The following is a 143,204-nucleotide window of genomic DNA, read 5'->3' on the forward strand; positions in this document are numbered from 1 at the left end:
GATTTACTGCTTTTTATTTCAGCTACAGGCCGAGACACAGTAGTCTTTCTGCCCCCAATGCAAGTTTTTAGGAAAGGGAAATGAATTGCTTCCCCCTCCCCTTTAGTCAAATGTGTTTTCTGGTCCCATTGCTAGGACCAATGTTGGTCACTGAGTATGTATATATGACAGCCAAAGTCCCAAGGAATGGTGTGCGTACAAGCAGTTCTCAGAGAAGTGGTATTGTGATGGGCCAGCAGGCTACTTGGCCCTTGGCCCTTGTCTTTCTGAAGCACTCAAACCTAAATCAGTCCTGCCACCGTCTTTGCCTGAGCAGCTAAAGCTGTTGGAGAAAGAAACACACACACACACACACACACACACACAAAACCCCCAAAAAACCCCACACAAACATTCGTGGGAATTTCAAATGGAACATCCAAATGGGAAGAAGTCCCCTGGGCTTCCTGAGGGTGGTTGGGCAGGGAGGGATGGTGCTAGGTGGGGTAGCCTTGCAAAGACTGATCCGATGGCCCCAAAGAGTTAACATGTGCTTGGTGAAGTCACCAAGTTCAGGGGCAGGCTCTGAATTTTGCAAGCTGAGAAACGTGAGCTTAATATCTCAGAACTGAGGGGCAACGGGCTGGCTCAGTCCGTAGAGCATAGGACCCTTGATCTCAAGGTTGTGGGTTTGAGCCCCACATCAGGTGCAGAGGTTACTTTAAAATCTTAAAAAAAAAAAAAAAAAAAGATTCTCAGAAGTGCGATTTTGTAGGTACCGATTCACATTAACAAGGGTCACAAGCCACTGGCGTACAAATCCTAAATGCAAATGTATAATGTATAACAATTATTTAAGGGCATGTGGGCCCCCCCCCCCCCCCCCCCCCCGGGGCCTAGTGCAATGGGAATTACTCCCAAAACGCATTGCATGAATAATCAGAAATTGGTAAACCTGTTTCACCAGGGACCAAGGTAGGAGCAGTTTGGTAGAGAGAACCCAGGGGGCTTGTGACGAAATCTGAGGGTCACCAAATCACTCCACTCTGGTGGCCAGTGCCAGGCCTGGCGGGGTGACAGAGAGACCACCCTGCAGGGGGGCGGGGTGGGGGCTGTCCCCAGGGGGCTGGGCCCGGAGGGACCTGGCAGGAAGGTAGGACTGGGAGGAGGGGCCACGAGGACGACCTGCGACTGTCCCAGGTCCCCGGCTCAGACCCAGGCAGGACTCCTTCATCCAGGGCAGCCCCGCAAGGGGCCTGGGCCTGCCGGGCGGGGTGCGGGCGGAGTTCGGGGGGAGGGGACTCCAGCAGGCTCCCTCCCCGTGGGCCGGGCGCCCGGACCCGCCGGGACGATTTCAGCTTGGGGAGGGGCCGGAGGAGCGGCGGGAGCGCAGGGCGCCGGCGGCCAGGAAGGCGGGGGCCCGGGCGCGTGGCCTCTGCAGGTGAGCGGGGGACCCACCGAGGGGCGCCCTGGGGCGGGGGGGCGGGCAGCCGGCCTGCCGAGGGACACTCTTCCGGAACAATCCCCGGGAGGGCGGCTGGGGATTCCGCAACTTTCATTTTACAAGTAGCAGGCGGACGGGACGGGCGTGGGGCCGGCGCAGCCCCAGGGGCGCGGGGCTCCTGATCTGGGGGTCCTGAGTTCGAGCCCCAGGGTGGGCATAGAGGTCACTGAAATAAATAGACAATTAAACGGTAAAAATAAATAAAAGTTGCATGTTGAGTCAGGAGTGGGGGGGCTATCTGGCTTCTCTCCTTCCCCACCCCCAGCTCCCCAGGACAGGGTGTGTGTGTGGGGGGGACGACCAGGTGATGCCATCCTCCTTTCCAGCCCTGGTCAATCACTGGCCTTCTGTCCCTACATCACACTTGCCACAATAACCAACCCCCCTCCCCACCTTTGTCCCCCAACTCCTGTCCCTCCAGCCTGAGCCAGTTCTGCGCCCCTGTGTCGGGGCGCCGGCCCTGGAGACCTCAGCCGGGAAGACAGTCTCTGGGCCCCTCCCCCTGGGTCCCTCCCCCCCGGGGTTTCGTTTCCTCCTTCCTGCGGTGGGTGTCTGAGGGATTTCTATTATTCACTTGCTTATTCATCACTCTCAGAGCATATACCTGCCCTCCCGGGGAGGGGGGCACACAGGCTCCTCCTGGGAATAGGAAAACTGACATTTATTTCACACACATTTAATAATGATAGGCTGGTGGGCAGGGGGGCCTAGGGTAAGATTATCTTGGAGACACTTGGATTCGGGTCCCATCTCTTTTCTGTTCACTTCCCGAGGCCTGGTAAAGTGGTATTGTTAGGAAGATGCCATGAGCCAAGGCGCCAAGCCCTCCCCCCCCCCCCCCACTCCCCCTCGTTGGGGCCTCAACAAACACCAGGCTCTTCCCTTCTTGGGCCCCCTTCCTGCCATGCCACCTCCCCCTCCCTATGGGCTGGTAAAGATCTATAAGACAGCCCCTGGTCTTGAAAGCACTTAGGCAAGCTTGGAAATCCAGAATGGGTAGTGAAGGGAGAGGTGGAGAAGGGAGAGGGAGGCTCAGTAGGCGTGGGGGTGGCACTGGATGGGGAAGGTGCCTCCTGTGGGTCTCAGATAAGAACCTCTGGGACCAGGGCTGGGACCCCAGTGGAGGGAGATGCAGTTCTCAGCAGGCTCTGAATTTGCACTCACACTGAGCAAGTGATGGCAATTACCAATTTCTAAAACCAAGTCTGCCTGGCCCCAGGCTAAGGGCTTTTAAACCCATTATCTCCTTGAATCACAACCCTGTTATGGTATTATTGTTAGCCCCAATTTACAGATGAGGAAATGAAGATCCAGACAGGCTAGGGGATTGCCTGAGGTCAGTGGGCTAGTAAGTCCTGGATCCAGAGTTCAAGTCTAGGTCGGACTCCAGGCTTTATGCTCTTGGTTCAACTCCTTGCTGTCTTTCCAGCTCCTGTTGATCAGAAAGATCAAAAGGACGGCATCATTCTCCCAGCTTCCTAGACATGGGCTTCTCTCTTCTTCTACATCTACTCTGGGCCCCTTCATCCCAGTGGGGAGGAGCACACGCCTTCCCAATTCATTAATCCATTCATTCATTCATCCATCATTTATTCAATCAAGTGCTCTGTTGGTCACAAGAGGGCAGGGGCCATGTCTGTGCACAACTGTGTAACCAGCACCTTGTAGACCCGTGTAGCCGTGGAGGAGATGGTGATCATACAAAGAAGACATGGTACCTTAGGAGCAGAGGCTGCAGAGGGAACTAGGAGAGGCATTTAATTCCACCACGGTTCCTTCGTTCCCTACTGTATGCAGGGCCCAGCCAATGGCAGGCTCATGGTAGATGCTTATAAGGCTTTGCAGAGGAAGTGCTTAGGACAGTCTTGAAGCAGGTATTAGAAGTTCACCAGGAGAGGGGCCCCTGGGTGGCTCGATTGGTGAAGCGTCCAACTCTTGTTTCTGCTCAGGTCATGATCTGAGGGTTGTGGGATCGGGCCCCTCATTGGGCTCTGTGCTCAGTATGGAATCTGCTGGAGAGTCTCTCTCCCTTTGCTCCTACCTCCAGCTTGCTCTCTCTCTCTCTCAAACAAATTAATGAAATCTTAAAACAAACAAACAAAGAAACAAACAAACAAACAGAAGGGGCCCCTGGGTGGCTCAGTCGGTTAAACATTTGCCTTTGGCTCAGGTCGTGAATCCTGGGATCAAGCCCCATGTCAGGCTCCCTGCTCAGTGGAGAGCCTACTTCTCCTTTTCCCTCTGCCCCTCCCCTTGCTTGTGCTTGCTCCTTCTATCTCAAATAAGTAAATAAAATCTTAAAAAATAATAATTAGAAAAGAAATTCACCAGGAGAACAAATTGAGGAGGGAAGATATTCTAGCAGAGAGAGATGCTCCTGGAAAGGCCTAGTGGAGGGTGGGAGCTGGAATTGCTAGGGGCTCAATATGGCTGAAGTGTAGAATGTCTATGGAAGAATGATGGATAAATAGGCAGGGCTCAGGCCATGGGCCTTGTTAAGGAAGCTAGATTTTACACCAAGGGTATCGGGTAACTATTGAAGGGATTTAGCAAAAGGAGGACTGGTATTTCAGAAGTGTGGCTGATGCATGGGGGTCAGGGAAATGGCACTCAGGTCTCTAGGCCTGACAGGGTTCCTCTCTGCTTGAGGAAATGAGCCTTCTTTAGGACCTGGGTTAGGACTTCCTTTTAAGGACATAATAATGGTTCCCAAAGGGCTTCCTAGGTTGCCTTGAGTCCTGATCCACTGTGTTTTGTCCTCAGCTGTGTGCTGGGTTGCAGCCAATCTCTTCTTTCTAGAAGTACTGATATTTACAAATGATTTACATTTGTATAATCTGGGGCAAATTCTGGGGTTTACCGCTTGCTGATCTGTGCTTTGTTATGTAAAGGGAGAGTGGGTGGGGCACCAGGAATTATGTTGGGCTGTGAATGTGTCCTGGGAGTTTGTGTTGAATATGGAACTAGGGGTACATGGACGTGGATAGTTTTCAGAGAATCAGTTTCCAGACCCTCAGATTCTACAGGTATTCTTTCCTGAAAGGAAACTGCTTTATTGGATTTTTTTTTTTTTAGATTTTGGTGTTTTGTTATTATTATTATTTTTTTAAGTAGGCTCCATAGCCAGCATGGAGCCCACTGTGAGACTTGAACTCACAACCCTGACATCAAGACCTGAGCTGAAATCAAGAGACAGACACTTAACCTCTTAAGCCACTCAGGCCCCCCAGGCTGGATTCTTTTAAGCTCTCCTTGTGAACTCTTTCTTTCTTGCTTTCTTACTTTCTGGCTTTCTTGCTTGCTTTTTCCCTTGCTTTCTTTCAGTGGGCTTCATGCCCAATGTGGGGCTTGAACTCAAGACCTTGAGACAGAGGGTTGCATGTTCCACTGCTGAGCCTGCCTGGAGCCCCTAACTCGGCTTTGTTTCCTTCTCGAGCTTTACTAGATTTGTCCTGAATCTTTTTATGGTGCATTGCTCGGGGCTATAAAACCAGAATGACAATTGGAGAATGCTTTGTTCCTTAGGGATTAGATAAAATAAACTGAAAGGGTGGTACCTCAATGTAAGCTCTTAGAATTTACTTTTCATTTTATTTTATTGTTATTTTTAAAGTAAGCTCTACACCCAGTGTGGGGCTTGAACTCATGACACTGACATTGAGAGTCACAGGCTCCCAACTGAGCCAGCTAGGTGCCCCAGTGACCAGAGGTTTAATAGGTTGCCCAAGGCCACAGAGCTATTAAGTGGTAGAATCAGGACTTTAATTCCAGAGCCTCCTTTCTAGAATTTGTACCCTTAACCATTATGCTACTCTACTTTGAATTGAAGTGCCTTAGCTCTTTTATCTGTGTATTGTAGAATTAATTGGGACTTCAGTTGATTGTTGTGTGGATACAGATAAATTCATTTATAGAATTTTTTTTATTTTTTATTTTATTTATTTATTTTTTTAATAGAAAATTTTAAAAATGAAGATAGATTTTCTTACAGACAGAAAATTATTCTGGTTTGGCTAATTGGTTTGAGGGTGAGGATTGGCTTTGACAATTGGATTACATGGCAGACATTTTCCAAACACTGAACAAGCTACATCTAGAGCTCCAAGGTTTAGATGAAAACCTATCTGAAAGCATGTTTCTAATAAGACAACACCAGAAAGTTCTGTCTTGGAACCTATTTTAACTTTTGAAAAATTTTAGTCATTATTGTAAAACGTGTGAGAGGGCCATGGCTTTTTCAAAATCTAATGGGGATTTGTAAGCAAAACCATGTGAAGACTTCTGGCATGTGGCTCGTGTACACATCACTGGCCATGTGCCTCAGGTGGGGATGAGGCTCCCGATCAGGTGAGCTGAAGTGACTTGTCCACGGATAAGCAGAAGCCCAAGTGAAGCAAGATTAGGCATTTCTGACTGCTGTGATTTCTATCACTCCATACTTCCTTCTTCATTCCTTGATGGTTTATTCGGCAAACATTTCCTGAGCACCTACAGATAGAGTAAAAAAATACACATTTTCTACTTTTTCTGGAATTTATATTCTAGTAGAAAAGACAATGAATAAACACATCCGATTTTTTTAGATAGTGACAAATGCTGGGAGCAAATGAGCAGGAGAATGTGCTAGAATATATGGGGCGGGCAGAGGGGTGGGTCAGGGAAGACTTCCCAGGGAGGTACTCTGTTATAAAAGAGCCTTGTGTATATATATGCTAAAGTGTGTGGGAGAGGTGGAGGAGAGATATTTAGGTCAAGGGAACAGCAAATGCAAAGACCCTGAGGCTGGAGAGAGCTTGGGGTGTTCTTGGGATAGAGAGAAGAACTCATGGATAACAACATGGAGATTTCTTTAAAAATTAAAAAATGGAAATAGCATACAATCCAGTAATTCTACTTCTGGGTATTTACTTGAGAAAACAAAGACACATTAAAAAAGAGGCATGCATCCCTATGTTTATTGTAGCATTATTTACAATAGCCATGATACGGAAGCTACCTAAGTGTCCATCAGCAGATGAATGGGTAAAGATGTGGTATATATATATATATATATATATATATATATATATATATATAATGGACCACTACTCAGCCATAAAAAAGAGAAGGAAATCTTGCCATCTGTAACAACGTGGATGGACCTAGAGGGTATTATGCTAGTGAAATAAGTCAGACAGAAAGACAACTACCATATGACTTCACGTATATGTGGAATCTAAAAAGCAAAGCAAATGCATAAATAAAAATAGAAACAGACTCATAGGTGAAGTGAGTGAAGGGGGATAAGGGGTATTAACTTCCACTTATAAAATAAATAAGTCACGGGGATAAAAAGTACGACATAGAGAATATAGTCAATAGTACTATTATAATGTTGTATGGTGATAGATGGTCCCTACACCTATTATGGTGAGCATTTTGTAATGTAAATAATTGTTGAATCATTATATTGTACACCTGAAACTAATGTAGTACTGTATGTCAACTATACTTCAACTAAGAAATACATGTATTTGTATATAAAAAGCAAGAACAGAGATATTGGGAGGGAGTGGTAAAATTCCACCAAGAAAGCAAGAACTAGGTCATATAGGACCTTACCAGCCCCAGTAAGGATCCTGTGTTCATCTCGAAGACAGAGAGAAACTATTGAGAGGTTTTAAGCTGAGTTGCTATACTCTGATTTATGGTTGTATTTGTTCGTTGTGGAGGGAGACAGAGTGGAAACCAAGATGGAAAAGATTTCAGGTAGACACCGGGGGTCTCCTCTACGGAGGGGTACTGAGATGAATAATGTTAATGGGAATGCAGAATGGTGTGGGATGCCGTCTGTCTTCTGGTTCTTATGAGGTATGTTGGTAACTCTTGCTATATTAACAAATCGCTCTAAAATGTGGCAGCTTAAAACAACAATCATTTTATTTTATCGTGATTCTGTGGGTCTGGCATTTGGGCAGAGTTCAGCTGAGCGGTTCTTCTGCTCTGTGAGCTGTCGGCTGGGGTCAGCGGCTTGGCTGTCTACAGATAATGGATGAGCTGGGCTGTACAGTCTAAGAAGGCTTTATTTAGGGGCACCTGGGTGGCTCAGTGAGTTGAGCGTTGGACTCTTGGTTTCCACTCAGGTCATGATCTCAGGGTCATGAGAGCCCACCCCGAGTGGGGCTCTGCTCAGTGGGGAGTCGGCTTGGAGAGTCTCTTCCTCTCCTTCTGCCCCTCTCTCTACTCACACGTGCACATGTTGGCTCTTGCTCAAATAAATAAATCTTAAAAAAAAAAAAAGAGAGAGAGAAAAGAAGCCTCCACTTACATACAGGTCTGGCACTTCTGTGCTCCTCTATGTGGCCTCTCTCTCCATATGAATAGATTGGGGCTTCATCATAGCATGCTAGCTTCAGGGTAATAAACTTTCTTTTAAAATTTATTTTATTATTTCTTTTTTTTTTGTCTTTCACAAGAACTTTATTTTTATTTACTTATTTATTAAAGATTTTATTTATGTATTCATGATAGACATAGAGAGAGAGAGAGAGAGAGGCAGAGACACAGGCAGAGGGAGAAGCAGGCTCCATGCCAGGAGTCCGACGCAGGACTCGATCCCAGGACTCCAGGATCGCACTCTGGGCCAAAGGCAGGCGCTAAACCGCTGAGCCACCCAAGGATCCCCTATTTTTTATTTAAATTCAATTAATTAGCATATAATATATTATTAGTTTCAGAGATAGAGTTCAGTGATGCATCAGTCTTGTATAATACCTGTGCCCATTACATCACAGGCCCTCCAGCTTTCTTATTTATTTATTTTAATTAATTAATCAATCGATAAATAAATTAATTATTTAAAGATTTTATTTATTTATTCATGAGAGACACAGAGAGAGAAGCAGAGACAGGCAGAGAGAGGAGCCGGTTCCCTGCTGGGAGCCCGATGTGGGACTCAATCCCAGGACCCCAGGATCATGACCTGAGCCGAAGGCAGATGCTCAACCGCTGAACTACCCAGGAGTCCCCCCTATTTATTTATTTTAAAAGCAAGCTCTGTGCCCTGGGTGAGGCTTGCACTTATGACCTCAAGATCAAGAGTTGCATGCTCTACTGACTGAGCCAGCGAGGTGCCCCAGTCTTCAACCTTCTTATGGTCTTAGGTGTCCAAGAAGAACAAGAGTGGGGTTGCTAATCTTTCAAGGCCTGGCCTTGGAATGTACTACTTCTGCTATGTATTATTGGTCAGAACCTGTCACAGGGCTAGCCCAGATCCAAGGGCAGGAGAAACAAACCCCACCTGTTAGTGGGAGGAATGGCAAATAATATACTTATACTCCATCATTAATCTATCACACTAGGCTTCTGGGAACCATCATCCTGATGGTGCTGACTCACTTATAAATCTAAATCGCAATATACCATGTTGGCACTATTTATAGATCTTTATTCCTCACTGGATAGGGAGGACCTGGGAACAGGAGGTGTTTCGGTTTTGTTTTGTTTTTTCCTTATGTTTCCAGAACCCAACATATATAAGGCATTCAGGGAATGCTTTTGCAGCGAATGCACACATCACATAAGAATTCATTGCTTATCAAGCCACAGTATACCTTAAGGGGCCCCCGAGGAGCTGTCAAAAAGGCATGCAGATTCCTGGGCAAGACCCCAGTCCAGACCCTCTGAATCTAAATCTCTAGGGTAGAGGTTTTTAGTCTAGGCTGCACATTAAAATATACCGGTACTCAGGCCCCAGCTCCAGAGGCTCTGATGCCACTGATGAGCTGGACTCCTAAGCCCAGACAGTCGTATTTGTATACAATCTCAGATAATTCTGACGTGTAGCCCAGGTTAGGAACCACTGCCAGAGGACTAGAATCGGCCATCTTCACCTGACGTCCCCAGATGTTTCTGATGTAGGTGGTCCAGGAGAGGTGACTGTCCTCAGTTTGCCCAGGACTATCCTGATTTTAGCACCCCAGGTCTCACATCCCAGGAAATCCCTACTCCTACACAAACTGGGTCAGTTGGTCACTATCAATGGGCCACTACACTATTCAAGAAACATTGTAGATGAGGCAGTGAAAGCCCTCTTAAAGAATAACTACAGATATCTAATGAAAGCAATGATTTTCCCTCCTTACTTAAGGGACCCACATGGTCGTACCATGCTATCAAGCAGAGTCAGCTCCTCGAATGAAGGCCTCAGGGTCAATGTTTTCCTTCAGCCCCGTACCCTGATGTACTTGGTTAACCTGGCTTATTTTATTTTATTTTATTTTATTTTATTTTATTTTATTTTATTTTATTTTATTTTATTTTATTTTTTTAACCTGGTTTAATAGGGTGTCCATCCCTGGTGATTTTTCCAGACTGTATTCCTTAGTGTACATGAGGCTGCTTTGAAAGCCTGACCACGATCAGCAAGGATGTTGTGTTGAGGACAGTATGAGATGCAGGATGAAGTTCTTGTGTCTACACCGGTGTGTATTATTACTACTGTTACTTAAAATGTAATAAGGTACAAAGACATGTGTCCTATCTTAGCTCTGGGGGAAGCAGTGTGGTTAGTGGAGAGCCCAGGATCTCCAGATGCCTCAGAAAAATGGGTTTGTGTCTCAGCTTCGGTGTGGCTAGGTAGGCACATGAGCACAGGGGCCTCTTTTGCTTTAGTTGTTCATCTGTAAAATGGGCATAGTAATGACATCATTCTTCCCAGGGCAGCCAGGAAGACCCACTGAAAGAGAGGAAGAGGTAAAAGTGGCTGTCGACTGGGAAGGGGAGGCATTGTGATTTTGTGGAATGGGGGAGACACAAACAGATTATTCTGCTGAGAGAGGCCTTGCTGAGGACCAAGGCCCTGGCTCCCCCACCCTGAACCACAGCCACAGTTGTGTGGGATTCCAAGGAAGAAGATTCACACGTAGTGGGCATGCACAGACCTCAGGAAGCACAGTGTCTCTACCTTAGTTGCCCTCAAAGTGAGTGCAAGTTTGCTTTGCTTTAGGAATAAGAAAAACTTTTGGGAAAGGGGGTTTGTGAGGGCATTTCTGTTTTGTTTTGTGTTTAAATCGCTTGCGTATTTGTTGCAAGTGTATCCTCAGAGAGGTAGCAAAAAGAAAACAACCACAGCCACAAACCCATAATATTGAAAAGCCGGTTCTTAATTTCTGTAGCTAAAAAAGCACTCTTTCAGGCTATAACCACAGAGATGGCTGCAGGCCTCTGGAACTGGGCATAATGATGGTCTGCAGTGTGATGAAGGAGGCTGTTAATCTCCGTGGCCCAGAAGCCCAATCTGTGGCCTCTCCAATTACCAAGGTTGCCTGGCAACACCACCAAAAACGTCCCCACCAGGCCTGGCTGGGCAAAAGTTGGGTACACCCAGCCCAGCCTGCCGCCCAGCCTCCTGGGCTCCCAGGCCACATCAAGGCTGGACTCAGCCTTGGGCAGGGGCCCTGCCTGGTACCAGTGAATGGGTGGGGCCAGCGGTTTAAAGAAACAATTCAGGTATTTAAAAACCTACTCATTTGAATGCAAGCAGGAAAGCGGCACAAACTAATGATCAAAAGTCTCTTCTGCCAGAGAGGAGTTGTCCTAAGGTGGGTGGCCTTGCCTGTGCTCTCCTGGGGGAGGTGAAGAAGGTGAAGGTGAGCCGGACTTAGACATTTGGGTTTTCAGAGAGGCAAATCCTTTTCCTTCCCTGGGTGCCTGTTTCTCTCTTGACTCCCGTGGGCAGCAGTGGGAATGGTGGGGATTCCCAGCCCCAGACTCAGGCCCATGACCTGCCCCTTCTACAGCTGTCATTTGGAAACTCCCAGGCTCTGGTCTGGGTCTGTGTGTGGGGGAGTTGGAGGAAGATGAAGGAGAGTAGGGGAGAGGGAAGGATGGATGTGAGTAGTCAACGTGAAGGTGTGCACTTCTTTAACACTTGGTGTGCAGAAACCAGAGGGCAGAGGCTCACACCGGGTCTGGAGTCAGACGCCTGGGGCTCTTGGCCCAGCCCTCCCATCACTGGTGGGATTACCTTGATTAAGGTACTTGGAAGCCTGCGTTTCCTTAACTACCCAATGAGGATGTTATAATCTTTTTAAAATTTAATTTAATTTTTAAAAATATCTTATTCGTGAGAGGCACCCAGAGAGAGGCAGAGACCCAGGCAGAGGGAGAAGCAGGCTCCCCATGGGGAGATCCTGATGCAGGACTCGATCTCGGGACCCCGGGGTCATAACCTGAGCCGAAGTCAGGTGCTCAACCACTGAGCCACCCAGATGCCCCTCTTATTTTATTTTTTTATTTTCATTTTTGGTTATTATCCTATTTTATGAGGTTGTTGTGAAAATTAATGAAGAGATTGCTCCTCAAAGGCTTAGCATAGAATCTGGCAGGTAGGAAGTGCTCACCATTACGGCAAATCTTATTATTTCATTTGTTTCTTACAATAATTCTATAGGATACTGAAGGGAGAAGGTGGGGGGGTCTGCTTTATAGCCGAGGAAACTGAGACACAGGGAAATTAAGAGGTGTGCTGGGAGCAGAACTCGGGTCTTCACGGTGCCCTGCAAAAAGGCAGGTGACAAGCCCTGTTGTAGCCATTGCAGAGTGGTGGCCTTGGGGGTCTCCTCTGAGGGCTCCGTGACAGCAGAGGATGGGGTGGGGAGGGGGGTGCAGAGGAACAGCGCGGTGGAGGGCACTTTTCAACACAAAGTGTTATAAGGCTCTTGGTTAATGTGGTCTTCGTAGAATTCCCCTCTCCTTCCTTCCAGTATTCTTTGAAATACACTCTATTTTGGAATAATTTTAGATATACAGAAAAGTCGCAGAGAGTTTATTTACCCTTTACCCAGACGCTAGGATTTTCCGAACACCTCCTGTGTGCCAGGAACTTTCTGGGCACAAGGAATCCAGCAATAAAAGTGCCTCTGGTTTCCACTGGAAGATCAGAGTCTGTGAGAGGAGTGGGCCCCCGGAGCCCCTAGTTTATGGTTCTCCATGTAACTTGTCAGAGACCTGCTACATCTATTAAATTAGTTTTTTCAGGGGTACCCGGGTGGCTCAGCAGTTGAGCATCTGCCTTCAGCTCAGGTCATGATCCCCGGGTCCTGGGATTGAGTCCCACGTCGGGCTCCCTGCATGGGGCCTGCTTCTCCCTCTGCCTGTGTCTCTGCCTCTCTCTCTCATGAATAAATAAATAAAATATTTAAAGATTTTATTTATCTATTCCTGAGAAACACAGAAAGGCAGAGGCACAGGCAGAGGGAGAAGCAGGCCCCATGCAGGGAGCCTGACGTGGGACTCGATCCTGGGTCTCCAGGATCAGGCCCTGGGCCAAAGGCAGCCTTTATTTAGGGGCTGCCCTAAATAAAATCTTAAAAAAAAAAAAAAAGAGTTTTTTCAGGAGTGGGGCCCAGGAGGCTGTATAAAAACATGTTGAAAAACAAATGTTCGAGGGGATTCTAAGGCAGAACTAGTTTGGGGGAACTACTGGTATCGTGCAGACCATCCATTTGACCCCGCAGATGAGAGCCAGGGCTCAGAACAGGGGAGCGACTGGCTCCAGGCTGCACAGCCGGGGAGTGGCAGGGTCTAGGCCAGAGAGCAGGTCCCCTGGTTCCATGTCTCCCTGTCTCCCCAACGCAGAACAAGACAGGAGTTTAACTTGCCAACAGGAAGACCCCACATAGAGCTTAGAAGAATTTCTTGGCTACTCGGGTGTTAGCAGGTTCTTGGTGCCAAGGGATGGAAAACTGATTCTGGCTGATGGACACCAGTGAATGAATCTGATGGAAGGCACATTGGGTAGGAAGAGAAAAAACTATTTCTTGACTCGTACTCACATTTCTGACACCAAATATGTGGGTTTTTTCACACGGGGCATTTCTGACACCAGCTACCCCACCGGGTAAGGACTCAGTGCCCATGACTGCTCCCTGCTTCAGATGCCAGTTGCAAGTCTGGGCTTCCAGTACTTTTGATCAACTGGCTATAAATTGGGGTTCCTATGACCCCCTCCTTGGCTTAATAATTTGCTAGAACAGCTCACAGACCTTAGGAGAGGACTTTACTTATTATTACTGATTTTTTTTTCTTTGAAATATATAAAGGAGACAACTCAAGAACAGCCAAATGGAAGAGATGCGTGGGGCAGGGTGGATGGGAAAGGATGCAGAGCTTCCATGAGATCTCTGGGTGTTTCATTCTCCCGGTGCCTTACTGTGCTTACCAACCTGGAAGCTCTCTGAGTCTTCTGTGGTTTTTTTGTTTGTTTGTTTGTTTTAAATATTCTATTTATTAATTCATGAGAGACATAGAGAGAGAGGCAGAGACACAGGCAGAGGGAGAAGCAGGCTCCCTGCAAGGACCCTGATGGGGGATCAAATCATGCCCTGAACCAAAGGCAGATGCTCAACCACTGAGCCACCCAGGCGTCCCCAAATCTTCTGTTTAGAGTTTTCATGGAGGTTCCATTACATAGGCGTGATTGGCTATTGACCATTGCTGATTCAACTCAAACTCTAGCCCTTCTTCCCTTCCCAGAGGTGGAAAATTCCAACCCTCTAACACAGGGTTATTTCCTCAGGCAACCAGCCCCCATCCTCCAAGAGTCACTTCATTAGCATGGGCTTATGAATAACAGAAGATGCTCCTCCGACCCCTGTCACTCAGGAAATTCCAAGGGTTTTCCAACTCTGCCAGGAACTGGGGATGAAGACCAAATATATGTATCTTTGTACAGCACAATATCACTGGTAGGTTACAAAATCCCTGGAAGGCTGCAGAAACAAGATTTGGGAAATAAGCGGAGACAAAGGAGACCAGGCATGTAGAACTACACCCAGATCACATTGCAGGGCCTGGTAGGTGAAGGCGGCCCCCCTGCTACTGCTGCTGCGTGCTCATTGCTACCACCTGCATCAATGATGCCACTGTGACCCCGAGGGCATGGACACTGGATCCAGCCGCCACTGCTTTCGAGTGCACCATTGTAAAGAACTTACCCAGTTTTGAAGCTCCAGCCTCAAACATCCTAAGCAAGTGTGGCTAATGGGTGAAGCTTAAGTCACTACCTGAGCCTAGGGACCTGGGCTCAGGTACCCTCTGTAGTGGGAAGTGGTCCCTCCTGCCCATCATTCATGAGATGAAGGATTCCCCAAGAACCCTGACACAGGGGGACATCTTCGTTTTTAACTCGGAGGCTATGAGTCTTTTCTACTCCTGTAATTTTTTTTTTAAAGATTTTATTTATTTATGAGAGACACAGAGAGAGAGGCAGAGACACAGGCAGAGGGAGAAGCAGGCTCCATGCAGGGAGCCTGATGTGGGACTCGATCCTGGGACCCCAGGGTCATGCCCTGAGCTGAAGGCAAAGCCACCGGTGAGCCACCCAGGCGTCCCTCCTCTAACGTTCTTTTTAACAATCTACTTTTATTGCTCCACACTGGTAGGATGAGAACTTTTCACAGCAGTGCCACCCAGTTTTGATCTGTGTGTGTGTGTGTGTGTATGTGTGTGTGTGTGAGTGTGTGTGTCAGAGAGAGAGAGAGAGAAAGATTTCAACAAGAGTTGACAGCCACCTGATAAAGATAAAAGGTAGGAAGTGAGGCATCACATCAAGCCAATATTAAAGACAGGTCATGAAACTTGGAAGATCTTTGCTTAGTGAGTCAGAAAGCAGTCAGTGCAATAATAATTCCACTCCATACGCAACACCATGATGAGAGTGACCAAGTGAATAATTTGACAGCTGCAATGCTTTTATATCTCTCCAAGAGTATGATGTGTTGTCATCATTGCTGCCTTGTTTTGAGGCGCCTGCTTTGTTTAATTGGGCCTTCAAAAATTCTAAATCTAAAGTATGTTTCTGGAGACTCTCTCCCAACTTTGACCTGTAGAGCCCATGGAGTATCCGGACCATGCCTATGCAAGGACAAAATTAATGGCCTAACCTTAGATTAGCCTAGGGAGGAAAACCTTGGACCTAGGAGCAGAGGTCCTGCTGAGCAGACTTCAGCAGAGTATAAGGAAGAGCTACCTAAGAATTAGAACTGCCAGAAAACTGAAGTTCTTTGTAATTTTTCGCTACGATAAATAGTTCTGCACTGAACATTTTGAAATATAGCTTCTTGCACTTGCTCAGATACATTTGGGGGATAGATTTCTACCAGTAGAGTGGTTCTGTTGAAAGGTGTATGCTTTTCATATTTTGTAGCTACTGCCCAATTGCCTTCCCAGAAGGCTGCACCCATTTCTCATAGCCTCATAAATACGAATAATCTTTTCTTTTCTTTTCTTTTCTTTTCTTTTCTTTTCTTTTCTTTTCTTTTCTTTTCTTTTCTTTTCTTTTCTTTCTTTCTTTTCTCTTCTTTTCTCTTCTCTTCTTTTCTTTTCTTTTCTTTTCTTTTTTTTCTTTCTTTTCTTTTCTTCTTTTCCTTTCCTTTTTCTTTTCTCTCTCTTTTCTTTTCCTTTCCTTTCGGAAATCTTTTTCATTGTTTGATCGGTAATTTCTTCAAGGTGGTGAACTGGGCTCTCAGGAACTTAGGTGGGGGAGCAGAAGATAAACAAGAGTGGGAGGGACAGGGAATGCCAGAGACTGGAAGCACACCTGTGAGCATTGAGCAGCAGATGGTGGAGAGCTGCTTCACCAGGGGGAGGCCCCTGTCTCCAAGGAACAGGGCACACAAACAGAGCTGGAAGTCAGAATGTGAGTGTCATTGAGAAGAGAGGTAAAAACCAAATTGCTGCAGTTGCTACCAACATGTTCGTCTATTGCTGGAGCCAGAAGGAGCTAGAACTGGTTGTCAGATCTCGTTACTGGACATGCCAAGGAAGAGAGCAGACCCACTGTGAGTCCTGGCCAAGCTGAATGGGTTGTATATCTTTGTAGCACAGGGAATACATTTTTCTAAAATACCTGAAATGCTGGGCTTGACTTCTAAAATTTCTAGAAATTTTGAAATCGAGAGAAGACAAAGTTTTGAGGAAATATGATCCTTAGTTTTTAAAGCTCTTTTTAAGCTTTAAAGTTGTATTAACAATGTAGAATTAAAATTGTTTTTAAAGATTTTATTTACTTGGGAGAGAGAGCGCGAGAGTGAGCACGAGGAAGAGAAAGAGCAGAGGGAGAGGGAGAAGCAGACTCCCCGCTGAGCAGGGAGCCTGACCATGTGGGACTCCATCCAGGACTCTGGGATCATGAGCTGACCCGAAGGCAGACACTTAACCGACTGAGCCACCCAGGCGCCCGTAACAACGTAGAATTTAATTTCCTTATAAAATGATCATGTATGGTATCTGTATTTACAGTAGAGCTTATTAATACAATGTTAACCATCCCTAACTGAACTTATTTAATTAGTTAATTTTAAGATTTTACTTTACTTTTTATTTTCTAAAATGTTTTCTGTTTTATTTTATTTTATTTTTTTTAATTTATGATAGTCACAGAGAGAGAGAGAGAGGCAGAGACACAGGCGGAGGGAGAAGCAGGCTCCATGCACCGGGAGCCCGATGTGGGATTCGATCCCGGGTCTCCAGGATCGCGCCCTGGGCCAAAGGCAGGCGCCAAACCGCTGCGCCACCCAGGGATCCCTCTAAAATGTTTTCTAATGATTTTATTCATTTATTCATGAGAGACACAGGGAGAGGCAGAGATACAGACAGAGGGAGGAGAAGCAGGCTCCACGCAGGAGCCCGATGCAGAACTCGATCCTGGAACTCCAGGATGACAACCCAAGCCAAAGACTGATGCTCAACCACTTGAGCCACCCAGGTGTCCCTACTTCACTTTTTAAAGAGTAATCTCTATACCCAACATGGGGCTCAAACCTACAATCTTGACATCAAGAGTCTCATGTTTTACTGACTGAGCTAACCAGGGGTCCTTGAACTTTTATTACTGATTTTTTAATAAGATTATTTATTTATTTATTTGACAGAGAAAGGGAGAGCACAAGCAGGGGGAGTGGCAGGCAGAGGGAGAGGGAGAAGCAGGCTCCCCACTGAGCAAGGAGCCCGATATGATATCGGACTCAATCCCAGGACCTTGGGATCATGACCTGAACTGAAGGCAGACACTTAACCAACTGAGCCACCCAGATGCCCCCCCCTTTTAAGATTTTATTTATTTATTCATGAGAGACACAGAGAGAGAGAGAGGCAGAGACACAGGCAGAGGGAGAAGCAGGCTCCATGCGGGGAGCCCGGTGTGGGACTTGATCCCAGGTCTCCAGGATCATGCCGTGGGCCAAAGGCAGGTGCCCAACTGCTGAGCCACCCAGGCTTCCCCAGATACCCCATTTTTAAAATATTTTGTTTATTTATTTTAGAGAGAGTGAGTGGCAGGGGGTGGGGGGGAGGAGCAGCTGAGGGAGAAAGACAAGCAGATTCCTTGATGGGTGCAGAGCCTGACATGGGGTTTCACCCCACAACACAGATCATGACCTGAGCCAAAAATAAGAGTCCAACACTCAACCGACTGAGCCACCCAGGTGCCCCGAACTTATTTTTAAAATGCTTTAATATTTGCTGTTAAAAGCTGCAGATCTTAAATCCGCACTGTGTTTTGCCAATTATGAGAAGTTGTGAAACTAGAAACAATCACCAACATTCAAGGAAAATTCATGAAACAGTGAGGTCTATAGACTTAGTGTCTGACCCTGGGGAGGGTGGGTGAGTGGGGAGGGTAGAAGATGTAGAGGAGGGAACTTTCTTCTCAGAAAAGTTGCTGGGGAAAAGTAACATAAAAGGGGAATTCTCTTCTTCTCTAAATTTATTGAATATAATCTATTTTTATGTGGAAACTGCCTAATGAACTATTTTAAACAATAAATTCAGTATGAGTTGATTCCAGTAACTTGCAGTCTGAAAATAGGCCCTAGACTCAGCCCTATCCCTTTCATCTTTCCATCCATCCATCCATCCATCCACACACCCACTCATCTATCCATAGCTAATAATAACTAGTAATTGTGGAGTGTTTATTATGTGCCAGATACTATTCCAAGTGCTTTACATGGATTACCTTGGATGATCTTTCCAACAATGCTACAAGGTAAGGTCTATCATTATCCCCACTTTATTTTTATTTTTTTGAATTATCTCCACTTTAAAGTGTAATCTGAGAGTTTTCCAGTAAGTTTTTTTTTTTAGGTTTTTATTTATTCATGACAGAGACAGAGAGAGAGGCAGAGACACAGGCAGAGGGAGAAGCAGGCTCCACGCAGGGAGCCTGATGTGGGACTCGATCCTGGGACTCCAGGATCACACCCCAGGCCAAAGGCAGTGGTAAACCGCTGAGCCACCAGGGCTGCCCTCCAGTAAGTTAAATATAGAATTACTATATAGCTTAGCAAGTCCACTCCTAGGTATATACCTCAAATAATTGAAAGCAGGTGTTCAAACAATGCACAGGGATGTTCATAGCAACTCTATTCACAATATCCAAAGACAGAAACAATCTAAATGTCCTTCAACAGTCCAACAGATAAACAAAATATGTTTATATATCTGTACAATGCAGTGTTATTCAGCCATAAAAAGGAATGAAGTACTGGGTTACCTGGCTGGCTCAGTCAGTAGAGCACATGACTCCGTTTTCTTTTTTTTTTTAAAGTTTTTATTAAATTCCAGTTAGTAAACATACAGGGTAGTATTAGTTTCAGGTGTAGGTTTAGTGATTCATCACTTACATGCAACACCCAGTGGTCATCACAACAAGTGACCTCCTTAATCCCCATCACCTATTTCATACATCCCTCCACCCTCCCACCTCCTCTTTCTCCCACCTGTGACTATTGATCTCAGGGTTGTGAGTTCAAGCCCCACACTGGGTGTGGCACCTACTTAAAAAAAAAAAAAAGGAACAAAGTACTGATACAGGGCACAACCTGGATCAACCTTGCAAACTTACTACTGAGAGAAGCCAGACTCAAAAGGCCTCATGTTGTATGATTCCATTTTCTTTTCTTTTAAAGATGTTATTTATTTATTTATTTGACAGAGAGTGAGAGGGAGAGAGTGGGAGAGAGGCGCAAGCAGGGGGGGGGGAGTGGCAGAGGGAGAGGAAGAAGCAGGCTCCCTGCTTCTTAAAAAAATCTTAAAAAAAAAAATAAAATGGCTGGGGATCCCTGGGTGGCGCAGCGGTTTGGCGCCTGCCTTTGGCCCAGGGCGCGATCCTGGAGACCCGGGATCAAATCCCACGTTGGGCTCCCGGGGCATGGAGCCTGCTTCTCCCTCTGCCTATGTCTCTGCCTCTCTCTCTCTCTCTGTATGACTATCATAAATAAATAATAATAAAAAAAATAAAATGGCTAAAGTGGTACACTTTAGGTTATGTGTATTTTACCACAATTAAAAAAATGCAATCTGAGGCTCAGAGAATTTAAGTGACGTACCTAGGTTTACAGTTGACATGTAGTAGAGCTCTGTCCTAATCCCAGTCTTCCGGCTCCATGGATCATGTTTTTTAAAAAAAGTTACTGTGAAAAACCTTATTTGGGGTCATTTAGGAAATTTAGATGCATGAACCTAAGCTGAAAATAGCAGTATTATATCATTGGTGAAGCACATATTGGTGACACAAACACTGTATCTAATCTTCACAAGGACTTTGAAAGTTTCACATTATTTGTGTGTGTGTGTGTGTGTGAAATATACATAACTTAAAATTTGCCTTTTTAACCATTTTTAAATGCTTTTTTTAAAAAAAGATTTTATTTATTCATGAGAGACACACAGAGAGAGAGGCAGAGACACAGGCAGAGGGAGAAGCAGGCTCCATGCAGGGAGCCCGATGTGGGACTCTATCCCAGGTTTCCAGGATCACGCCCTGGGCTGAAGGTGGCACTAAACCGCTGAGCCACCCGGGCTGCCCCCATTTTAACCATTTTTAATTTTAACCATTTTTAAGTGTACAATTCAGTGGCATTAACTATCTTAAATTGTTGTGCAAGTCTCATTACCATCCATCTCCAGGACTTTTTTGCCTTCCCAAACTGAATCTTTGTACTCATAAAACATACAGCCCCCCATCACCCACCCCCCACCCCACAACTACTAATCTTTTTTTCTTTTTTTTTCCAACTACTATTCTATTGTTTATGGTACCAGGCTCTAGGCCATTGTCTATGGTTGCTAAGAAAAATAAGACAAGGTTATTCCTCTGGTCTGTCTGGTGTTAGAACCCCATCCTCTAGGGACCTTGCCACTAGCTCCTCTTCAGCAGGTTAGAGAGGTCCAGTTGCAGGATGAGCATGTTGCTGAAGCCCCCAGAGGGGATGCCCATGGCTGGGGAGGAGGAAAAGGCAGTCAGTGGAGGCAGTGAATGAATTATGGTTGAGATGAAAGACAGAGGGAGAGATTTCAATAGGAAAATCTGTTAGGAAGGTTGAAGACGAAGAGAATTGGGAACAGAATCATTCCTTTTTACTTCAGGTAATTCTGAGGAGTACGTGAGATTTTGCAGTGAGGCTGTGCTTTGAAATGCCAAGGGGGCTCTGCATACGTGGTTGGGACTCACATCATTCCGGAAGTGGATTTGTTTGAAGGGCATAACTCAGGAGATTGATTTCAGTGGGGCATGCAGATGACCAGCTGGTTTGGGTATAGATTCCTCCTTCAAGACACTGGGCCCCAAAGGGAAGGGGAGAAATAGTATAGGAGTTGAGACTCTAGGATCAGGTAAAGTTGTCTTAGATATGTCTTTCTTAGTTTTTTTATTTTTTTATTTTTTATTAAAATAGTAATACATGGATAGCCCGGGTGGCTCAGCGGTTTAGCACCGCCTTCAGCCCAGGGCGTGATCCTGGGGTCCCAGGATTGAGTCCTGCATCGGGCTCCCTCCATGGAGCCTGCTTCCCCCTCTGCCTGTGTCTCTGCCTCTCTCTCTGTGTGTGCCTCTCATGAATAAATAAAATCATAAAAACAAATAGTGATACATACTTTAAAAAATCAAATAGGGGCACCTGGCTGGCTCAGTCAGTAGAGTGTGCGACTCTCGATCTCGGGGTTGTGAGTTCAAGGCCCATGTTGGATGTAGAGATTACTTAAAAATAAAATTTAAAAAACTCTTCAAATATAAACAGAGGTGGATTTTCTCTGAGACTAATAGAGCTTAAATGTCAGGTCTCTCATTTGCATGGGCTCCTTCAAAGGCCGTGTATCCACTTTTGCAATTTTTATATTTTGTAATTTTTTAAATAAATTTTTATTTATTTATTTATTTATTTGTTTGTTTGTTTGTTTGTTTATTTATTTATTTATGCTAGTCACAGAGAGAGAGAGAGAGAGAGAGAGAGGCAGAGACACAGGCAGAGGGAGAAGCAGGCTCCATGCACCAGGAGCCCGACGTGGGACTTGATCCCGGGTCTCCAGGATCACGCCCTGGGCCAAAGGCAGGCGCTAAACTGCTGCGCCACCCAGGGATCCCCTATATTTTGGAATTTTAATTTTATATTATTTTTTCCAAGATGAACCTCAGAAGGGAAAGGAGATCGTTTAGCTGGTCAAGACTTGGTTCAGTTATGCAGTGTGCATGGTTTAAGCTCTGAGATGCATCACCTCACAACAAACACCTCATCTCTTACACTGAAGGTTGACTTGACAGTCTGTGGCAGAGGGGAATGAAGGGGAATACAAGGTAAAGTTTCTATTTCAAGGCCCTAGTCCATCCTTTTAGGTAGTGGCAATAGAGGAAACCAGAAGTGATCCCTGGGAGTTCTTTCCCTTATCTGGGGAGACCCTCATACTTTGTCACAACTGAATACTGATGATGAGGGTATGGATATTATAAGTATTTGGAAAACAGATCTTTAATTGCCTTCTATTAATATACAGGAAAGCCTTGGAAACCAATGGTTATGCTAGAGAGCCCAGGAAAGAGTCATGGCCCAAGGACTATGGGGTTATCTGTTTTTCACTGACATTCATGGCCCTTTCAGGTGGAGGGAGGACTCAGGACAATGGCTGCTGATGGTGATTTGGAGATGGAGGATGTGAATCTGAATATGGGTAGAGACATGAAAGGAGAGCTGGAAGAGGAGAAGGAAATGCAAGAGGACTGGAGAAGCAAAGATCACTTCAAGAATAAAAAGGTCCACAGGGTTGTCTCAAAATGGATGCTTCCTGAAAAGGTCCGAAGAACATACTTGGAGAGAGCCAACTGCTTCCCACCCCCTATATTCATCATCTCCATCAGCCTTGTGGAGGTGAGCATGTTGGGCGGGGAGTGCTAGAGCAAGTAGCACTTGCTGGGTGGGGGAGGGAGGAGGAGGAGGCTTTGACTTCATCTAGTCAAAGTGGATAACACGTGGGAAAAGAGCTTGGTAGTGGCCAGTACAGCACACATGGAACTCAACAGCACCCTCTCTGGAGCCCCCTTAGGTCCATCTTCCCTATGATTGCAGCCACTTTCAGCCAGGGGTTGAGGTTTATTTTTCAAGCAACCGCCCCACCCAGCAGTGACTATGATTTTCAGTGGCTTCGTTTCATTTTAGTTGTTGGGGCTTTAGAAGCCAAATCATCTTGGAGTCGCAAATTGGTCTCATGAACCGACTTGGATTGGTAAGGTCTTTCTGTGGAGCCATTATAGGAGCCTCACCAGAAGAGCTGTGGGCTGCCTCCAGATTTCAGTAGGGGGAAAAAATGGGATCCTCTACTGATGTCTACTGTGGGCAGCCTGTAGTGTGTTTTGACTCTGATCTAGTCAGCCCTTTGATTTTCCAGAAAAGAGTACAACACCCAGAGAAGTGGAATGACTTGCCCAAGGTCACATACTTAGTGACTGGGCCAGGACTGGGCTTCTCCTGAGCCTCATTGTGCCTACCTTTTCCTCCTTCACCACAATGCCTCATAAAGGAATGGGCAGGGCATGGATGTGTGTGGGGTGTGACTTTGGGGTCATTAGGAAGTTTCTAACGTAATCCTCTTAATTCCCATCGATGTCATCCCTGGCGACATGAGGCTTCATCACTTAGTTAAGGCTTCTGTTCTGTAAGGTTATTACTGTTCCCTTTCCCCTCATCTACTCCTTGCAAGCCAGCAGCGACTTAATTCACATTAACTTGTAAGTGAAAGACTAAATGATGGGAAGGGGCAGTGAGAGCAGAGGGTATTTAAGGGGGTCGAGGGGTTCTTTGTATTTGGTCTCGGGCTGCTCCTAATCACTGGAGGAAGTAGGATGTGACCGCAGTTACATGGTCAGATATATGGCAAGGGGGTTTCATTCCTCTGAGCACACACTGTGGAGAGGCCCACTTGAGAGCTAATCGTTTGGAAGCAAGGTAGGGCCCACGGGGCTTATGTAATAGGGCCACTCTGGCAGAGAAAGTGGTTGACATTCATGTCTGCCCCTCCCTGGCAGCTGGCAGTGTTTATTTACTATGCTGTGTAGAAGCCTCAGGAACAGTGGATCACCCTGGACACAGGCATCCTGGAGAGCCCCTTTATCTACAGCCCTGAGAAGAGGGAGCAAGCCTGGAGGTTTATCTCATACATGCTGGTACATGCTGGGTAAGGAATGACAGTAAGTCGCGGATGTCGGAGGTGACTGCAAGTACTCGTAACCCCCAGCATTTGGTTGGCGCTCTTATTGATAAGGCAATCACATGGCCATAATCTTTGATCCTCAGCGACCCTAGGAGGCAGGTACTAGTCCTGCCCTACTGTGTCCGAGGCTTGGGGGATGTTACTCGCTCCACGTCACTTGGCTAAGTTGCAGAGCTGGAACCTCAACCCATTAGTGCTAACCCAAAGTGCTACTTTCTATTGCATGATCATTGCCCAATATTGGTATTTATATAGGAATATTCATGAGAAGAGACCAAATCATTCTAAACAATATGTATGTCCCCCCTAGTTGCTTTGATGTTGTTAAAATGTTCCCTTTAGGATATGAATCATCAATCCCTCCCTCCCTATGCCTGCCGCACACTTAAAAAAAAGAATTCGTGAGCACTTTGTTGAGTGTGTAACACGGACTAACACAAGCCATGGGCAATGCCCTGCCTGCCATTTGGCTTCTTATATGCTCATTATCTTTTGTGACCTTGCTCAGAACCCATGATTCACTGTGCCCATAGCAGGCAGTGAGCAAGCTGCCTGCTGCTGGGTTCCCCCTCCAGTGGATGCCTGGGGTTCAGATGGGGCCAACTTCATCTTTGTGACCTACCCAGCCCTGGACCTTGAAGGAAGATGCTGACCAGCATCCACGGCAGGACACAGGGCTCAGAGGCTTGACAAATCAAGGACAAAATTGCCTATTGCCCAGTTTCTACGGATCCTTTCGGTTTGGTTTTTCATTTAACATGTTCTGAACAAACGTGGCTCCTGCACTCAAGGGATTTATATTGGCGAGCAGTTGGTTAGATAGTAACTCAGGGCCATATGGCATTATAGTCATAGTAGTGACTTGGTAAAATGGGGCAATAGTATCTGTCCCATGAGGATGCTGTGATTAAATGACACCGTGGTTATCATGTAATTTCTGCAGTGTCCGACACATAGCAAGGCACTCTAAAAGAGGTCTCAAGGCTGTGTAGGACAGGTCATAGATGGGGCTGTAGAGGTTTGGAATGCTTTTGGATGAAAGTAACCAAAAGAATCTAATGGGGGCCTAAACAAATGGAGGTAATTCTTTACCATACAAGAAGCCCAGAGGTTTGTGGTTAGTTCATGAGTTTTTTTTTTTTTTTTTTTTCTTAATTCATGAGTCTAATGAAGCCAAGACTCCTGGTTCTATGCTGGCATCTCTGGTTTTCCCTTGACCTTTCTCTCATGGCTGCAAGTCGGCAGCTATAGCTGGGTGTTAAAAGCAGGAAGGGGAAGTGTAGGACCGGGTACTGGTGAAATCCATCCCGTTTGCCTGGAAAGCAGCTCTCTTACTAGTCTCCCATCAGCCCATCAGTGCTGCTCTGACCTGCATTTTGTTGGCCAGAACCATGGACACGACTACCCCTAGCTGAGAGAGGCTGGCCAAATGATAAGGAGATGGATGTGGGCTTAGCTATTGTAGATATAAACATAAAGAAAGGAAGGTCAGAATGGGGATGGTTTCACAGATGACATGGGTTCCAGCTGGACTTGGAAGGGTAGATAAAATTTGGATGAAAAAAGTTAGTATTTCTGTTCCGAAGTTATGATAGGATCTCATCCTTATGCCATTTCTACTCATGTTATTGAGCAGCAGAAAGAACACCGAGGGTGATTCCTTGGGGTTTTTGTGCTACTGGTCACTTTGTCCTCAAGCTGTTGCCAGAGGACAGGACGGGTGGCTTCCTTTGACTTTGTTCAAATTCACTAAGGGCACAGATTTCCAAATACTCTTTATGTCTGATGTCTCTGTAAGGCCAGTGTCACTGTCCTTGCTGGACTATTGTGTGCTGAATTACATGTTACTTCTTGTATGTCTTTGAAGATGCCTTGGGCAGTGATAGTTGTGGCTGGGTGCACACGTGGCCATGAAGGTAAGTAATCTGTTCTGCAGTCTACCCGGAGAACCTCTGCTGGGTATTTGTTGAGCAATTTATAATGCAAAAACACAATCCTAAAGCTAGTATGAAAGCTGCTACACTTTGTGGAAGATCCAACGCCTATTTTGTTTTTTAACTTTTTCGTTTAACCTTGAAATCTCTTATGTAATAACTAAATTGAGGATTACTGTAATGTGGGAATGTACCAAGATACATTCAGAAATCCTCCAGAGATAACCTGTGGGATTTGGCAGGCAACATAATGTGAATTTTATTTAAAAATATTTTTACCTCTGTAAAAACTAGAATAAAAGCAACGGGTGCTCAAATATGTCATATGCCAATACTACAGTTTGGCAGATGCTAACTTAAGCTGGTGTTACTGGGTAAACTTTCTTTTTCATCCTGGTAAACTGTTTTTTCAGCTTTTTAAGGTAGAACCGGGGATGAGGTTTCTCTTGCCGTCTCTGTTTTATTAAAGAATATCCTAAGACGGCAAGAGCAGTTGTTTAAAAACCTATTGAAACTTGGGGGCATCTAGCTGGCTCAGTCAGTAGCGTGTGCGACTCTTGATCTTGGTGTCTCCACATTGGGTGTGGATATTACTTTAAAAAACAGAACAAAACTATTGAAACTTAAACTCTCAGTCCTAAAATTAGGACTTTCTTAATACCATGCGAACAAAACAAAATCAGATGCCAGGGGCTGATGTAAGATGGTAATTGTCATCTAAACCTAATATCAAGTTTCTGTTCCTTAAGCCATCCTTATTGCTCCCTGATATGGTCAGTCACTGTTTTTTGTTTGTTTGGTTGGTTTTTAAAGATTCTATTTATTTATTCATGAGAGACACAGAGGCATAGGCAGAGGGAGAAGCAGGCTCCCCACTGGGAGCCTAATTCGGGACTCGATCCCAGGATCGCGTTGTCAGTCACTGTTATAAAACAGAACTTATAATATGAATGTACACTTCCAAAATGTCCTTTGTCTGTTTTACATGCTGAGATTTTATTTAAAAGAAAAAAAAGTCACCTAAAAATACTAGAAAATGGCATTTGAGTGAAGCAAGTCTGTCGTCAGGAACAAGACACCAACGCCTGTTAATGTCCCAAAGAAATAACTGTGCTTTGGTCATAATTTTTGACTACTGTGTTTGTCTCTGCAGAGTTCAGCACATCTTGGGGAATCTTGTTATGCAGCTCGTTTTGGGTATTCCCTTGGAAATGGTCCACAAAGGTCTCCGAGTAGGGCTGGTGTACCTGGCAGGAGTGATCGCAGGTTAGTGTCCTCAGGGTCGACACAGAATCGATGCCTCTGCACTCTGAGGAGGCAATGCACAAAGCAAAAGTAATCTACGTTTTAAAAAGATATTTTATTTATTTGTTCATGAGAGACACAGAGAGAGGCAGAGACACAGGCAGAGGGAGAAGCAGGCTCCCTACAGGGATCCCGATGCGGGACTTGATCCCGGGACCCTGGGATCAAGACCTGAGCTGAAGGCAGACACTCAACCGCTGAGCCACCCAGGTGCCCCCAAAATCCAGGTTTTGAATTAGATCTGCTGAGCCACCCAGGTTTCCCAGTAATCAACATTTAAGTCAAGATTTACTGCACTCCTAATACGGGCTGGGGAACCTGATGAGCATTAGAAATTAATTAGGGGCAGCTGGTGGGCTCTGTCAGAAAAGCATGTGACTCTTGATCTCGGGGTCATGAGTTTGAGCCCCATGTCAAGTATAGAGATTTCTTAAATAAAGCTTAAACAAAAAAGAAGTTAGAAGGGTGCCTGGATGGCTCAGTTGGAAGAGCATGCTACTCTTTATTTTAGGATGGCGAGTTTGAGCCCCACATTGGGTGTAGAGATTACTAAACAAAAAATAAACAAAAAAAAGTTAAAAATATCTGAGAGAAGATAAGCAGATGGGGAGAGGTCATGGTGCCTGTCCTCAGATATCTCAGAGTCGGACTGTGTTTTGCACAATTGGGAGTTGTGTGTAGTCTGGTGTCCAGGTGCACAGATTGGGTAGAGACTTAATAGCTAGATCACGAAGGCCCGATGTGTCAGACTGGTGATCTTGGGAAGTAACACAAATTTGCGTTTAAGAAAGACAGTTTGAGGGGATCCCTGGGTGGCGCAGCGGTTTGGCACCTGCCTTTGGCCCAGGGCGCGATCCTGGAGACCCGGGATCGAGTCCCACGTCGGGCTCCCGGTGCGTGGAGCCTGCTTCTCCCTCTGCCTGTGTCTCTGCCTCTCTCTCCCTCTCTCTGTGTGTGTGACTATCATAAAAAAAAAAAAAAAAAAGCAAGTTTGAAGAGAATGCAGAGAAGAGCTAGAGGGGCCCCGAAAGCTCAAGAGAGACTAGCAGCATGCCAGTGATCTCTGAAGTTGGGTGTGCCTTAAGATGATCCACTTTGGTCGGAGCAGAAAAATCTTAGAATTCCCATCTACCCTTTTATTGGAGACTTTATTTTTTTATTTTTTTAATTTTTTATTTAGTTATTTTTTAATTAAACTTTTTTTACATTGCAATTGTATGAAATCAATACGTAGTGGTCCCATGTGTCCTTTAACCAGTTACCCCCAATGGTAACAGCTTGCAAAATGACAGTACACCGTATCACAACCAGGATATCCACCTGGATACTGTCAAGGTGCAAAACAAGGATCCCTCACATTGTATTTTTATAGTCACACCCGCTTCTTCTCCCCCCCACACCCTCTAATCTGTTCTCTATTTCTATAATTTTCTCACTTCAAGAATGTCATATAAATGGAATAACACAGCATATCACTTTTGGGATTGGTGGTCTTCGCACGGCATAATTCTTTGGAGACAAGTGTAGGTTGTTGCATGTATCAACACTTCTTCATTTTTATCGCTGAGTAGTATTCCAATGGCTAGACCACTGTTTGTTTAACTCTTTTTGTTTGTTTGTTTGTTTTTTTGTTTAACTCTTGACTCATTGGAGACTCTCTGGGTTGTTTCCAGTTTGGGGCTATCACAAATAAAGCCGTTATAGTGTGTACAGGTTTTTGTGAACAAAAGTACAGAGTTTTGTGAACATACATTTTCATTTCTCTGGGATAAATGTCCACGAGCACAGTTCTTTGGTTGTATAGTAGTTGCATATTTCGTTTTTTAAGAATCAGACAAAACATTTTCCAGAATGGCTGTTCCATTTGACATTCCCTCCAATATTGTATAAGTGATTCCATTTTCCACATCCTCACCACCATTTTTTTTTTTTTCCTCACCACCATTTGTGTTGTCACCATTATTTCAGCTGTGCTCGTAAGTGTGCAGTGATATCTCATCATGGCCTTAACCTGCTTTACTCAAATGGCTAATGATGCTGAACACCTTTTTTTTTCCCTCCTAAGATTTATTTATTTATTCATGATAGACAAAGAGAGAGAGAGAGAGAGAGAGAGAGAGAGAGAGGCAGAGACACAGGCAGAGGGAGAAGCAGGCTCCATGCTGGGAGCCCGATGTGGGATTCGATCCCAGGACCCCAGGATAGCACCTGGGCCAAAGGCAGATGCTCAACCATGGAGCCACCCAGGGATCCCTTGATGTGCATAACCTCTTTTGTGAAATACCTGCTCATGTCTTTTGCTTACTTCCTAATTAGATTTTTTTCATTAAGTTTTTATAAACCATTAAATTTTGAGAGTTCTTTTCGTTCTTCTTTTCTTTTCTAGTCATTTATCGAATATGTAGTTGACAGGTATATTTTTCTCAGTGTGTAGTTGTCTTTGCATCGCTTTAATCGAGTCTTTCACAGAGCAAAAGTTTTTAATTTCAATGAAGTCTGATTTATTAATTTTTCCTTTATGAATCGTGCTCTTGGTCATGTCTCAACTCTTCACTGCACTCTGGGTCCTAAAGATTTTTTCTGATGTTATCTTCTAAAGTCATAGTTTTATGCTTTATGTTGAAATATGATCTATTTTGAGTTGGCTCATTTTTGTATAAGGTATGAGGTTTAGACTGAGGTTCTTTTTGGGGTTTTTTTGGATATCCAATGACTTTGCAACAATTTATTAGAAATTCTATCTCCTTCATTGAAAAAAATTTTTTTTGCACCTTTGTCAAAAATCACTTGGCTTATTTGTAGGGCACTATTTCTGGGTTCTCCTGTTTGTTTTGTTGACCGATGTGTTACCCCTTCACCAATACCATGTAGTCAATACCACTGTAGCTATACAATAAAAGTCTTGAAATCAGTTAGAGAGATTCAGTTAGAGAGTTAGAGATTTTGCTCATTTTAAAGACTAAGCATTTTTCTTTTACAAAAAGATGAGTATCTAATTTGCTGACTTTTCCCCCTGTGGTAAACACAAGGCTTTCAGTAGGATGCAACCTAACAGATGTTGAAAAAGCAAATGCAAAATATGTTTCTTTGGCGACATAATAGCCTTTTTCATACAAGGAGAAAGAACATAACTGCTCTTCCAAAAACACTAATGCTCTGAAAGGGCATTTTAAAAACTAATAATTGGAAATCGTTCTCTTGTTGTTTGATTTTGCTGCTGGGAATGATGCAATGAGTCTTAGAAATTCACACTTAAAATGTGGGGAAACAATTTCCTTTTTTTTTTGGAAACAATTTCTTAATCGGTTTTAAGATTTCTCAGTTAAGAGTTTTAGTGGGTTTTAAACATATTTTATAATACTTTCTGATTAAGAACAAGTGACTGATGCTAAGAAAGGTGGGGATTAACAGTTAAATTACAACACTTTTCTTTTTTTTATAATTGAAGCACAGTCAATGATATAATTCTCCCATTGGAAACTACATGTCCTTTTTATTTTTATTTTTATTTTTATTTTTATTTTTTTACATGTCATTTTTAAATTGTACATTTTGGCTATGATAGTAAGAGAAAATTTCTATAGAAAATAACCAAATTTAGAAGTATATATTTGTAATTTCAGGGTTATGATTTTCAATGAGGGTTTTTAAAAAGCAATGAAGCTTATTTTATAAATCTGCTCATTGAAAAAAAATTTTTAAATTAAAGACTATTTTTTTTTAGAGGAGTTTTAGGTTTACAGGAAAATGAAGAGGAAGGCACAGAGATTTCCCATAAACTCCCTGCTCCCCCCATATAATATGTGTTCCCCGCCCCGCCCCGAACAGATGGGCCTTTGTTAGAATTGATGAATCCTCCGCTGGCACATCATAATCACCCAATAGAGAAGTTCACTTTTGGCATTGTACCTCCTGCAGTTTGGGACAAATGCGTGATGACATGTATCCATCATTAGAGTAGCATGTGGAGTATTTTCACTGTCCTAAAATCCCTCTATTCATCCCTACAGCCCCCCCCCGCACCCCCCCCAGCAACCATTGATCCTTTTACCATCTCTGTAATTTGGCCTTTTCCATTATGTCATATAGTTGGAATCATACATCATGTAGCCTCTTCAGATTGGCTTCTTTCACTTAGTAACATGCATTTAAATGTCTCCCTTGTCTTTTCATGGTTTGATAAACATTTTTTGTACCAGGGGTGCCTGGGTGCTCAGTCAGTTATACGGCTAACTCTTGATTTCCACTCAGGTCATGATCTCATCTCACGGTTGTGAGATCTGGCCCCAGGTTAGGTTCCACACTTAGCGGCGAGTCTGCTTGAGGATTCTCTCTCTCCCTGCTCACTCTCTCTCTCTCTAGATCTTTAAGAAAAAACATTTTTTTGTACCATTAATAAAATAAAAATGATAATCGGGGATCCCTGGGTGGCGCAGCGGTTTGGCGCCTGCCTTTGGCCCAGGGTGCGATCCTGGAGACCCGGGATCGAGTCCCACATCGGGCTCCCGGTGCATGGAGCCTGCTTCTCCCTCTGCCTGTGTCTCTGCCTCTCTCTCTCTGTGACTATCATAAATAAATAAAAAAATTTAAAAAAATATTGTGTAATCAATGTTTCATCCTTTGAAAATTCTATTTTTATACTTAAAAAAATATTAGTATATGAAAGAAAACCAGTAAATGTACCTGCCATCAAAAACCCTACATTAGTACAGTGGTACTTCTATATGCAACCTACAAATAAGTTCATATGCCTATATTGTGGTGGGTGGTTGTATCAGTTTCCTGGGGCTCTTACAACAAAGAACCACAAATTGGGTGGTTTAAACAACAGCACTGTACTATCTCACAGTTCTGGAGGCTGCAAGTTTGAAGTCAAGGTGTCAATAGGGCCATGCTCCCTCCTCTGATCCTGTTGTCCGGGAGAGTCTGGGGTGGCCATCAGTCCTTGGCATTCCCTGGCTTGTAGCTGCAGCCTCTCGAGCTCTGCCTCCATCATCGTGTGGAGTTCTGCTCTCATATGTCCCCTTCTCCTCTAAAAAGGACACAGTCATATTGGTTAGAGCCCCACTATACTCCACTGTGACCTCATCTTAATGAATCGTATCTGCAACAACCCTATTTCCACATAATATCACATTCTGCGGTGCTAGGGGGTTAGAACGTCAATATGTCTTTTTGGGGGGACACAATCCAAACTTTTGCAGTGCTCAGATTTTTTCTTTAACTGATGAAAACCTTACTGGCCTCCTGGGGCGGTGGGGCCAGAGAACAGGAAGCACTCCTGAGACATGTTAAAGGGATAGAATTGGCAATGCTCAGTGACATAGCTCCCCATTCTGTTTCCCTTCTACTTTTGTGGAACCTGTTCTTCTGCCTTCTACCTTTGTTCCTGCACACACCTGTCTTTCCTGCCCTTGAAAGCCTTTGCACTGATGAGGCCCTTCCTGGCTCTGGCATTTGCACGGGGGTTTCCCCCGCAGCTTGATTTCAACCTATGGAATCAGCCCTGCCCCAGTTTCAGAGGAGAGAGGGGAGGGAATGTGATTAACCTGTTCACATCCCCTGCTAATTTTTGCAATAGCTTCTTGGCAGGTGTCTCTTTGCTATTCCAGTCCTCACACTGTTGCCTGGGTCACCTTCCTCAAGCACAGATTAGATCATATTATATCCTTCCTAGAACATTGACAATGCCCAGAAGAAAGTCAAAACATCCAAGATTGCTCATTACCCTCCACTGCGTGGCCCCATTGCCTTTCTTTTCTTTTCTTACCTTGGAAGAATAATCTTTACTAATGTTCAAAAAAGAAAATTATACATAAGAGGTTAAGGGGATCTTGATGTAAAATGTTTTTTAATAACTTGGGACGCCTGGGTGGCTCAGTGGTTGAACATCTGCCTTCAGCTCAGGGAGTGATCCTGGATCATTTATCCATTCCGGGATCAAATCCCACATCGGGCTCCCCACAGGGAACCTGCTTCTCCCTCTGCCTATGTCTCTGCTTCTCTCTCTGTGTCTCTCATGAATAAATAAATAAAATCTTTTAAAAAATAACTTTTTTGAGGTCTTATTGACAGACACAAATCTGTACATATTTAACGTATGTGCCTTGATGGGCTTGGAGATAAGTATACACCTGTGAAATCGTCCCTATGTCATAAACATATCCATCACCTCTAAAAGTTTCTGCTTGCCTGCTGTCTTCTTGCTTTGCTTTTTTTCCAGATTCCTTAATACATCAAATAACTTTAGTGTCCCCATCCTTGCTCCTGGCAAAGCAGGAGCTTCGGATTAACAGCATTAGTATCACTCGTCATAAAGGCATAATAGTGCCCCCCCCCACCAGACCTACTTATCAGAATCTGCATTTGAATGAACCCAGAAGTGATTTACATGCACATTAAAGACTGAAGAGTGCTGGTCTGCAATCCCACCCGGGCTCCCCAAGGTTGACTGATCATCATAGTCACCTGGAAAGTGTCATAGCTACAGCTATCCAGAGCCTATCCAGATCTACTGGATCAGAATCTCAGAGGATATGGCCCTGGCATCTGATTTTGTTTTCTTCTCTGTTTGGTGAGGTATGATTGACATATAATAGGCTGCACGTATTTAAAATGTATAATATGAGAATTTTGCTATGTGTATACAATCATGAAACTATCACCACCGTCAAGGCAATAAACATATCCATCGCTCCCCAAAAAAGTATCTTTGTGACTCTTGAAAATTGCTCTCTGCTGTCCCTCCCTGTCTTTTCCCTGCCAACTACTGATCATTATAGATTAATTTGTATTTTCTAGAATTTTATAGAAGTGCAATCATAGAGTATGTACTCTATCTTTGGTTCTGTCGGTCAGCATAATTATTTTCAGATTTATTCATGCTCTATGTCTATCAATGGTTGATTCTTTTTTATTGCAAGTGGTATTTGATTGCAGGGGCATACCACAAATTTTCCATTCTCCTGTTGATGGACATTTGAGTTGTTTGCAGTTTGGGGTTATTGCAAATGAAGCTTCTATGAACACTTGTGTGTAAGTACTTGTGTAATCAAATGTTTTCAGCTTTCTCGGGTCAATACCTAGGAATGAAATGGCCAGATCCTATCAGAGGGTATGTTTAACTTTTTAAGAAACTGCCAACTGCTTTCCTGAGATATAAGCTATACAATATACAACTCATTTAAGTATTTAATTCAATGTTTTTTTTTTTTTTTTACTTAATTCACAGATTATATACTCATCATCACAACTGAATTTTACGTTTTTGTTCCCCAAAGAAACCCTGGACCTCTCCCCACTCCTCACCCCATTCTCCCTTTTCCAGCCTTAGGCAACCACTACTACTACTGTCTTTTTAGATTTGCCATTTTGGACATTTCATACAAATGGAATCATATAATATATGATCTTTTGTGATTGGCATTTTTCACTTAGCATAATGTTTCCATTCTTCATTGATGTTGTAGCATATATCAGTGCTTCACTCCTTTTTATTTATTAGACTATAGTCCATTGTGTGGCTATACATGTTTTCTCTACACATTCATCAATTGATGGATATTTGGGTTATTTTCACTTTTTGGATATTACGAATAACACTACTATGAATATCTGTGTAGAACTTTTTGTATTAATCTCTTGGATTTATATCTATAAATGGGATTGTTAGGTTATATGGAAGAAAGTACAGCTTACCCTTCGGGGGTTCTGAGCCCCCTCACACAGTTGAAAATTTGCATGTAATGTTTGACTTTCCCAAAATTTAATAGCCTACTGTTGACCCAAAACCTTACTGATAACATAGTCAATTAACATATATTTTGTATATATTATTATGTACTGTGTTCTTATAATAAAATAAACTAGGGGAAACAGTTAAGAAAACCATAAGGGGGTGCCTGGCTGGCTCAGTCAGAAGAAAGAGCCTATAGGGCAGCCCCGGTGGCCCAGCAGTTTAGTGCCTCCTTTAGCCTGGGGTGTGATCCTGGAGACCCGGGATCGAGTCCCACGTTGGGCTCCCTGTATGGAGCCTGCTTCTCCCTCTGCCTGTGTCTCTGCCTCTCTCTCTCTCTCTCTCTCTCTCTCTGTGTCTGTCATGAATAAATAAATAAAATCTTAAAAAAAAAAAAAAAAAGAAGAGCATGTAGTCACATGATCTTGAGGTCATGAGTTTGAGCCCCATGTTGGGTATGGAGATTACTAAAGGCAAAAAACAACAACAAAACTTAAAGAAAATCATAGGGAAGATAAAATACATTTACAATACTGTGCTGTATTTATTGGGAAAAAATCTGCATAAGGGTGGACCTGAGCAATTCAAACCTGTGTTGTTCAAGGGTCATCCGTAGTAACATTTTACACCTTCACCAGAAGTTCTAGCTCTTCCACAATTCTCAACACTTGCTAACATCAGTTTTTTTAAATTTTAGTCAGTCTATTGGGTGTATGAAGGTATCTCACTGGGATGGATGGATTTATTATTTTTTTTATATTTAAAAAAATTATTTTGGGAGCATCCAGGTGGCTCAGTTGGTTAAGTAGCCAACTCTTCATCTCAGTTCAGGTCTTGATCTCAGGGTTATGAGTTCAAGCCCTGCACTGGGCTCTATGCTGGGTGTGGGGCCTACTTGAAAATTTAATAATTAAAAAAATAAAAGACATTTTATTTTTGAGTAATCTCTCTACCCAATGCAGGGCTTGAACTCACAACCCTGAGATCCAAAGCCAAATGCTCCACTGACTGAGTCAGCCAGGTGTCCCTCTCACTGGGTTTTAATTTGCATTTCCTAACAATTAATGATGGTGAATATATTTTCATGTGCTCATTTGCTATCCACATATCTTCTTTTGGGGTAAGGTATCTGTTAAATCTTTGCCCATTTAAAATTGGATTATATTCTTTATTATATATAATAATGTATATTCTGATTATAAGTCCTTTATCAGATATATGACTTGCAAATATTTTCTCCTAGTCTGTTGCTTGTCTTTTCATGTTCTTAATATTATCTTTTGAAGAATAGGAGTTTTAAAGTTTTGGTGTATAACTTATCACTCTGTAAATTTTAGGAATTGTGCTTTCAGAGTCAACTCTTGAACATTTGTGTGTATGTGTGGGGGGGGGTCAGATTTATCTCCATATTTTATATTTTTGATGTGCTGTAAAGTACTATTTAAAAATTTTCTATTTCCAATTCTTCACTGCTATGACATGGAAATAAAGTTGATTTCTTTGATCTATCCTCCAATTTAATTCACTTATTATTTCTAGTAAACAGTATCTTCCCTAGGAATTTAAGTAATTAGGCAAAATCTTGTGGGTTTGTTCATGTTCTCACCATTTCCAATGCCCTCCATTCCTTAGTATAATTTCATATTTTCATTTGACATTTTTTCCTTCTGCCTGAGGATTTCCTTTAACATTTTTAAATTAAATATTTATTTATTTATTTATCTATCTATTTATTTATTTATTTATTTGAAAGAGTGTGTGAGCAAGTGGGGGGAGGGGCAGAAGGAGAGAGAATCTTGAAGCAGACTCTGCTGAACACAGAGCCCAAAGTGGGGCTCAATCCCAGGACCCTGACATCATGACCTGAGCCCAAAACAAGAGTTGGCCACTTAACTGATTGAGCCACCCAGGTGCCCCTCCTTTAACATTTCTTGTATGAGTCTGCTGTTTATCTATTCTTTCAGCCTTTGTATGTCTGAAAAAAGAATCCTTATTTTGCCTTTCTTTTTGAAATATATTGTTATTAGGCACAGAATTCTAGCTTGACTGTATTTTTTTGTTCAATGGCTTAAAGACGGTGCGCTCTACTGTTTATTCATTTGCATCATTTCCAATGAGAAATCAGCTACCATCCCTATCTTTGTTCCTTAGTAGGAAACATGTCTTTTTACTCCGGTTGCTTTTAAGATTTTCACTGCTTTTGAACAATTTGATTTTGTTGTGACTTGGTATAGTTTTATAAATGTTCGCAGTGCTTGGGGTTTGTTGAAATTCTTGGATTGGTTGATTTATAGTTTTCATAAAACTTTGGAAAAAATTTGGCCATAATTTCTTCAATTATTTTTTCTGTACCTGACTTCTCTCCTCTTCTTTGGGGACTCCAATTATGTATGTATTAGGTTGCTTGAAATCGACTCACAGCTCTTTGATGCAGTATTTATTAAAAAAAAAAACTTCTCTATGTGTTTCATGTTGGATACTTTTACTACTATGTCTTCATGTTCACTATCTTTTCGTCAGTACTGTCTAATGTGTCATTAAACTCTACTGATGTATTTTTTCATCTTAGACATTGTAGTTTTTGTCTTTAGAAATTTGAGTGTTTTGTATCTTGTATGTCTCAATTTTTTTTAATTTTTTTTTTTTAATTTATGATAGGAACACAGTGAGAGAGAGAGGCAGAGACACAGGCAGAGGGAGAAGCAGGCTCCACGCACCGGGAGCCTGATGTGGGATTCGATCCCGGATCTCCAGGATCACGCCCTGGGCCAAAGGCAGGCGCCAAACCGCTGCGCCACCCAGGGATCCCTGTATGTCTCAATTTTTGAACATACAGTATTACAGTCGTAGTAATTATTTATTCCCATTATCGGCTAAAACTTACACTTGTGTTAGTTTGGGAATGTTTTAATTGATTGCTTTTTCTTTTTCTTATGGGTCATATTTTCCTGTTTCTTTGCATATCTGACCATTTTTGTTTGGATGCTAGACATTTAATCTTTGGATGGTGGATATTACTGTATTCCTTTTTTTAAAATTTTTATTTATTTATGATAGTCACACACACACACACACACAGAGAGAGAGAGAGAGAGAGAGAGAGAGAGAGAGGCAGAGACATAGGCAGAGGGAGAAGCAGGCTCCATGCACCGGGAGCCCGATGTGGGATTCGATCCCAGGTCTCCAGGATCGCGCCCTGGGCCAAAGGCAGGCACTAAACCGCTGTGCCACCCAGGGATCCCTATTATTGTATTCCTATAAGTATTCCTTAAATTTGTTCTGGAACACAGTTACTTGGAAGTAGTTTGAAACTTTTTGGTAAGATTTGCTAGATGAAACTGTGTTTTTGAGTCATGGTTAGTGTGATTATTACCCATTACTGGTGTAGGATCCTTCTGTGTACTTTACCCAATGCCCCATGAATTATGAAGTTTTCCAGTTTGGAAAGTTACTTAGCCTCTCTGGTGCTATGTGAGCAAAGCTATTCGTTCTTTCCTTTACTCCTTTCTTTTCTTTTTTTTTTTTTTTTTTTTTGGAAGATTTTCTTTATTTATTCATTCATGAGAGACACAGAAATAGAGAGGCAGAGACACAGGCAGAGGGAGAAACAGGCTCCATGCAGGGAGCCTGATGTGGGACTTGATCCTGGAACTCCAGGATCACACCCTGAGCTAAAGGCAGACACCAACCACTGAGCCACTCAGACATCCTCCCTTTACTCCTTTCTAGTGGCTCTTTCCCTGGCTCAGGTAATTTCCTCTCGTGCTCCTCTCTGGGGTTCCCTCTGTGGTGCTCCTTCTTCTCTGGTGCACTGTCTTGCAAACTCCAGTTGCCTGGGACTATCTGGACTTCAAACTCTATCTCATCAACTTAAAGTTTACTGAGATATACCTGGGTTTCTCCTTCATGTGTTGTAGCCTGTAATCTCTCTCAAGGCAGTAAAGCTGGGCAATCAGACAACTCACCTCATATATTTCTTATATGTCAGGATTCACTGTCCTTTGCTATCTGGTGTCCAGTATTTTGGAGACCACTGTTTCACATAGTCCAGTGCTTTTGGCTGTTCCAAGCGGGAGAGATAATCTTATCCTTATTACTCCATCGTGGCCAGAAGTGGACATTTGTATCTGTTTTAAAAATAAATTACTCATATGATTAAGATGCAACCACCCCAGCCCTAGTCTGAAGGTTGATATTTGAGGACCATTGCCCTAAACCTATTGGACTACTCCTAATTTTTAGTCACCCATATACTTTTGTTTCTATGTTTTTGCTTTTCCAGTTCCCTAAGTCCTGAATACTTTCTCCTTATCTTTTATTTTATTTTATTTTTTTTTACTTTCTCCTTATCTTAAAAATATTTTAGAGTTTAATCAAAACGCTACATCCTCTTTCTCAGAGCAGCAAGGCTTCCACCTCTCTGCTGAAAAAGAAATCATTCCTTTCTAAGTGCTTTCATAGTAAATTCACTACTTTTAAGAAATCATAGTAGTTATTTTATTCTGCATCTTATAATTGTTTACTCATCTGTAAGATTCCTAAGGCCACTTTGTCTTTCTTGCACAAAGCAGGTATTACATTGTATCCTAAGGAATGAAGGCGAGCCTTAAGAGCAAAAAACTAAGTAGTAGAACAAAGCAGTACAGAGAGAGCAACTTAGAGTTTGACTTTAGGTGATTTGAAAGTCTTGTTTTCGCTCAGGAAATCTAAGATCCGGTTGGCAAATAGGTTTCCTGTTGTTTGGCGAATCTGATTAATACTATGTTGAAACGGGTTCTGAGACCACATCTTGACTCCATGAGAAAGCCAGCCATCAGATAATGAAATGTTGGAATATCTCAGGTATTTGGATAGTTTTGACTAAATGCTTGCAATATTTTGAAACAATAGCTAACAAGTACATAATGCGTGTCAGGCAGCGTTCTAAGTACGATGCACATATCAATTCATTTACTTTCCCTGACAATGCATTCAGGTAATTTCTATTAATATTCTCTTTATGTAGGGAAACGGGCACAGAAAGATTAAGAGACTTGCTCATGTCACACAGGTTGTAATTTCAGCACTAGAGTTTGTGCTCTTGTCCCTGTTACACTGCCCTCATGCTGAACATTTATTATTTCAGAAAAATTAAGGTAGTTAGGTCACATAGCTATACCTTTATAGGATGGAAGAGACAAACAAAATTACTTTGTTGCTTGTTAATATGATAATGGTCCAGACTTCCCAACTTCCACCTCATATTAGAAAGATTTATCTTTCATGATTCTTACAATTATGTGTCATCCTTTGTTTTTTATTTCTTTAGGGTCCCTTGCCAGCTCCATTTTTTACCCGCTCAGATATCTTGTGGGTGCTTCAGGAGGAGTCTATGCTCTGATGGGAGGCTATTTTATGAATGTTCTGGTGGTAAGAACTTTGGGAATGGAATCTTTGAATTTTTTTGTTCTTTTAAAGAGTAACTAGTATTTGGTTCAGGGAATCTTCATCATATTTACTGAGCACTCATCTTCCTTCTGGGCACCAGAATTTTCCTTTTATATTTTAATCTCTTTTTTTTTTCTGATCTCAAAAGTGATGAATACTAAAAAAAAAAAAAAAAATTAAGTTGAAAAATAGTCAAAATCTCAAATATTGTATCTGTTAACAGTTTACTGTACATCCTTTTAAACCTTTTTCTATATGTATTCAAAATCCTGCCAAAATGAAGGCTACAAAAATGGACCCACTCTTAAAAATACCATTCTACATCTTAACATAGTTACCTTGATCCCATCTACCCATATCAGTACACAGAAATCACTTCAATCTCTTCAAGTGCTCCACAGTGCACTAGCTAGGCTGCATCCTGATTTAATCCTTCAATGAAAAGAAATTGGGGTGACTCCACCTATTCACACTTGTAGGTAATGCTGTAAGGATGTTCTCTTACATTTATCTTTTTGCATTTGTGTGTGTGTGTGTGTGTGTGTGTATTTTGGTAGGATAAATTCCTAGATATGGATTTACTGGGTGAAGGGTTTAAATTTTCATAGATAAATGCCAAATTGCCCTCCAAAGCTGGCATACCATGATATAGTATGTAAGAATGCCAACCACTTTCTAAAACAGCCTATAGTGTAATTCCTAACTAGTTCTTAAATCATTTAACCATGTAGGTATGTATACTTTATAAGAATACTCTAGGAGGAAAATAGGAAGCAATTATAAAACTATTCCAAAAATAGAAGTTATTTAGAAAAATGTTTTTCAAAATTTGGATTGCAACCCATTAGTGGTTGAGCAGTTTAAGAATTGTGACCAAAAATTAATCAAAAAGAGGGGCACCTGGCTGGCTCAGTGGGTACAGCACATGACTCTTAATCTTGAGGTCATGACATCAAGCTCCATGTTGGGCATCGAGCCTTAAAGTAATAAAAAAATTAAGAAAATTAAAAAGAAAAAATTACAAAAATTTCAACATATATCACACATAATACTGGCTCTGTATGTACTGGATTGTTATGTAAATTGTTTCTGTAGGCTTTGATCATGGCAGTTTAAAAATAATTGATTTAGAATAAACTTGGGTATTTTAGTGTCTACTCTTTGGGAAGAGAGTCAATAAATTGAAGAGGAAAGGAGAAGTAACTCAATAAATTAAAGTGGAGATGTCTTTCTGATTCAGTAGTTATTTTTTAAATTTTTAAAAAAGGTTTTATTTATTTATTCAGAGACACAGAGATTGAGATGCAGAGACACAGGCAGAGAGAGAAGCAAGCCCCATGCTGGGAGCTTGACGTGGGACTAAATCCCAGGTCTCCGGGATCATGCCCTGGGCCAAAGGCGGCGCTAAACCACTGAGCCACCAGGGCTGCCCATCAGTAGTTCTTTTTTTTTTAAACATAATTTATTTATTTGGGGGGGGGCATGAGTGGGGTGAGGGGCAGGGGGAGAGGGAGAAGCAGGTTCCCCACTGGGCAGGGTGCCCAGTGGGAGCCTTGATCCTGGAACCCCAAGATCACAATCTGAGCTGAAGGCAGATGCTTAACCAACTGAGCCACCCAGGTGCCCTGACTCAGTTGTTTTTTGGTAACACAGAAGGGTACTGAAACTGGACTGAGATTTTTTTTTTTTAAGTTTATGTATTTATTTTGAAAAGAGAGGGGGAGAATAGGCAGAGAGGCAGAGGGAGAGAGAATCTCAAGCTGACTCCCTTTGGCTGAGCACAGAGCCCCACACAGAACCTGATCTCACGGCCCTGAGATCATACATGACCTGAGATGAAATCAAGAGTCAGATACCCAAGTGACTGAGCCACTCAGGTGCCCCTGGACTGAGATTTTTCAACTAAAATCAAACTTGATCTTTTTAACCAATATTTTAAATTCTTTTAAATTATCTAAAAGAATTAAGGTAATACTCAAATTTTAACTAACTCCATTGGGAAAGAGGATAAAGTATTGAATGAATATTAACCAATAAAACCTTAAAAATATTTCATCAGTTAGTTTGACAGCATCTATCATCTATCTATCTATCTATCTATCTATCTATCTATCTATCATCTATCTATCTATCATATCACTGACATGTGAAGTATTGATTTCATATTACTTATATTTATATTTTTTTCCTGCTAATGTAATTATGTCTATTTCATATCATGGAGTTAAATATTCATTTTGTTCTCCAAAGTGCACCAGCATTGTACTTCCCAAATACATTTGAAAACTGGCTGCAACAGCATTGCTTTATTTTGCAAATATTTGATACTCAAACTTCAAATGAAAAAGCAGATGGAGAGAGAGTACAGTTGAAATTTCATTGGCCAATAGATAGCTTACATTATTTTTATTTATCTCTTTACAAGAATTTTCGAGAAATGATTCCTGCCTTTGGAATTGTCAGACTACTGATCATCATCCTTATAAGTAAGTTTGTTTTGTGAACACTTCACACCTATAGTGTTATTGGTTTGACCTCCAGAGGGCCTCACTTTTCCTAAACACTAGCATGGAGTGACAAAGAACTGTGGCTCCATAGCCCTAAGCAGAAAGGTCCATGGAGGAGTTTTCACAGACACCCATGGGTGGCTTTTAGAGGTGGCTCAGTAATGAGTTTTTGCTTTTTGTTTCTTTCTGGAGTGGGGGAAGTCAAGAGAGCAGAGCTTTAGGTACTCTGTCTACTTTAACCACAACAGTTTCATTTATGTTTCTTTTTCTTTTTTCATTTATGTTTTATATATTGGATTTTTCTCATTCATACATTGGACCCTGTATATGATTTTGTCTGAAATGGGGAAAGCTTGAAAACCACTGACATAATCTGTTTTCTTCCTCAATTTATACATTGTCAGATTAAAAAAAAAAAAAAAAAAAAGAACAAAACACCGATCTAGGATCTAAGCACAGAGTGGGTGGCTTAGGGTTGAAGACAGAGGCAGAGGGTCCAGGAACAAGCAGGATGGCGAATGTGGCTTTTGAAATCTCTAAGAATTATAGCAGAGAATTACATGCTGAGGGAATTTAGGAAGGGTGCTCAATCTGGAGAGGAGGTGGAATTTTAGCTGAGTCGGAATGTCAGGGCAGATTCTGGGTGGGGGCAGGCCACCCAGGGTAGAAGAAGGAGGAGCCAGGGCAGGGCTAGTAACTCATGTTTCTGCACCTGCTCTGGTTGAAGCTGTAGCCGCACAGGGGAAGACAGACCCTGGGTCAGACTGTAGGGTCACGCTTGGAGGCCAAGATGGAGGTGATGCTTGATAAAACCGAAGATTTGGGCTGTCCACATGAAAGGAAGAAATGAAAAAAAAAAAAAAGAAAGAAAGAAAAAGAAAGGAAGAAATGGTTCTGCTAATGGGTATCAGGAGTTCAATTATCCACATTGCTGGGAACAGGGCCAACTACCTCTGAGCAAAGACACTAAATCCAGCTTATGGGCACTTCCGCTGTAAACACAAGACTCATCCTGAGAGAAGATAAGTGACTTGTTTATAGGTCACATATACTCTACGTAATATTTTTGTCCCTGAGAAATTGAAAATGGGAGGGAAAGTTGTGAGCACAGAAGGGAGAGCAAGTGTCTGGGCTTGGTGAGGAGAATCGCTGTGCAGCAGAGCTGCCACCTGGGCTGTTAAGCGTCACAACCAGGACCAAGGGACAAATCCTGTGACCAAAAAATGTTGCCACACACAAGTTACCCGGTTTTCAATCTGTTTCTTTTAGGTAATTATGAATGACTTTGTAAAGGGAGCCTCAGACCCTTGATGGGGAAATGGTTTTAATACTCTTCAGTGTTGGAGTAAAAACCCTTTCCTTATGCACGGGGAGGCTCCAAAAATAGTTTATGTAACATTATGTCATTCCTGAGGTAAGTAATAAAGTCACTTCATTTTACAAAGTAGCTAAGACCCCTTAGCGTTACCCTTCCCTTCTCCTTGGCACGGGCCACTTCTGAAAGTTCTTTGGCCTGGTTTACCTGCAACTGAAGATGAGGAAAGTTGCAACACACGTTAGAGTAACAAAATATGAGTATTTAAAAAATTTTAAACACATTTCCTTGGGAAAATGTATAGTTTTTAAAAAAGGGCAAAAAAAAGGTGAATTATTATTAATTATGAAGGCTAGTTGGCCTTAAGTACCTTCCTTCATGAAGCCTTATTTTTGGATGTGTCTTCTAGTAAGGCAACTGGGCTTCCCTTTTGAAAAAGGAAATCCTGCATTTTCACCTTTCAAAAAAAAATCCATGTAAAGGCAACTTCTCTTAAAATCAGTGTCAGATTTTCAGTGAGGACAATGAGTTGGTTTATTGGAACAGAAGCTTCTTTTCAGGTGGGAGACATGATTGCAGCGGATGTAGAAGCAAGCTCCCCTGGGAAGCAGAAGGACCTGGGCAGAGATATGGAGGAAGAGCCTGAGCAGAGAGAAAGAGATTGGAGAAACTGACAGTTGAGGGTCACAAAAACTTTCTGAAAGGAGGCCTCCTCCTGTGGATGACAACGAGGCCAGAGTAACTGCTTCCAGTAAGTCAGCCCTGTCCCATGGGGTGGTTTTCTTAGACTTTCCTAGTTCTGTCTCTGTGGTGTGCCTTTACACTGGATTAGGAGATTCACAAGAGGATCGAAAATACAACACAGCCGAATTTAATCCAGTGTGTTGTGTAATAGTCATTTACAGTTAAATTACTATTGAGTACTTCCTCGACCTCCATTCCGGTCTAGTCACTTGAACATCATCAATACTGTCCTGAAAAGGGAAATGAGCCACAACACGGGGTCGTGATGCTATTTTCCCAAAGGCAAGGACTAGGCCTTTCCATCTGCGAGGACACGACAGCTCACTAAGTGGAGCACAGGGTGGGGTGGGGACAGTGGGTGTGGAATGTGACAGCTGTACAAGAGGTTTCCAAGTGCAGGGCACACGGAGGGCGGAGTTCTTCTAGGCCAAGAGACCCCCAGGATCTGGCTTCTTTGAAGGAGATCCAAGTTCTGGCTTTCACTGTCCCATTGGAGATGTGGACGCATGTCATTCCTTGGTCCGTCTTCAGTGCTCCTGGTGGGGGAGAGAGGGGCCTCCACAGCCAGACTGCTTACGGTTCGGATCCTGCCCCCGCCTCTGAGCTGTGTGGCCTTGGATGAGTACTTACCCTGGGTATTTTGGTTTCCCTATGGATAAGATGCCACCGTCATTTCTCGCCCGGACTGGTGCAGTATCAGTTGTCTCCTGCTCCGTCCTTACTCCCTTCCAGTCCTCCCTGTAGGGCAGCGAGAACAATCTTGTGAAAACATGAGTTGAATCATATCACTCCTGTGCTCAGACACCTTCCTAGGTTTCCTGCCACTTGGAGTCAAAGCCCTTACAGTGGGCCATAAAGCCCCTACAGGATTTGTCCCCTGTTCCACGCCTATCATTTTATCCCTACTTATAGTCCAGAGTCACCTGGAGGTCTTGTTAAAACACAGACTTTGGAGCCTCATCTTCAGAGTTTTCTGGTTCAGTAAGGCTGGGGTGGGCCTGAGAGTTTTTATTTTATTTTGTTTTATTTATTTTATTTTAATTTAATTTATTTGAGAATTTAAATTTCTACTAAGTTCCCAGGTGAATGTTATTGCTGCTCTTGGAGGGGCAGGGAATCACTCTGAAAATTAGCCAGCCAGCCAGCTCAGCTCCAGCACATCAGGCACAGTCCTGCCTCAGGGACTTTGCACTTGCTCTTCCCTCTGCCTGGAAGACTCTTACTTCAGATGTCAGCATGGCTTGCTCTCTGATCTCTGTCAAATGGCATAGTCTCAGTGAGACTGTTCCTGACTCTCCAACTAAACATAACACCCTACTCCCAGCTTTCCTAATCCTCCTTCCTCTCTTTGCATTTTGTCCATTTGATGGAGCATTTAGCGTCATTTGATGTAGTGTATGTTTTACTGGTGTGCCCCAACCTCTCCGCCCCAACTAGACCATCCGCTCTATGAAGCAGGGCTGTTTGGTCTGTTCCCTGCAGTATCTCCACCACCTAGAAGAGTGCCTGGCGCATAGAAGATAACCAGTAGATACAGGTGGGATGAACGCATCTGTAAAATGGGATAATGATATACTTATTTCCTAGGGTCTTTGTGAGGATTAGGGAATTAATACCCATAAAGCTCTTACAGCAGCACCTGGCACAGAGTAAATCTCAATAAATGTTAGCTGCCACCATTATCAGAAGAGAACCCAAAACATCTGGTGTGTTGTTGTGGCGCTCCTGGGGGCTTCATCAGGCTGTTTTTCTTTCTAGTTATGTCGGATATGGGGTTTACTCTCTACAGAAGGTTCTTTGTCCCTGCAGACGGGTCACCGGTGAGTTCAGTTTATTATGTTTTTCAATGAAAGCTTGTTTACCTATCCTATCCAAAAAGGCCCAGCAAATAGGGGCACCCATTTAGGGCAGCCAAACTTCCATTAGGAAGGCAAGCAAATTCCTGAGGAAATCAGACTTTTGGATTGTCCTTTCACTTAACTCTCTCACAGCCCTGATCCCCACCAGCTCTATTTCTCTGCACCTGCCCTGCTGGGAGCAAAACAGGGGAGAAGGAATTTTATAAAAAGCTGATTGGAAAATAGCAATGAAAATTTGGGTCCAGATGACTTGGCAGTAAAAAAAAAAAAAAAAACAAAAAACAAAAAAACAACATAAAAACATAAAAAAACACCTGGCAAAGATTTTCAGTTTTAAGTAGTCTTTGAATTGGATAGTTTGTTTGCATATTTGTGTGTATCCATCATCTGGGTTCTCATTCTGACATTCCATTTATGTGGGGTCAGACACGGCTCCTACTGAGATCCCTTGTGGTCATGCAACACATTCTCTTGACATATAGAACCATCCCGAACATGATGGTGACAGAGAATGAGAAACAGTGGCTCCGTCCTGTGCACTCAGAGAGCTGATGAAATGACATTTTTTGGCTCTGCACGTTCTCAGAACATCTCCTCTCTGTGCACATGGGAGTTTTATGTCTCTTTTGCCTCATTCTCCTTGTTCTGTGAGCTTTTGGGACTCTTGTTTGATGGCATTTGTGTTTTAGGAAGAGGGTGATGCAGCTCGAATATGAAAACAGCATTTTCTTCACTTTTCATTGCTCCCCTCTCCCTCCCCAGGTGTCTTTTGCAGCCCACATTGTAGGCGGATTCGCTGGAATGTCCATAGGTTACACTGTGTTTAGCTGCTTTGATAAGGCACTGCTGAAGGATCCACAATTTTGGATGGCAATTGCAGCTTATTTTGCTTGTGTCTTATTTGCCGTGTTCTTCAACATTTTCCTATCCCCGGCAAACTGACCTGCCTCTCATAGGAAGCAAGTAATGAAAAGAGCCATCTGGGAAAAGAACTGAAGTCTAGGAAGAGACAGAGAAGTCCTTGCAAATGCTGATAGTTTTATAAAGAGGTCAGAACACAACTGAAGTTCTCAGTTTCAAAGACTGTTTACAAAGGGGGTTAGGGTTTAGGGATGGGGATTCTGAAAGCAGGAGGAGGGAAAAGAGAGAGAGGGAGCAGGGGAGGGACGGTAAAAAGCAGGCATTGGCTCTTTCCAGACATGTGGTCTCTTTTTAAAAGAGACTTGCTCTCCTTGGAGGAAATATTATAGAGACTGTTTGATAGAACCCACATATATTGTACTGTGCTGATAATAAAAACTTTTCATACTTGTGTCAGACTATTGATAATCACCTTCAATCACTGTTGGGGTGGACATATCACTGTTTGAGGTGGTTTATATGCATTATTGCTCATCTTTTCAGTGACCCAGAAAGGTGGCTATTACTCTGTATCTGGGGGGAGGACATGGAAACTCATTAAGAAAAATCAAGTAACTTGTCTAAGAGGGCGCAGGATTTAAAGGTTGGTAATGACTCGAAAGCCCATCCTCTCCCCTACTGGTCTAATGATGCTCTTTCCCCCAAATCCTGCAAGTTGTGGGTATCATGGGAGTATAGGAACAAACATTTCTGTGAGTGTGCCATAAGTGGTAGAAATATCTGTAAAAGAAGACTGAAAATTTTCTGGACTGCCAATTTAAGATTCTAGAAGTGTGTCTAGGACCCCAAGGAACCTAGAAGTAGCTTTCTGGTGCATACGAGGCACCTGGACTCTGGATTCTCTCTCTTTTTTTTTTTTTTTTAAGATTTTATTTATTTATTCATGAGAGACATAGAGAAAGAAAGAGAGAGAGGCAGACTCAGGCAGAGGGAGAAGCAGGCTCCATGCAGGGAGCCCGACGTGGGACTTGATCCCAGGACTTCCAGGATCACTTCCTGGGCTGAAGGCGGCACTAAACCTCTGAGCCACCCAGGGATCCCTGGATTCTCTTCCTTTACATGAGTGGCTCTTCTGGGAGTGGGTAGGATTTATTTACAAAAGGTAAAATGTCAGATCTGAAGGCTGAGAAGCCTGTCTCCTTTCTTATTATAGAACCCAGATTGTTGGCCATTTATTCTTTTTTTTTTTTTTAAGTTGGCTTCATGTTGGGACGCCTGGGTGGCTTAGTTGGTTAAGCATCTGACTCTTGATTTTGGTTCAGGTCATGATTTCAGGGTCATGGGATGGAGGCCCCCCCCCCCCCCATTGGGCTCTGAGCTCAGCCTGGAGCCTGCTTGGGATTCACTCTCTCTGTCCCTCTGCCCCTCCCTCCCCCCTCCCTCCCTCTCCTCGCCCCCCCCCCCCCCAAAAAAAAAGTAGGCTCCATGGAGCCCAACACAGGGCTTGAACTCACAACCTTGAGATCAAGACCTGAGCTGAGACCACGAATTAGATGCTTAACCAACTAAGCCACCCAGGCACCTTGGTCAGTCTTTTCCAAAAATAGTAGTTTGGGGCCATGTGAACACAGGAAATACAATTTTTTCTTTCATCATTGGTGTGTTTTATTTATAAACACCTATCTAAACATGTTGCTAAATAAATAAATAAACAAACAAACATGTTGCTGTATCCTGAAAGGAGCATACCTACTCACATAGATATATCGAGAAATGTATTATTTCACCATATTGAGAAAAATGGATCGGAGATTTGTTAAAAAAATGTTTTTCAATTTGAGTATGAGAATATGCATGGGAGTTTTGTGTCTCTTTTGCCTCACCTCCTTGTTCTGCAGGCTTTGGGGCTATGTTTTTGGTTAAACAAAGATGTGAACAAGAAGTTAAAAGAGTCCTTCTTACCTTCCCACCCTGAACCTTCTCTTTTCCCTGGTGATGCCTGCTGTCGACAGCTGGGTGTGTTCTCACAGACCTTTTTCCATCCATGATGCACAGAAAGGAAAATGGATTTGAGTTGAGGCCTGGCTCACTCACTGCAGTGAACGGCACTGAATCTGCTCTGCACCCCCAAAGGGGCAAGTTCAGAGATCATGTTGAAGATACTGTGGGATAATTTCTAAGAATGATTTGCTTCTCAAGAAAGATCTAGGTTAATCTCTGTTCCAGGTAATTAAATATACATATGAAATGCAGGTTTTAACAAGATAAGTGAGATTATACTACATGTATTGCTCTGTAACTTAGTTTATAATGGGACATAGAGACCTTCATTCTCTGAGTTGCTGAAGGATAAAGACGTACTGTGGTTATTTAACCACGCCTCTATTGGACACTCAGGCTACTGATTTTGTACTATTATCAACCCTACTATGTGAACTTCCTAGTATATGCAGTGTGCCTTTGAGCATGATTGCTGAATGAATCTTTTAAGCACCCAGAAGCAGAAATGTTAATTTTCAGATTTAAACTGCCTTTTAAGTAGCTGCATCCATTAATATTCTTATTGAAAGTGGATGATAGTAATTTTCCTCACACTTTTGCAAAAAGCAGGTATTGTAAATCATTGAAAAATTTGCATTTTGATAGTTAAAAAATAAATACTTCACTGAGATTTGTATTTGTCTACTAATGAGGCTTAGTGTTTTCCAAGTTTATTAATAATTTATATATTACATATATGTAATTTATACAATATACAAATATGAATAAATATTTATACTTTTTTCACTGTGAAATAGTTGCATTTAATCTGAAAAGTATCTATTAATTGGCAAAGAAGCCCAGAGAAGGGGTGCCTGGCTTGTTCAGTTGGTAGAGCTCTCTCTCTCTCAAGGTTCTAAGTTTGAGCTCCAGGCTGGGGAGTAGAGATAACTTAAAAATAAAAAATCTTTGGGGCATCTGGGTGGCTCGGTGGGTTGAGTGTCTGCTTTTGGTTCAGGTTGTGATCCCGGGGCCCTGGGATCGAGTCCCACATTGGGCTCCCCGCAGGGAGCCTGCTTCTCCCTCTGCCTATATCTCTGCCCCATTCTGGTCTCATGAATAAATAAATAAAATCTAAAAAACCACCACCAAACAAACAAACAAACAAATAACCTTAAAAAAAAAAAAAAAAAGCCCAGAGGAGAAATATTCATCTGTCATGGTCAACCCATCAGGTCACTAGCTCTGAAGACTTGAGACCTTTAATGACCTAAACGGAAGTCTAATTGTTCATAACAGAAAACTAGACAGAGAAACAATTCATCGAACGATGAAACCATTTTTAGTCAGGGACTTTTTGGTACTAGAAACATGGTTCACATTATCCCAACCAGTACTATTTAATTGGGTTCCCTAGGGGAAAAAATTACTGTTAAAAAAAAAAGCATGCAAACATCTGGTATTTTAAATTTGACATCTCTGAATTATAGAGGAACCATCTGAACAGCTTAATTTGGGGCTTATCACTTCAGTCTTCTAAGCTGCTGTGTTATTAGAAATAGTGGAAATATTCTTCATCTGTCCTGTCCAATAAAGTAGCCACAAGGCACATGCAAGCCCTTACGTTTTAATTAAATTAAAATTAAGTAAGATTAAAAAACTCAGTTCCTGTGTTACACAAATCATGATGCGAGCACCCAATGGCTATCTGTAGTTAGTGGCTACCTTATTGGTCAGTCCAGAGAGAGTTTATTACAACCCAGGGAGGGTTGTAGAAGCAAGAACAATGAGTCCAAATGATTTGAGCTGACGCTGACTCACTGCTCAGACTGAACTTTTCTACACTTGCAAAGGGACACTTTCAGAGAACAAACATGACTTGCTTCTCCGATTTATCTAAACAGGTTTGTGTTAATCTCTGTTTTTGCAAATTAAGAAAGAGTTGTTTGAAATGTTATTTTTTCCTTTTGAATTCTATGGGATTGAATCTGTGTATACTAGTATTCATGTCATTGGATATGAAAGCTTCAGAACCTAAGATTTGTAGCTAAATGATTTACTGCTCCTTCTTTCAGTAAATTCTATGCTTTTGTACTTTAAGGTGAAAAGCAACAACAGCATTTTGGGGGGATTATAGAGGTGCTCATGGTAAAAACAAATTAAAATACATATAATTATAACAAATTAAGTCGACTGTAATCATACACCCAGAGATTATCATAGTATCCTTTTTTTTTTCTTTTTTAAGGTTTTATTCAGTTAAGGCACACCACTTAACTGACGGGGCCTCTCAGACACACCCATAGTTAATACCTTGAGGAGTATCCTTCTAGGCTTTTTTGTATGCATCAGTACATATAAACAAATATACAATTATGGGGTCATACTGTTCTATTTTGTAAACTGAAATGATATATCAAATATCTTTTCTTTTAAAGATTTTATTTATTTGTTCATTAGAGACACACAGAGAGAGAGAGAGAGAGAGAGAGAGAGAGGCAGAGACACAGGCAGAAGGGAGAAGCAGGCTCCATGCAGGAAGCCCGATGTGGGACTCGATCCTGAGACTCCAGGATCACGCCCTGAGCTGAAGGCAGATACTCAACCGCTGAGCCACCCAGGCATCCCTCAAATATCTTTTTATATTAGTAGTATTTATCATTTTTACTGGTTGCATAGTACCATACTATAGATGCACTATTATTGATTATGGACGATACTGTCTTTCTTGTATTGATAATTATTTTGGACATTTTCATTTTGTGATTATTATAAACAATATGAATAATAACATTGTTTACACTTTTAAAGTGTTTTGGATTGTGGATCAAAGAATATACTATCATTAACATTATAAAAGGTAAATAGAGATTTTCTCTAACTCAGGAATACAACTAAATTTAGAAGGTTGATGCTTTTGCAAACCTTTTAAACTGTACTAAGTTTTAGAAAAAGAACTAAAGACTTTAGAACCAGTTATTTAAAAAGCCCAAATGATCACTATTTGACATACCTAATTTAAATAAACTTTTAAGAGAAAACAGATGATTTCTTAACGTTTTTTTCATGCAAATCTCAGTGCACCCAAATAGGAAAAATAACAGTTTAGTAGAATAGGATCTGACTTTAATCTGATTTTTTCCCCACACTGATTTTTAATGCCAGTTCCAGCTGTGTGACCTTGGGTAATTTAAAGATTTTTATTTATTTTTTGTGGGGAGGGGCAGAGGGAGAAGGTGAGAGAGAATCCCAAGCTGACTCTGCGCTTAGTGCAGAGCCTGATATGGAGCTTGATCTCACAACCCTGAGATCATGACCTGAGCCAAAATCAAGAGTTGGATGTTTCGGGGATCGCTGGGTGGCTCAGTGGTTTAGCGCCTGCCTTTGGCCCAGGGTGTGATTCCTGGAGACCCGGGATCGAGTCCCATGTCGGGCTCCCTGCATGGAGCCTGCTTCTCCCTCTGCCTGTGTCTCTGCCTCTCTTTCCCTGTGTCTATCATGAATAAATAAAAAATCTAAAAAAAAAGAAAAAAGGGGATCCCTGGGTGGTGCAGTGGTTTGGTGCCTGCCTTTGGCCCAGGGCGCGATCCTGGAGACCCGGGATCGAATCCCACATCGGGCTCCCGGTGCACGGAGCCTGCTTCTCCCTCTGCCTGTGTCTCTGCCTCTCTCTCTCTCTCTCTGTGACTATCATAAACAAATAAAAATTAAAAAAAAAAAATTAAAAAAAAAAAGAAAGAAAAAAGAAGAGTTGGATGTTTGGTCGACTGAGCCACCCAGGTGCCCTGACCTTGGGTATAATGTAAGGTGTGTCTCAGTTTCTCTATCTGTAAACTGAGGAAACAACATACCTACCTTCTAAGATTTTTGTGATGAACATACCATTTAGCTATAGCATCCCAGTCTTTCTTTATTTTTTATTTTTTTTATAAATCTATTTTTTATTGGTGTTCAATTTGCCAACACATAGAATAACACCCAGTGCTCATCCCATCAAGTGCCCACCTCAGTGCCCGTCACCCAGCCACACCAACCCCCGCCCACCTCCCCTTCCACCACCCCTAGTTCATTTCCCAGAGTTAGGAGTCTCTCATGTTCTGTCTCCCTTTCTGATATTTCCCACTCATTTTTTCTCCTTTCCCCTTTATTCCCTTTCACTATTTTTTATATTCCCCAAATGAATGAGACCGGTACCCTACATGTTCAGAGAAACTTCTCTAGTAACAAACTATAGAAATGATCCCTGAAAGTATAGTCTTAGCATCCCAGTCTCTTATTTAATTGTGTAACATTTTCCTTTACATATAGGATATAGGATACACATTGATATTTTAAAGTTACGAAAACATTCCTCTTTGTATCTTTCCTGTGGGATATAACTTCCTCTTAGAACTAGGATATCTATCTTAATATGGAATGTACTGCTTGATAATCCAAGCATGTAAATTATAATTTGCCCACTGTTCCTTCCACAAAAGCAAGCTAAAGTGTCTTAAATAGGTCAAATATTGTTACAATGAAAAAATATCACCACTACAACAGCCATCAGTTTATTTCAAGAACTATCTAATATCATTCTGGTAGCACAAAAATAGTTGAACATTTTTGGAGTTCTTTCTTTCTTTGCATTAATCTTTAAATTCTATTTTTTTATAAATTTTTATTTACTTATGATAGTCACACAGAGAGATTGAGAGAGAGAGGCAGAGACACAGGCAGAGGGAGAAGCAGGCTCCATGCACCGGGAGCCCGACGTGGGATTCGATCCTGGGTCTTCAGGATCGCGCCCTGGGCCAAAGGCAGGTGCCAAACCGCTGCGCCACCCAGGGATCCCCTAAATTCTATTTTTTTTAAATTTAAATTTTACTTAGTTAACTGAAGTTCATTTTAAGATGATAAAAATGTATACAATTATTCATTAAGGATTTTACAGATATTCATAAATATTACTGAAATTTCTGTTTCGAAAATGCTCAACAACTGCCAGAAAGCCACCAGAAATTTGACACTTATATGTGGATTAAAAAACAAATCTAAATTCTTTAGCAAAAACCAGATCTGTTTCCTCTGGTTTCATTAAGTGCTGTATCTTACTGACTTATCAAAAGAAACCCATTCATTTTCCCTTGAGTGTATAAATGAGGTTTTTAAAAGCACTGACTTTGGTTATAATTTTTATATAATCTTAATAAAGAGGTTTATAAAATCATGTCAGTAGTCTTAGAAACCTCTCCAAAAGTTCTCCGTTAAACAAAGTAAAACAGTAATAAACTTCAGCTAACAATAACAAGATTCCTTTCTTGTAGGGAATCCTACGATTGTTGTTTTTTTTTAAGTTTTATTTACTATTTTAAATAATCTCTATACCCAACATGGGACTTGAACTCACAACCCTAAGATCAAGAGTCACATGCTTTTCTGAGTCAGCCAAACACCCATCTACATTCTATTCTTCATAGAGAATATATACAACCCCCTCCTCCAGGTATCTTTTTTTTTCTTCATTGCATTATGACGTCTAAACATAAGTGATTTTCAATTCCTGATATCTTACATATATTCTTGATAAAATGATCAGTTCTCTAGGGAAAAAGTAGAGCAACCAGTACACTTAGAGAGTGATGCTTTCTTTGTTCATGTTTTGGCCATAGGTTTGCTTTACGAAACAGCACGCCCTTCAGAATAGAAGAATTCATCTGTCTCCTATATGATGGGGTTCAGAGTGAAGATGGCTGAGTAAATAAGCATGGGGAACTGGAATTTCCTTGGAGGCATCCTGGAGGAAGTTCACATCCACTCCACCATAATTGGAAAGATCTGGCTCACTGTCCTGTTCATATTTCGAATGCTTGTTCTGGGTGTAGCAGCTGAAGATGTCTGGAATGATGAGCAGTCTGGCTTCATCTGTAATACAGAACAACCTGGCTGCAGAAATGTGTGCTATGACCAGGCCTTTCCTATCTCCCTCATTAGATATTGGGTTTTGCAGGTGATATTTGTGTCTTCACCGTCCCTGGTCTATATGGGCCATGCTTTGTACCGACTGCGGGTTCTGGAGAAAGAGAGGCAGAGGAGGAAAGCTCAACTGAGAGGAGCACTGGAGGGGGTGGGGTTTGAAGTACCTGGGGATCGGAGAAGACTGGAGCAAGAACTCTGTCAGCTGGAACAAAGGAAACTAAATAAAGCTCCACTCAGAGGAACCCTGCTTTGCACTTATGTGGTACACATTTTCACTCGCTCTATGGTTGAGGTTGGGTTCATGATTGGACAGTATCTTTTATACGGATTTCATTTACAGCCTTTATTTAAATGCCATGGCCACCCATGTCCAAATGTAATTGACTGCTTTGTCTCAAGACCAACAGAAAAGACAATATTCCTATTATTTATGCAATCTATAGCCACTGTTTCACTTTTCTTAAATGTTCTAGAAATTTTCCACCTCGGTTTTAAAAAGATTAAAAGAGGGCTTTGGGGACAATATAAGTTGAAGGATGAGCATAATGAATTCTTTGCGAACAAGTCAAAACAAAATCTTGCCAAATATCAGAGCACATCTGCATACTCACTGAAGGGATTCTCTTCTGCACCTGATTATTATCTCTTAATGGAAAAGCAAAAACACCCAGCAGCGTGTCCTAGTTTAAGTTCACCCGCATTTCAGGCAGATCCTGACAACCACAGTGGAAATGATGAGAAATGCATTTTAGATGAACAAGAAACTGTACTTTCTGATGAGATGCGTACACTTAGTGCTACGTGTAGTCATCTTCAACACATCAGCTCATGTAATAATGAAGACACTCATAAAATATTTAGAAGAGAAGTGGGTACCCCATTAAAGGAAAAGAGAGAAATGGCCTGCAAAGACGGCAAAAGGAACCACTGCTCTAGAGGTCATTGTTCTATTCCAGGTGTTGCTATAGAACTGGACAATCACATGGGGCAGTCATCCCAAACAGCTTTCCCTCCGCCTGCTCAGGGTGCTTGGGAACAGTCGTGGCTTAGCACGACATGGGGTCCCTCTCCTGAAGAGGAAAATCAGGGGTCACCCCCTAAAGGAAACCTCAAGGGTCAGTTCAGAGAGGGCACGATTAGAACCCTTCCCCCTTCGCAGGGAGACTGCCAAGCACCTGACATTTCAGACACTCCTGATTCTTTGGGACAGTTGACCTTCGAATCTGATTTGGTCAGAGGCTGCAATAATCCTACTGCTTGTCCTCCAAATCATTCAGTGTTGCTGACAAACCACCTCACTGGCAGGCGGGCTCCCACAGACCTTCAGATCTGAGCAGCTGTGGGCTCCTAGACTTTCTGCATAGTTATCACAGAGGTGGCCTAGTGGTGGTGGAGCACAGGTAAGGGCAGCTCTAAAGACCAGCTGTTCCGACAGACCATTGCAAACCCATCTCAAAAAGAAAAACACGCATCAATTCTGAATGGCGAAGGGGCAGTTTTAAATTCAAAGCCATAGTTACCAAATCAGGGTTACTGCTTCACAGGCTCCCTTCAGAATCCATGAAAACTGATTCTTGCAAAGTCACAAATTCAGAACTGAGGCTTCACGGTTTGGAACGAGGTTTTTCCTTGAAGGAAGTACAGCCTTGGGAGATGGTTCTGGATCTACATCATCCTCCCTTTTGGTTGCGAATCTTTTATTTCTGGACGATGGTTAAATTGTTTGTCAATGGGACTTAATTTAGTTTCCTTATAGACTGCAACTTGCTGCCTCTTGAGTGTAACGATGACGTTGCTATCTAGTAAATAAAATCTTAAAAAAAATCGGTGGCTTCAGAGCATCGTGATTCATTGCCCAAGTTGGCGGGCGTAGCTCCACACTCCCTGGTTCCTCTAACCACTTCACTCACCAGCGCCTACCTTGCAGGAGAATGAAAAGAAGAAATTCTTTTAAAAGAAGAAATTCTGTTAAACAGGTTTAACACCGGCACCCAGTACGACGTCACTGCTCACCCTCCAGGGGCCCTTCTCAATCACGCCGGCCACAAAACAAACTCTGAAAGTAAACAGCCGGAGCTGAAACATAACGACTCCAAGCGCTCGGTCGACCGGCGGCGGGTGGCGCGCCCCTTTCCGGGAGGAGCGCCAGGAAGCCAGCGCGTCCAGGTGGGCTAGCGCCCCTACCGAGGTCCCGGGGGAGGCAGGTGCGCCCAGCCCCGCGCCCGCGCATCCCGCCGCGCTCCGGCCCCCGCAGGCCCCGCCCCCGGGCGCCCCGCCCCCTCCGGCCCCACCTGGACGCCCGTCCGAGTCCCTCGACCTCGCCTCTCGCTGAGCCACCGAACCGCCGCAGGGACCGGAAGAGGAAGGCGAGGCGCGGCCCCGGGAGCAGGAGGCGGGCGCGCGCAGCCTCCCTCGGCCCGGCCTGCGGCGGGGCCCTCGCAGCGTCCCCGTCGTCATGAAAACAGGCCACGCCCCCGCGCTCGCCGACCGCGGCTCGCAAGTGCGCAGGCGCGCGCGCCCTGCGGCGCATGAGCAGTGCGGCTCGGAGCCCGCCAGCCACGGTCTCGGGCGCCAGCTACGCCGCTGCCGCTGTCACTATGGCCCATTACAAAGTGAGGGGGGCGCGGCGTGGCTGGGGGCGTGCGGGCGGGAGCCAGCCGCTGGTCGGCTCCGGGAGGGCGTGGGGGCGCGCGCGCAGGTTTGGGGGGCCTGAGTAGCCAGGCGGAGGCGGAGGCGGAGGCGGGGCTGCCGGACTCCCAGCGCCTTCTTCCTGCTCCGGCCCCTGCGCTTCGGCCGCTGACCCGCCGTGTCTCCTCAGGCCGCCGACTCGAAGCGCGAGCAGTTCCGGAGGTACTTGGAGAAGTCGGGGGTGCTGGACACGCTGACCAAGGGTGAGCATGCGCCGGGAGGGGGCTCCTCGTCCACGTCGTGCTCCTCGGCGCTGCGCCCCTGCCGGGCCGAGGCGCGGGGCGGGGGCGGGAGGGGCAGCAGGTGGGGCCTGCACGGGCCCTGCCAGGTGGGCCCTGCCAGGTGGGCCCGGGGCTCGGCGGGGACGCCGCCCGCGCCGGGCTACCGCGCTCTCCGGGCGGGGAGTGGAACTCTTGCAGCTGTTGCAAAGTCCCTCCAATTTCCGTTGCTTTGCCTCCAGCGGCCGCAGAAGGCATGTTTGCTAAAGACCCTGAGATCCCAATCTCTCCCTCCTGACACTTTTTGCGGAGTCAAAATTAGGTAAAGCAGCATGTTTCCCCCCGGACAGAGAGCAAGGGGGAAAATGACCGGATTTCCAAAGTTGCGGATAAAAATAACCAAGTGAACCGAATCCCCCAAATAGGCGATTAAGAATCAGTTTGTGGTTTTTCAGCCCCGCTTTCGTAGGCTATGCCAGTTCCTGCCCTGTGCAGATTTCCGAAGTAGAATTACAGTTTAAAGAGCTTGAGGGCACATGAAAATGGTTATATTGTTTACACTTAAGATGGAAGCTGTGACACTGTATCTCTTTCTGGGGGGGTGGGGTGGGGGTGGGGTGGTGTCTGTGTGTGCGTGTGTTCAAGACCTGAGATGAGGAAGGAGCTTGAAACTGCAGCGTTCCAGGAGACAGTTGGGCTACTGCTTATTAGCTCAGCAATAATGTGAATGCCTGCTATGTATCGTTCAACTCACTGGCTAGGACTTTCAAGGGTATAGAACAGAAAAGCTGTCCGGGATGATGACTGGGTCCACACGAGAAGCGTCTGGGAGATAATTTGGTAACTGCTCTTTGGCCAGAAGCAAAGCTTATTAGAAGAAAATTCTGGGAGAGTAACAACTGGACCTTAGCACAAAGCAGGGCTTTTAATTCCCATACCTGGGCTGATAATTTTGAATTGCTACCTACCTTAGGTTTGGGTACTACTTTCCTTCTATCTGCAATTAAATTAAATACAATTAAATTAATTAATACAATTAAATTTCAGCAAACATTACAGGAGTACTCTATGAAAGTGCTGTTCTCTGTCCTCTCTTGAAATGTCACAGAAACTTGGAATTTCAATACCGACCCCCCAACCTTAAAAAAACTCCATGAGTTTTCTTTCATTTATTAAACCGTTTTATTCAGGTCTCTGTTCTAGGCACTGGGTATACACCAGTGGGGAAAGAAAAAAGAAAGACCCTGCTCCAAATAAGCTTCTATTCTAGTTGGTGGAGACAGATAAATAAGTAGTGCCAGCCAGTGGGAATTGTTATGAATGAAAATACAGCAAAGGGGGATAAAGAGCAAGAGGTGGTGGGGGAAGGTTTCTTTTAAGTAACATTTGAGCAGAGATCTGAATGAAATGTGATGTCAAGAGTTCCAGGAAGTGCAAGGAGGCCAGGGTGACTGCATGAAATTAAAGACAGAATGTTAGAAGGCAGAGAAGTGACCTTGGCAGGGGGTAACAGCCTGTGGCCATACATGGATTTTCCCTCATGAGATTGGAAACCACTGAAGGCTTCTTTTCTCTTGGTCACATCTATTGGCATCTAACTCCTCCACCTCTGTAGACTTCCAGTCTCCTCAATATCAGATAACATAGTGTCTACTGATGTGACCTATTTAAAATTTGATTTTTCAGCTCCAAACGTGGGTACTTTCCACAATTTAATTTATGATTTTAATACAGCTTATTTCTAAGAGGATCTGAAACTGCTTCTAACATTAAAACACTATAAAGATGGCTAAAGATAAAGAGAAGTCTTTTGGAAAAAGGCATTTGAGTTGAGTACCATACTAACCTCTAAAAAATCCCACCTCTAAGGCAAAAAGGGAAACACCAGCTATCAAGTTCTTGTCTGATTAAAAGGAAGTATATTTCATCTATAGAAAAGCACAGGAAGCTTGACATTTACATTGTGTTCTGTAACTATCAACCTCATGGTAGCACTGACAGAAATTTAGAAGCTGAAAGAAATGGGGTGCGGAAGAGGTAGAAAGGCTAAGAGTTATTCATGTCTTATAGAGTTAGTTGGCAGAGATCAGTAGAAATTAGTGGAAGAAGAAACAGGCTTGAGTATGTAATTTAAAGAAAAACATAATGAAGGGAGAGGGGGCTGGTGATGTAAACATACCAGATTCTTAAAAAACCGGGTTGTAATACATTTAGAAGAGTATCAGAATTCAGTCCAGGTTGTTAAAAGTCATTGATTGTCATTTGACTTTTTCATACTGTGTATTATTTTGATGAATTATTAAAACTAAAAAAATAAAAAAGGAAACGTGTAAGTTTTACAGCAGTTCTTGGAGTCTAGAGATGCACATTTTTTTGTGTGTAATTACATTTTTGGCTTTTGTCATTTTTCAAAGGGTTCCATGCACAAAAAATTTAACCACTGGTTTAGAGAGATTTTTGAGTAGTAAATCCTAGGAGGAATTTGTTCAATAGAAGATGAGAAAGGTAGTGCTGACATAAGCTTTTGGGTACAAACTAAAACATCTATTTTAATGTTGATCTGAGCATGTCGATTACTGGTAAAGTTTTTGGTTGGTGGTTATTTAGCATGTTGTATATGAAACTATTCTTGAAGCACACTTTGAATTCAAAGCTTCTTCCAGTAATTACCATAAGCCCTGTTGATTCTCCAAAATTTTTCTCAAATTAATCTACTACTTTGTTTTCACCCCTCCATCACGCTAGCGCAGGTTACTATCTTTTTCAGCTGGATTAGGACACCTGCCTCTTAACTGCTCTTCCTGCCTTCATCCTTGTCCCATTCTGGATCTTTCACACAGCAGTCAAGAGCGATCCTGTCACTGTCCTGCTTAAACTGTTTAATTATATGCCTCCTGTTCTGAGCATCAAAGTCCAACCAAACTTGCCGGATCCTCCCTGGTCTGCCTCCTGACCACCTTGCCAGCTTCCTTCCCTGCCACATAGTTCATAGCTCCATCTAGCCATATTTGAATTTTCAGTTCCTCAATATGTTGTTCTCTTGCCCTCCCCACCCCCTCACCTTCCCATTTTATCTGAAACCCTCAGAGCCAAGTCACATCTTATTTCCCTTCATTGGGGAGCCTTCCCTGCTGCTTTGGGCTGAGTTAGGTGTTCTTCCAATGTGCTCCCATAATCCATCATCCTGTATTGCCTCTTGATGCTCTTTTTTTGTCTAGTTCCTTGCTTTTGCACTAGACTGTAAATTTGTTGAGAGCAGGGACCTTATCTGCCTTGTTTACCATGGTATGGCAGCCTTAGCAATGTGCTTGGCATATAATGGGCACTTAATATTTACTGGGCTATGGAATATAATTTCAGTCAAATTTAAGACTTTAATTGTTGCTTTTTTCTGCTTTTTGATTTGCAGTATTGGTAGCCTTATATGAAGAACCAGAGAAACCTAATAGTGCTTTGGAGTATCCTTTTCATCTTTCAAGTCAGAAAAAAGACTTATTTTTGGAACTCTTATTTTTTCACATAAATAATATTTGAAATATTTTTGATGATTGAAAAAGTTACTTCAAGTTTTGTGATGATGATCTCTGGGTAAATGGTGGTGGTAAGATGGGGTGACCGTGATCAGAGATATTGATACTACTCTGAGATATTTCATTAGTTTCATTCAGCTCAAGTAAATTCTTAACTTTGATATTAGTTTCTTAAAGCATCACTTAGGAGCTGCTACCCCAGAAAATCCAGAAATAGAGCTGCTTCGCCTAGAATTGGCAGAAATGAAAGAAAAATATGAAGCTATTGTAGAAGAAAATAAAAAACTGAAAACAAAGGTAAATGTTTTAAAAGAATTCATGTTAAAAATAATTTCATCTTTAATGATTATAAGATCAAAGCCTCACTAAAACGGATAGCAGGGAAGGGGGGGGATTAATAATCTCAATTAACTGCAAGGCTGAACTGATGCCCTATCTAGAAAACCACAGACAGATAGTAAATAGGACAAGCTACGTGTGGTCAAGAAGAGGTTCTTAGGAACCTACATCAAGAAAAAGAGAGGGATGCCTGGGTGGTTCATTCGGTCTTGACTCTTGACCTTAGCTCAGGTCTTGATCTTAGTAGGGGGTGTGAGGTCAAGCCCTGCCACTAGGCACCATGCAGAGCATGGTGCCTACTTAAAAAAAGATGAGAGTACTGGTTAATGCTGCTTATGAGTAAATGGAGGTTTCTGGGAGTCATGAACAGTTGATTTAAGTAGGTCAATGTAGGGTCATTACTTTGTGAATAGCACCTCTTAGAGTTGTGCAGTACATAATCTGCACAGTCGTATGTGCTGGCCTATCTCTATAAATTTGTTTGCACCTGATTTTGTCTATTTGCTAAAGTTTTTTCTTTGTTGAAACGCCTGTGAGAATTTTCATAAACTTCAAATTAGTCAACTCCCAAGTCTTTGAGGTTTTTCCACATTTGAATCACATAATGCATTTTACATTAGGCATTTCTCATAATGTGATTTATCTTCTCAACAACCTTGCGAGATAAGTGAAACAGGTACACAGACCATTTTATATTTAGGAACTGAAAGCACTTTGAAGTCTAATTATCTTCTCAAATCTGACAGCTAATTGGAACAACCTAAATCTTAGCCTAGTGTTCTTTCAGGGAACCACAGCTTAGCATAACAGAAAATGCAGCATCTTAAATTATCCAGGATTCCACAACACAAATACCAGTTAACTTTTTGGCACTTTTTAAGTCAAAGACATGAGCTGCTCTTCATTGACTGGCTAGATTAATATATTCTTTTTCCTGCTTTTTAAGAGAAAGTTCAGTCAACGTTTGGTAAAGAGAAAGATTAAGTACCTTGCCAGAAGCCACAACATCTTTGGGAAGATACAGATTATTGCATATCAAGTATTTGAGTAGTGTAGTCACGAATTGGAATTCAGTTTTGGTTTCCCAGTAATTTTGAAGATTTATATGAAAAGAGTTTTCATTAGACTTGATTGTATTAAATCTTAAATTGTATTAATCTTAAATGGTTTAAAAAGGGATAGGATATTCATATAAGTTACTGATTCAGTGATTAAACTGAACATAATAGTTAACTACTCGTTTTGTTACTATTAAGTTTTTTTTTTTTTTTACCCAACTTAGAATAAAATTCACCTAAACTCCTCTGTCTTTGCCCTATAGCTTGCTCAGTATGAACCACCTCAGGAGGAGAAGCGTGCTGAATAGGATTCTTCTCAGTTGAAAAGACACTGAAAAAATGGTTTTGTATGACTTGAATAGTTTGTATAGTATATAATCTTTTCTGAACAGATGCTCTAGAACTCTTTTAATATGTTGAATTCACCTATCACACTTTAACTGTTATAAACACATATACTTAGAATCACCAATAAAAACTCAATATAACTTTCTTTGGGTCTTAAAAGCAGGAGAATCCAAAGTGAATCCTGAAAAAAAATCTAAACACAGCCATCTAATTCATTACCTTAAAGGACATTGTTATTAGTCTGACTAGGAATGATGGTACTGGTTGTATATAGGCCAAGAAGTTCAGCATGGAGCTGTTCCTTGGTTTAGTGCAGGATGTGAGCACAGGTACAGTCATTCCTTAAAATGAAGAGGACACTGTTGTTTATATCCTCTGTAGGCAGCTGGAGAGATCTGTGTGACAGAAGATGCTTTTGCACGGGTTCCCATGAATATCGTACTCTTGTTTATATAATGTGGAACAAATAACTCTTCTTTGCCACCACTTTGCCTTAGATAACCATGTGTGTGCCAGTTTGAACTCTGACACCACGTTTCCTTCTATGCAATCATGCCCTATCTGATAATGTTGCCTTGCTTTGCTCTGTGCTTCAGTGGGTTCCAGCTGCACATTGGCCTATGTTGTTTTTCAATTTGCTATACTAGCAGTACCCTGATTGTAATTTATATACCTTCAAACAGGATCACACTGTTCCCCTGTCTTACTTAGTTGCTTAATTGATTGAGCACAGAACTGAGGCAATATAAATTTCTGGGTTCACGCACAAGCTGGGATAAGAAGGGAATGAGCCATATATCGTGGAGAATTATAGTTTGCGGGTATAATTATATAGTGCTTTTTTTCCCCTCAAAGTATTTTTCTAGCCTTGAATTCATTTTATCTTCATTATCCCTGTGAAGTAGGTAGGGCAGGTATGAGGGGAGGTTGGGTGCTGAATTTTTAGGCCAAAGACTGATATTAATACAAATTCTTCACTAACTATAGAACCTTGGGCACTTCAGTTAACTGCTCTGAGAGTCACTTTCCTCATCTGTTAAAGTGAGAATAATATCAGTGCTGCCTACCTCACAGGGTTGTTGTGAGGGTCAAATGGAATGTATGTGAAAGATCTGTCAATGGTAAAGCACTATATTCTTGTTTGTTAGTCCTTTTCCTTTCTTTTGGAAGACCTGTAGTCAGATGTTTCATTTTAGTGGTCATTTATTTTCCTTACTGATTGACATTATTAAGAGTCATCCTGTTTTGTGTATTCTAACCCTAATGTTAGAGAACCTGTCTTTACTGTGGTCAACACACACATAGAACGCAGAATGCTCCAGTGAAAGCTGATTTAATTAGCAAAAGCCTCAGCACAGCTAGGAACTGTGACCAAACTAATTGTAAAGGCATTTTAGTCAGTCATGTTGGTAAGAATGTGGCAATGGTCTGTGTCTCTTCTAGTCACAAATTCGTTTTTGGAGGGGGGCCAGATACTGTTGGAAGAACATTGACTTGAATCAGTTTATCTTTTACCAATTTGAGTGCCTCCTACATGCTCAGCGGTAGGCTGAGTGCTGGGTGTTATAGAGATGAATGACTTGAAGTTAGTTATAGACATGTACATAAGCAATTACAATGAGGGATAGGAAGTGCTAAGAACCGTGAGAACAATAAAACATGGCCCCAAGGGGATTTTGAGAGAGAGAGAGAGAGAGACAGACAGACAGACACTTGGCTTCTTTAAGCAGTTGGTATGACAGTCCCTTTGTGGAATAGAGACAAGCAGAATTTTTTCTGGCAGCCAACCCTCATTTGCTTTTCTCCCATGGGACTAGTATTAGCGTATATATAAGTCAGGTTGCTGTCTCTTGTACCATCCTTTTGGACAGAACGGCAACCTGTGAGTTGGATAATCACACTTTGAAGGGGGAACCGACCTGTTTTAAACTGCTGTACCAGTCAGTGCTATTTAAGAATTCAGAGTCAGCCTGGCCTCTGGAGGTCCTCTTCATTTCTATCAAGGATATGGATGAAGAGAATGTACAAGAAGATGCTCAATGAAGTGGAAAAAGGATGTCATCTAGTCAGCTCCTGCTATGCTTCAGCAGCCTTACCTTTAAAATGTAGATTTCATATCTTGCCTACCTCACTGGGTTGTTGTAAGGATCAAATTAAATATAATGGATGAAAAGTGCCTGGTAAACTGTAAAGGACTACATATGGGTCACATGGTGTAAAGCCAAATCTGTAAATGCCACAAAGTTGGCTGGTTGGTAAACTATAATTGAGACAAACTGGAAAATGAGTAATTCAGGGTACCCTAACTTCTGGGCCTAAACCAAAAAGCTGAAATGTCAAGTCTTACATTTAGGTTAAAAAATGCAGTGGTACAAGTTTAGGCACTAGGATTGCTGACAAAATACTAGTCCCAGTGATTATCAGTGTGAACCACATATACTCTAGATATTAAAAAAAAAAAAAAATTCCATTCTGTAAAGCATTAATAGAAATACTGTCCAGGTGCTAAACAGGCATCCTGAAGACTGTATTGGTCAGTATCGCATTGCAGGTGCCAGACATTTGGTAGATGTTGACAAACTCAGATGCGTGTAAAAAAGAGTGATCAATAGGGAGAAGGCATCTGGAAATACAAGGTTGTGCTGTCCAGTATGGTAGCCACTAGCCACATCTGGCAACTTAAAAGGTTTAAAAAAAAATTCAGTTCCTCAATCATAGTGGCAACATTTCAAATGCTCAATCCTCACTGGCTGCTATATTGAACATTATGGTTACAGAGCAGTTCTATCATCACAGAAAGTTCTGGACATCACCAGAGAAGGAGGGATGGTCAAAGGAACGGAGTATATTTAACGTGAACAGAAAGACTTAGTGGGTAGTGAAGACTGCAATCTAATATTTGAAGGGCTGTCATGAAAAGAGATGAAGACTGCTCCTGTGTTCCATGTTAAGCTCCAGGGAGTGCGATTTTTGGTCTGAAGAGAAGACTTTCAAACAACGTTCTACTTCGGTGGAAGTAGCTGCCTTTTTAGATAATACGCTCTCTTCCTTTGCAACATTGAAGTGTATGCTGATTTACTAGCTAGAGGTGCTATAAAGTGGACTCCCTTTAGGTGAGACATCGGACTAGATGACCGCTCAGGGATGTAGCCTACCTTTAACTTACAGCTTCACAAATAACGAAGTCCCAGACCTTCAAGAACATGCTTTCCGTTCATAATCAAGAAATTCGTCTCTTTGGAAAAAATCAGTGCCAACGCCATCACCTCCATTTTAAGAGGAGGCTCTTTAGTCAGATTTTCATTTCTAAAACCTGACTGTCCAGAGCGAACATTCCTGTAGCTTTCTGAAACGTATTTGGTGAAAGCATTTCAGTTTGCTTTCATTTTTCATCCCTTTGGTCTGTGATCCGAAAGTCCTAGAAGATGTAACGTTCTGTGGCGGGGGGGGGGGGGGGGGGGCGGTAAGTTACATGAAAAGCAGATTTGGTGGGAAGGAGGGAGAAACTGAATCCTTTTGAGTCTGAAGTGGTAGTAGTAAATAACCACCGCCTGATCGGCTGGAGGAGGAGAAGCTGCTCTAGCTTGGCTGCTGTGGCTTTCCTCTCCGGGTCCTGCGACTTGCTAGATCCAGCTGTGCATCACACCCACGACTCTGCCTTTGGTTGAGGCTTCGCCCTCCCTCGGGCTGGCTCCTCCCCCGTCCCCCTGCACATCCCGACCGCATCCATCCATCTAGACCCACCCAGACGTCACCTCCGTACAGACTCTTCTCACCCAACTCCCGAGCAATTTTATCTATATATATATACACCCCCTTGACCTTTCCAGTTCCTATCTCGTACCGAGGCTACTTACGCGGAGATCCCGAGCTCTGTTACTCTCCGAGCAACTGGAGGGCGGGCGGGGTCCGGGTCCGTTGCAGGCTGGTGTCCCCTTGTCCCCCGCAGGGCATCGCGGGCATCAGCCAATATGGGTCGGGCGCGTGCCGCTGCAGGAGCGCCATCGGTTCTCCCCCCGCCCCCCCACGCCCGGGGGGCACCTCCCGCTGCGGCGGCCTCGGCAGCTCCCAGGAAGGCAGGGGCGCGGCGGGAGCCAGGCGCTCGCTAGGGCGGAGGGCAGAGGGCTCGGCCGGCCGGGCCGCCCTCCTCGTGACTCCTCCTCCCCCCTCCACGGCTCCGGGTCAGGTGATTCCGGGCACGTGACGGGCACCACCTACCCTGCTGCCCCCGAGTGGCAGCTCGGGCGGCCAATGAGGGGCCGGGCCCCGGCGCGGAGCCAATGGGAGCCGGGCTCCGGGGGGCGGGCCGCACGGCGGCGGCGGCTGCCGGGGGCGGCGGCGGCGGCGGACTGGGGAGGCGGCGGCCTGGCTCGGCCTGGCCTGGCCTGGCCTGTCAGGGCGCGGGCGGCGGCGGGTCCGGCACCATGTCTCTGCAGTACGGGGCGGAGGAGACGCCCTTGGCCGGCAGTTACGGCGCGGCCGACTCGTTCCCTAAGGACTTCGGCTACGGCGTGGAGGAGGAGGAAGAGGAGGCGGCGGCGGCGGGCGGCGGGGTCGGGGCGGGGGCCGGCGGCGGCTGTGGCCCGGGGGGCGCTGACAGCTCCAAGCCCAGGATCCTGCTCATGGGGCTGCGGCGCAGCGGCAAGTCCTCCATCCAGAAGGTGAGCGGCGCCGCGCCGGCCCCTCCTCTCGTTCCCCTCCCCCCTCCCGGGGGCTCGGGCGGCCTCCGGGCACGGACTTGGGTGGGGGGGCGGGCTGCCCCGCGCGCTGGTTCTGGTCCGCGGAGCCCACGCCGAGGCCGCCGAGGCCCAGCGGTCCCCGCCGGCGGGACCGGCTGGAGCGAGGCAGGTGCCGGCGGCGCCGCCCGGGACCCAGCCCCGCGGTCCTTTCGGAAACCGAGACGTACCCTGCAGTGGCAACTTGGAGAACTTGTCCGACTCCCTCCCCTGCCCTGCCCGGGTTTTGCGTGTTTTCTCCCACTTCTGGTGATCTGGGTTTGCAGGGCTTCCCAGGTGAGCCCCAGGGAGCAGCGCCGGACGAGCAGTGACCAAGCCACTCCTACTACGGGGGAGGCTTCACACCCCCGGGCCTGGAGGGCAGGGGCTGCTGCCGTGCCACCAGCTCTCGCACTTGGGGCCGGGCGACTGCAATCGCTGGTGACGGTCCCTCCCGTTCCGGGTGCGGATACGGACATCTGAGACCTCGAGAAATATTTGCAGACCTCTGTCAGCCCCGCGTGTTTTCACTTCGGGTCTGTCAAGAGCAAATGGAGGGCCAGACCCTTTAGAGTAGGGGTAAACTGAGGCAGGACTCCATTGCCCATCCCTCTGACACACAACTGAGCCGGTAATGAAACGCCAGAAGCCTGGTCCGTCGCCCTTTCCACTCCGTTGCAAAGGTCTATCCAAAACAAATGTGTGTGATATTTTGTAAACATGACGGTTTTTAAAAAAGAGTGGCCTTCTTCTGAGATTACTGAATTACTGTGTTTTATTTACTTCCGAATTTACTAGATTGCTGCGTTTTGTTTATTTTTTCACCTCTACAAGCAGGTTTTGGTAAATTCGGGGTAGGATATATATATATATTTTTTTTAGCAAGCTGAATTTAATTCTTCTCACTTGTTACTCATTGACTAAACTCTGATAGTAACTATCCGTTTTTCTCTTCTACAAACTAACAGCGAGACACAAATTTAGGTTTATGTTAGAGTTGTATGGATTGTGATTATCCTAATTCTTCTTCTTTTTTCTTCTTTTTAAAGATTTCATTTATTTATTCATGAGAGACACACAGAGAGGGGGGGGGGGCAGAGACACAGGCAGAGGGAGAAGCAGGCTCCATGCAGGGAGCCCCATGTGGGACTCGATCCCAGGTCTCCAGGATCACACCCTGGGCCAAAGGCAGGCGTTAAACCGCTGAGCCACCCAGGGATCCCCAATTATCCTGATTCTTAACAATTACTTTTACTACTTCTTTTTTCATGTGAGCTGCCTCTTCCCTGTCAACTCAACTCCCACCACCCCCCCAATATAATTTTCTGTTTGGTATAATTGCTGTCCATTTGGTTTCTTCCACAAGACTGCAGACTCGGTGAAGGCAGAGTCTAATCAGTCACCTTTCTGATTCTCAGAGCCTGATTTAGGCATTCCGATAAGTTTTCAGTGAACAAAAATTCTTCAGCTATAAGCTTTTATAATCTTAAAGCAGATTATGGTAGAATTAATACATCTTTAATAGAAAAAATCGATTGACATGAGTAGAGGTATTCTACTCCTACTACTAGGATTGAATTAATGGTGCAGAGAAAATAGACAAGTTTCAGCTCCAGAATAGGCTTGTTGGAGAATAATTTGGTGTCTTCTCAACTCTTAGAAGTTAAAGGATAGTGAGTACTGAGGATACACCGTTCACTTTTATCTCTTTTAAATTTTTTACTATAGGTTGAAATTCTCTATATGTTAATTCAGAGTGGAATTTTGAACTTTGAATACAAAGTTGAATAGTTATAAAATGACCTTTTTTCTTTGAACAGGTGGTGTTTCATAAAATGTCACCCAACGAGACTCTCTTCTTGGAAAGTACCAACAAGATTTATAAAGATGACATTTCCAATAGCTCCTTTGTGAATTTCCAGATCTGGGATTTTCCTGGGCAAATGGACTTTTTTGACCCTACTTTTGACTACGAGATGATCTTCCGGGGAACAGGAGCACTGATATATGTCATTGATGCACAGGTAGTAGGAATAATGATGCTTATTTCTTTTTTCTGGTGTCAAAAGATGTAGACACAAAGGAAAGGTGTTTACCATCTTTATCATGTGCTTCTTGCAGCTTATTTCTTTGCTGGTAGATTCCTAGCAGTATGAGAGATGCAACCGCAGAGGTGTGTTTGGGAGCAGGCTGCCATCCTGCGAATTCAAAATATGCGATGATTAGGAGATAGTGGCTTATTATCTTTGAGTTCTAGTTAATGAGTAGTTCTCCACTTTTATTTGTCCAATAGTGGATATTGCTGTACTTCATTAACTATTATAATAGTGATGTCACTCACTGGAAAGATCTCCTCGGTGCTCATATCTAAAGAGGAATAGGAGAACTGAGTAAATATTAAAGTGAATAGTTTTCTTGGTTGCCCAAATTGGGTTTGGCTTAACAAACATGTATTGAGGGCCTAGCAGGTGACAGGCCCTGAGATGAATGGGACATGTCCCTGACATTAAGAAGCTTACTTTTGTAAGCTTAAACATTAGTTAGGAATGCTTTCTGAGTGACAGGCTCTGTAATTGATGCTTTCCACATACATGATCTAACTTAATTTATTCTTCATGATACTGTGAGCTGGGTACGGTAATTCCAATTTTGTGGATGAGTAAACTGAGATCTCAAATTTAAGTGACCTGCTTAAAGTCACACATCTAGTAAATGGCAGAGCTGGGATTACTTTTAAAAAATTCTATTGGGAAGACATGTCCATTTCCTTTTTCTTTTTCTTATATTATAGATATTAAAAATTACGAGCATTAACTTGGTAATTGATTTTTTTTTGTCTGGAGAGATTAAAGATTTAGAGAGATAAAGGAGGTTAATGTATTGGAATGTTTGGAGTATTTGTGAATAGTTAGGGTAATATATTTTCTGTGGTTGGGGAAAGAGGTGGTTTGAGGCTTTCTTAACTCATTACTGACTTTTACAAGATTTCTTTTTAAAAAATATTTTGTTCTGACTTACAGGATGACTACATGGAGGCTTTAACAAGACTTCACATTACTGTTTCTAAAGCCTACAAAGTTAACCCAGACATGAATTTTGAGGTTTTTATTCACAAAGTTGATGGTCTGTCTGATGATCACAAAATAGAAACACAGAGGGACATTCATCAGAGGGCCAATGATGACCTTGCAGATGCTGGGCTAGAAAAACTCCACCTTAGGTAACAACATGTGTGTTTGATATGAGAGCCCTGAAAAATGTGTAAATGTATTCCCATCTCTGTCATTACAAACACGTAGCTTTCTGTTACTGATAAACCCTTCCCGAATCTGTAATGTTCTTGATCACTTCTTTGTTGAATTCAATTTTGGGAGTCTGATGTGATTTGAGAAGTTACTTTCCCAGTGTTTTGCATTTTCCTGGAGATTGAAGTTATATGAAGTGTTCTCATTGGTGCTTTTAGAAATTCAGGAGACTGGAATCAGCCTGTTTCCTCGTGGCATAAATCTGCTTTGGGACTCCCCTCTCTTGATTCCATCATTTATTTATTTATTTATTTTATTTTTGCCTCATTTCAAGGACTGTCAGATTTGTTGTAGAGCTGTTGCTTGAGTCTTCACAGTATTTTCTTTTCAGTAGGAAAAGCCTTTTAAAGAGGGTACATTTTCAAGCCTGGATTCTTTTTTTTTTTTAATTTTATTTATTTATTTATTTATTTATTTATTTATTTATTTATTTAGTCAGTCACACACACAGAGAGAGAGAGAGAGAGAGAAAGAGGCGGAGACACAGGCAGAGGGAGAAGCAGGCTCCATGCACCGGGAGCCCGACGTGGGATTCGATCCCGGGTCTCCTGGATCGCGCCCTGGGCCAAAGGCAGGCGCTAAACTGCTGCGCCACCCAGGGATCCCTCAAGCCTGGATTCTAATGTATCTTGTATATGTTTTTAAAAAGTTTATGCTTTTATGAATCTGTATTGTTTAGGTTAGGGACTTTATTCTATCAATCTGTTTAGGGTTCCTGTTAAGCTTAAAGAACTGATTCATAATTGTCTTTAAGAATTATTATTATTAAAGAACAACTACTAGAAAGGATTGATGATTTATTTATCTGCTTGTGTTCTGAAAGTGTATGAGGAATATTTTCTATATTTTGCATTTTTTTGGTGGTATAGGTAGATATGAGTAATAAAAAGTGCCCAAGAAAATATTCTCTTGATGATATAAACAAGTTAAAGGGGAAGCAAGGGAGAGACACATGTGTAGCTATTTCCTTAACCCTGGTCTCTTATGGTGACTTCCTCATAGCCTCAAGCCAACCCCTGTCCCTACCCCTAATATTCCTTAGGGCCTCAGGCTCCAAGGTCTTTCAGTTACTTTTCTAGGAAATCATGTAGAAAAAGTCTTTATTGATCTGTAGTTTGTCTGGATTGAAATTTTAAAATACTTTCCAGTAATTCATGCTTTAAAAAATTCAATATTTGTAAGATAAAATTGCCTCCCTATGAAATTCCTCAGTCTTACTTTTTGGAAATCTATTAACAATGGATTTTAGGTTGCGATTGTCCTGTGTACCCCGGTGTACATGGGGATTCTCTTAATCCTCTTTACACCACTTCTGTGTCCCTTTTTGGGGCTTCCCACCCCAATGGTACACACCATCCCTTTCTCTAGTTCCTTATAGGGCCTGAGGCCTTGTTAACCTCTGTAGAATCTTTGCGCTGAGCTTTTATTAATTATTAGCATGCCTCTGGATTAGGCTCTATTTGATTTCTGGAAACTCAGCATACTAAAATGCCCTGTATGGTGTAGTTCTCCATGTCCCTATCTATTTCCAAGCCTCACAGTTTCTCAAGGACCTTTCCACATTGCTAACCTTTTTGTCTAAGGGAAACAATAAAATATTCCTTTGTCCCTAGTGTGTGTATGGGGTCATTTTGGCTTCATTTGTTTTGTTGCTCTAACTTCTGGAGTCAAGCTCCATCTTGCATAGGGTTAGGTTCCTAGGTCAGCGTCTTTGAAGTATTTTTAAATTGCTTGTAAAGTGTGATATCCACAGTTCTGTATTTTCTGACTTCGTAATATATACTTATAAATAAACAGAGCAACTATTAACGAGGAATGTACTCCCTGAGCTAAAAAGCAGGTAAAATTGTCTCTATTGTTTAAAATGTTCAGGGTCTTTCTCATATATGTTTTGTTAAATCTGTGGATGTTACTTCTCCACCATATGTCATTTTAAGGCCACCAGATTCCTGTTCCTTTCCTGTTCTCTTTAGGGCCCCAGCTCCTATCCTTCTAATCTAAATTCGAAGCTTCAATTGTGTGCATTTTTTTATTGAACAAATATTTATGAGCACTGTTCAGGACAGGGGGGTTATAGCTATGAGGAAAGCCGTCAAAGTCTCTGTCCTCATGGACCTTACGTTCTAATGAATGAGACAACTCAAAAGCACTTATAAATGCGTAATATAGTTTGAGGTACTTAATAGTACTATGCAGAAAAATTCAGGGAAAGGACTGCTGTTTTAGGTAGAGAGGTCAGGAAAGAGCTTTGTGAAGAAATGACATTTTAGTAGAAACCTGAATTATATTCTTGTTAAATAAATGTAACCCCTCTTTCTGTGCTCTCCCTGGGTTTTTGTCTTAGTTTTTATCAGTACGGGCTTAGGAATCCAGGTTTTTTGGACCAGGTTGCAAAGACTTAGGTGACTATTCAGGTTTCTGCATCTGGAAATGCTTGCCTGGGTACTAGGAAATTGCCCTCTTTTGTAAATGGTGTAAAGCAATGGATAGTTACAAGCCAGGTGGTAAAGCTCCGTGGGTCTTTTTGAACAGTGGGGACAACAGGCAAGATAAAAAGGCTTTATTTGAACTTAGTGACATCACATGTTAGGAAACTTAAAATTTTGTATTTTATGATAATTGTCATGGAACTTAAGATATTTTTCAAATTAATTAAACTGTGTTGTGTTTTTCAGCTTTTATCTGACTAGTATCTATGACCATTCGATATTTGAAGCCTTTAGTAAGGTGGTGCAGAAACTCATCCCACAACTGCCGACCTTGGAAAACCTATTAAATATCTTTATATCAGTAAGTGAGCTAATTCACTATAATTTCCGATTCCATTTTCTTGAATATATTTGTGTATTCAAATTCTCCAAAAAATGGTTTGAATTAGTCTGAATCAGGCTGAAGACTAATGACACACATAACATGCAAAATAAATCATAAGAACGTTAAAAAAAAAAATGGCTTGAGTTATTTTCTGAGTTCTTTCCTTACAGCGTACCCTTTTGGTCTTAAAATGAGATGAAAAATTTTTTCAGACTTTCTTAGTAAAAGTTTTCATGATAAAAATCTTCATAATATCTGTTTCCTGAATAAAGAGTAGTAACTGGAAAAGACTAGGTTTTGGGAATTTGACTCTGCTTAATCTCTGCTTTATAGGAGGTCACATTGAAAAATTGATCTTTTCCTTTCCTTGCTAACTGTAATCTTAGTGTCATACTTCTTCTTATTTTGAGGATTCAGCTTAATAAAAAGGATGTTCCTCAATAAATATAAGACTCAACTATTATGTTTTTTAGGCATTACTTTGAAGGACTCAGGGTGTAGCGATCCCCAGTTCTTTTGGACTTTTGGGTTATGCTAGATGTTGACATCAAACTAATTCTTTATGTTTTGTTCATTGCCATGGAAAGCCTTTCTGGTAGCAAGCTCATTCAAATCAGGGATTATTGTAACAGAAAAGGATTATTGAAAATGTAGCACAACTTGATTTTTGGAGGATTTTTTTTGTTAATGTTTTTTGGTGTAGTGTCTTAGCAAACAATTCATTTAAGTAGAAGAGGAAGAAAAAACAAATTTAGTGCAGTTCAGTCAGTAAATCAGATAAATAATTCCACTTTCATTCTTTGGATAACAGAAGTGTCTCTCAACCAAATACTATTTGCTTGTTTGTTACAGGGTTATACAATTAAAAATATCTTTGTGTATTAATCAGTAATTTCAGGATCTTAGGTAAATTACAAATTTTGACTCTTAAAACTGAATACTTCCCCAATTTTGTTTTTCCAAGAATTCAGGTATTGAAAAAGCTTTTCTCTTCGATGTTGTCAGCAAAATCTACATTGCAACAGACAGTTCCCCTGTGGATATGCAATCTTATGAACTTTGCTGTGACATGATTGATGTTGTAATTGATGTGTCTTGTATATATGGGTAAGTTATGTATATACTTTTGCAAGATCTCAGACTGGTGGAAAACTACCTGTTTGGTTTGTCAGGGATTAATTTTTGAGGCCTCTAGCAGGTACCATATGGAATGGAATTGTTCTGACCATTGCTTAAACTTGGAGCTTGATTTCTCTGTAGATAGATGGCTAGGTCTTACTGCTTCAGAGAGGATGGGTAAGAGCAGTTGAAAAAGTGTGCTTGAGGGATCCCTGGGTGGTGCAGCGGTTTGGCGCCTGCCTTTGGCCCAGGGCGTGATCCTGGAGACCCGGGGTCGAATCCCACATCGGGCTCCCGGTGCGTGGAGCCTGCTTCTCCCTCTGCCTATGTCTCTGCCTCTCTCTCTCTCTCTCTCTGTGACTATCATAAAATAAATTTAAAAAAAAAAAAAAATTAAAAAAAAAAAAAAGTGTGCTTGAGCCAGATTTAATTGTTACTGAAAGTTTCTCCTGCCATTTTTTTTTTTTTTTAAGATTTTATTTATTTATTCATGAGAGACACAGAGAGAGAGAGAGGCAGAGACACAGGCAGAGGGAGGAGAAGCAGGCTCTATGCAAGGAACCCGATATGGGACTCGATCCTGGGACTCCAGGATCAGGCTCTGAGCCAAAGGTAGATACTCAACTGCTGAGCCACCCAGGCGTCCCATCTCCTGCCATTTTTTGAGGGATTTGCACTGTGTCTTCTCCCTTAGGGGCTTTGCTAGATCAAAAAAGTAGATTGATTAACTTAAAACATTTTGAAAAACAGAATTAAGTACTGCTTTCTGATTTAACTTCAGGCTTTATGAAAATGAGGGATCCTGATCTTTCAGACAGCTAAGAAACCAGGAAATCAGAATTTTGGATGTCAGGAGGACTTACACATAGAAAAATTTGACCCAAACATCTGAGTATCCAAAATAAATGTCTAAAATGTAAACTCTTTCTTTATGTAAATTCATCAAACTCCATACAGAGATTTATAAATGCCAGCAAAGGTGTGATTTTGTGGAATAGTCTAGAGGATGAGTGAAAACTTTGGAGAATTACTGGTATTTCAAAAGCCAACAACCTTGTTCTTAACAGCCCTGATCCCCCTCCCGTATGAACATCAGTACTCCCAAGACACTTTCCGATGCTCTAACATAATCTCTGCTTTCTGTGTCCTTTATCTGTTCCCTTCTCCACCTGGTCTGAAGTCGTCTCTCTCTGTCCCTGCCCTTCACCTTGGTCTCTCAGCCTAATTTGTTGGTGTCTTTCTCCAGCTGACTGAGTAGGAGAATGCATTTCTCTCACATGTTCTTTACTTGTCTATTCCTGTCTTCTATTTATTTTTTCCTTTTGTGGTTACGTGCTCTCCTTTGCTCTTTTTCCATAATGAAACTGTGATTTTTATCTTTGTTGTATTATTCAGTAAAGTTTCATGTTCCCATTCCTGAGTTAAAAAATGGATGAATAGAACACTTGTTTTTTCTTTAAAAGAAGTGAAAATTTCGTAACTTTTTTTTTATAATTTAAAAATCAAATTTAATTGCAAAGGTTTTTTTTCGTATAAGGTACATTGTAGAATCCATTATGTTATAAAGCACATCAAACTTTTTTTTTTTTAAGATTTTATTTATTTATTTGAAAGTGAGTGAGAGAACACGAGCAGGAGAGAGGGGCAGAGGAAGAAGCAGGCTCCCCACTGAGTAGGGAACTTGATGTGGTGGTCCATCCCAGGACCTCAGGATCAAGACCTAAGTCGAAGGCAGACACTTAACCAACTGAGCCACCCAGGTGCCCCTTTAAGGCACATTATAAAAGGGAAGAAAAATTATCCAATATCTCATTTTTTTAAAAAAAAGATTTTATTTATTCATGAGAGAGAGAGAGGGAAGGGGAGAGGGGGAGGGAGAGGCAGAGGGAGAAGTAGGCTCCATGCAGGGAGCCCGATATGGGACTCGATCCCGGGACTCCAGAATCACGCCCTGGACTGAAGGCAGGGGCTAAACTGAGCCACCCAGGGATCCCTCATTATTTCATTCTTAACACAATCCATGCATGCAGTTTGGTGTGCTTTATTATGTTTGCTTCTTCCTTTAGTCTTGATTACATTTTTTGGAGGAGAACTACATGTAATTTTGAGAGTTCTAGTAAAAATAATAGCTTTCAGACCCTGATAGCTCACTTTGTAAGCATTAGGATTCCACAGTATCTTTGATAGACTATATTCATTTTAGTTTTTAATCCTTTTTTTTTCTACGAAATGGGGGTTTTCTTATGTTAGGTCCTTTTTTATTTGTATACTGCATCAGTACAGATTAGTGTGAGGGGAGATTTGAAATCTATATTCCATGCATCCTAGGTAACCAAGGTGAAGGTGTGCACACATGGGATACTGCATCCTAGTCTGGGAACCCTATTTCTCTTCTCTTTTTCTTTTTCTTTTTCTTTTTCTTTTTCTTTTTCTTTTTCTTTTTCTTTTTCTTTTTCTTTTTCTTTTTCTTTTTCTTTTTCTTTTTCTTTTTCTTTTCCTTCTTTTTTTCTTCTTTTCTTGTATAGTCTATGCCCAGCATGGACCCCAATGGGGACTTGAACTCCCGACCTGAGATCAAGACCTGAGCTGAGATCAAGAGTTGCACTCCTAACCAATTGAGCTACATTGGCACCCTTGGGAACCCTATTTCTTAAACGAGAACTTCTGTTGCTGTATATTTAAGCCAGTATTTTTTCTTAAAAGACACTTGGGAAACAGTGGAAAGACTTGTCATTGTGCAAATTAAATGTGACAGAATACGTCGTTGGGAAACCCATAATGAATACTTTCTTTTAAAACAGGTTAAAGGAAGATGGAAGTGGAAGTGCTTATGACAAAGAATCTATGGCAATTATCAAGCTGAATAATACAACTGTCCTTTATTTAAAGGAAGTGACTAAATTTTTGGCACTGGTCTGCATTCTTAGGGAAGAAAGTTTTGAACGAAAAGGTAATGGCATTTTAAAAGGCATTTTTTATGTTACATTCTTTGTAATAATTTATTAGGTTTTTGAAAAATCAGAGAAAACGATATTGCAGTGTTAGGTAATTTTCAGCTCAAACTACTTCTATCTCTTCCTTTCCAGATCTAGTCCAGACTTTATCCTCCATTTGATCTTTTATGTTAAATCAAGTATTTAATTCCAGCCTTTCTGATTTTGGGTCCTTTTAATACATGTCTAAATGCCAGCAGTTGGGCTACCACCTGTACCTGTTTACTGAGATGATTCTTTGGCAGGTTCCCAGGTTACCTTCTTGCTTTATGCAGAGATGGTCCCTCATTCTGTAGCCCTTCAGCCTTCTGAAGCATGTGGTCCTGCCGGTCCCTCCTTTCTTGAAGTTTCCCTCTCACTTTGCTTCTCTAGAGCTAAGCTCTCCACGTTATTTTATGTATTTGTTTCTTTGACCTCCACTTCTGTTTCTTCTGACCTTTTTTCTCAGCTCTGAGCCTTCTTCAGAGCCAGTCCTTTTGCTTGCTTCTTCCGTTACTCTCCTGGTCAGCTCATTCAAGCCGTGGTTTCAGTTAATTTTCTCTATGTGGTTGATTGAAAAATTCACCTTTCCAGCTCTGACTTGGGCCCATATTCCAGTCCCATATTTGGAGCTGTTAGTAAGACGTTTTCACTTAAATCTTTTATTGTCTTGTACATGGTGTCAGAAGTGATGAAAATTTTTCCCTCTGTTTTATGACCCTCTCGGCTACCCTAGTGCTGTTACCAGTTACGACATTTTCTGGTACTCAAGCTCAGATATATCGTAGTCAGGTGGTTGTGTGGTGGTACCACGAAGGGGCCTCTGTGGGGCATTTCATAGAGGGCCTTCTGTGTTCTCCATTTTCGATTCTTTTCATGTATTGTTTACAATTGAATTTTCACCAAATTTTGTTTGTTTCTCGGGTTTCCTTTCTACCCCCACTGTCCGCGCCCCCAGTGCAGGTCCTCATCCCTGCAGGCCCATGGCGCTGCAGTCATGTCCTCCTTGAGGTTATGCGCTCAGCCTGTGTTTCGAGGGGCTAGGATGTGTTGTCTTTTATTCCAAAGGCAGATTGACTTTCAGGAAGTTACTTTCAACATGTTATTTCATTACTCAAGGATGCATCCTCGCTCTCTGTTCACTGTAACAAGTACCTGCTCTATGGTCTGCATTTTTAATATTAATTTATATGGGGTGAATTAATATTCCACTAATGTTAATATTAATAAACTCTGTCAGATACACACAATTTTTGGATAAACAAAAATGTGTGTATTCACCTTTGAGCTCCAGAACTGAAACATGGCAGAGACATAGTTGTCTTCTATGTATGTCTCATTTGGAAGTCTCTTCCTGTGCTATGTGGAATGTAGTAGTTAATTTTCCCATTTATGATGTATTCTTTTACTTTGTATCTTCCTTAACCAATACAGAGTTTTGTATTGTGTATCTCCGTGTAAATGATGCAGAAGACTACTTACATTTTTACAGCTTGCTCACTCTTTTCACTCATTATCTTGAGATTTATTTGTGTTGGTAAATGTAACTTTAGTTCATTCTTTCATTTTCACTCCACACCATAATATGCAGGCTAAATATACCACAATTTATTTTCTTCTTGCTGGACACATAGATTGTTTTTAAAATCACAAATAGCAGGGTGCCTGGGTGGCTCAGTTGGTTAAGTATCTGCCTTGGGGCAGATCTCGGGGTCCTGGGATTGGGGGGGTTCCTGCTCAGCAGGGAGTCTGCTTCTCCCTCTCCCTCTGTCCCTCCCCACCACTCATGCTCTCTCTCTCATTTGCTTTCTGAAATAAATGGATAAAATCTTAATAAAATAAAATCACAAATAACTTTGCGAAAAATACTCAAATGCAACACATGAATATGTTTCCCTTTGTATGTGTGGAGAGTTGCTCTTAGAACATATTTAGTAGTGGAATTTAGAGAGATGTATTCATACGTCTTCAACTTTATTAAACATTGCTCTCCCAAGTGGCTTTCCCATTTTTGCCCCCGGCAGTACTGTGTGGTGGTTCTTGTCACTTCATGTCCTTGATAATGCTTGCAATCTGGTAAATGCAAAATGGTATTTCATTTTGAGGTTCTAATTTTTACTTCTTTTTTAAAAAAATATTTATGTATTCATGAGAGACACAGAGAAAGCAGAGACATAGGCAGAGGGAGAGGGAAAAGCAGGCTTCCTGCAGGGAGCCCGATAGGGGACCCGATCCCAGGATCCCGGGATCATGACCTGAGCCAAAGGTAGACGTTCAGCCACTGAGCCACCCAGGAGCCCTAATTTTTACTTCTTTATTTTAGAGATTTTATTTATTTATCTGACACAGAGAAAGCACACAAGCAGGGGGAGTGGGAAAGGGAGAAGCAGCCTCCCTGCCAAGCAAGGATCCCAATGTGGGGCTCAATTCTGGGACCCCGGGATCATGACTTGAGCTGAAGGCAGACGTTTAATGGACTGAGCTACCAAGCACCCCCAATTTTTATACTTCTTTAATTACTACTTAGGGCAGGCATTTTCTTCATGACAGGTACCTTTTATACCAGTTCAGGTTTCTTCTTTGGTAATTTACCCGTTTCATATTACCTTTATCCTTTTTATACTTCTTAGGAGTTCTTTATTTTTCTGCATTCTAATCTGAGAAATTAAAAAGGTTTTGGTTATGGAAATTTTCAAATATATCCAAAAGTAGGGCAACACAGTGAGTGTCCATGTGCCCATCCTCCTGCAGTCACAAGCATATGATCAGTCTTGTTTCCTGTTTATCCTATCAGCTTAATTATTATTTTTTACCCTTTTGTTGTAGAAACTGTCAAACACAAAACAGAGGGAAGATAACAGAATGAACCCTTTTTGTCTATCACCCAGATTGGATAACTATCAAAATCATAGCCAATCTTACTTCATTTCTGTACCTCTTTCCCTACTGGATTATTCTGAAACAAATCTTTGACTTGATCAAATAATTTTGTCTCTACATATTTCAGTAGGTATCTGTAACAGTACCATTAATAAAACATTAAACCTAACGGTACCATTGATAAACTTAAAAAAATGAACAGTGCTTTCATAATATCACATCGCTGGCGAGAGTTCAGATTTCCCTGATTGTCAGTTTTATTTTACCATTTTCCTAGAAGTCATTTTTAATGTAGTTAAACTTATCAGAACTTTTATAGTTTATTTTTTCTGAGTCTGAAGGATCTCCTGGATTTGGCTCTAATCCACTTATTCAGACTTGATTCTCAGTACTTCCCAGTGAGAATTCTCTGCTCCTTTTCCCCAGACATACCAGTTTCTTTCCTGTCTCCCACCTGTGCCATGTTCTCATTGCCAGCTCCCTGCTGTTTTTTTTTTTTTTTTAATATTGTCTTTCCTGCCTAATTAAATCTTGCCTGTATCCCCAAAGTTCTGCCTCATTCCTGAGGCTTTCATTGGCTGCTTTTGCCCTGTGCTGGGCTCTTCTTCCTGTAGTCATTTTGACACCATGTTGTTTTGATTTGTGTCTTGTGTGGTCATCTTCATGTCCTAGTATCCTCAAGGGATTGATGCTTCTCTTTCTGATCTGTAATTCTTCTGACTAGCTTCCTTTTTTAATTAAAAAAAAAAAAAAAGATTTTATTTTTTCAAGAGAGACACGGAGGCAGAGACACAGGCAGAGGGAGAAGCAGGCTTCATGCAGGGAGCCCGATGCAGGACTCGATCCCAGGACCCTGGGATCACTACCTGAGCCGAAGGCAGATGCTTAGCCACTGAGCCACCCAGGTGCCCCCTCACTGGCTTCTATTCTTAAGGTCACAATGGCTCCTGGAGCTCTGTATTCTAGGCAAGGAGGAGGAACAAGGCTGGGGGTGGGATACATCCTTTTCCTTTTAAGGAGATTTCACAGAGGGCCGGTGTGCTTGCACTTATCTGAGTGGCCAGAATTGGTCGTGTGGCCCTACATAACTGCAAGGGAGGCTGAGAAGTGTAATGTGTTAGCTGAGCACCATTGTGCTCATCCAAAATTGGGTTTCTGTTACTGAGGAGGAAGGGGGAACATGTATTTTTGATAGGCAGCTAGCCATTTGTGTCACAAAGTAGAACTGTTTGACCAAAGTCTTACTTGGAAGCCAGTTCTTGAAACTGACGAAGAAGGAGCCGTGTTGCCTGGAGAGCAGTCTAGGCTGCCTGAGGCTCTGGCTGGTGGGCCTCTCGAGGACCTCTGGTACCCCTGGGCTCCTCTGAGCAGTCTGCCAAACTACTGCTCCAGCCCTTCCCTTCAGCTCCTCGCTGGCTGCCCGAAAGACTTGTGAAAGGAAAAGCTTGATACTTTGAAGAGTATTTCACTTTCACTTTAGGTTTTATTGTAGATTTTCGTAGCAAATTTACCTTCCTAATTGTTTTTTTCTTTATTTTTTTTATTTACCCTGCTCGTTCCCAGGCCCCAGAGGTAGCCAGTGTTAACAGTGTGGGTATACGCTTTATCATGTTTCTAACAGAGCACATTCCTCAGTGGGATGTGTATTTAAAAATACATACCAGTTTTTTTCTTTTGTTACCAAATATTTTTTAACAGATAACTTCACAGTTGACATTCAGGGGGCCTGATCTTCCTTTACTCTCTTGCAGGTTTAATAGACTACAACTTCCACTGTTTCCGGAAAGCTATTCATGAGGTTTTTGAGGTGGGTGTGACCTCTCACAGGAGCTGTGGTCACCAGACAAGTGCCCCCAGCCTGAAATCGCTGACACACAATGGCACGCCGCGAAATGCCATCTAGCCTGAATTCCAGCTGTCGGGGCTCTGTGCCAGCTTACTCTTCACTCCAGGGTCAGATGCCACGTGCTACAGGACAGGGGAGCTGCCGCTTGTGGGAATCCTGGTGCCTGTCCCACTAGAGACAAGGGGTAGAGTTTCTTATTTGGATGAAGACCCCTTCAACCAGTGGTGTGCAACTGAAGCTACTATTTCTTTTTTTTTTTTTTAGAAAAAAAAAAAAGGCAAAAAAGAATTCTAGAGACCACAGAACTCAGTGTGTCTTTCTCCTCTTTGGGGTCCTATTTTGAGTAGTTGGGATATTTTGGACCTGGTGATAACACCACTTACCCATCCTTACCAGAGAATGTTGCTGTCAATTACCAGTTGGAAATAATAGAAAGAACTGAATTTTTATATGCTTCACTTAGGTTTTCATTTGAGTAGTCTCTAAAAATCCTGCCTTGCTTAAGTTCTAACACTGCCTCTCAGATTTCAATTTTGGACATTACACACCTAAGACGTTTTAAATGCATTTGCTTGCTAACTCAGAAGACATATGATCTGACCGCAGCAAAGGACATTCCTTGTATTTGTTACTGAAGAAACAAGAAAGTTTTATGCTGCATCAGTTTGAGAGCAAGGCTCAACAGTGGCTGCTGCATTAGTTCTCTTGAAGTGTTGAAGAAACTTTAAAACGGAAGAAGTTTGCACTTGTGTTTTGGGTACCAGATATCTGGGTTCCTTCTCCTCCATTAGATAAGTGATCATGATCAGTGTAACGATGGGAATTTTAAAAATTTGTTTTCCCCACAATTTCCTCCTCCTAGGGGAGATACTCATTATGTCATTGAAATACTTAGCTCATATCTCTTTAAACTTGGTACCAGCCGCTACATACCTTTTATTCTAAGCTATCTAGATTCTCTAAGAATTGCTGTTTTGTTGGCCATGAATGACCCTAATAAGGCACTGGTGGACTGTCCACTGGGAGTTGGAGAGAGCACATGGCACCACAACATGTGTCATTAAACATACTTTGTCTCCAGTATTCTGACACCGAGTGTCAACTGTGGTACTTTCTTCACCTAGGATATTAATTCATAATTATTTCTTTTTGTTGATGGTTGATACCCTGTCCATTGATTTAAAGTGACACATTATTTTTACTCGACATGCCCAGTAGTCCTGTATTCCAAAGCCACTGGACCACTTGAGTACATAAGTGCCGCTGTTTAATGAAATGTGTATATTCAGGTCTGTAAACCTAACAGTGTGACTTGCAGCGCTTCCTGCAGATGATTTTGACTGTTGAGTATTTACACGGACCATGGGGATATCCAAAAGAAAATGCTTTTATATTTATAGATTATTTCACTGAACTATATAAAATGGGTATCAATAAATGTATTTACTCCAAAATCAGTTTTTTATTTGCCTGAAATAGGAGGAGGGTGGGGTGATGGGACTTTGGGTCGTTTCACTTTATCATTCTAGCATCCATTTCTTTTGCTGCTTCAGATGGTTAGCATGCTATATGTTTTAGGACTTCAAGCTCTGTCCCAGTGCTGCAGGAATTTCATGCTTTGTGTCCAAACACTTCTCCTGGCCTATTCCTGCTTAGTGTAGGAGGTCCAGGCCTAGGTGAAAATGGTTTTTTGGTTGTAGTGTTTCATACCAACAAATCTCTTGTGAGGAATAACTGATGTGTTTTAGCCAAGCCAGGGTGCCGGGGTAAAGAGATGAATTAGGTGAAACACCATCTAAAAATTCTGTACCAATTCCAGCTTGTTCATTTCTTCCAGTTCCTGGGATACTCATTACCGAACCTTAAGTGTCAGGTGAGATCTACACTGATTGGTGTAGAGTATACCTTAGTTTATAGAAGGGAGGAAGGTGGATAGAGATTGAAAGATCTTTTGATTTTCATGCTTGGATTACTTTAGAATTCAGTTTTAAAACTTTGAAACGGAAATCACAAAAACATTAAAAAAAATCCCACACAAACCTCTTAAAATACTATCTAATCTTGTATCTTTTTCCAAATTTTGGAAACAGAAGTGCAGAGGAGTAGAGAAGCTTGTCTAGGATGACCATATAAATTAAACTCCAAACCGGGATGCTATTGAGATAGAAGGGATGCTGTTAATCATGATGCCAGAGCGACAGGTGTAGACTGGCACTGTCTTGGAAAACCCAGGTTGGCGGCCTAGTCCTAGTCGGAGATCGTGTGCTGTGGGGCCTGCGCTCCAGATGCACCCGCCCCATGGGGCCTGCCTGTGTCTTCACCTCACACTCTCGTTGGCTCAGTGGAGATCATGCCTCAAGGTGAGCATACCATGGCACAGAGGTGCCCGAGAATTATTTTTTCCCCCTGCTATGGAAAATGACAAATTCAGGGAGGATGGAGGAGAAACTTGAAAAATGGTGAAATAGACAAAATGAACGAAGGAGACAACTCGGAATTGAAATGGAAGAAGCCTATAAAACTATTAAGGGAATATGCCCGTGTATCTGTTCCAGGCTACCTCTGAGAGCACTGCAACAGATGACTGAATAAAACCTTTACAGTCTTCAGCAGGGAGCACTCCCTCTCCCGTTCACTCACCTGGTCTCATATACACAGATGTGTGCGTGCGCGCGCACACACACACACTGAAGTCCCCCATATAGGATGCTGGAGCTTGCTACATCACAAGCTTTGTAGTTGAGGAAAGCAATTGTGTATAATTTGTGGTTTTGTTTTGCAAATACTGAAAGCTTTTCGAGTTCTATCCAAGAGAGATTATTAGTGAATATCCTCATTATTTTCCATCTAAGCTAGTAGAGTAACTTAAAACCCTCTATTTCCCCCAGAGATCCGAAGGAACATAGTCTCTCAAGGGAATGTGGGCAGCAGTTAGGCCTGGCTGGAGTGTGTTTCTTGTTAACAGCATTTTCCCTGAACTCCCACAGAGCCGGAAGCCAGTGGGTCTAAAGAGCCAGGTGAGACACACAAAGTGGCAGCAACTACTAGCAATTATTTTAGGTGGTTTATATGTATGACCTCACACAATCTTCACAGTATCTTGTGAAGCAGGTACCATATTCCTATTTTGAGGAAGGGAAAACGAGACACAGGGAGGGACTCAATTGTGAGTGGTGGAGGTGGGACTGGAATCCACACAGCCTGAGTCTAGAACTTGCATCCTTAAACCACCACTTGACCTTGCTTCCCTAAGTAGGGAGGGAGGGTTTGCTTATGGGATGTTTTGCAGAAAATTCTATAGTCAAATTTTGGAAATTGCGTTCTATAGTCTGTGGGACTTAGACAGTTTTCAGCCAAATATTAAAGGTTCTGAGAAGACTGCAATAGAGAAGACTTTTTGCTGCAGTTTATAAAATCCCATGTTCTTAAGTCCATGTGACACTTTAAGAAATGCCTATTCAATCTGTATAATGAATACACTGAAGGGCACTTCACTGAAATGTTTTCTGTGGGATTGGAAGTAGGATTCCATTTTCCAAGTATCTTTTTTTTTTTTTTTAAAGATTAGTGTGTGCATGAGCAGAAGGAGGGGCTGAGGGAGAGAGAATCCTCCACGCTGAGCGTAGAGCCCTCTGTGGGGCTCGATCCCAAGACCCTCATATCATTATCTGAGCTGAAATCCGGTGTCGGTGGCTTAACCAACTGAGCCACCCAGGCGCCTCCCTTTTCCAAGTATGTTAATACAGCCTTCAGGGACCTGGTTGTGTAATAAAACCTGTGTATTTTCACAATATAGGTACTGGCACTGTCTTGGAAAACCCAGGTTTTCCTAAACCAGGCTATGAGCTAGCCTCGTAGCTCATGCTTTTCTTCCGACCTGGAATTGGCTTCCCTTGCCCTGTAGAAATTCTCTTCCTCCTGCTAAGCTCAGCTTAAATGGCAGATCCTCCCTCAAAGCCCTCTACCCACTGCCTTTTCCTTCACCTACACCCCACCCCCCACACCTTGACACGCGTGGGGCTGTTCTCTGCCTCTTTCTTGCTCACTTGGTCAGCCTCCATCCTTGCTGGGCGCCGTGCGGGGGGCACACCTTGATGCCCTGAAGCACTTCCTCGCCATTCCACCTGCTGTGGAAAGCCCGGGCTCACTTAAATCGCCTTTCTTGGCGGGTTTGACGCGAAGGGGGGGGGATGCACCCCGCTGTTCTGGGCAGCCCCTTGCCAGGCTTTTCACCTGGTTTGGCTGCAGGGTCCGAGGCCCTGGTGTGTGACCTCTAGGTGGCGGTGTTGTACTGTTCAAACAGCCTTTGGCTTTGGGGCTCCTGCCTATTTGCTCTGAAAGTTCAAATTATTATCACCCAAGTGTACACCCCACTTAGAGATCCAAGGGATTGCTGGAGTTATTTCCCCTGAAATGATATTCAGGGCTGATCTGAGACAGTTTAGGAGGGGAGCCGTTTGTGATTTTTCACGTTTTGTATCCATTATCAGCTTTTTAACAAGGGGTGGGATAGGACGAGGGTCATAACATCATTTGCTTCGTGGAAGGTGGGTTACAAAGGGGCCTTAAGGAGACAGCTCTCTCCACATTCCTGTTAACAGGACTATTCGCCCCCCTGAACCATCTGTTGGGGATGCATGTGCTCTTAAAGGCTCCCCTGGAAGGAGAAGCCACATCTTTGAATTGAAATATCTGCTTTCATCAGTTTCCTTGGCCTCAGATGAGGTCTGTTGTGATTATTTCACTCTGGAGAAGTAAAACACTGCAAAGGAAAAGGCTGGGCTGCATTAGCCTTCCGCGGGCACTTGCTTTTCTTTCTTCTGGGGCCACAGCAACTCTCCACAATCCCCAGCTGTGACTCTGTTCTGCAAAGACAGATTTTAATGTGAAAAGAACTAGATGCCTCTGTACATCTTCAGGACTGTTTAAAATATAACTGAGAACATTGCAGAAGGGCAGTTATAATGAGGAACTGAGTGGAAGGAAGCGAGCTGGTGCCCCCCAGCCCCGACTTCAAACCGCCCATTACTCCCCACGGGTTGTGAAAGTGTTACAACTTCCACTTTAAGACCCTCACACTGTGAAAAGCATCTCTTGAGCTAAAGTGAGCAAACATCAGAAGGCACGTGGCAGGTGAGTAGTTTGGTTTAATACAACATAACCTGCAGAACAAAAGCCTGGGCCATAAAAATGGAATATTAATCTTATACACTTTCCTCCCTCCCTCCCTTCTTTCCTTTTTTTATTTTTTTAAAGTTTTTATTTATTCATGAGAGACACAGAGAGAGAGGCAGAGACACAGGCAGAGGGAGAAGCAGGCTCCATGCCGGGAGCCCGACGCGGGACTCGATCCCAGGACTCCAGGATCAGGCCCTGGGCCGAAGGCAGCGCTAAACCACTGAGCCACCCAGGCTGCCCCATTCCTTCCTTTTTTAAAAAAGAGAGGTGCTGGGTATACTCATTTTGGTAAGTTATAAACATTGCTCTTCTCTTTTTTGGGTCCTCTCTATTCAAATAGGCATGTGAACTTTGTGCTCCATGTAATGAGTCCGCTGAGAAGGGAGTGTTCATGTATTTGAGCAGAATGGACCAATCTTATTCTGAAAAAGCAGTGCTGAAACTCTCTGTATTGGGGCTTCGTCCCAGAAAAGGCATTGGCTTTCCAGCTTTGGAAGGTGGGCCGAGAAGTCAGCTTATAGTCCTACTGGCCGTTTCCCTGACACTTGTCTTGACTTGGAACTGCCTGCCATTTCCATGCTGGAAGGATGCTTTTGTGCTGCACGGTTGCTCCTCCTAGTTAGATGTCTAAGACCGAAGGTTCTGTGGGCTCTGTTTCCTCACTATATGACCCTTGGTGGCTGTCTACTGAGGGAAATAGGATCATTAAGAAAGATAGGCTATTTGGTAAAAAGGAGCTCATTTAGGTGTTGGGGGGCCTGGGATCTCAGAGGAGAGGGATGCAGGGGAAGAAAGCTGAGCGGAATGAAGACCGAGCTGGCACACGGACAGGGCTGGGACAGGACTTGGGGAAGGCCATGGCCAGTCAACAAGGGGAGGGTGGCAAGGAAAGAGGTCAGAATGATCCTCACAGCAAGAACACCAGGTAGACTGTGCGGTGAAAAGTGCAGCACAGATGGAGGGTGAGGATGGAGAAGAGACCTTAATTTTGCTTAGGAGTATTGGTGGCTTTGAAAATCCCCCAAACTGGAGATCTGGGCCACTTTTTGCTTCTTTAGGCCCTCGACTCTCTTCTCACAGTGTATTTATTAGAACCTGAAATTATTTATTCTTGATTTCTCTCAGATTCGAGAGAATGGTCATAAAAGTGCTTTTTTTCAATTGGTATTCTTTTTTATTTTCCCCCAGGCCAGGCTCTTGCCACATTTTATCTCCATTCTTACAGGAATCTCACTTTGTCTCTCAAAATTTTTTCTTTGTTTTTCAAAGTCTGGACTAGCCTATAATAATAGTAGTATTGTTTTTGTTATAATTATTAGTAGTGGCATTGGTACTATAATATGTGCGTGCTTACAACTCCCTAGACATCGTACTGTGAGCTTTGCATATGCCTTCCCATGAACCTACCGAGTGTCATGAGGTTAGAGCCATTGCGGTGGTCCATTTTGGAGATGGGTAAACTGAGACACAGAGAGGCTAAGGAACTTGCAGGAGCATATTGCTGGTTATTGGCAGAGCTTGGCCTCAAAGTCCCATCTGTCTGATGCCAGAACGAAGGTCGGCCTTCTTGGTAGTAGCAGAGCACCTTAGAGGCGGCGCCAACAAAAGGAGGAAGGGGAATGGCTCCATGGGGACTCTGAGCAGCTTGCCCCAGAGCTCCTAGTAGCTGTAGACACCCACCATGGCGGAGGCCCGATACCTGTTCAACAAACGAGCTTTCTCTTCTCAGGCCCAGGGATAGTATTTCCAGCCTCCCTTGAAATTCATTTAGGGATGGTTATGTGACTGAGCTCTGGCTGATGGAAGACCATGGAAGTAACGCATGCCACTTCGCCCATAAAACCCGCTCATGTGTGATCCTCTACACATGATCCTTTCCCTTTCCACCAGATAGCTGCCGATGAGTGTGACAACACCGCCAAAAATACAGAGCTTCGACGTGCAAGGGCCCTGGACTCCTGGATGACCTTGTTGGAGGGGTCATCGGATGACCAGAAGCACTTGCACTGGACTGTTACATAACAGTGAATAAGCACCTCTGCTGTGAGGTCTTTGAGATCATGAGCCTTATTTGTTACAGCAGTTGGTGTTGTCCTAACTTATACATCTACACACCTAACTCATGCACCTGCACACCATGTCCTAACTTATGCACCTACACACCATGTCCTAACATATGCACCTACACACAATATCCTAACTTATGCTCTACACACCATATCCTAACTTATACACCTACACACCTAACTTATGCTCCTGCACACCATGTCCTAACTTATGCACCTACATACCTAACTCATGCACCTACACACCATGTCCTAACTTATGGACCTACACACAATATCCTAACTTATGCTCTACACACCATGTCCCAACTTATGCACCTACACACCTAACTTATGCTCCTGCACACCATGTCCTAACTTATGCACCTACACACCTAACTCATGCACCTACACACCATGTCCTAACTTATGGACCTACACACAATATCCTAACTTATGCTCTACACACCATGTCCTAACTTATGCACCTACACACCTAACTCATGCACCTACACACCATGTCCTAACTTATGCACCTACACACCTAACTCATGCACCTACACACCATGTCCTAACTTATGGACCTACAAACTTAACGTATGCACCTACACATAATGATTCTTTTTTTTTTTTTAAAGATTTTATTTATTTATACATGAGAGACAGAGAGAGAGAGAGAGAGAGAGAGAGAGAGAGAGAGAGAGAGGCAGAGACACAAGCAGAGGGAGAGACAGGTCCATGCAGGGAGCCTGACGTGGGACTCGATCCCTGGTCTCCAGGATCATACCCCGGGTTGAAGGCGGCACCAAACCGCTGGGCCATCGGGGCTGCCCTACACATAATGATTCTTGACTAGGAGCTCAGTCAGGTAGTGAGTGAGGAGGCAACCTATCCCTGGAGGGAAGTGAACTAAAAAGATCAATTTTTTAAAATTTTTATTTATTTATGATAGTCACAGAGAGAGAGAGAGAGGCAGAGACACAGGCAGAGGGAGAAGCAGGCTCCATGCACTGGGAGCCCGATGTGGGATTCGATCCCGGGTCTCCAGGATCACGCTCTGGGCCAAAGGCAGGTGCCAAACCGCTGCGCCAAAAATGATATTTTTCAGGCCAAGGAGATTATACTGATTACAGAATTTGAAGTCTGGGTTTTGCTGGATGATCTTCTAATGCAAACTTCTAAAGCAAGAAACTCACTGTATGAACCTAGGAGTCAGTGGGAAGATTTGGAGAGTCCTGAATTTGCGTGCAAAATCACACAGACCAACTGGACAAAGGGGACCTGGCTTTTCCTGACATTCCTCAAGGGGTCTGCACTCAAAAAAGCGAAGAACCAGCTGTGAAGCACAAAGCACTTAGGAGGCTTATTTAGAACAGAAATGAAAAACCCGATTTGGCTGAATGTTCTGGATTTCACATTTTTCTTGGGATCTCCATTTTCCCCCACTTCTATATGTAAAACTATAAATGCAGAGCTTTTCTTAAACCCAATACATTGGCATATGGTACAAGTGTCAATGAGCAAGTGAAATAATCTGGGTGAGGGAAATCATGAACATAAAACATAATTATCTTGTGGTCAAGTAGCACATTAGTAGACTGTTGAGTCTTAGGACTAAAAGTAAGCCTAGATCATGGTTTACCATCTGGCCTAGCAACTTGCTTTCCTCCGTACCAGTAGTCCCCCTTACCACAGGGGATATGCTCCAAGACTCCCAGTGGAGACCTGAAACTGTAGGTAATACCCAACCCTATACATACAATGTTTTTTCCTATACATATGTGCCTATGATAAAGTTTAATTGCAGCTGAAGGGCCAGGGCTGTGCATCAGCCCACTTTTGGAACCACCAGGAGTTCTCGGGAGAGGCCTGGCCTCACACCGCACACTCCGGCCGTGCTGTCCCGTGGTGGGGCGTAACATGGAAAACACAAGCAGCAGGACTGGGAAATACAGCTTCTGATCCTTAAGGACCTCTTAGGACCAGGGTAGCCTGGGATGGCTGCTGGTGGCGACATTTACCGATCGCCTGTTCCGGGCGAGGGTCCAAGCCAGATACTTATTCATTCAATCGACAAATATTTATTGAGTGCCTGCAGGGTGCAAGGCTCCATTCTAGGTGCTGGGGATATACCAGTGAATAAGATAGCAAAGTTGTCCCCATTAGAGTGGTGACTGAATTTCATCCTGACCAACGTTAGGATGCAGATGGGGGAAAGTAGAGGCTCAGGGAAGTGAAGGGTGTGCCCTAAATCACACAGCTGCTGAGTGTTAGTCTTCTGACGCCGGGTCTCAGGGCCTTGTCAACACATAAGGGTGGGGAGGAGAGAAATGAAAGGTAACAGAGGCAATCTAATAAAGAGTTATGTTTACTGTTCCTTTTTTTTTTAACATACAAATGAAAAACTTCTTGATGTCAAAATATGCTACTATACACAAGACAGGAGAAACTAGGAAAAAATATTTGCTAATGTGTAACACACAAAGTTAACATTCTTTATCTGAAAAAGATTTTTAAAAAATTTATTTGTGAGAGAGAGCATACATACCTATGATAAAGTTTAATTTACAAAGTAGGCACAGCAGGAGATTGATAATAAAATAGAACAAGTATAACAATATAGTGTAATAAAAGGAATGTGAATGTGGTCTCTATCTCAACATATCTTACTGTCCTGGGGCGCCTAGTGGCTCAGGGGGTTAAGCGTCTGACTCTTGATTTCGGCTCAGGTCATGAGTGGAGGGAGGAGGGGCAGAGGGAGAGGGAGAAGCAGGCTCCCCACTGAGCACAGGGTCATTGAGGGGGGGGGCCTCAATCCCAGGACCCCAGGATCACGACCTGATTGCAAGGCCTGATGCTCAACCTACTGAGCCACCCAGGCACTCCGGGTGTAGAGATTACTTAAAGAAATACATAAACAAGTAAACAAACTTAAAAAGAAGAATGTTGGGGTGCTGGGTGGCCTCAGCTGGTTAAGTGTGGCCTTCAGATCAAGTCATGATTCTGGAGTCCTGGCACGGAGCCTCGAGTCTGGCTTTTTGCTCAGCAGAGAGCCTGCTTCTCCTCCCTCTGCCTGCTGCTGGGCCTATCTGTGCTCTCTCTCTCTTAAATAATAAATAAATAAATAAATAAATAAATAAATAAATAAATAAACAAATAGGTAAGTAAGTAAATAAATAATAGTTTAAAAAAATAGTAACTTCTACATCCATCATGGAGCTCGATCTCATGACCCTGAGATTAAGAGTCATGTGCTCTTTCTTTTCTTTTCTTTCTTTCTTTCTTTTTTTTTTTTTTTTTAAAGATTTTAGTTATTTATTCACGAGAGACAGAGACACAGGCAGAGGGAGAAGCAGGCTCCATGCAGGGAGCCCGATGCGGGACTCGATCTCGGGTCTCCAGAATTACACCCTGGGCTGAAGGCAGGCGCTAAACCGCTGAGCCACCCAGGGATCCCATCATGTGCTCTTTCAACTGAGCCAGCCAGTCGCCCTCAAAGTTAACATTCTTTTTTTTTTTTTAATTGTATTTTTTTATTTGAGATACAGAGAGAGAGGGAGGGAGAGCACATAAGCATTGGAGAGGGGCAGGGGGAGAGGGAGAAGTGGGCTCCCCAGTGAGCCAGGAGTCCCATGTGGGGGCTCAATCCCAGGACCTGGGATCATGACCCGAGCCAAAAGCTTAACTGACTGAACCACCCAGGTGCCCCCACAAAGTTAATTTTCTTTTTTTTTCAAAGTTAATATTCTTAATACAGTTTTATAAATTTTTATAAATCAGTAAGAAACACATTCCAAAAGAAAGTGAGGAACAGATATTAGTATGTGACATGTACACACAAAGAAGCCAAAAACATGAAAAACGACCAAACCTCACAAGGAAGAGAAGAAATACATATTAAAATAGCAATGGGTTTCCCTTTCTCTTTATCAAATGGACATTTTTTTAAGGGATGATACTCAGTGTTGATGGGGGTACAGGAACAGGGTCTTTCATTCCTGCTTTAGCAATCAATTTTAAGATGTTTTCAGATGGATTGATTCTTGTACCTCTTTAAAATAACAGGGATTTGAAAAGCCTCTTTTTTCCCCTACCTTTTAAACAGTGTTTTCCAATTTTTTTCTACAATGAATATGTATCCTTTTCTATAATTAACAATATACATAAATGCATTTTAAAAAATTCTATAAATATTGAAGAGAAGATGAGGAGGAGATTTTATCGGCTTTTTACATGCGGTAGAGCATGGTCCTAAGCCTCAGAGTAGGGAAGCAAGTTCATTGTGCACTTTGCAATGCGCCCAATTGCTCTCCTTTTACGGGTCCTCACCTGGCCCATCTGTGGTTCTCCTTTCGGCTCCTGGGCAGAGCCTGGTCTCCAAGTCCTCCAATTTCCTGAGCGTGGTCTGTGCAGTTTCTACTGCTACTGTGCCAGGTGCCTTTGAGGCGATTCTCAACCCCAGTTGCCCTCTGATACTACTTGGAATGATTTTGAAAAATAGTGATACCAGGTCCACCCCAAACCGTTAAATAAAGACTGTGATTCAACGTTAGTTAGTGCTGTTGAGAACCAGGGGCCTACAGACTGGATTCAACTGCGCACGTCTAGTTATTTTGTGTGCCTGGGCCTAGTCATGTGATATAATATAGGCCTGTTGAGTTGAGTTAAATAGGTTTGGTTTCCCAGGCTTTCCGGCATAAAGAATTCTGATTTTGCTTCTTCTGGGCTTTTTTTTTGGGGGGGGGAGGGGAGGGTGGTAACCCAAGATGTCAAACAGAGACACATGAGAGGTGTCAGATGTCTATGGGCGTCAGTACACTGTTCTTCTTAAATCTAAATTCCTGGGTTGTAATAGCTCAAAGCACTTGCTGTTAGTTCCAGGTTTATTGTGTGAATTTCAAAGCAAGGTGAATTTTGATTCATTTGGTTAAACAAAGAATATGTTGCATTGCACTATTTGACAGAAGCAATAGTTAGCCACCAAAGAGTGGTCGCTGTATTTACCCATCTCTGGCACTTGGTAGGTGCCCAATAAATGCAAAATGAATGAATGAATGAGTGAATGGTTAAATGAATGAATAAATGACAAAAAAACCAGGGCAGTACCGTGTCTCTAACTTCCTACTCATCTCTTTGAAGGGTTTCTAGCTCCTCCTATGCTACTTTTCACCACTAAATTTGTATTTGGGGGTCACCTGGGTGGCTCAGTCAGTGAAGCATCTGCTTTTGGCTCAGGTCACGATGCCAGGGTCCTGGGATCGAGCCCCCCACCCCACATCGGGCTCCCTGGGGAGTCTGCTTCTCCCTCTCCTTCTGCCCTTTCCTCTGCTCATTCATTCTCTCTCTCTCAAAAATAAATAAAATCTTAAAAAAAACCCAAATTTGTATTTGGAACTTAAGTTGGATTTCCCTGTTTTGGTGAGTGGCTGCTCAAAACAACTCGTGAGCCCTAGATCTTCTTCAAAGTAAACCAACTTAGGGGCCAGGGCAGCACGCAAGAGTGTTCCCTGCAGAACCTGGGCACCCATAGACGGTCTATCGGTTTCTCAAACGCCAGCATTTGCTCTCATGCAAAGTTCCCCTTTCCCCTCTGCTCTGATTAAAGCCTCTTAAAACACAGGTATGAGCCTCACCAAATTTCTCCCGTGGCATATGCTCTGTCGACAGGCATGGTACCGTGAAAGCAAATGTCACTGCAGCAGCCATAATTTAAGACGTCCTTTTAAAAAATTTCAATTTCATCATTTCACAGAAGAATAGATCAATATTTCTACAGTTAAGAGTTTAGTTAAAAACCCTGCTGTGCAATGAAATAATGCATCTGCTATTGGCGTAGAGCGACTGGGATGTTAATTCCCTGGTTTTGTGTCAGTTAAGGGCAAATTAGCCTTCCAGCACCAGTCATGACTCATTATGTCATTATGTGGAAGGCACTTACTGTACCTCTACTACTATGCAATTTAGATCCAATAAAAATTGTGACAGCGTTTTTATCCACTTCATTAAGCTACTAATTTCTTGTAAAAAAATGTACATTAATCTTTTTATAGCTTCATGCAGAGTGGCATATTTTTAGACTCTAACATTGATTAGGTCCTGGTTAAGAATAATTTTCACAGTACTTTTAAGAAATGTAAATAAAGTTACAATAATTTAATTTTTCAACATAGTTATGACAGTATTGATCTTAAAATGAACATGTTGGCTGAATTAAATGTGTAGCCCAAATGAAATACAGACTGAATATTTAAACATGCAACAAATTACAAAGCATGGCTTAACAATACCCTGCAAACAGAATGAAGAGAGGGAGCGTGAACCTCCATGGAAAATATTAATTGCTCACATTTTAAAAGATGTAAATGGGGACTTTTTTTTGACATCTGACTTTTCTTACCCAAATGTTTAAAAAATACAGTAAAAAATTGTCTTCCTCTTTTGATTTTTCATTCTTTGTTAAGTATTCATGGCCCTTCTGCCTGAATGCATTAGGGAAAAGTAGAAAAGGGAAAAGTTCCCTCTGCCGAGGTTGTGATGTTAGTAGAGCAGAGTCAGGGAAGATGTGTCCGAAGATTCCAGAGGCTTCTGTAGTGGGCAGTCTGGGGTGCTTGGCGGCCAGAACTGCTCCTACCTCGTCACTCCAAGCACCCAATCTCCCCAGGCCAGTTTTGAACAGGGTGGACCGAGCCATGAGTCAGGTCCTCACTGGCCATAAAGGTGATGCTCTAAATGCTGGCTGGCATTTGATGCAATTGTGCAGACGTCCCATTAGATCCCATCCCATTAGATCCCTGCCTGCTGGACCTCGTCTCCCCGCCGTGGACTCTGTGCGCTACATTCTGACTTAGCCCCCCTCTGACAGTGGTGCCTTCGGCTTTCCCACACCGGGGTGCCCCAGCTCTGTCCTGGTCTCTCTCTCTCTCTCTCTTTTCTTAAAAAAGACTTTATTTATTCATGAGAGACACAAAGAGTGAGGCAGAGACACAGGCAGGGGGAGAAGCAGGCTCCCCGCAGGGAGCCCAACGTGGGACTCGATCCCGGGTCTCCAGGATCACACCCTGGGCTGAAGGCAGATTCTCAATCACTGAGCCACCGGGTGTCCCTGTCCTGGTCCCTGAACCCACTGTGTTCTAGCCCCTTGGCAATGGTCCACCGCATCAGGCCTGGGGGGCACTCAGGGAGTGAGGGGGGTGCGGCACCCATGCCGCCCTGTCACAGGGGACGCAGTGTGGACGACACTGCACTGGAGTCAGACTTCTGTCCTCCCAGAGGAGAGTGGTGTCCCCTCTGCAAGCACGTCCCTGGCTCCCATAAGGAGGCTTTGTGCTGCGGGGGTACAGAGGCCGCTCTAGAACCCCAGGCCGAGGATGGAAGGGCCTCCCTCTCCGCGTGGGAATTCCTCCCGGGACATCCCGGGTGGCTGGCGTGGATGCTTCCGATGCTGGGGAGAATGACTTGAGCATATTGAGTCCGGCATCGTGCCCAGAAGGGTTTCAAGCGGGGTAGAGTTTCCTGCCTCATGACATCCTCGTGGGCACCGAGGCAGCACACGTCGGAGCGGCTCTGAGTGCTGCTGGCAGCTGGTCATGTCTCAGGACGAAAGATGCTGCAGCTGCTGTGAAGAGTGATGACGATCCTGCTACCACTGCCCGGCCCAGCTCTGATTGTCCCTGGTTAGGCCTGCGTGGGGCCGGGGCCTGTCCTTAGCCGGTGGCCATGCGGCATCTCTCTGGTCCTTGGTCACTCTCTGACGGGCCTGGGGATGGATGGCCAGGCTGCTGCGTGGGGCCAGGGCCTGTCCTTAGCCGGTGGCCATGCGGCATCTCTCTGGTCCTTGGTCACTCTCTGACGGGCCTGGGGATGGATGGCCAGGCTGCTGCGTGGGGCCAGGGCCTGTCCTTAGCCGGTGGCCAAGCAGCATCTCTCTGGTCCTCGGTCACTCTCCAACGGGCCTGGGGATGGATGTCCAGGCTGCGGCCTGGCTGCCCCAGGCCCTGAGCTCACACGGAGCCTCCTTCCCTGGCGTTTCTCTAAGGCCACTCCTCATTGCTGCTGCCCCTTCCTTTCATCCGAACAGGGCTCTACCCTTCAGCCCATTAGGAAGCGCCGTGGGCCTCAGGCTCCTGCTCACAAGAGCATCACCGCCTCCCTGTGGGGCAGCCCGAGAAACGGAGACCCAGAGAGACAAAGTGACTAACCCACGGCCACACAGCTGGAAGGCGGTGGGGCCAGGACTCCAAGAACCCTGGCCTTCTAGCCCCAGAGCCCATGCTCAGCCCATTAGAGCTCACAAAATGGTCAAGGGCTTGGGCACCCGAAGGGGGTAGATTTGGGCTCAAACTCCAGCTCCCACTTCCTAGCTTACTTGGCTCTCGGAGGTTACCTGACACCTCTGAGCCCCTGTTTCATCCTGTATAAACGCTTTTTCGCTTCACATGGTTGTGGCAAGGCCTGCATAAGATAAAATGTGCAACACTCAGGCTCCTGCCTGGCACATACTGAACTCAATAAATGGGGGCCATTATTATTATTATTATTATTATTAGTAGTAGTATTACTATTACTTCATTGGAACCTCACTATAACTGCATGTGGCAGGTATTTATTTATAGATATTTATGATCATCACAGCTGAAACTGGCAGAGGGGAGGAGGCTGGGCATGGGTTTGTTAGGATCTCCTGGGAGACTGCTCCTGCATCTCTGTGCCTGGGGCCCAGCACCACTTTGTCAAACCCCAATCCTATAAGGCTCCTGTCTCCTTTCTTCCTTTCACATGCCCCGGCTCAGGGCCGCTGGGCCCCGCAGCTGGGTGGCCCCTGGTTCTCAGGAGGCCGCCTCGGTGGCCCGGGAGGCAGTGGCTGGGGCAGCAGGCCCCGGCCCCAAGGAGGAGCCGAGCAGTGCCCCACGCACTCAGCCTCCCTCTCCAGGAAGAACCAGTGTCCTGGGGTCAGGTAATTACTCCCCGAGAAATCTCTTTCAACTTAAGTATAGGGTCGCACAGGGACGCTGTCTGCAAGGCAGGCCTGAGCACTGGCGGGAGGTGAAGTCCCGCTTCTCCTCAGGAAAGGGATCCCTCCGAAGATTTATATAAATCCTCCATCAGTTTCCTATGATGACGCCGCCAAGGAGCGCTTGGTTGAATCTTCATAATTAAGACTTGAAGAAAAGTCAATGACAGGGAATAAATGATAAGGACTTGGAGGTTTTGTCGCCCGCCCGGTCCTGCCTTTCCCGGTACACCTTGGGACCCTGCGGGGACAGGCCCGCACCCCGGCCCCAGGCAGGAGCTGAGTGGCCCACTCCGTCCTCTCCCCACCGGCTGCCAAGTCCCCGAGTGGGACACCCTTGGGTTTGCGAGCTCTCCTGCCAGATGGCATTTGATACGAATATTGATGTTAATGGCGTTTGGATAATGATGCTGCCTGTGGCAGGGGCTTTATCACTGTTAGGAATCGCACGGTCCTGGAGGGAACCATTCCGTTTAGTTACCTTTGTGTGTGAGTTGCAAATGTTTAACAGACAATTACCGGGAGACGGTGTTCCAGGGGATTTGGGTGATTCCTGCCCCCCCCCCCCCCCCCCCCCCCCCCCCCCCCGCCTCCGCCACAGGGCCTGTGATCAGCGCAGGCGGAGCTCCGGCTGGAGGAGCGGTCCAGGCGCCTGAGATCATTTCCTTTCTGCAGCCACCGGTCACCCTAGTCTTTTCCCGTTGGTCCTGCCACAAGGCTTTCTCATTCTCTGGGGAGGGGGCAGGGTGGGGGTGGGGTTCTGCTTTGTTGCAACCTCTCCATCCCAGATACATCAAAACCCTACCTTTTACACTTCCTGGGGGAGTTTGAGCTTCTTCCTATTAAAAATGAATAATAAAATCCTCCGCTTTCATCCTAATGGGGTTAGTAGGAGGTGTTTGGCTTTTTATAGCTACCTCGATGATCGAAGGAGGCAGATGAAGCCATCACAAAATTAAGGAAGAGGTCATCATTAGGAGGCCAGGGACCGAAGTCTTTTAAAAGCATTTCTGGTCTTAATTCAAAGCGCCTCTCCGGAGAGCTTCAGCGAGCACAGGGGCTCCACAGAGGTTTCCTCTGTTGGAACAGAAGCTATGGCAAAGTGGGGATCATGGGGCAGGCTGCTCTTCGGGGCCTGGGAAGGGCCAGTCTCCTTAGAGCAAGTATGACACCTGCATGATGGATAATCGGGGGGACAGTTGGGCCTGTTCCCCTACATCCGGCAGCAGCCTCCTGCCCTGGTGAGAATTGGAGGAAGGAATGAGCGGGACCTCAGATGTTTTCGGAGTCCTGGACAATGGCTCCAGAGGCTGGGCTGGCGGATGCTTCTGCCCAAATGCTCCTGGGATCTAAGACATCAGGCAAAATGGGAAATCAGGAGGCTGAGCTGAACTTCTGGAAACAGAATAAAAATGGATTGTTGTGTGAGCTCCCAGCGCAGCTCTGAATCTGAATACAAAATAGAGAAGATGCTCTTTTGCTCCTTTCAGACTAATGATTTTGTCCTTTTTCCCTCTCCTCCTCGTTTTATTTCTTCATCTATAACATCTGCAAGAGGGCAGCCAGACTAATAAAAGTGCGCTAAGCTCGCCTAATGCCAGCCATTGATCCAAGGGTGGGACCCGATTAATCAATGGGATTTTAGCCGAGCTCATGTCCCCAAGGGACATCAGGCCCAAAGACAGCTCTTGCCTCTGCAGAGAGGAGGAATCTGAGAACTGATGGAGCTGATTCTGTGTGCGGGTTCTGGGAGGTGGGGAGAGGCGGGGTGCTCACCCCCCTGGAACAGCCCTTGTGGCAGTTGGATGTGGGTGTTTGATGGCCTGGCTTTGGGGATGTTTGCTTGCTCTGCAGTGTGATCTCACTGCAGGATTTGCTGGGCTCCAGGGGTGGGTCCTGCAGGAGATGGGAAGAGGTTTCTAGAACGGAGAAAACCTCGCCCAACCTACTAGGCACCTCCCACATAACGACAGGTGTGAGGGGGGGAATCATCTCTAACCCCCTCATTGTGTGGTAGAAGAAGGGGGCCCAGGGAGGGAAGGGACTTGCCCAAGGTCACACAGTGAATTGGAGATGCCATTGAACTTGAATTTGGGTCTCCTGGGCCAAGCTCTCTGCCTTCCCTGTGTCTGTAAGGCTGAGTCAGGAATCTGTTGCAGCTGCATGACTCAAAAGGTTGATACACTTAGCTATAGAGAATTCAGGCAGGATATAGATCCCCAAATTGAAGAATTAAATTTGAAAAAGTTATATTTAAAAAATAGCCTGGAAAATCCTTCTCTTCCTTTTTCCTTGAACACATTTTTAGGGTAAGCTATCACGCATACATAGAGAAGTTCATAAAACCCAGATACAATCTCATAAATAATTAATAAAGGAAATACCTTTGCAAACACCATGTGGGTCAAAAAATAAGAGTATTGCCAGCCCCTCAAAAGGCCCACTGTGTGCCCCTCTCTATCTCAAGCCCCTTCCTCCTAGAAGTAATCCCTATCTCCACTGTTGTGATGACCACTTACTAGCTTTCCTTCATAAATTTTCAACCTAAACAGTTTCTTGCTGCCTGCTTTTAGACTTTGTATCAGTGGAACCATCCTTTATGCATGTGCTCTTTGGGTCTTGTTTCTTTGATTCAACATTGTGAGATTCACCAGTGTTGTTGCCCATAGCTGAATTTTATTCATCTTTAGCACTAGTAATTTTTAAATTATTTTAAAGATAATTAGATAATTTTTATTATTTTAAAGAAAATTATTTTAAAGAAACCACTGGAGCTCCGCCCTGTGAAATAAAGTGTGATTTTTGGTATAGTTCAGTCTAGGGGTGGGTTTTGGGACAAGAGTGCCCCAAAGAGGTTTTTTTTTTTTTTAATTTAAAAAAAAATTAAAAATTTTGTTCTGGTTGCCCTGACCAAATACCAATCTCTTTTTATACCCTTTAGGGACTTGTTTCGCGAATTCCCTCAAAACATAAACTAATTCAAGGGATGCAGGATGGTGGTGGGGTCCAGATTTCCACATTGCTGGGAAGGGGAGGGAACCCCAGAATTCCTTGCTTGCAAATGAGGTGCTTAACCTTGACTGGGAGCCCCCTGGGGGTAGGAGCTGTTTTATGGGTCTTATATCCCCAAGGCCCTGTAAAGAATCAGTCCCTAGAAGGAGATCAATAAACATTTGTCCAATGAATGAAAAAAATGAAGGTCATTCAGAACAGCTCTCTGCAGGAAGTCTGGATTTCCTCAACGATATGATCAATCTTCGATCTTCGGTGACCAGTGATAAAGGAACTACTTCACTGGTCTTAGGGAGATTCCCTCCAATGCAAAAAACCCCAGCTTAATGGTGGAGGCAGGAATCTTGATCATCCTTAGTACATTTGTGACTTAGATTCAAAAGGACCTTAGAAAGCTCAAGGTTGACCAGAGATGCACCATTTCTCAGGAAATCAGGTAAGGGGAATGTGGGAAGAGATACCCATTAAAAACAAAGTATGCCACAAGCATCTGCAGGTTGCTCCAGGTCTCCTGCTCTGAGGTGTAGGATTTGTGGCCACTGTGAAGCTTCTCTAGGAGGCTCTTGAGCACCTCCTGCTGGGAGGGGAGAGGAAGCTGAAAGTGAGGCCAAATCCGCTGCTTCAGTGGGTTGGGCCTGATGGAGGGCAGTCTGAGGATCCTCTGTGATCCACACCTCCACCTGCTGGTGTTCAGTGATCCTCACCTGACCCAGCCAGGTCAGACATCAGGTCAGCTACCCTGGCAGCTGCAGAAGCCTATAGACATTGCTTGAACTATTTTTAAGTTTTTAAAAAGCTCATTATTTACATAAATGTCTTAAAATATTTAGGACACTAAAGGCTTATTGCAGGATCACTTCTCTGCCATCCTTAAGGGCCTGCGGAAGCTCTTAGAACTTTCACGGTATCCATACTAGAAGAGTAAAAAAAAAAAAATTCTGTTTTTTTTTTTTTTAAAGCATTCGCTGTAATTTGCATGTATTTATTTGTGAGATTGTTCGCTAAATCAGCCTTCCCCACCAGATGTGAATCCCAGGTCTGTTTTGATCACCAGCATTCAGCTAAGGACTTAATAGGTACTTGGTGATGGGTAAATATTTGTTGAATGAATGGTGGGTGAATGCTGAGGGGTCTGGCTCCGTGGTGGATTGAATTCAGGAAAAGGATCGGTCCTCCTCTGACCCCATTCAGGCCTCAGTGAAGGAAGGTTCGGAGCCCTCAGCCGAGAACCCCCCACCGCCACCCCCAACCCCCAACCCCTGAGCCCCCGGAGAGCCCTGCAAGGCGCCGCGGGGAGGCCCGCCTTCCTGGAAAGCCTGGCTTGGAATTGTCTTCAAAAGCTGCGACGCAGCCCCCGGAGTTTGAGCACGAATAAATCATTAGCATTTTATTTACAATTCTGGGTTTACAATTCCTAGAAAAGGATCCTGCTGTTCAGCGCGGAATCCTGCTCTTCTGCCTTTCCGCAGCGCCCCCTTCCTCTCCCGTCCTCGGGGGAAGGGGTGAGCCCGAGGTCCCGCGGCGGGAGCGCGGGGTGCGGGGCCCACGCCCCGCAGGGGTGGCCTCGAGGAACGAGGTGCGCCCCTCCCGGGGTCTCGCCTCTCCCGACGACCCTGGGCGGAGAAGCCGTCCCCGCCCCCTTTCCCCGGGAAGGGAGGTTCGAGTGCGGCAGGGCCGGGGGCTGGTCCACGGTCACGGCCCGCGCTGCGCTCCCCGGGCCTCGGCCTCCAAGCCTGCGGCCGCACCCCCGCGCCCCCGCCGCCCGCCCGGGGCCCCCGCGGCCGCTAGATGGCAGCCTTGGTCTCCGCCGCGCGCGCCGCGGGCTGCAGGCGGCGCGGGCGGCTCCGCGGGAGGCGCTGCACTTGGCACCGAGCCCCGGGGCTGCCGGGTCCACGCGGCCGGTGGAGGAGAGTTGTTGGACGCCGACCAGGCTCGCGTGCTCGGGGTGGGGGGGCCCTTCCGGCCTGGGCAACCCCCTGGGCAACGCAGGACGCGCATCCCGGGCCGGGGCGGGAAGTGGGGGCGGGGGGTAGGGGGGATGGGGGCGCTGGCGAGGCCAAGCGGGGTGGAATCCGCGGCGGGAGATCCGGCCCCCTTAGACGCGGCTTACGGTTCATGAAGCCTTCCCCAGACTTGCTTGCGATGAGCCTCGTAGTAGCAGCGCAGCGATCTGGGGTTGGTTTCCGCGGGGCCCTTGGCCGCAGCGACAGCCCACCCACTCAAGACCCCCAGTGGCAGGTGGGGTCACCCCCGCCCCTCCCCACGGTCCAGCCATGGGAGAGGGAAGGCTGTTGGTGTAGAGGAGGTGGCCTGGGGTGTGTGTGTATGTCAACACTGCCTTTCCCAGTGCAGAGAGAAGGTGGGACCCCCGGCGGGGGTGGGGGTGGCTGGGGTCAGTCCTATCGTCTCTGGGGTGTATGATATAAAGTATGGGTTGATTTCATTGCCCTCTTTCTTTCAGGCTCCAATGTTCAGGGCTCTGCCCTCACGGGTCCGCATCACCCTGCTGAGAGCTGCCTGCTGGGCAGAGGAGCTCTGCAAACACCTCGCACCTCCCCCCTGCAGTGGGGTTCCTTCGCTGCTTTTTAGGAGGAAGGGGGCCTCAGTCTGAATTCGTCTTGGCCTAGGGGCTGTTTCTAGGCACTGGTCAGTCACAGCCTTGCACCGCTTCAGGGTCTGAGAAGCTGGGCCTTGCCTTGGCACCTGGAGACGGGAACCCCGAGGCTCAGAGGAGACAGACCTTTGTCAAGGTCACTCCGGGGCACCCGGGTCTTCCACTTTAGGGTTCCTGCTGCCGTCAGGCTTGCTCAGGAGACTTTTTTTGTTTAGTCCTTGCCGAGTTCTGCAGTTTGCGTTGCTCTTGAGAAGCATCTGAGGCTTTGTCCCTCCAGCGCACGGACCCCTGGGGTCGCAGGAGTGGGGTCAGGCGTTGAAGGGGTGCTGCTCCCCCGCCTGTGGGTCTCCAGGCCTGCAGGTCAGGTCTGATGAGCGCGCCCCAGAGTGAGGGGGCGGCCGTGTGAGCATCCGGGGCTCCCGGGCCCCTGGGGAGGCGGCCCGCCTGGCAGTGGGGCGACGTGCAAGTGTCCAGTCCAGCACGTACCGCTCTGCTTAGACGGCAGCTTCCCTGAAAGAGGCGCCGGGTTGGGGGAGCCCAGGGCACTGCCGCGCAGAGCCCCCCGACGGCGGCGGGTTTGGGGCGGCCCGGGGCGGGGGGTGCACCTGTCAGGCGGCCGTCGCGCTCCCCGCTCAGTATTCCGCAGGGCCGTGCGGTCCGCTGGGTGGCGGCGGCTGTCCCCAGGCCCCGGGGGGGCTCGGGCGGGGTGTGCGTGTGTGTGCAGCTCCGACCCCCCTGGGCAGCCCACCCCCACCCCCCGGGGGCGCTGGAGGCTGTTGCGGGAAACAGCGAGACCTGCGGCGGCGGCGTCTGTGCAGCAAAGCGGCAGCCGAGCAGTTTGCAGCGCGTTCCGCTCCGCGCGGCCGCCACCGCCTCGGCTCCGCAGCGCCTGCGGGGGGGGGGGGGGGGTGACCGAGTTCACGTCCCCGCCGCCGCCTCTCGGGGGTGATGGATGGCTGTCTACTCAGGCGGGGGAGCCCCCGCTCAGCTCGCCCTGCAGGGAGCCGCTCAGCTCCCGCCCCCCGCGCCGCGGCTGCAGCAGACGCCGGGCCGGGTGCTGGGGTGGGGGTGGGGGTGGGTGGGGGTGGGTGGGGGTGGGGTGCGGGCTCCGCTCCCTTAACCCGGCCGGCTGATTGGCGTTAATGAGGCCGTCGTCCTCGCTGTCACCCGGACCCCTGGCGACCTTGCACAAACCTCCCCCCCAGCCCCCCTGGGGGTCTTCCTTGCTCAGGTCCCGGCGGCCGCGGAGGTGCCAGCACTCGCCAGAGTTTTCCTTGGGTGGCCTTTGGTGCCCGGGTCAGGGAGCCCCGTACCTCGGGGAAGACAGATCACCGAGGCTGGCTATTTGTCCCTCTCCTCGTTACAAGATAGTACATTAAAAATTCCATTAATGGAAGGCTATGGTTAATCAGTTAATTATAGGAATTAGATTCTATTTTGTCTTTCTTCCCCCCCCCTCCACCCCCACCCCCCACGTTCTTCGTGTATCTTTTGTAGTCGGGAATCCTGAAAACCTGGCGGTGGGAGGGGAGGGGTGGGCTGGGGAGAAACCTCGCCTCTGGGAAGGCCCTTTATTTTGCAGTTTGCCTCATTTGGGGGCTCCTGGGGTCCAGCTCAGGATGGGGAACCAAACCCTAGCTGTTGCTTTGGGGCAGGATGTGCGGATGTTACTGCATCTGGGGGCCAAAGTGCTTTAAACATCGACCCCACCAACAATAAGGATGATGAAAATAATAATAATGTGGGGCAGCTGATATTTCTTGGGCACCGAGTATGTGTCAGGTTCTGTGTATTTAATCCCCATTATCGTACTTAATCTTCAGAGCAGACCCTATAAGGTAAGTGCTATTATTATTCCCCTTTGGCAGAGGGAGAACCCGAAGCTCAGAGAGGTTAATTGACTTGCCTAAGGTGACACAGCTGGAAGGGGACGGAGGCAGGACTCAGCTTAAGTTCTGATTTCAAAGCCTTGGACATAATTGCTCCTCTCTGTTATTACGGAACCGTGTAGCTAACTTGCTGCAAAGCACATTCATAGGCTGAGAAATACCCTTTAAAATACTTTTACAAAAATAAATAAATAAATAAATAAAATACTTTTACGGTTTTGCAACGAGTGAATATTTGGCTCTGCTGCTTCTCTCTCCCTCTTTTCAAAACGGACTGAAAACGGGGAATCCCTGGGTGGCTCAGAGGTTGAGCATCTGCCTTCAGCCCAGGGAGTGATCCCGGGTCCGGGATTGAGTCCCGCATTGGGCTCCCTGCATGAAGCCTGCATCTCCCTTTGCCTGTGCCTCTGCCTCTCTGTGTCTTTCATAAATAAATAAAATCTGAAAAAAAAAAAAAAACAGACTGAAAAACAAAAACCAAAACACCCTGTCACTTTCCAGTGGGTCAGCGAGATCAGAGGAAGAAACCTCCGTGTTCCACTGCTGGCTTGTGTAAAGGTGAGGTTACCTTAGAATTATTTGCCTTAAAGAAAAAGATCCATTAATGTAACTAATATTCGGTGCACTTACTGAGAAGCCATCTGGAGCGGTTTCCTTTTGCCCCTGTACCCTCTCCCCATGCTCCAGAGTCCAGCTGGAGCCAGCCAGGTCTGTCCTCCCTTGGTGCCCCGGGGTCCTTGCCTTTCACCTCCCGTGAGGGTGCAGAGGGCCACCCAGGGAGAAAGCTCTGCACAGGCCAGTCGGCAAAGTTGGCCCAGAGCCATGGAGAGTGAGAAACTTTCAAATTTCAAAACTGCCCTGGGCCAATTTAATAAATTTCTGCCACTTCCATCCTCTCCACATTTTTGAATTCTCAAAAATTCACTCCCATCTAAGATGCGTTCAGAGTGGAAGGATTTGGGAATGTTAATAATGCAGAGTTCTACAGCACAGCAAGGTGAATTCTCAAGGGGTAGCTGTTACCGTCTGCTTTCTCCCCGCCAGGTAACAGTGGGGGAAACCTGCACTCACGCACACCAAGCCAGGACTGCGAGAGTTGAGTTTCTCACTGGGCAAAGAGGTAAATTGTCCCCAGATCCAATGCCAGGAACAATAATGAGAAAACCTGGATGTGGCAAGAGTGACAGTGATAGCACAAACAAAACAAAACAAAACAAAACAAAACAAAACAAAACAAAACAAAAAAACAAAAAACCAACCAAAACCAAATCTCTCAGGGGGTGCATTCTGGGCTGTGAACAAGGCCCTTTCTTCCAGGGGGCAGATGGCAGATGGCAAAAATCTCTGTTTTCTCCGAGCGGGGCGATTCTTGGCCATTGTATCAGAGCTGTGGTCCTGACATGTCCCCTGGGAAGCAGTAGGATGCTTTGTACCAGAGGGAGACAAACGGAGAGAGCTCAGTCTCTGTTCTAGATACAGGCTCTGGCGCATTTGGGGAAGGGGTCTTGTGCTTGTCCTCTGGGCTTTCTGTGCTCTTGCCACCACATCTGTCCTCCACCCTAAAGGGTAGTGACCACCAGTGGGCTCTGGAAACAGAGGACCCTGGGACCCAGTTCCACACCTGACCATTTGTACTCTCTGGGCCTCATGGTCTTCTCAGTGTAGAATGGAGAGCTAGCCATCCTGGCCCTGTGGGTTTGGGGCTGCTTAGCCTAGAGTCTAGCTCAATACATGGTAACTATTTAAAAAAACCACAGGTACATACAGTCCATGCTTGTTTTCTAACCCATTTCACACCCTTTGAGCTGCCCATTTTAGGGAAGAAAATGTTCTGTGAATTGGAACCAGGTGATCCAGAATATAATTTCTGATCTAGCCTCGCCCTATAGATTCACTCGGATGGCTCTATGGAAATGATCCAGATTCAAATCTAGGAGCAGCGCAGACACGCTTTTTGAGGGAATCTCTTGGTTAGTTCTATCGGTAAGAAAAAAGATGACCCAGAAGTTATTTTTAAAAATGAAGGATGCCAACCTTTTGCTCGTAGCTACCTGGGGATTTTTTATCACGGGATTTTGGAGCTGAAACAAATGTTCCTGTATGTTGCGACAATATCTTGGAGCTGGCGGAGAGGCGAGGAGGTGGCCCGGTCTCATTGTGCAGATGCCATTTTAGCCGAATATTGGAAGCCCTGAGCTGTGCACGCGCTTCTCTGTGTCGCTTGCATAATGCAATTTAAATCCCTTGTTAATTTCCAGGTCGAGTTTCATTCATGAGGATAATCTTTAATTGATGTTAAATATAGGGATCAAGTTAAGTGCATTATTTCTTTTTTACAAAGTGCTAATTGTTCATGTTCTCATAAATTATTTTCTCTTCTCGTGTAGCAGGTTTTATGAAAGAACTTTTCAGCCAGTGCTTTTAACCTCATTGTATGAATATTATCCTGTAATCAGCAGACCGTTCAGGTCCCTCCTGGGCTGATGATCGCTATGTCACCCTTCAGAGCAGAAAGGAGAAGAAAAATGAGCTCATTTTGAGCGTATTTACATATGGGTGGTTCGCAGACATTAAAAAAAATATATTTATACTCAAACATTTTAAACCTAAATGCCTCTGTTCAGCTACTCTGTTCCAATTGGGACCCTTAAGGGATTCAGCCTAAATCTACTTTTTTTTTTTTTTAAGGTCCGAAGAAGTTACTGACTTTATTTTAGTTTTTGCTGAGTTTTAATGGTGGTAAAATATACATAACATAAAGTTTCCCATGTTACTCATTTTGAAGGGTACAGGTCAGTAGTGTTAAGTACATTTACGATGTGTAGCCAGAATGCTTTTCATCTTGCAAAACTGAAACTCTGTATTCATTAAACATCTCCACATTCCTCCCTCCCCCAGTTCCTGGAAACCCCCTTTCCACCTTTGGCATCTATGAATTGGCTCCTCTAGGTGCCTGATGTTAGTGGAATCATACAGTGTTGTTGTTGTCATTGTGACTGGCTCATTTCATTTAGCATCATGTCCTCAGGGGTCCTCCATCCGTTTGTCAGAATTTCCTTCCTTTTATTTTTTTATTTTTATTTTATTTTTATTTTTTAAAAAGATTTTATTTATTTATTCATGAGAGACACACAGAGAGAGGCAGAGAGATAGGCAGAGTGAGAAGCAGGCTCCATGCAGGGAGCCTGATGCAGGACTGGATCCCAGGACTCCAGGATCATACCCTGGGCCGAAGGCAGGCACTAAACCACTGAGCCACCAGGGATCCCCCAATTTCCTCCCTTTTAAAGGCAGAGTAATATTCTATTTCGTGATTGCACCACATTTTGTTTATCCATTTATCCACTGATGTGCAGTTGGGTTGCTTCCACCTCTTGGCTGCTGTGAATAATGCTGCTAGGGACATAGATGTGCAGCCTAAAGCTACTTCTCATCGTTTCATTTATTCTAAAAATATTTAGCCATGTTCAGGAAGGACTGTGCTGAGCTTCTGTGAGGAGAGGAGAAAGGCGGTATGTCTGCCCACAAGGAGCTTGCATAAAAAGAAAGCCAGTAGTAATGCTACCCACTATTTACTGAGTTCTTACATGCATTGGTTTGATCTTCTCCAGGACCCTCTGAAAGAAGTGCTGTTTTATTCCTATTTTACACCTAAGGAAAGTGAAGTTCAGGACCATTAAGTTACTTGCCCAAGATCATCACAGTTAAGGGACCTGGGATGTGAACCCAGCCTTGTTTGACTCCAAAACCTTGCCCTTATCAGTACGGTGCCTCTTCACGGGGGGTATAAAACTGCATAAAAAGGAGGTGAGGGAGCTGTGTCTCTTGGGAGAGTGGCAGACATTGTGCTGGGGGTGGGGGTACAGAGGGGATGAGATGGCTCCTCTTGGGATCGGGGCAGCCTTCCAGGAGGAAGTGATGTTTGGACTGGAGCTGGAAGGACAAGGAGGATTGGGGTGGGCAGAGACATGAGGGGAGAGGCTTTATGGGAAGGGACAATGAGAACAAAGGGGAGAGAGAAAGCAGGAGGGATCCAGGGCAGGGCAAGTGCTTTGGGTGGAGTATGAAGGCACCAGCTGGGAGGTGAGGCCGCAGATACTCATGGAGTCAGGCCACCTGAGTGGCAAATGCTGAGAGATGCAACTGTCATTTCACCAATGGGAAGCCAAGGGCCCGGAAGGAACACAGAGCCAGGACTTCAGACTCCAGGCGGTGCTTGTTTCATAGCAGTGGGGAAAGGTAAGGTTCTGGTTGTGGGGGTGATGGGAAAGCAGTGAAGGTATTTTGACCTTGTATTCTGAGCCCCGGAACCACAGGGCAGTCTAGACGTGAGGGTGGTGTCAAGGGCAGTAACGCACCCACACCAGGTGCTACTGGCTTTGCCTGTGAGTGGAGGGGACAGCTCCTTCCTCCAAACTGCTAGCAGCCACTCATCGCCTCCCTGCAAAGCTGCTGGGGGTGCTTCTTCCATCATGGGTACATTTCCAGACACCCCCCCTCCACCACCCCCTTTTTTAAACAACTGAAGGCAGTAGGTGCAAGGGTGGTTAGGAATACAGGCTCTGAAATCTGACAGATGTGGGTTGGAACCCGTCCCTCTGTGCTACACATTTCTCAGTGTGAAAAGAAGAATTCGGTAGGACTCCGGTGCAGATTAAGGGGAGACCGGTGCGGAAGCAAGGAAGGAGGGTGCTTGGCATTAGGAAACACTGGTTCCGCGATAGGGCTACTGGGGGTGTTCCCAAGATGGTTCAACAAGAGGTTTTCTTCCCAGTAGCAGCAGCCCCGTGGTGGGTGGTCCCCACTGACCTTGAGGCTGGAGGTCCTGCCCTTGATCTAGCACAACCGAGAAACCAAAGAGGGCCAAGGTTCTGAGGTCAGGTGTTAAGCGTCCAATTTTGGATTTTGACCACCCCACTTAAGTCAGGAAAGCTTGCTGCTTGGGACTGAAGAAGTCAGACTTTTCTGCTCCTTCATCGTTCCACAGATCAGTACTTGTTGATGGCCCGCCCTGGCAGGCATTTCCCAAAGGGTGTCTGCACGGAGAGGTAACTGAAGCACCGCACCTGCGGGGCCTGGCACTGTGGGACCCCCACCCAAGGCATGGCCCTTCACAATCTATTCAGGCTTTTTGGTGCATGCTCTTGGCAGGATCTATTTCAGACATGTGAATGCATTTGGCTTATTTTTTCTGTTCCCCCGCCTGAATGTTCCAGCCAATAGCCTGGCCCTTGGAATTTCTCTGCCTCGCGGATCCTTGCACGGGACAAAGCCAAAGTTGTTCTGTAAAAGCCAGGGCTCCTTGAATGAACAGTGTCTTAGAGAGTAGGGAGAGCCTTGGAAAGCATCGAGAAAGAGAAGACTGAGCCATCGGGGAACTGGAAAGGGAGAGGGCACTGGGTCTCTCCAAGGGATGGCAGGGGCCCATTTCCAGGAGAGAGAACGTGACCCCGGAAGGCTGACCGTGGCAGTGGGGCTGTGAGGTTGGGTCTCCTGGGCATGTCCTTGGGAACCAGCAGGGCAGGGTGCCTCTCTGAGGCTGGTGCTGCCTGAGACTCCAGGATCCTGGGGGCAACCCCGGAGCAAGGGAGAACCCCAATAATGAGTGATAAAATTGCCCATGGTTTAGAGGATTGGGTCTTCAGAACTGGGCTTGAACTTTTTTTAATAATTTTTTATTTTTTATTTTTTTAAATTTTTATGTATTTATGATAGTCACACACACACACACAGAGAGAGAGAGAGAGAGAGAGAGAGAGAGAGAGACAGAGAGACAGAGAGTCAGAGACACAGGCAGAGGGAGAAGCAGGCTCCATGCACCGGGAGCCCGACGTGGGATTGGATCCCGGGTCTCCAGGATCGCGCCCTGGGCCAAAGGCAGGCGCCAAACTGCTGCGCCACCCAGGGATCCCTTATAATTTTTTAAAAAAGATTTTATTCATTTGTTCACGAGAGAGACAGAGAGAGAGAGAGAGAGGCAGAGACACAGGCAGAGGGAGAAGCAGGCTCCCTGCAGGAAGCCCGATGTGGGACTCGATCCCGGGACCCCAGGATCACGCCCTGAGCCCAAGACAGACGCTCAACCGCTGAGCCACCCAGGTGTGCCAAGCCCGTTCTCTTTTAAAAAGCAGTTTTATTTAGATATAATTCACATATCATAAAACTCACTCTTTTAAAGTGTACAATTTAGTGGTTTTTATATATTTACAGAGTTGTGGAACTGTCACCTCTCTCCAATTCCAGAACATGTTCATCACCTTCCCCCAAAGAAACTTTGTACCTATTAGCAGTTACTTCCTGTTACCTGTTCTTGTCCCCGTGTGAGCATAACCCCCCCGAACTCCTGACAATCTGTCTTTATGGATTTGTCTATTCTAAACATTTCATATAAATGGAGTCATACAATACGTTGTCTTTCCTGACTGGCTTCTTCTGCTTAGCATTACATGTTCAAAATTCTCCCCTGTTGTAGCACAGATCAGCACCTCATTCCTTATTGTGGCCCAATAATGTTCTACTTTACAGACATTCCATATTTCATTTATCCATTCATCAGCTGATGGGCATTTGTTTTGTTTTGTTTTTCTTTTCTTTTCTTTTCTTTTTTTTTTTTGCGTTTTGGCTATTATGACTAATGCTGCGGTGAGCATTCATACACAAGTTTTTGTGTGGACATATGCCTTCCATTCTCTTGGGTAGATACCTAGGAGTAGAGAAGCTGGGTGGGCGATAACTCTGTTTAACTGTTTTCCAGTGGCTGCACCATTTCGTGTTCCTCCTGGCAGCTAGGAGGGCTAGAATTTCTGCATGTGCTGTGGGTCTGTTTGGTTATTGCCACCCTAGTGGGTGTGAAGTGGTATCTCACTGTGGTTTTGATTTGCATTTCCCTCATGGCTAATGATGTTCAGTTTCTTTTCTTGTGCTTATTGGCCATTTGTAAGATCCCCCCCTTTTTTTTGGAGAAATGTGTGTTCAAATTCTTTTCCCATTTAAAAAATTCAGCTATTTGTCTTTTCATTATTGAGTCATAAGAGTTCTTTACATATTCTAGATACAAGTTCTTTACTGGATATATGATTTGCAAACAGTTCCCCCTTTTGGAGGGATTGTTCTTTCTCTCTTTCTTTCTTTCTTTCTTTCTTTCTTTCTTTCTTTCTTTCTTTCTTTCTTTCTCTCTTTCTTTCTTTTCTTTCTTTCTTTCTTTCTTTCTTTTTTCTTCTTTCTTTCTTTCTTCTTTCTTCTTTCTCTTTCTTTCTTCTTTCTTTCTCTTTCTTTCTTTCTTTCTTTCTTTCTTTCTTTCTTTCTTTCTTTCTTTCTTCTTTCTCTTTCTTTCTTCTTTCTTCTCTTTCTTTCCTTCCTTCCTTCCTTCCTTCCTTCCTTCCTTCCTTCCTTCCTCCCTCCCTTCCTTCCTTCCTTATTCCTTTGCGGCATAGAAGTTTTTTAGTTTTGGTATAATTCAACTTCTCTTTTTGGTGTATATGTGCTTTTGGTGTCATATCTAAGGAAACCATTGCCTAACCCAGGGCCACAAACATTTACCACTATGTTTTCCCCCGAGCTCAATAGTTCTAGCTCTTATAATTAGGCCTATGGTCCTTTTTTAGTTAACTTTTATATATGATCCTGTGGCTGTCTGTACCAGTGCCATTTGTTGAGTCTTTCCCCATTGAATTATCTTGACGCTTTTGTCAAAAATCAATTGGCCGCAAATGTCAATGTTTAGTTCTGGACTTCTGATTCTATTCCTTTGATGTAGATGTCTGTCTTTCCCCAGTGTCACACTGTCTTGATTACTGTAGGTTTGTGGTAGGTTTTGCCCCCCCCCCCCCCTCCCCCCCCCCCCCCCCCCCCCCCCCCCCGCGCCCCCGTGCCCTGGGGCAAATGCAGGTGCTCAGCACCTAGCTGGTGCATGAATGGGAGAAAGAGGCAGCCACTTCCTTTGATGCTGGGGCATCAGGTACACAAGCACACAGCCACCTGAACCTTGGAGCTTCCTAGCTCCTTCTTAAAAGGTGCCACCCCAAGCACAGGCTTCTTCTCCAGCCTCCTCTTTTGAATTCATTTGTTCCTGAGAACCTTCCCAGGCCAGAAAACTTTAGTTCAAAACAAAGTGCGCCCCTCACTCTACTCGACTCTACGGAGACTTCTGCTCTTGGCTGCTTCCCCCAGCAGTGCAGGAGCTTCCTAGCTGTCAAGACCTCTGCCACTTTACCCCTCTGAGCCCCATTTACTGTGACAGTATTAATACCCACCTCTCAGGATTGTTGAAGAATAAATTAGATAATGTGTCAAGCGCTAAGATAAGTGCTTCTACAAGCATTTACTCCTAGGAGATGCGGACTCGGCTTAATTTATAAAGGTGGGGAAACTGAGGCACGCATAGCCGAGGCTGGAGACCAGGCTTGGAGATCCTTCCACCCAAGCCCACGCCAGTCCGGCTCCAGAGGCTGCGGCTGGACGGGAGCTGCAGGGACCGAGGGCAGGGGCTTCCTGGGGGGAAGACCGGGTCAGGCAGAAGGGGCGGGGGGGGGGGGGGGGGGGAGGGGGCGGGGAGACGCCTTCTGAAGGGGGTGCGTGGTGGTGGGGAAAGTGGCTGGCGTAGGGCGGGAGGCAGGGGTCCCCCGGGGTCCCCCCCCACCCCCGGTCTCCCCCCCGCCGTCTCCCCCCCCAGGCAGCCGCGCCACCGCCTTCCGCATCGGTGGCCCCCGGGCTCGGTCCCTGGCCCGGGATGTGCCGCGCGCTCGGGCTGGAAAATGACACAAAAGAACACACAAGAAGGCCTCTCGCAGGCTAATGCGGCGCCGCATTGCTGGCGGTCCCGGCGTCCCAGCTCCTGATCGCCGCAGGGTTGTGGCCGGAGCAGCAGGGACACGGGGGCGCGGGGCTGCGGGGACACGGGGACATGGGGACACGGGGCTGCGGGGACAAGGGGACATGGGGCTGCGGGGACACGGGGACATGGGGACACGGGGCTGCGGGGACAAGGGGATACGGGGCTGCGGGGACATGGGGACACAGGGCTGCGGGGACAAGGGGATACGGGGCTGCGGGGACACGGGGACATGGGGACACAGGGCTGCGGGGACAAGGGGACACGGGGCTGCGGGGACACGGGGACATGGGGACGCGGGGCTGCGGGGACATGGGGGACAAGGGGATACGGGGCTGCGGGGACATGGGGGACATGGGGACACGGGGCTGCGGGGACACGGGGACACGGGGCTGCGGGAACATGGGGACACGGGGACACGGGGCTGCGGGAACACGGGAACACGGGGACACGGGGACGCGGGGCTGCGGGGACACGGGGACACGGGGACGCGGGGCTGCGGGGACTCTGGGACACCGGGCTTGCGCGCTCCGGGGCCCCGCGGTGGGTGCGTGCGCCCGGCCCCGGTTCCCCCACGTCTTCTGATGAAAAACTCTCATCAGCTTCCTTGAAAGTCCAACGGCACGGGAGACCCGCGGGGAGGGCTCAGGACAGGAGGCAGGAGCGCAGAGAGAAGGCCCACGGCCCTCCCACGCGCGCGCGTTCAGGACCTTCCAGGGGACCAGCCCTTACCCCAGGGCGGAGCCCGGCCCACTTCCTAATACTCACAACACTTTGATTCAGAAAACCCCCCAAACATGCAAAGGGGATAATAGTTGATCGCCCTCACCCTAAAGACCGGCCTGGTGATCACCTGGCCTCTCGCCTGCTTCTTGGGCGCAGGGTCGTGGCCGAGGTCTTGCCGGTCCGAGGCCCAGCTCCAGCGGATTCTCTTCCACAGCCCGTCAGATTTCAGGGTGTCGGGGTGCGATGGTCCATTTAACCTTCCTTCCGTTGCTACTAATTAAATGCCTGCTGCAGGCCAGGCCTTCCCAGGCGCTGTACCAGGACGGTCATTTCAGGGCCATAGGGGCAGGTGTGATGAAGGCTTCCCTTCCGGTGATGCAACAGGCACAGAGACCTGAGGGTTTTGCCTGGGGCCACACAGCTAGTAGAATAGTAAAGGCAGGATTTAAGCCCAGGTGGACTTGACCTGAGGTCTTGAATATTGGTAGGGGGCCCTTCCTGGGTTCTGAAGGTTCCTTTTCCCACAAACTCTGCATCAGTGTTTCTGTGGGATTCTGCTGATTTCTGCGGGTGATTCGAGCCCAATTATTTTAATCTAGGGATTAAAAAGAATGAACATACTATTTACTTGGTTATAAACAAGTACTAGTGGATATGAAGTGAAAACTAGAAAACTAGTTCTCTCACTCCAGACGTCCAGTTTTCTTTGGGAGAAAACCCTTGTTGCAGGGTTTTTTTTTTTTTTAGATTTTTTAATTTTAAAAAAAATTTTTTATGTGTCTTCCTAGACATTTTCTTTTTTTTTTTTTCCTCTAGACCTTTTCAATGCATATACTTTCCCATACAAATGATAGCGCAGCACACCAGATAGGCTTCTGCACCTGGCATTTCCCACTTAACATTATATTTGCAGATCATTTTGTATTGGCATGTACAGATCGATCTCATTCTTTTTCTTGGTTGTTTTAAAATTCAGTTTTGTTTTTGGAATAGGTAATACATTCAAAGGATTCAAAAATCAAAATAGCAGAAACCAGAATACATTGAGAAGTCGATTCCAGTCCCTATCTCCCCTGTGGGTGTCCCTCCCTCACCTTGGGCATTTTTTTTTTTTTTTAGTGTCTCCTTACGAGACATTCACTATATTTGTTATGTATTTAGCCTATTGGTGAATGTTTAGGGTTTTTGGTTTTTTCTTTTTCTTTTTTTTTGGAGATCGCATAAAGCCTCAGTGAACATTCTTGTGCATGCTTTCTGCACACGTGTGTGAGTATATCTGTAGGAAACATTCTTAGAGGTAAAATCCCTGGGTCAAAGGACTTGTAGGTTGAAAATTTGAACCTCATTGCCCATTTGTCCTCAAAGAACTTCATAAATTTATACTCCTGTTGACAGTACATGAGCATGTTGGCATTTCCCTGTCTTCACCCACACTAGGTATTATTAAAATTTTTTTTGCCAATCTGATAGGTGAAAAACAATAATCTTGCATTATTTCATGATGACTGAAGCAGAATATCTTTTTGAGTGTTTAAAGTGACTTGTATTCCTTTTTTGTCTGCCACCATTTTTCTATTGGGTTGTTGGCCTTTTTCTTCTGAGTTTCTGAAAGTTCTTACATAATGTGGGAATTAACCTTTCCTCAGGCTGCCGGGTTTTTGTTTTGTTTTGTTTTTGTTTTATCTGGCAGACATTTTCAATTTTTTGTGTAGTTATATTTGTTAGTTTTAAAACATTCATGAGATACGTATCTTACTTTGACCTTAAAATACTTCTCAAAAATTTCAATTTTTTCCATGTTTTCTTTTGTATTTTTATAGTTTATTTAATATTTAGATCTTTTATCTATCCTGAATATGTTTTGGTATAAGAAATAAGGTCAGGATTTGACTTTTCCCCTCAAAGTGCCTAGCCAGTTGTTCCAACACTGCTTATAAAATAATAAAAAAATTCCTTACTGTTTAGAAATGCCAGGTTTATTATATGCAGAATCCCAATACGTGTTTTATATCTATTTCTAGACCCTCTATTCTTTCCATTGATAGGTTTGTCTATTTATGTCTCAGTACCAAATTGTTTCAATTATTAATGCTTTGTAATATGTTTTCTTTTTTTTTTATTTTTTTATATTTTTTATTTATTTATTTATTTTATGATAGTCACAGAGAGATTGAGAGAGAGAGAGGCAGAGACACAGGCAGAGGGAGAAGCAGGCTCCATGCACCGGAAGCCCGACGTGGGATTCGATCCCGGGTCTCCAGGATCGCGCCCTGGGCCAAAGGCAGGCGCCAAACCGCTGTGCCACCCAGGGATCCCTGTAATATGTTTTCATATGTAGTAGGGCGAGTCCCCATACCCTTTACTTTTTTTTGCCAGAATTTTCCTGGCTATACTTACATGTTACATACTTACAACTTAAGATATACTGATCTTGTTCCAAGAAGTATCCTGTTGGTAATTTATCAATTAATTAATTAAATCATTCATTCTAAGTCACTTCTACACCCAACATGGGGCTTGAACTCACAACCCTGAGATCAAGTGTCTCATGCTCCACCAACTGAGCCAGCCAGGCACCCCTCCTGTTGGTACTTTAATTGGGAATTATATTACATTTATAGCATAACTGAGGGAGAATTGATATCTTTTGTGAGTCTTTCAAAATTCAGATCACCTTATGACTTTCATTTACTCTGGGGCAGATGCAGTATTTAATTTAATACTTGGTGAGTATAAATTCTCATTAATTTAATACTTGGTGAGTATTTAATTCATTCTCCTACATTTTGCAGCCTCTTGCACATGGCAGGGCTACATACCTGGTTCTGGCTGGTGAACTATGAGCAAAAGTGACATGTGACACTTTGGGGCCAAGGCAGTGACAAGCCCAAGTGTGGTTCTCTGTGTTCTCTTCCCTCGCTCTGGCGATCATGGAAGCATGAGGTATCACAGGATGAAAGCAAGCTTCTTGCTGAGCCACACACAGAGGGCAGCCGTCTTGAACACTTACCCAGATACACAACTCACTTTAGTAAAGAAAAATAAGCGTTGTGTTAAGCCACTGAGATTTTGGTGCTGATTGTTTCTTTCTTTCTTTTTTTTTTTAAGATTTTATTTATTTATTCATGAGAGACACACAGAGAGAGAGAGAGACAGAGGAGAAGCAGGCTCCATGCAGGAAGCCTGATATGGGACTCGATCCCGGGACTCCAGGATCATGCCTTGGGCCAAAGGCAGGCGCCAAACCGCTGAGCCACCCAGGGATCCCCAAGTGCTGATTGTTTCTGAAAAATCATTTGGCTTTTTTCTTTCTTTCTTTCTTTTCTTTCTTTCTTTCTTTCTTTCTTTCTTTCTTTCTTTCTTTCTTTCTTTTTCTTTCTTCTTTCTCTTTCTTTCCTCTTTCTTCTTTCTTTCTTTCCTCTCCTTTCCTTCTTTCCCCCTTCCGCCCTCCCTATTCCCCCTTCTTTTCTTTCTTTTTATTTTTTCCTTTCTCCCTCCCTTTCTTTCTTTTTTTTTTTTTTTCCTCCCTTTCTTTCAATCTCTACACCAAATGTAGGGCTTGAAGTCACAACCCTGAGATCAAGAGTCAGAGGCTCCACTGACTGAACCAGCCAGGTGCCTCTAGCCCATACTTTCTTTTCTTTTCTTTTTTTATTTTTTTAGCCCATACTTTTTAATACACCCTCGGTAGAGTTTTAAAGTTTTATCTTTAAAAGATTTATTTCTTTATTTGAGGGTGGAGGGGAACAGGGCAGAGGGAGAGGGAGAGAGAGAATCCCAAGCAGACTCCCTGCTGAGCACAGAGATCTTACAAACCTGAGATCAAGCCCTGAGTTGAAATCAAGAGTCGGATGCTTAATGGAGTGAGCCACCCAGGCATCCTGAGTTTTAAAGTTTTACTCATGGATCCTATACATTTCTTATTAGGTTTATTTCCCGTTTTTGCTATTATTAACAGGATTTCCCCTCTTCCTGTATATTTTCTAATGGCTTGTGATTTATGTATAGAGATGCTGTCAGTTTTTATGTATTATATATCTGCAATCAGTCATGTTACTGAAGCTCTTAGATTTTTAAAAAAAATTTTTAAAAATGTATTTATTTGAGAGAGAGTGAGAGAGCACTAAAGAGACAGAGCAAGCACAGTAGGGGGCAGAGGGAGAGGGAGAAGCAGGCTCCATGCTGAGCAGGGAGCCTGACGTGGGGCTCCATCCCAGGTCCCTGATATCGTGACCCGAACAGAAGGCAGACACTTAGCTGACTGAGCCGCCCAGGTGCCCCAAAGCTCTTAGATTTTTGAATAGATTTTCAGTTGATTCCTTTGGTTTCACCTTTCCTTTTTTTTTCTTTCCCTTCTTATCTATTTGCTAGTATGGAGGTTGAAAACTAACTACTCTAAGACCAGGTCTATTTTATGTATTTGCAAAACAATTCAACTATCTTAAAAAAAATCAAGAGTTTTTGCCCCTATATTAAAGCTAGAATTAAAAAAAAAAAAAACTAGAATTCCAGCTTTGCTTGCAATTTTAGGTCGTAAGACAACACCGGGCTGGTAGTCCTGCTGCGGAACATACACTGGAGCCCATGAGCCTCTGCCCTCTGGTAGGTGATGATTCTAGAGTTTAACCAGTCTCTATTGTTTAAAACCTAATTATCTTCACTTTTTAAAATTACCTGCATGACCCCTGAAGGCAATTGAGTTTGCAACCTTGCTGGCATTTTCAGAAACAAATGAAATAATATTGGTGATAGAAGGTATCCTTGACTTATTTCTGACTTTAATGGCAGGGCTTCTCTTTTACTGTTAAATATGAAGCTGGCTCTTTCCTCCAACATTTTATTATGAAAAAATTCAAACACAGAGAAGTTGAAAGAATTGTACAGGGAACACTCATATTCTCAGTGCCTGGTTGCTACAATTAACATTTTACTATACTTGTTTTATTATGTATCTATCCACCTATCCTTCCCTTCATCCACCCATCATCCATCTTATTTTTAGTTATTTTTATTTTTATTATTTTTTGACATTTTATTTATTTATTTATTCATGAGAGACACATAGAGAGAGGCAGAGACATAGGCAGAGGGAGAAGCAGGCTCTCTGCAGGGAGCTTGATGCGGGACTTGATCCTGGGACCCTGGGATCACGACCTGAGCCGAAGGCAGATGCTCAATACTGAACCACGTATCCCACGTACCAAGTTTATACATGTAAGGTGAAAATGAGCCAGCCACGTGCCCCATCTTATTTTTTTGGATGCATTTTATTTTATTTTATTTTATTTTTGGATGCATTTTAAACTAAATTGAAGACAGCATACACTTTACCTCCAAAAATTTCAGCATGCGTGTCATTAACCAGAGTTCAATGTTTGTTTAGGCTGCTGCTGCTTGTTTTTCTTCTTTTCTTAGGTAAGATTCACATATCATTTAATCATAATTCTTAAGTATGCCATTCAATGAGTTTTGACAAATTCAGACACTTATGTAAGCCAAACTCCTATCAGGATATAGAATATTGCTATCATTTCGGAAAGTTCTGTTGTTCTCCTTCCCAATTTAGACTCTATCTCCCCACCTCAGGCGACCACAGTTCTGATTTTTTTTCCACCATAGATGAGTTTGACCAATTCTAGAATTGTATAAAAGAAGGTGTGCTCCTAATGTAAGGCTTCTTCCACAAAGCATGATGTTTCTGAGATTCATGCACGTTGCTACAGGTACCAGCAGTTCCTTTTTGTGGCTGAGTATTGTTTCACTGATATGGACTGAATGTTTGTGTCCCCACAAATTCATATGTTGAAGCCCAGACTCCCAATGTGATGGTATTTGAATGTAAGGCCTTGAGGATGCAGTCAGGGGTACGTGAGGTCAGCAGGGTGGAGGCCTGGTCTGGTGGGATCAGTGCCCTTATGAGAAGAGATGCCAGAGAGCTTGCTGCCTCGCTCCTCCATGTGAGGATGAGGCCATCTGCAACTGCACGACAGAGCTGTCACCATAACCCGACTGTGCTGGCACTTTCATCTCGGGCTTTCAGCCTCCAGAGCATTGAGAAAATAAATTTCAGTTCTTTAAGCTGCCCAGTCTGTGCTATTTTTTTATGGCAGCCTGAGCCGACTCAGACACGCATTATATGAATACACCATAGTTTGTTTGACCATATCTTGTTGGTGGGCCCTTTCTGGTTTGGGGCTAGTATGAATAATGGTGTTGTGACCGTTCATGTGCAGGTCTCTCTCTTTGGAGACATTTGCTTTCATGTCTCTTGGGAAAATATGCAGAAGAATTGCTGGGTTGCAGGGTCAGTATATACTTAGTTTTTTTTTTTTTTTAAGATTTATTTATTTATTCACGAGAGATACAGAGAGAGAGGCAGAGACACAGGCAGAGGGAGAAGCAGGATCCATGCAGGGAGCCCATGGCGGGACTCGATCCCAGGTCTCCAGGATCATACCCTGGGCTGAAGGCAGCGCTAAACCGCTGAGCCACCCCGACTGCCTTATACTTAGTTTTATAAGAAAGTACCAGACTTTTTCTCAAAGTGCTTTGCATGTCTACAAACACTGTGTAAGAGTTCTGGTTGCTCTGTGTCCTTGGCAACACTCAGTGTTGTTTTGATGCCTAAGGTGTATAAATCATGTTAATGAAATACCCATCTATTCCTAATTTCTTAGGTTTTCTTTTCCCCTGTTTTTAAAATCTGGAATGAATGTTGAAATTTATGAATTCTTTTCCAGCATCTAGAAGATGATGCTTATTTTTTGCTTTGTTATTACAGTGAATTATAGTGACAGACTTTCTAAAATTGAACCAGCCTTGCATTCTGGGGATGAACTCCATTTAGTCATGTTATGTTAGTCTAACCTGTGGCAGCATTCTGTTTTTTTTTTTTTTTTTTTCTTTTAACCTGTGGCAGCATTCTGGTCACTAATAATCTATTGAGATGGTTATTCACTATTCATAAATTAGACAAAAATGTCTTCATTTTGGGTTTTTCCCTTTTAAGGTTTTAATGTTATACATGTTGTTGCATGAGCATCAAATGTGGTCAAACTCCAGCTCTGCCCCTTTCTGGCTCCAAGAGACAAATGCCTGGTTAAGAGCAAAGAGTCAAAGATATCTTTCAAATCCTCATCTGTGAACAGGGGTGATGATAGTAGCAGCTACCTGCCAGGGCAGTTGGGAGATGCGGTGTCGGGTGAGGACACCAGCAGGGAGCCTGGTACACGGTCAGCATGTGGGAGACGTTATGGCCAAGCTCGTTCTGGCCCCTGAGTCAAGCCACATCAGCCAAACTGCTGCAGTCCTCTGCCAATCCACAGCATCGGTGTCCTTTCCTTGGGAGCATCTTTTTCTTTTTTACCCCTGGATGCAGGACGAGGATGTGAGACAAGCCAACCCAAGGTTCCCTGGAAGTTTCACTGGGTTGGTGACAGGAACCATCATCGTCCAGATGGGTCCAGCTGGACTCAGTCAGACCTAAGGAGATTGGGTACCAGGTGGGATGTTTTCTCTATCACCCATTTCCTTGCCCTGCTCCTGTTTTCCCTGAAGGAGTGAGTGAAGTTGATGAGTGCTTTGGAGCAGGTAAGGATCCTGGATGTTGCTGTATTTTCATTCCCCCCGCCCCCCGTATTGAATGGTTCTTGTTGTTTTAGAAGCTAGGTTTAGGACTTTCCTCTTATCATCCTACCTCCGTGGGGGTGGATGGCTTCCTGGTTCTCACTGGGGGGGGGGGGGGGGAAGAAAGCATGGGGGTGCTGGTGGGTGCCTCGGAAGGGCACGAGCCCTCTATTGCAGCAGCTGTTTGAGCAGAGGCAGGATGGCCACTAGGTCTGGATGCTGCAGGAGGGATTTGGATTTTGGAGGATGGGGTGGGCATGGGGAGTGAGGTGCGGGGAACTGTGAGTAACTAGCGGGAAGATCTCGTAAAGGTAGCCTGACCTGGGTACACGTTCCCACTTCTCCAACTTCCCAGTGGTGTGATCTCCTGGCAAGTAACTGCTTTTCTGTGCTTTAGTTTTCCCACCCCTGAGGTGGGCACAATGATACCTCCTGCAGAGGAGGATGTGAAGGACAAATGGGATAATGGGGCTAAAGTGGCCAGAGATTCTGTGAAGCAGGGATGATTTTCCTAACATTCAGTCGGAAGGACATTGCTGTTCTGAGCATCTGCTCCTTGAGGCGCACCCCCACCCTTCCCACAAAGCACAAAGCTTGGGTTTAGAGGTGATCTGGGGGCTGTGGTTACAGGGACGGGGGAGGATGTCACTATGAGTGGGTTCTGCTAAGCGCACGGAAGGTTTTGGTTATATTTGGCCTCATTTGGCATATTTGGCCTTATTGGCCATAAATCAGATGCATGGGCCTCATTGGAACGTCCACTTTGGCAAAACCACCTTCCTTGGGCTAGAAACGCAGCTGCCCAGTGGCTCCCCGGGGGCCCAAGGGGGGTCAGGCTGGAGCGTCAACTCCTTTGTGCTGGGAAGAAAGACTACGGTTGAAGACTGGTGCAAACCATTACACTTCTGGGTGTTCAGCTAGCGATTTATGGTGCAGAAATTTCCAAGAGAGGAAAGATTTGGAGCTTGACGTACAAGCCTGTCTTGGGGTTTGATGGTTAAACATTATATTCTAGAACTACAAGATGTAATAATAAAAAAATTTGGGAAAATTTCCCTATAATGGCAGATGGAGATTAAAATGCATTTGGGGACATTTCCAACATACATGAACATGGTGGGAAAGCAAGTCCTATGCAAGCTAACCTGCAGGAGCCGAGCTTGGCCCTCCCACCTCCACCTGAGGGGGAAGTTTAAGAGACCTACCTGCCTGTCGGTAATTAGGCTGTAAGGGAGGGGAGGGGACCAGAGAGCCGCGGTGGCAGGTCGGTGCGATGGAGCGATTCAGTTACAAAAGTAGTTTGGGTTTTGGGGTTTCGGATTGTGAACCATGCCAACACCAGTGAAGATCTAACCAGAGCCAATATGGACAGAGATTGTTGCCCATTCTGCAGTGGGGGTAAACGGAACTTGGAAACACAGAGATTTCTAGAGGCTAGCCAAGGAGTCAGGTGTGCTGAGACAATAACGCACGTCTCCTTGTCCCCATCTTCCACATGGACCCCCTCCATCTGGATCGGAACGCTCTGTCTTTGAGGCTGGGCTGGCACGAACACCACCAGGATTAGAGAATCACCTTCTGCAGGTGCTAATTAGCAACGTGGAGGAGAGAAGCCTTCAAATCCCAGCCACGGGCTGTATCCCAGGAGCTGCATGTGCGAGAGATGGGGCTGTATCAGCACCCCAAAGCCTGAAGTTGTTGCCCCAGGAGGCCCCGAGAGTGGGTGACTCAGGGTGCCTGGTAGAGGAGGCGTCCTCGCTGGGGTGGAGGATGCTCGTCGCTGCTCTTTGGCTGGGAGGTGTAGCAGCTGGATGCTCATCAGCCCCAAGCTGGGCCTGAGGGGCAGGTGGCCGCCCACCTTGTGTTGCCCGATGCGGGCCCTCTCTGTCCCCTCTCCCCACCCCCTGTGCCACTCTCCCAAATCTTCATAAATTCTGCTGGAACTGATCAGGTGCTCCGTGCACACAGATTTCCAGTGGACGCTGGTCACGGGGCTGAGTTTTGCACCTGGGGAGATGTGGGGCCTAACAGAGTCCTCAAAAGGAACAGCAATGGGAGCGCAGGTGCACGAGCCTGGGGACTCGACTCCTCCTGGGAAGGCCCGAAAAGTATATACCCGGGAGGTATGTATATATGGATGTAAACCTCAGGCTGGGACTGTGTGTTCCCCTGTCAACACCCCCTCTTTACAACCCAGTCTCGAGGGGCTGTTGGATGCCTGGCCATCGTTTCCCATCTGGAGCTTTAGATCCTGGCGGCGATGCTCTCTGGCTTGCTTCTGCAATCCTGCCTGGAGTGAGAGTGGGTCCCCCCTTGGGGGTCAAGGGGAGACCCACTGAGAGCTGAGCTGTGAAGGCAGGGAACAGGGCAGTCCGGGAAGCAGGACTTTGTAACGGTCAAGGCCACTCAGCCCATGATCGGTGAGGATTTTGGAGGCTACTTCCTGGAAGCCCGAAATGCCCTAGGACCTCTTCGTCCCTAGCTGGCCGAGGGCCTGACCCCTCCCTGCAGCAGCCTGGGCCTCCTCTCCATCTCTTTGTACCTTGGGCCCTGGGCCCTGGAGGTTAGCTTCCCATCCCAGCATCCCCAGCGGCCTTACGTGCAAGCATTTCAGTGCCAACAACAAAAGCGCTAGAGAAAAGGGACTCTTTTCTCTAGAGCATTTATTATTAGGGGCCAATGGTACTTGGAGAAAAAAAAAAAAAAAGTAAACCCACTGACTTCCAAATTCTGCTCTGGAAACCAAACCTAATTTAGGGAAGTACAATGTGCTAAAGAAAGATTGCCTCTTAATTTTAGATTCATACGGAATGCAGGCAGGAAGCCAGCATCCCTTAACATAACACAGGCCTTTTGGTGGTGTAACAGAATAATAAATCCTTGAGGAATTCCCCAAGCAAGGTAAAGTAGGATAATATACATTTCTTAATATTGCAGAAGTTCCCTTAATCTTATTGTTTAAACTTTTCAATAAACCGTAATGTTTATTAGTAGTTTTTCATTTCCAACTGTCAGATAATTCCTCTTGCTAAGTTGGGATAAACAGGGTCCCCCAGTGCCTCTGGTTTCAGTTTCGTGTGATCTATATCTGACCAGACACTTGATGTAATAGAGAAGTATTGTGTTTTCCACTGTGTTGAACTTAGAGGTTCAAATGTGTTAATGCAATTGAATTGATTGTAATATTTTATAAAAGTTTCTCCAACGGAAATATGGTTAGCGATCCGAGTTGTCGGAGGTTATGAGAGCACATAGAGGCTTGCTTGCAGTGCTGGAAGCTTCCGGCTAAGTACTGGGGGAGGGATGAGGAGGCTCGGTGTCGGGGAGCTCATTCCCTGTTAGTTTGAGGAAGAGATTCACCACAGGGCATGAGAGGTTTGGCCCAGAAAGGTCTGCCGGAGGGACAAGATGCATCTGTGGTTTGTAAAGGGGGAGCACTTGTCCATGGGTGAGTTGGGCATGGCTGGCTCCCCAGAGGACCTCCTCTGCCGAGCCCCCAAAGGTGAGTGGGGTCGGATAGTCCAGGAGGCTACATCTAGCTGGAGACTTTATCAGAAGAATTCCAAGCCCCTTCTGCAGAAAAGAGGGGGAGATGGCAACATGAATCACCAGAGACAGAGAAAGAGAGCAAGAGAGAGAGAGAGAGAGAGAGCACGTTTCTTTATCAGATGCCCCAGAAGTACTGCTACGCTTCATAGTATCCCTGCAGGGGAAAATCCTGTCCTAAGTGATCAGCACAAACGATAAAGAAATTCATTTTATACCCTCTCCCTGACTCTCTTTTAATTGATTTTTCCCCCTCTCGGAAATGGCAAATAATCTAACATGGTTACAAAATTCCTTCCACTCAATCGTAAAGGGGGGAAAAAATACCCCACAGTTACAGTAAGGAAAAGGGTAAAAATCCCACCTGGTTAATGAGGTCCATAACTGAGCCCTTAGCTGCGCTCGAAGCCCCCAGGTTAACCTGATGGCCCATCCCGGTGTTCTTGGATTCCTCTGGTAGCACACTCTGCGTCCCTCTTCACCACCTGCAGGGGGGCCCTGGCATTCGGTTCTTGCAGAATAAAAGGATGGCTATATGTTGGCAAATTGAACTCCAATAAAAAAATTTTCAAAAAAAAATTTAGAAAGTTGATGCACAAACTACAAAAAAAAAAAATAAATAAATAAAATAAAAAAAAAGAATTAAAGGATGGAAATTTGGCCTGGGATGTTTTCTGCTTTCTGTGCAGGTGCTGCAGGATGATGGAGAGGATGCTCAGGGCAGACGCCTGTTGGTTTTCTGATGCTGAATTCCAGCGCCCCAACCTTCTAATGTTTAGTGAGAGAAGCAGTCTGAATATAATTTTCAGAAAAGGCTAGACTGAATGGAGCAATCAGTAGAGAGGGCATCTGAACTCACCTTTTGTCATTTCTTTTCCCCTCCTTTCAAGGATGTCCGGGCTTGTCAGGAGCCACGGGGGCTGGTGGCACAGAGGTGAGCCTGTCCCCGGCAGGGTTGTCCTTGAGCCTTCAGTCTCTCTTCTGCCTTAGGATTCGGACCTGCTCTAAGGCCTGAGAATGGCGATCTGTGCTCTCCAACCCAGTAGCCAGCAGCCACATGCGGCTCTTGAAATTTAAGTTCCCTTTAATCAAATAAAGGTACAATGAAAATTTAGCTCCTCAGGGGCACTCAGTTGCACTTTTTAAGTACTCGGTGTGGCTAATGGCCACTGCCTTGGACGGCACACAACACCTCCATCATCACAGAAAGTTCTACTGGGCAGTGTCTATGTGAAGCCCCGGCTCTGGTTACCTACGCAGGAGGCCTCCAACATACTCAAGGGCCTAAAGCTGAGACGGCCACAGGATCTGATGTTGTGTAGACAGCAAGGCTTGCTGATTATTGACTGAGAGCAGGAAGGAACCCGTTATAGAGCCTGTAGAAGAAAGAACATAAACCCAAGTTCTCCTTGAGCAAGGCTGCTGGCAGCCACAGGCTGGGGCCAAGTGGGGCTCTGCTGGGTGACCACAATGTGATGCTGTGATTCGCTTCATGCAGTTGGCCCTGAGGGTTCCTAGCAGGGGGAACGGAATATACCAAGGCCCTGAGGCAGGAGGAGGTGCCATATTCCGGGAATTAGAGGGTATCACTCAGCTCGAGGAGTGGGCAGGGTAAAAGCGAGGCAAAGGCGTTGGCTGTGATCGAATCCACTGCGTGCAGGGGCTGAGCATGGTTTCAAGGGAGCGTCCTCAAGACCTCTTCCCGCTCAGGGGTTCAGAGTGTCCTGCGTGTGACCTTCAACTGACACCCCAGGTTTCTCACCTTTTCCAGAGTTGGAGCCTTGAGCCGTCCCTGATGATGGTGTGTCTGGCTTCCAGCCCCCAGGACAGTGCTGGTAGACGGTGTGGCAGGTTGTCGTTTCCAAGGATAGCTACACCGATAATACATCCGACTCCTGCTCTCCTTACAGCGGAAGGTCAGGTTTCTTCTCGAAATTGGCCAGAGCTTTGTAGCTGCCTTGACCAAGAGAGTGTAGAGGAAGTGAGGCTGCGTGACCTGGGAGGTGAGGTGATGGAAGGTGGTAGGTGGCCTCTCTTCCTCCTCCCTTTCACGGCCTCCTCTTCCCCTCCCCTCCCCTCCCTCTCCTCTCTAGGCCCTGGGGAACTCGGGCTGCCACCTAAGCAATATGACTGCCTCGGAGCCCACGTGCCGGGGAGATCACGTGAAGGGGCTACACGGAGGAGATGCCCGAGGAGCCCCAGTGGTCCAGCGTGTAGCTGGGACCCAGGATCTCGCAGCAGAGACGAGCACACCCCTGCCCTGCCCCGTCTGGATTCCTTACCCACACAACCCAAGCGCGTAATACACGGATGTTTTATGTCACCTAGTTTGGGGATAATTTGTTATACCCGGCGTCGTAACTGGAGCAGAGGTTCTGGTGGGATCCTTGGAGGTTGTAAATGTACCAGCTTTTCATCTCGGGTGGCCTGGAGTATCCCTGCCAGGTGCTGGAGACGGGAGGGTGCTTTTTGCAAATGCAGTCAGATTTCGTGATTTTGGAATTTGGAGTTTGGTTTGTTTTCTAATCAGGGTTGGGCTACAACTCCCCAGAGCCCCTTCCATCAAGAAAAGCAAATAGGTATGGCAACCGAGTGAGGGGGAGCGCTTTAGTTACCTAAGAGGACAACTGATTTTGAAGAGACCCAGCCAAGTGTGTATTACTGTTTACACATAAACGATTGATATGCTTACCACAAATCCTTGTCAATCCACCAAAGCGGGCCCCTAAGGACCTAGTTATGGGAGCTACAACCAGGTTTGTTAGACTTGGAGCTTGGCTACCGTCAATATAGTCACTTGCACTTTAAAAAAAAAAAATTGATGAGCATTTCCCAATGGATCTTAAAATCCGATTTTTTTACTTTTTGAGATGAGACCAGCCCCTGTACTGATCGGGTGTGAACAATCGTTGCTATTATTTATTGAGAGCTTCAAATGCACTGGGCAGGCACTATGCTGGGTAGTTAGCCTGGAATATCGGCCTTTACCTCTTGCAGCACGCCTTTGAGGAAGGTTCTAGAACTATCCTTGTTTGGCAGTTGAGGAAATCGTGGCTCAGAGAGGTTAGGTGACTATCCAGCGTCACTCAGCAGTCTGACTCCAGCGCATGAGTGGGCGACCGCCAGTGGCAGGTTCGGCTTCTCCAAGGGAATCTCGTCCGTCTTCCCGGAAGGTCTGGTGGAGGGCAGCTGGCACAGTACCCTGGAGCTCCCGAGCCCCGTGCCTGGATGCAGGGGAGAGGTTTTCTTGGGGGTGCTGCTGCAGCGAGCTGTGTGTGACCTTGGGAAAGTCGTGTCCCACTCTGGGGGAGGCTGGCCTTTGAAGATCTCCAAGCCCCCCTTCCCAGTCTTGTCACGGACAGGCTCTCTGAACCCGGGGTAGCAAATATCCCCTTAGGTGGCAACTGCTGTTTGCAAAGCCTGCCACAGATGCCTTAATTAATTATTCAGGCTGACATCTCTGGCTCCAAAATCAGAGGGTTGAGGAAAGATCAGAGGAATATAATCAATGTGAACTTGGCTGATAATCGCCGGTCCCAGGGTGGCACGAAGGGAAGAAAACCCTCCAAATTGGTCGTCTTTCACACCTTGGCCCTGTCCTGCCAGCGGCCAGGATAAAGCAGGCCTCCCTCAATAATTGATGAGCGGGGCCTGCAGGAGACCCCGGGCCTGCAGGAGGGCCGCTCTTGGCGGCACGCCTGCCCATGCACACCCACGTGCACACCCACGTGCGCCAGGCAGTCGGGCAGGGCCAGGGGGTGGGGGGAACACTGAGTCACGCCGCTGACCCAGCAAAGTGCTGGGAGTGTGACCGGAATGAAGGGCTGCTCCGTCTGTCTCCGGGGTGGCCCGGCGGATCAAATCACAGCGGATCGGGCGCCGAGATGTTGCCTTGCTCTGAGTGACAGAAGTTAATAATTAGTGACAATGATTGACAGATACACTCCATCTGCTGCTCCGACGCCTAGGAGCAGTTATCCCACAACTGTCTGCGGGCACAATGAACTCCCCCGGGAGCGCGAGCCGGCCGGTGATTGACAGCTGCCTCGGAGAGAGATGGGCCACTGACGGGAAAGTCGCTGTCAGCAGAAGCGCTCTGGTCCCCCCCCCCCCCCCCCCCCACGGTGTTCCCAAGGAGGCTCACTCTCTGTATACATTTATTCTGTTTCATTTATCATGTCAGCCGTGGTTTTAAATAGATTACTAGCTAGCCTGGGTTTTCAACTTGAGAGTTCTCTATCGGTGAATTAGAGACCCACGGCGGCCGCCTCCCCCGGGGCCACACGTCCTCCCTGGCTTGGTTCCCTCCCCTGGGGCGGGTGGACGGGGCGGGAGGGTGGGCACTGGCCCCGGGGACAGGTGTCGCTGACCCGCCCCCTGAAATCAAAAAGGGCCCCGTTAGCCGGCAGCCCTGGGAGATGGTGCCCAGCAGAACTGTGTGGGCGCAGAAGCCCAAGGAGGGCACCCAAGTTCCCTGTTGCTGTTTGTCCTCCCTGAGATGCTCCTAAGATGATATGTGCGGTTTTAGATCATGAGGACAAGCCTGTGGTGGTGCAGAAGCCCAGCTTTTGGGGGCCCCCCTGGGGGGCTCAGTGGTGGAGCTCTGCCTCTGGCTCAGGTCGTGACCCCGGGGTCCTGGGATCCAGTCCCGCATCGGGCTCCCTGCAGGGAGCCTGCTTCTCCCTTGGCTTCTGTCTCTGCCTCTCTCTCTCTCTCTCTCTCTCTCTCTCTCTGTCCTTCATGAATAAATAAATAAAATCTTTAACAAAGAAAAAGAAATTGATCAAGGGACCCCCAGGTGGCTCAGCGGTTGAGCGTCTGCCTTCGGCTCAGGTTGTGATCCTGGGTCGGGGGATCGAGTCCTGCATTGGGCTCCCTGCATGGAGCCTGCTTCTCCCTCTGCCTCTGTCTCTGCCTCTCTCTGTGTGTCTCTCATGAATAAATAAATAAGATCTTAAAAAAAAAAAGACCCCCAGCTTTTTGAGGGCAAACTGCTTATTCCCTGGTGCTTTCGTGGTCAAAAGCTGGGACACACTAGCTGGGGAGGCTTCACTGTGGGTTACAGTCCTAGCTGGACGGAAGTCCCTGGTCCCCTTGCTTCCCTGAGTATTTTTATCCTAAACTGAAGCCCGGCCTCAGACCAGCCCACATGTAACAGGAGGACTCTGACACCTCCTAGCCCTATTATAAATAGGGACACAGAAATACATATACATTTTTACCAGAGGAATTGTCATTACCTAATTGTTCCTACTTATCATTTGTTTAGCTTTCTGGAAAAATGCATTTTAATTTTGCTTCATTTAGGATCCAGCAGATAGGCTTTCCGGACCATCACTTCGTTCTCTCGCTCCTTTTGTCCCCTTGATGCTTCAGCATAATGCAAAGGACTGTCCATTGCCGTTATGAATAAAAGCTTACTTAAGTCCTGCTATTTAAAATACAGTGAACCCTGTTTATATTGATCTCATTCAGAGTGTTTTCCCGCATATGATGTCCATCTTTTAAAGTATGGGTCATGTTTCCTCTTAAGATGTTTTCTTATCTTATTCCTCTAAAATGATATAAACAGTTTCAATATTCTTGATAATTAGGTATGCGGATAAAGGAAAGGCATCCTGTTCCTTTTCAAGTTTCTAAATGATCAGGGTACCAGAAAATGAAGTCACAGGGAGCACAAGTGTTTGCATCTCCTCTGGGGATCTGTCCGAAGGTGGTAGCAGCAGCACCTTAGCCGAACCCCCGGGGTGCCTGAGCTGGTCTTGTGCTGTTCTGGAAGCTCCTAGCTGCCCTGCCCCGGAGGCTTCCTGTGGGCTGAATATCAGAGAGAAAATATCTAAGTATGATTGCCCCTCCAACCACCGCCTCCCATCCCTGAGTTAAATGTGTACCTGCTTGTCCTGTGATAAATAAGAGCACATGAAATACACCTGCAAGTGTGGATGGTTGGTGTCTCTCCTCTCTTTTCTGATTTCTTTTTTGAGATTTTATTTTTAAGTGATCTTGGTGCCCAACGTGGACTCAAACTCACAACCCCGAGATCAAGAGTCATGTGTACCACCGACTGAGTCATATATTTCTAGAGAGACTCTGAAGAAGATGTGTTGATGGAGCTTGATTATCTATTTATTTTCGGTCCACTGGGGGGTCAGGAGGTGGGCATGCTGCATTTTCTGACTTAGAATCTGCCCCAGTTGGAGTTATAAGTGGCCTTAAAGAGCCAGGCACAGTGACGTGCCAGGAATGCAGTGGGGAGCACAGAGACACCCCCAGGATCTTACCGTCTGTGGAGGGGTTGGACCAGCAACTGGGAAGTGGACATTTCATGAATTGTGCCAGGATGGGGAAGGACAAGGACCCCGGGGAGAGGGGCTCCTGTAGGTCTGTGCTGGTCACGGAAGCTCTCCAGGGAGAAGCCTGCTGAAGGGGAATGGGGTAGGAGCCAGGCTGTTTCGAGCAACAAGGATGGGATTTGGGAAGGATCTAGGAAAACTCCGTTGTCACGCACCATTGGAGCAGGAAGTGGAAGTCGCATCGCTCGGGCCTCATCTGTCATGTTGAAGAGTGTGGGCTTCATGTTAAGGATTTGCACTTGGAGAGGATCTCTCTGTCGTGATCTGCAAAAGGGCTCGCGGGGTGGGGCTGGGGTGGGGTGAGCCGGGAGGTAGGGTGCATTAGGAGGCCATTGGCCCAGGTTAGGGCAGCAGCAGAGGGAAAGGGGATGCATAGACAGATGGCAGAGGCCCCTGGGACGTGTCCCCAACAGGCTTCGAAGATGGGGATGTGCGGGGTGCTGCCTGCTGTAACTTGGGGGACTGGGTGCCTGGCAGGGCTGGTCTTTGAAGGAGGAACTTAGAAGGAACATGTTGTACCCAGTGAAATCTTGGACTGGTCGGGTGTGAGATGTCTGCAGTCAAGGCTGGCTTCGTGAGTTTGCAACCCAGGCAATCTCCCGGGTCTTGCCCTTGGTTCAAGGCTCTGCTGTCACCGTCTCGAAATTCAAGCCAAGTTTGAGCAATGGGCCCTGTGTTTCCCTTTTGCACACAGCACAGACAGAGGTATTCCACACCCTGCTCAGGAGGGAGAATGTGAGGGATGAGACGATGACCAAGCATAGGACCCTGAGATACACTGCATTGTAGGGACAGGTTCGAAGGAGGAAGAGTCTCCAAATGCAAAGACCCTGCTACTTATCGCCATATTTTGCCTTGGAGATGAAACATTGCAGGTGAGCCACGCTGTCTGAGGTCTGAGGAGTGTCTGGCTCCATCTCAGGTTATCTCCCAAATGGCAAACTCAATCAGCAAATGAAAGACAAAAAAAAATCTTAGGAGCAACTACCTATAAGTTATTTTTATAGACCTTTGCAACTTTCTCCCCATTTCAAAGCTCTTTCATTCATTCATTGGGCAAGTATTTCTCGAGCACCTACTATGTGCCGGGCACCGTGTTGGGGGCTAGTGATGTATCAGCGAACAAGAGACAAAGCTGTCACCCTCGCAGAGCTTACATTCTAGAGAGAACCATGCGGAAAACAACCAATGTGATATATGGGTTAAGATATAACCTATTAGGTGGTAACCGCTTTGGAGAAAAAGTGAAGTCTCAGTTTTTCTTTTTTTTTTCTTTTATTTTTTTAGAGGCAGTGGGACAGAGGGGGAGAGGGAGATGGAATCTTAAGCAGGCTCCATGCCCAGGGCTTGATGCCTGAGATCATGACCTGAGCTGAAATCAAGAGTTGGACGCTTAACCGACTGAGCCACCCAGGCGCCCCTCAGTTTTTCTTTTTAAACAAAAACTGGCATTTTGCCTCGTGTAACATGAAGCATCATGGACAGGCCCCCGGGGCCCCGGCATTGTCCTCGGGTCTCTTTCTCTGTTTCCTCTGTGCTGACTCCATTGTCAGGCTGACACCCCCTTTCGTGGGTGGTGAGACATGGTGCCAGCAAACACCCAGGAGCAAATCCCCCAGAACAGCATATCCACTCCCACCTTGCTGGGAAAAACTCCAGAGACACCTGGCAAGGAGAGGCTGGGATTTTTGCCCTCTGAACTGTTCCTCTCCCCCTGTAATGTTTGCAACGCTCCACTGGGGGAGTCGCCATCGTTCTCGTGTCACAGGTGAGGCGAGTGACCTTGCCGGGCCCTCCACTTAGAAACTGGCGGACCTGGGAGCTGGGCCCAGGCTCTCTGACCCTAAAGCTTGACCCAAGGCAGCATATAATTGCATTTACAGACGTCATCTGTCCTCCAATCCACTGGAAGGCTTCAAGGTGACAAATTTAAATAATTGTGAAAGACGTAGGAGGGACCCGATCAGGCAACCGGGTGAATGTGCAGACCACACTTGCTCAGCCATTCAGCACAATCCTTAAATCACAGAGATTTAGAAATGCAAAGAGGCTCCGTTCTGGTCCTCACCTGGGATGGGCAAGGCAGCTGACATCCAGGGGTGGGAAGGCACTCGCCTGGTGGCCAGGCAAGGGGAGAAAAGGTGGGGCTGGCCTTGCTGCCAGCCCTCGGTTCATCTGGAACCGCGTAAGTGACCGACTGAGTCGAGCTTCTCTGCGGTGTGTCCGAGCCAGTCCGCAGCGACCCGGGGAGCTCACGCTTGGCAGGGTTACCACCTGGCTAAGCAGCACCGCGGGTGGGGGACGTGGGGAGACTTCTCAGCCTCTCAACCACCTCCTCATTTGTGAATTCATCTCCCCACTAATTTTTCTTGGTGATAATAATGATGTCCCCCCATTTAAAAAATTTATTAGAGAGAGAGAGAGAGAGAGAGAGAAAGCGCTTGTGTGCGTGCACATGTACACATGAGCGGGGGGAGCGGCAGAGGGCTAGGGGGGATCTCAAGCAGACTCCCTGCAGAGCATGGAGCCCGACGCAGGGCTCGATCCCTGGACCCGGAGATCATGACCTGAGCTGAAACCAACAGTCAAGACGCTCACCTGACTGAGCCACCCAGGAGCCCCAATAGTGTCACCTTCTTAATGGGCTCGATATTACACTAAGAGCTTTACCCGCACCCTCACATTTGATCCCATCAGCGACCCCCAAGAGATAGGAACTATTTCTAATCCTCTTTTGCAAATGATCCAGCCTGAGATTGCAGGGATGAGGTAACTTGCTCTCGGTCAGGGGTGGTGAGTGGTAGGGAGGCCGGATTTAAGTCCCCATCTGTCTGGTTCTCCCACCCTGGTTTTTAACCACTGGCAGAGCAAAAGTTTTTCTTCTTCCTTTTAAAGAAGAACATTAAAAACTAATAATGGATACAAAGTACAGCGTGCCACTTTCCCAAACCCTGCAAGGACTTTTTTTTCTTTTTAAGGTGGAGTTAGTCTCTGCTGGGAATAGAAGCCATCAGCTTAAGTAGCAAAGTGCACCTAACGCCAAAGACCTTGATAAGGTGTTTGACGGGTTCAAAGGCACTTTGAGGCTGCATGAAGCAGAAAGCTACAAAGCCCTGGGACAGAGCCCCTCACTACCCTCTGGGCTGTGATGTCCCTATTTGGAGGGGATTTATGCATCTCTGTCAAATGCACAGTCTGCAAGGTTTTTCCCAAGCTTCACTGTTATCAAAAGTGCTGAGAGAATTACCGACTCAAAATAATCATAACAGCTACCACTTATTGAGAGCTCCTGTGCCGGGACTGGCTAAGAGCTTTGTGTAATTACCTCCTTTAATCCTCATAAGAGCTGGTAGGAGAACAGAGGTAGGTAGGTCCTGTGAAGTAGGTATAATTATAATCCCCAATTGACATAAAACAAGCTTGAAACTTGCTCAGGGACGTCGGATGACTCGCTAAGGGTGACAGTCTCTAAGTGGTGCAGCTGGGATTTGAACCCAGGAGAGGTTGCCGCCTTAGCCACCATGCTGTGTGACCTGCCACAGAGCCCCGGGGACACCTGTGAGGTCTCTGGGGCTTGCCGAGGCCAGAGCGGGACAGGGGCCCGTTCGAGGTCGAGAAGCAGGTGGGCAGCAGAACCGGGGTCAGAACTGAAGTGTCCTGACTCCGGGTCTCTACCCTTTCAACATACTGTCCAGCTGCTCAACAACCCAGGCTGCAGGGATTCCTAAAACTGACCCAGAGGAAACACTGATGAGAGTTCTTGCCCTAAAACACGTCCCCAGCTCAATCTGCAACGAGCCAGCAGTGCTCGGGAGCTTGGCTTCCAGCCTGCCTGCGGTCCTGCGTCTTGCAGCCCTCGTCCGTGACCTTGTCTCCATCGTCCTGAGATCATCCTTGCTGGGGGGCCGTGGTGTGCTCGGCAGGCGAACCTTCCACCCTTGGTCTGCCGTGCTGTTCCCAGCAACAAATCTCTTCGGGGCTCTGGAGACTAAACCCAGAGATATGGTTATAAAACAGGCCACCGCTGTGGGGCCTCGGTGGCTCAGCTGGTTGAGTGTCCTGCTCTTGGCCTTGGTTCTGGCTCAGGTCATGGTCTCAGGGTCATGGGATTGAGCCCTGCGTTGGGGTCTGCACTCAGCGGGGAGTTTGCTTGAGATTCTCTCTCCCTTGGACCCCCCCCAGCCCCCCTGCCCCCCCCCCCATGGGCGCTCTCTGCCTCTCAAATTAATTAATCTTTAAAAAAAATCGGGGATCCCTGGGTGGTGCAGCGGTTTAGCGCCTGCCTTTGGCCCAGGGCACGATCCTGGAGACCCAGGATCGAATCCCACGTTGGGCTCCCGGTGCATGGAGCCTGCTTCTCCCTCTGCCTGTGTCTCTGCCTCTCTCTCTCTCTCTCTCTCTCTCTCTCTCTCTCTGTGACTATCATAAATAAATAAATTAATTAATTAAAAAAATAAAAAAAATCAGGCCACCACTTTGTCACTGTGAATGTGCACAGTGCTAAGAGCAGCCAGTGTGTTTTTTCTTTTTTAAGATTTATTTATTTGAGACAGAGAGTGGGTGTGGTGGGGGGGAGGGGCAGAGGGAGAGGGAAGCAGACCCCCCTGAGCATGGAGCCTCATGCAGGGCTTGATCCCAACACCCTGAGATCATGACCTGAGCCCAAACCAAGAGTCAGAGGCTTAACTGACTGAGCCACCAGGTGCCCCTAAGAGCCATTGGTGTTTATTAGGGATTGACTATGTGCCAGGCTCTCTATAGAACCCTTATTTTTTAATTTTTAGGTTTTATTTTATTATTTTATTGTTTTTAGAACTCTTCTTATTTAATCTTTGTAACTGCCCTTTGGAGGAAGTATCCCTTTAACCCCATTTTACAGGTGAAGAAAATGAGGCCCAGACAGGTGATGACCCTCGCCCCTACACATGGCCAGGAAGCGGCCCAGTCGGATCTTGAGCCTCTAGGGTTTGTGTGACCCACGAGTCTGAGCTTTGAAGCCCTTTGACTGTTGACTGTACTTTTTGGAAGGTTATCCCAGATTGGGGGGGAAAACCCAAGGAGGCATTTTTCTTGTGCACGATTCACCTTGTTCTTTGGATAGGAGGCTGAAGCCTCTCCACGCACCTGAACGAGGACAAGCTGACGTGCCCGGGCACCGTCCACCTCAACGTCTGAACGTGACCTACCTGCACTGCGGAGCTCAAGCACCAGTGCTTTGGTTAAGTTTGAACACCCAGCAGGTGTTTCTTAAGGCCCTTGCAGGGGGTGGGGGCTATAGCAGTTACCGGGGATGGTGACAGGATTCATGCTTCCTGCCTTCCCTCAGCTCATGGTCTGGTGTGGAAGGCAGGCAACGAATCGGGTAATTACAGTCTTGTGGGGTGAGCACAGCAATGAGGCAGGGGCGGACTGCTCAGAGGCACACAGTGAGGAGACTGAACCCCGCCTGGGGAGGGATGGGGGAGATGCCATCAAGGAGGGCTTCCCGGAGGAGGAGACGTTGAAGCCGAGTCCCAGAGAAAGAACAGGCGTGTGTTGGGCCAGGAAGGGGCTGGAAAAATCTTGCAGGAGAAAACCTGGGGTGAAGGAGGGAAGATGGGGAGCTCCTTTAAGACAGCCCATTCCATCTTCGCTGTACCTTTGCACACTCTTCACCTGCCTGTGGTTGGATACCTGAGAAGTAAAATGGTTTGGCTCCAGGGACAATGCTTTTAGCCTCCACTAATGTTCCCTTTCCTGCCCTGGACACTGGCGTGTCTGGATGTGAGGCCTGGAGCTGGCGCTGCTGCTTGGGTGCGTGAACCTGAGGGCCCGGCGGGTCCCCTGGCTGCACCATGGGGACATGGAAGGAGGCGGTGTCTGGCCTGTGGCTCACTCTACTCCTGCCCTCAAGGGACATCATAATGCAGCCCCTGAGAGTATAGGGCGGCGTCCCTGCTCTGCCACTGGCGGGCCGTGGGACTCTGGGCCCAGGGAGTCGTCTGAGCCTCAGCCTCCTCATCTGTAAAACCAGGGGGGGTAATAATTGATAACAGTCACACTTACCCGGCAAGTGAGGTTGGAGGATCACCCGTGTTAAAGCGTGTCACGAGCTCACGATAACGCCCGGCCTCGGGAAGTGCCAGCAGATGGCAGCTATTAATATTGCCAACACAGATGCCGCCGTCGACTCACACTCCCAGCCTTTTTGAAGCTCTCGATTAATAGCAGGGAGCGGCTCAGGCCACGGGCGGGGCAGGTTGATCAGCGCGTGGCGGCCGGGCCAGGGCAGGTGGAGGTCCTTGAGTGGGGGGAGCGCCCGCCCCACTGAGCTCGGAAAGGCTCAGGGCCTTTGTAGAGGCAAGGAGGCTGAGCTGTGGGGGCTTCACGTGGAGCTGCGTGGGCATGGAAGGAAGGCAGGGAGGCTGGGCCTGGGTGGCCGAAGGTCCTGGGTGCCAGACTGAAGTGTTCTTGCTCTATGTCCCAAAGGTGTTCACGGAGTGGTGGCCCTAAGGGACCCTGCCTGAAACCAGGATTCCGTGGTGGTGGCGTCAGGCGTGGAACTGCTGCACACCTTGCAGTCCTGGGAGGGCTGATGCACATTAGCCTAACCACGGACAAGGGGTAGTGGAAGGCGACGTGGGCCAGCGGATGGGGTCACTGGGTGACGGGCACTGAGGAGGGCACTCGAGGGATGAGCACTGGGTGTTCTACTATATGTTGGCAAATCGAGCTCCAATTTAAAAAAATAAAAGAAAAAAAATAATAAGGGCTCTGACAAGTCCTGTAGGAAAACCTGCCTAACCTGGTTTAACCCAGTTCTATGAACTCATTCAGCCCCAGGAGCCCTTTATTCGCCCAACCCCCATTACTGCGGATCCGGCATCAGGGGATGCTGTTCCAGGTGTTGGGGGGCTGTCCAAAGGCTCGGAACATGGGAGCGAGGGGCTGATTTTGTGTTTTCCAAAAGTTCCTTCTAATTATTTAAACAACGAGGGATCAAATTAAGTCGCAAGTAAGGCATTTCGCTGGCTCAGCTGAGGATCTTTCATTTTAAATGGGTGACTTCTCTTGGCCGTGTCCCTCTCTGAAAGTCTTCTACCTTTCAAGTATCCGAGACAGAAAAACTTCCTGCCACGTACTGTGGTTTCCCTTCTGACCTTTCTGCTCTGGCTCTTTCAAGCTGAAGGTTAGATAATTCAGGCCCAGCACTTGGATTGACACTTGAAAGCTGCGGTGATGCTTTTTGGGGGGTTAAAGGTTAGAGTCACTGGAGCTGCAGTTTGACTTGAAAAAACTTTTGAAGTTTTTAATTTTCATTTTTCCCCTTCTCTTTCTCTTCTCCACCCTCCCCCCTTTCTTGTCCTCCCTTCTTCTTAACATAAGGGCCAGTTGAAAATGATGCTTTCCAACTTGGCAACTCCTGCTGAAGGCAGAACAGATGATAAGTATGCCCCTTTGGAAGATTTTGGCAGAGGTTGGGATTTCTCAATTACCTGGCAGTGGGAAGGTGGGGCTTCTGAAAAATACACATTCCAGGGAATCTGCTTTCTTGGGTGATTAGGATGCATAGTAAAGTTTGAAAACAGGAGGCCTGGAGCCTTCAGACCTTTTACTCATCTGACCCACGGATGCTCTCTAGGTGGGAACACCTCTTTTTTATCCATATCTCCTTGGTGCTGCCCATTTGCCTGGTCCCCACCCCAGGGTGCTCCCCCTAGGATTGGGGGCAGGTCCTAGCCAAGGCCACACAGACTCTGGCCCCACCCCCTGGATCTCTGCGCCTTTTCTGACTCTCACTCCCCTGCTGTAGCCAATGTCCTTGCTCTTGGGTGGTGAAGAATGAGGCTCAGGTCAGGAGCAAGGACCTGGGGGTGATGGAGGTGGTGGTGGGCATTCTTAGGGATTAATGCCATTGGTGCTGGCCCACCCCAGAGTGCTGTCAGTGGTTCCACTTTATGGGTGTCTGACTCTCATATGGCTCCTGCCATAGGAATGGCCATAGGGAAATTTTCTCTGGGGTCTCAGGAGCTCCTCTTCTCTTCTGGCTGTATCCTTCCCCCTCCTTTTTTTTAAAACCTCTTCATCACTGCAACATTGCCTTTGTTCTCCACGCAGGGACAGATCACCTCCCAGGGCTAGTGACTAGTGGTGACATTGGTGGCCACAGATCCTCATGACTGTTCTCATCCCCCACCCCAGTTCTGCTCTTAAAGGACATCTCCCATCTCCCACCACACCAGGATCCCTACTTATGAGGCCTTATGTTGCTCCTTATCCCAGAAAGCCATTCCAGCTCTTGGGAGAAAAGGCTCTCCGCTGGGTTAACTATTGAAGAGATCAGTAACACCTTCCCCACTGGGAGCTGTTGGTGCCCTGGAGGTTGTGGTCTCTGTCTGAGTGGCTGGGGCTCTTATAACAAAACACCAGAGATGGGGGTGGCTTAACCAAGAAGTTGTTTCTCACTGTTTGGGAGGCTGGGAAGCCCAAGATCATCAGGCCAGGAGACTTGATGTCTGGTGAAAGCTCTCTCCCTGGATTCTAGATGGTCACCTTCTTGCTGAGTCTTCACATGGCCCTTCTTTAGTGTGTGTCCATGGTGAGAGAGAGAGGGTACAAGCTCCTTGGTGTCTGTTCTTTTATAGGCACTAATCTCATCATGAGAGCCTCACCCTTATGATTTCATCTGAACCAATTAGTCTTAAAGGCCTCATCTTCAAATACCATGATATTGGGGAGTGAGGGGAGAAGATAGGGTTTCAGTATGAATTTTGTGGGGGATACAATTCAGCCTGTAGCAGTCTCCAAGTCTTTGTTCCAAATCTGGCTCCTCTGTAAGAGAACTCATCCTCTCTTCCCTCCTTTCTCCATACTATTATCCTGGGTGGCTTCATCCAGCCACAGGACTTTAAATATTATATATTAGTCAAGGTTC

At 45.2% G+C, this 143,204-nt stretch overlaps 4 protein-coding genes and 1 pseudogene across 4 annotated transcripts; 4 read left to right on the plus strand and 1 right to left on the minus strand.

Annotated features, from left to right (window-relative positions):
• Window positions 1–1,349: 1,349 nt before the first annotated feature.
• RHBDL2 (rhomboid like 2) lies at window positions 1,350–47,902 on the plus strand. The gene is given in 8 exon segments (XM_025991712.2): window positions 1,350–1,420; window positions 22,399–22,665; window positions 23,820–23,968; window positions 27,092–27,204; window positions 40,287–40,387; window positions 42,831–42,891; window positions 46,730–46,791; window positions 47,593–47,902. Coding segments are annotated over 7 exon segments (912 nt in total). The 5' UTR covers window positions 1,350–1,420; window positions 22,399–22,419; the 3' UTR covers window positions 47,773–47,902.
• Window positions 47,903–53,824: 5,922 nt separating this feature from the next.
• LOC112915111 (small nucleolar RNA U3) lies at window positions 53,825–53,930 on the minus strand (annotated as a pseudogene).
• A 1,487-nt stretch (window positions 53,931–55,417) lies between these two features.
• GJA9 (gap junction protein alpha 9) lies at window positions 55,418–56,962 on the plus strand. Its single transcript, XM_025991710.2, has one exon. It carries the CDS (start codon window positions 55,418–55,420, stop codon window positions 56,960–56,962), a length of 1,545 nt encoding a protein of 514 aa, XP_025847495.1.
• Window positions 56,963–58,133: 1,171 nt separating this feature from the next.
• MYCBP (MYC binding protein) lies at window positions 58,134–65,983 on the plus strand. Its single transcript, XM_025991711.2, has 5 exons — window positions 58,134–58,241; window positions 58,448–58,520; window positions 61,945–61,993; window positions 62,233–62,362; window positions 63,726–65,983. Exons 1-5 carry the CDS (start codon window positions 58,158–58,160, stop codon window positions 63,768–63,770), a joined length of 381 nt encoding a protein of 126 aa, XP_025847496.2. The 5' UTR covers window positions 58,134–58,157; the 3' UTR covers window positions 63,771–65,983.
• A 2,155-nt stretch (window positions 65,984–68,138) lies between these two features.
• On the plus strand, window positions 68,139–84,915 carry RRAGC (Ras related GTP binding C). The gene is made up of 7 exons (XM_072723775.1): window positions 68,139–68,471; window positions 70,346–70,549; window positions 71,546–71,745; window positions 74,506–74,620; window positions 75,609–75,751; window positions 78,565–78,713; window positions 83,367–84,915. The coding sequence occupies exons 1-7, from the start codon at window positions 68,235–68,237 to the stop codon at window positions 83,516–83,518; spliced, it is 1,200 nt and encodes a 399-aa protein (XP_072579876.1). The 5' UTR covers window positions 68,139–68,234; the 3' UTR covers window positions 83,519–84,915.
• The last annotated feature ends 58,289 nt before the right edge of the window (window positions 84,916–143,204 follow it).

The sequence above is a fragment of the Vulpes vulpes genome, chromosome 10 (assembly GCF_048418805.1).
Source record: "Vulpes vulpes isolate BD-2025 chromosome 10, VulVul3, whole genome shotgun sequence".
NCBI classification, from domain to species: Eukaryota; Metazoa; Chordata; class Mammalia; order Carnivora; family Canidae; genus Vulpes; species Vulpes vulpes.

What these genes read in the sequence shown, in the direction of transcription:
- MYCBP (XM_025991711.2), top strand. Translation starts at nt 58,158, where the DNA reads ATGAGCAGTGCGGCTCGGAGCCCGCCAGCCACGGTCTCGGGCGCCAGC. An exon ending in TCACTATGGCCCATTACAAA is followed by an intron (nt 58,242 to 58,447) that starts GTGAGGGGGGCG and finishes GTGTCTCCTCAG; the next exon opens with GCCGCCGACTCGAAGCGCGA. An exon ending in ATAAAAAACTGAAAACAAAG is followed by an intron (nt 62,363 to 63,725) that starts GTAAATGTTTTA and finishes TTTGCCCTATAG; the next exon opens with CTTGCTCAGTATGAACCACC.
- GJA9 (XM_025991710.2), top strand. Translation starts at nt 55,418, where the DNA reads ATGGGGAACTGGAATTTCCTTGGAGGCATCCTGGAGGAAGTTCACATC.
- RRAGC (XM_072723775.1), top strand. Translation starts at nt 68,235, where the DNA reads ATGTCTCTGCAGTACGGGGCGGAGGAGACGCCCTTGGCCGGCAGTTAC. An exon ending in GCAAGTCCTCCATCCAGAAG is followed by an intron (nt 68,472 to 70,345) that starts GTGAGCGGCGCC and finishes TTCTTTGAACAG; the next exon opens with GTGGTGTTTCATAAAATGTC. An exon ending in TATTAAATATCTTTATATCA is followed by an intron (nt 74,621 to 75,608) that starts GTAAGTGAGCTA and finishes TGTTTTTCCAAG; the next exon opens with AATTCAGGTATTGAAAAAGC.